This window comes from Neoarius graeffei, chromosome 19, assembly GCF_027579695.1.
Source record: "Neoarius graeffei isolate fNeoGra1 chromosome 19, fNeoGra1.pri, whole genome shotgun sequence".
Taxonomy (NCBI): domain Eukaryota; kingdom Metazoa; phylum Chordata; class Actinopteri; order Siluriformes; family Ariidae; genus Neoarius; species Neoarius graeffei.
This window is the reverse complement of record NC_083587.1, coordinates 43,888,908-43,993,137: the sequence shown is the minus strand read 5'-3', so window position 1 is coordinate 43,993,137 and position 104,230 is coordinate 43,888,908. Positions and strand designations below refer to the sequence as shown.

General features: G+C 43.5%; 3 protein-coding genes across 8 annotated transcripts; 2 read left to right on the top strand and 1 right to left on the bottom strand.

Moving 5' to 3' along the window:
• The first annotated feature begins 867 nt into the window (after nucleotides 1–867).
• pop1 (POP1 homolog, ribonuclease P/MRP subunit) lies at nucleotides 868–25,967 on the top strand. 4 transcript variants are annotated; one of them, XM_060900114.1, is made up of 16 exons: nucleotides 868–958; nucleotides 1,155–1,242; nucleotides 1,315–1,437; nucleotides 3,156–3,331; nucleotides 7,073–7,333; nucleotides 8,303–8,390; nucleotides 8,649–8,827; nucleotides 14,068–14,342; nucleotides 14,423–14,516; nucleotides 14,674–14,782; nucleotides 15,013–15,132; nucleotides 18,487–18,608; nucleotides 19,009–19,197; nucleotides 19,978–20,132; nucleotides 20,413–20,619; nucleotides 24,512–25,967. In XM_060900114.1, the coding sequence occupies exons 2-16, from the start codon at nucleotides 1,155–1,157 to the stop codon at nucleotides 25,278–25,280; spliced, it is 2,955 nt and encodes a 984-aa protein (XP_060756097.1). In that variant the 5' UTR covers nucleotides 868–958; the 3' UTR covers nucleotides 25,281–25,967. The 4 variants fall into 4 exon arrangements, with proteins under 4 accessions (XP_060756097.1, XP_060756100.1, XP_060756099.1 ...); XM_060900117.1 differs by lacking the exon at nucleotides 7,073–7,333; XM_060900116.1 differs by lacking the exon at nucleotides 868–958 and having other exon boundaries at nucleotides 1,338–1,437.
• A 3,019-nt stretch (nucleotides 25,968–28,986) lies between these two features.
• LOC132867940 (NIPA-like protein 2) lies at nucleotides 28,987–68,862 on the bottom strand. 3 transcript variants are annotated; one of them, XM_060900910.1, is made up of 11 exons: nucleotides 68,503–68,588; nucleotides 55,653–55,721; nucleotides 55,388–55,556; nucleotides 49,216–49,275; nucleotides 47,378–47,499; nucleotides 43,800–43,896; nucleotides 43,568–43,706; nucleotides 43,326–43,414; nucleotides 29,688–29,751; nucleotides 29,482–29,576; nucleotides 29,219–29,412 (listed from the first exon to the last, which is right to left on the bottom strand). In XM_060900910.1, the coding sequence occupies exons 1-11, from the start codon at nucleotides 68,506–68,508 to the stop codon at nucleotides 29,306–29,308; spliced, it is 1,017 nt and encodes a 338-aa protein (XP_060756893.1). In that variant the 5' UTR covers nucleotides 68,509–68,588; the 3' UTR covers nucleotides 29,219–29,305. The 3 variants fall into 3 exon arrangements, with proteins under 3 accessions (XP_060756894.1, XP_060756893.1, XP_060756895.1); XM_060900911.1 differs by lacking the exon at nucleotides 29,688–29,751 and having other exon boundaries at nucleotides 28,987–29,412; nucleotides 29,482–29,537; XM_060900912.1 differs by lacking the exons at nucleotides 55,388–55,556; nucleotides 55,653–55,721 and adding an exon at nucleotides 68,800–68,862 and having other exon boundaries at nucleotides 68,503–68,594.
• A 4,627-nt stretch (nucleotides 68,863–73,489) lies between these two features.
• Nucleotides 73,490–74,983, top strand: LOC132867939 (potassium voltage-gated channel subfamily S member 2-like). Its single transcript, XM_060900909.1, has one exon. The coding sequence runs from the start codon at nucleotides 73,490–73,492 to the stop codon at nucleotides 74,981–74,983; it is 1,494 nt and encodes a 497-aa protein (XP_060756892.1).
• Nucleotides 74,984–104,230: the final 29,247 nt, after the last annotated feature.

Sequence of the window (104,230 nt, the reverse complement as noted above, 5' to 3'; positions counted from 1 at the left end):
TTTGTTCACATTTTCATTTACTTTCGGTCCTCAGGATAAACAAAATGTTATTAAATGTCATTGAAATAACTTCTTAGTCTGTTGAGACATGGCCCGTTATAAGTTTTTCCTTTACTGTATTTACTAGTTTACTGAGCGCGCTCCGGGGCGGGCTGGCTGGCGCTAGCTAGCTAGCTAGCTAGCGGTCCGGGGCTGGCTGGCGCTAGCTAGCTAGCTAGCGCTCCGGGGCTGGCTGGCTGGCTGGCTGGCTAGCTAGCGCTCCGGGGCCGGCTGGCTAGCGCTCCGGGGCCGGCTGGCTAGCGCTCCGGGGCCGGCTGGCTGGCTAGCGCTCCGAGGCCGGCTGGCTGGCTAGCGCTCCGGGGCCGGCTGGCTGGCTAGCGCTCCGGGGCCGGCTGGCTAGCGCTCCGGGGCCGGCTGGCTGAGTAAACTAGTAAATCCAGTAAAGGAAAAACTTGAGACTGAAAGGTTTTAACAGTCATCCAAATGACTGAACGTAAACATTGCTACAGTAACATACCAGCTACTGTTGTTGACATTAGCTAGCTTGCCGTCCAAAATGGCGGACACCGGGGCGTCACGTGACCCTGTGACGTCAGGTGAAATACCTCAATACGCAGAACCCCGGCTTCACGTTTTGTTTATAAATGCCTTGGGACCTCAAGAATGGCATAGGAATACAACCCCGATTCCAAAAAAGTTGGGACAAAGTACAAATTGTAAATAAAAACGGAATGCAATGATGTGGAAGATTCAAAATTCCATATTTTATTCAGAATAGAACATAGATGACATATCAAATGTTTAAACTGCCACAGACGGACTACATTACCCATGAGCACCACATTGCGGAAGTGCTTCTACACGTGGTTTTTGTGGCGCTGGCGTGCTGCACAGGAGAGGACAGGATCATTTTATACCCTTAGTTAAGTAGGTTTTCCTGATCAAATCAACATACACAGTAAGTATTGTACATGAATGTCTCGGGTAGTAATTCGATAAATGTGTTTTACAGTTTTAAACTTCAGTTTCTGCGATTTAAGTGGCTAGCCAAATAACTCGAGCAGGAGATGAATTGAATTGAGATGTGATGAGATGTGTGTCACACATCTCAGTTCCTTGTAAAGATTAATCTGCTTCCTTTCTGTTTGCTTGAGATGTCGGCGGCTAAAGACAGAATGCGACACAAGAAAATGAGAAATCAGCCCAGTAACGTGACTTACTCGCAGTGGCGTGAAGGCACAGGTTGGTAAGAAAAATGCTTCTAAGCAGTGTGTTGTCTTTCTTGTGTTTTTAAGCTTATCTCATCATATTTAGGTCACAGGTCCGATTCTCTGCAGCAGGATATGAGGGGGCCCTTACACCCTTCCCCCAGCTGGATGAAGGAGCATCAGGATGGAGGAGTTGAACATGAGCAGACGTTGCCCAAGTACATCACTGGTAAGGGTTCGAACAGAAAAAACACGTTTAAGCTAAGTGCTTTGATCTGTCTTTTTGTCCCCTCTCTCTTCCTCTCAGTTTCTGTATGCCAGTCTGGTTTTCTCTTTCTTTGCTGAATTCTTCTTCTTTTGGCTGCTCCCGATTAGGGGTCGCCACAGCGGATCTTTCGTCTCCATTGCTCCCTGTCTTCCGCGTCCTTCTCTACCACACCTGCCACTTTCATGTCCTCTCTCACCACATCTTTGGCCTTCCTCATTTTCGTGTGCCTGGCAGCTCCATCCTCAACATCTCATCTCATTATCTCTAGCCGCTTTATCCTGTTCTACAAGGTCGCAGGCAAGCTGGAGCCTATCCCAGCTGACTACGGGCGAAAGGCGGGGTACACCCTGGACAAGTCGCCAGGTCATCACAGGGCTGACACATAGACACAGACAACCATTCACACTCACATTCACACCTACGGTCAATTTAGAGTCACCAGTTAACCTAACCTGCATGTCTTTGGACTGTGGGGGAAACCGGAGCACCCGGAGGAAACCCACGCGGACACGGGGAGAACATGCAAACTCCGCACAGAAAGGCCCTCGCCGGCCACGGGGCTCGAACCCGGACCTTCTTGCTGTGAGGCGACAGCACTAACCACTACACCACCGTGCCGCCCCATTGTCAAAATCTCTCATCTCATCTCATTATCTCTAGCCGCTTTATCCTGTTCTACAGGGTCGCAGGCAAGCTGGAGCCTATCCCAGCTGACTACGGGCGAAAGGCGGGGTACACCCTGGACAAGTCGCCAGGTCATCACAGGGCTGACACATAGACACAGACAACCATTCACACTCACATTCACACCTACGGTCAATTTAGAGTCACCAGTTAACCTAACCTGCAAGTCTTTGGACTGTGGGGGAAACCGGAGCACCCGGAGGAAACCCACACGGACATGGGGAGAACATGCAAACTCCGTACAGAAAGGCCCTCGCCGGCCACGGGGCTCGAACCCGGACCTTCTTGCTGTGAGGCGACAGCGCTAACCACTCCGTCCTCAACATTCTTCTTCCAACATGCTCGGCATCTCTTCTCAGGATGTGCCCATACCATCTTAGCTTAATTCCCAAGCTCTCCGCATGCGCTCGTTCCTTATCCCGTCCAACATTGTCACTCCCATCGCAAACCTTAACCTCTTCAACTCCGCTGCCTCCAATTTTGCCTCCTGTCTCTTCGTTAAGGGTACGGTCTCCAATCCATACATCACAGCTGGTCTCACTACTGTCTTATACATCTTACCTTTCACTTTTGCTGGGACTTTCCTATCACAAATGACTCCCGAAATCCTTCTCCAACTGCTCCACCCTTCCTGTACTCTCTTTCGCACCTCACTATCGCAGCTCCCATTTTCCTGCACAGTTGACCCCAGGTACTTGAATTCACCAACTTTCTTTACGTCTACTCCTTGCATCTTCACTACACTCTCATCCCCATTCTCACTGATGCACATGTGTTCTGTTTTGCTACTGCTCACCTTCATTCCTCTTCGTTCCAATGCATACCTCCATCTCTCCAAACCCAGCTCAACCTCCTTTCTACTTTCACCACACATCACAATATCATCCGCAAACATCATGTTCCATGGTGACTCTTGCCTCATTTCATCTGTGAGGAGTCTTTCTTTGCTGAATAATACTGAATATGGTCTTTGTGGGTTTTTCGCCTCCCTCCAGGATCATTCTTTGCCAAAGCACGAGCTGCAGAAGTCAATGCCATGTTGAGGGCTGTCAGAAAGACGACGAGTAGCTCCCATGTATTTGGAGCTCTGCCAAAGCATATGCGCCGAAGAGCCATGAGCCACAACACCAAGAGGTTGCCTTGCCGACTGAGAGAGATGGCACAGAGAATGGTACAAATTTTCTTGCTAGGTTCTCAAAGTAGGGCCTGTAATTTTCTAAGTTTGTTCCAGTGACAAACCACAATTTGCCCCTGTGAAAATTAGTATACCTATAAGGAATGCCAACTGGCATCTAATGACACGTTTCTTAAAAACGTGTTCTATGGATGTCAAGAAAAAGCATTCTGTTTTTATCCCCCGCTGGCCGAAGGAGGATTTTGTCGTGGCGATGTCTGTCTATCCGTCTGTCTCGGGAACGGTGCTCACCTTCTGAAATCAACTTCTCTCTCAATTTTTGGAGGAATTTCACGAAATTTTGCAGGATTATTTGCTATATGTCGTTAATACGCATATTGTAATTTCGTTAAATTCCGTCACATTTGGGGGCGTCGTGGCTCAGGTGGTTAAGGCGCCATACCATGAATGCGGGCGACCCGGGTTCGATTCCGGCCCGAGGTCATTTCCCGATCCCTTCCCGTCTCTCTCTCTCTCTCCCGCTCATTTCCTGTCTCTACACTGTCCTATCCAATAAAGGTGCAAAAAAGCCCAAAAAAAAAAAAAAAAAAAATATCTTTAAATTCCGTCACATTTTACCAGAGTTATAGCCCTTGATTAACAACCTTGTACTTTCACAATTTCATGAAGGTGTGCTCGCCTTCTGACATCAACTCCTCTCACAATTTTTGGAGGAATTTCATGAAATTTGGCAAAAGGCCTTGTGATATGACGGTAATACGCAAATTGTGATTTAATTTCGTTTATGAAAATTTTACCAGTGTTTTGACCCTTGATTAAAAAACTTTGAAAATTTCATGAAGGTGTACGTTCTTCTGAAATCAACTCTTCTCACAATTTGTGGAGGAATTTCACCAAACTTGGCAAAAGGCGTTGTTATGTGACAGTTATATGCATATTGAAATTTCGTTTAATTTGGGCAGATTTTACCAGAGTTATGCCCTTGATTATTAACAAACTTGTACTTTGGCAATTTCATCAAGGTGTGCTTGCTTTCTGAAATCAACTTCCCTCACAATTTTTAATCCCCGCTGGTCGAAGAGCCCGAAGGGGGATTATGTCATGGCGACGTCTGTCCTGGGAAGGGTACTCACCTTCTGAAGTCAACTCCTCTCACAATTTTTGGAGGAATTCACGAAACTTGACAGGGTTATTTATTATATGTCGGTAATACACATGCTCCAATTTCGTTCAATTCAGTCGCATTTTACCAGAGTTATGGCAGAGTTGCCAGCGGGGGATATTGTGCTCTCAGCGCACTCTTGTTACAATTTTATTAATGTACACAGTTAAATAATCATGAATAGTTTGTTTGTAGAACAAATCTGTACTGAGATTGTTTTTGTTTTAAAAGGTGTCCCTGACTGTAGAAAAGTTGAGTACATCTCAGAGCTGTACGCACCCAACCTTCTCCAGCAGACACCCAAAATCTAACATTGGCTCTAGAATGTTCTGAGTAATCCTAGTGGACCAGTTTGAACATAAATCAATCCCAACAATCTCATGCATGTGTAGCGCACCAGCTCATTATTTGGGCTTGTTGGGTTGGTCGATTGTTGCTCACCTGAAGTGGAGATTAGAAATGGATAGTTTCGATTGTAAAATCTGAGCAGAGCCACTTCTGAAGCCACGATATACACGTCTGTGAGCGCATCACAATAGTGTGTTAAGCCACCAGGTTTTGAACCAATAAAAACATTACACTGAAACTATTATTCTGTCCATAGAATACCCTAATATTTACCATTAATGTTGCTTAAAAATCAAAGCTTACTGTTAAGAGGCTACATTGTATGGCAGGTCAATTTTGTGAATATTATTAATAATATTCAGTTGTTGTAAGATATTATTAGAAATATCAGTTGTTTTCGTCCCCGTTTTCTCATTTTTTTGTTGCCATTTTATTAAAGCCTGAAGCCACTCATGGGTGTGTTTGTGAATGTATATTTTAATCATGAGTAAAGGTGTTCTACTGTGCTTCACATCATGCCTAAGAACACCGTTATCGTGTTAAATTACAGCAATGCACACCCTATTGTGGCTTTTTGCTTTACAACCCCGATTCCAAAAAAGTTGGGACAAAGTACAAATTGTAAATAAAAACGGAATGCAATGATGTGGAAGTTTCAAAATTCCATATTTTATTCAGAATAGAACATAGATGACATATGAAATGTTTAAACTAAGAAAATGTATCATTTAAAGAGAAAAATTAGGTGATTTTACTGTAAATTTCATGACAACAACACATCTCAAAGTTGGGACAAGGCCATGTTTACCACTGTGAGACATCCCCTTTTCTCTTTACAACAGTCTGTAAACGTCTGGGGACTGAGGAGACAAGTTGCTCAAGTTTAGGGATAGGAATGTTAACCCATTCTTGTCTAATGTAGGATTCTAGTTGGTCAACTGTCTTAGGTCTTTTTTGTCGTATCTTCCATTTTATGATGCGCCAAATGTTTTCTATGGGTGAAAGATCTGGACTGCAGGCTGGCCAGTTCAGTACCCGGACCCTTCTTCTACGCAGCCATGATGCTGTAATTGATGCAGTATGTGGTTTGGCATTGTCATGTTGGAAAATGCAAGGTCTTCCCTGAAAGAGACGTTGTCTGGATGGGAGCATATGTTGCTCTAGAACCTGGATATACCTTTCAGCATTGATGGTGTCTTTCCAGATGTGTAAGCTGCACATGCCACACGCACTAATGCAACCCCATACCATCAGAGATGCAGGCTTCTGAACTGAGCGCTGATAACAATTTGGGTCGTCCTTCTCCTCTTTAGTCCGAATGACACGGCGTCCCTGATTTCCATAAAGAACTTCAAATTTTGATTCATCTGACCACAGAACAGTTTTCCACTTTGCCACAGTCCATTTTAAATGAGCCTTGGCCCAGAGAAGACGTCTGCGCTTCTGGATCATGTTTAGATACAGCTTCTTCTTTGAACTATAGAGTTTTAGCTGGCAATGGCAGATGGCACGGCGAATTGTGTTCACAGATAATGTTCTCTGGAAATATTCCTGAGCCCATTTTGTGATTTCCAATACAGAAGCATGCCTGTATGTGATGCAGTGCCGTCTAAGGGCCTGAAGATCACGGGCACCCAGTATGGTTTTCCGGCCTTGACCCTTACGCACAGAGATTCTTCCAGATTCTCTGAATCTTTTGATGATTATTATGCACTGTAGATGATGATGATGATATGTTCAAACTCTTTGCAATTTTACACTGTCGAACTCCTTTCTGATATTGCTCCACTATTTGTTGGCGCAGAATTGGGGGGATTGGTGATCCTCTTCCCATCTTTACTTCTGAGAGCCGCTGCCACTCCAAGATGCTCTTTTTATACCCAGTCATGTTAATGACCTAATTGCCAATTGACCTAATGAGTTGCAATTTGGTCCTCCAGCTGTTCCTTTTTGTACCTTTTAACTTTTCCAGCCTCTTATTGCCCCTGTTCCAACTTTTTTGAGATGTGTTGCTGTCATGAAATTTCAAATGAGCCAATATTTGGCATGAAATTTCAAAATGTCTCACTTTCGACATTTGATATGTTGTCTATGTTCTATTGTGAATACAATATCAGTTTTTGAGATTTGTAGATTATTACATTCCGTTTTTATTTACAATTTGTACTTTGTCCCAACTTTTTTGGAAGTGGGGTTGTAGATTAGTAGGTGATTTGTATGTGGAGAAGCTGTGCTTGCAGTGCTGTTAACTTCTTTTTCTTGTCTAGTTGGAGAAGAGTCATCAGGCAGGGAAGAAAGAGAAAAAAGAGCAGTCAAAGACCAAAAGCCGTCGTGCCCGCCGCCGCCACGGCAACTTATTGCTGGAGTTTAACCGACGGCAGCGTAAGAATAAATGGTTAGAGACTCACATCTGGCATGCCAAGCGTTTTCACATGCTGAAGAAATGGGGCTACTGTCTTGGAGACCGACCCACATACAAGTGCTACAGAGCCAGCTACAGGGCCATGAATTCTGGTTGTCTGCTGCAGGTCAGCTTGCTGTTCGTCTCCCAGTCACTCTCAGCTGTGGCATTAAAGCTAGACTACCTTTCAGATTTTTCAAGTGTAGGTCATAAAAAGAATTTTCCCCAACACCCAGTTATTTTTGTTTAGTGGACCGAAAGCTACTGAATTCGAATCAAGACTTCCAATTTTAGTCGTTTTTTTTTTTTTTTTAAATGGAACAATTAATGAATTTAGGGCCATGTGGCTCTAAATTCTCCACTATTTTTTCCTGCTTCACCATGAACCAATTCAAGATACTACATCAGGCATCACATGGTGGGCTTTCCTTGTTTGCGCAAGGCATTGTGGGATACAAATTTGAAACAGGAGAGAAAAATGGAGGACGTGAGTGTGCGAATGAAACGTGAAAGACCGGCTACAGTAATGGAAAACAAGAAGAAAAGACGTTATGTTGCGAAGGAAAGGAAACGCAGGACCAAACTAATAAAAATCGGCAGTCAGCGAGCACCTCGGTGTGATCAGCTGTTTGTTTAGCGACAGAATGATATAATGGTCAGTGCATGGTCAAGGTAAACCTGTAGATGGCAGTAATGCAACACTGTGGATCCCAGCTGCCGTAAAACCCAAAAGAAGGTAGTAAACCTGCACATGCGCGCACGAGCTTCCTCTGTCCACTTGACTGCGTGAAGCAAGCGATTTCATGCACATTACTTGCTAGAGAATCCCCTCAAATTAAGTAACTTCCCAGCCACAGAATGGCCTGCCCTTTTTTTTGGGGGGGGGATCACAATGACCAAATTTCAGAGGGAACTAAATTTCACCAATTTTATGAAATCGAAAGGCTGTTTAGCTTTAATGTCTCTGGTTCCCAAAATAATTATTACCCTGCTTTCTATACCCCTTAAGCTATTCTATATTCATCCACTTTTTTTCCTGTTTTTCCTCTTTGTTCATAGATTTGTTTCTTTTCCATGCTTCTTTATTTTTATTCAGGACCTCTCATACTATTGTTGCATGGAGCTCTGTGGTCCAGAGGAACAACTACTGAATGGACTCTCCAGGCTCACCAACAAAGACGCAGGTGTGTATTTACAAGGTTTTTAAAGCTCCATCCTATACAGCAGAATGAACAAGCATAAAAATGGAAATAAAATGAGCAAAACTTTATGGAAGGCATCTTAAAGGAGATCAAATACCAAGAGAAGCTGACTTTATGGCCAGATATATCGTGTGAAAAAAGGGGCAACAGAATATTACTCTTACTGCTTGTATAAGTGTGATCTTGTAATCTGATAGTCAGAAATGGTCTGGAATCAGTGTTGTGCACACGTTTTCGCAGGCCCAACGTTTGCAGCAGCATCTTGTTTATCAGGACAGAAAGAGGGGAGTGTTGTGGTTTACAAGGCTGATCAGTATCCTCACCAGCCCCTGGGCCCTGTGAGCTTCCTTTGGAGGCCTTGCAGTACCACATCACCTCACAGACAGCTGTGGATCTGGGTACATCCCTCCCTAAAACAGGTAGTGTGTGTGTGTTTACACATTGAGGAGACAGTTTGTTAGGTACACCTGCCTCATACGTGCATGCAGTAATCAGCCCTTTATCAGCGACCTCGATCATATGGTTCACTTTGTAAGTATTTACCTGCATGCTGTAGTCCAGCTGTTGCTATGCAGCTGCCGGTACCCAAAATCCATCAATTTAGAAAGACCAGCATAAGACCAGATTTGGTGCTTTCTTTAATTGCATTTCCTTGTTTTTCTTCCTTGTTTTCTGTTCCTTGCCTATTTGGTCCTCCCTGTGAATATTCAATGAAAGGATGCAGATGCAAAATTTTAAAATGAGTTCTGCACTGATGATTTTTATCTACATTTGTGTTAAGTTGCAGTTATATTAATTAACTATTGTCTGGTCTCATCTCAGCTCATTATCTGTAGCCACTTTATCCTGTTCTACAGGGTCGCAGGCAAGCTGGAGCCTATCCCAGCTGACTACAGGTGAAAGGCGGGGTACACCCTGGACAAGTCGCCAGGTCATCACAGGGCTGACACATATGCCGCTTTTCCACTACAAACGCGGCTGAGCCGTGCCGTGCCGAGTCGAGCTGAGTCGAGCTGAGCGGGGCTGTTGGAGTTGCATTTCGACTACAACCGCGCTGAACCGTGCTGGCTGGAAGTGGGTGGACACATTGGGTGGAGTTAGCGAAAGTGGGTGGACGTCACGTGATGTCGTTAAGCAGCGCAAACAGTGACATCAGTGACCGTGGCGGAACAAGTCAGAGCCGGGCCGGGGGCGGGGCAAATGACCGGACCCTTTATTAAAGCTTATCATAACATCATTTTAGGCTACAAAATGTCCGCAACTGCGGTGTTTACCAATTTCAACACTACCGGGTGCAACTATGTTATTTAGTACATCAAGTCCTTCAAACGAACATGTAACTCAGAAACAAAAAACATTAGGATACTGTACATGGCTCATAATAAAACATCAATAGCCTATACTGCGCACATTATTTGAAGGGCATACGAATGAGCGCTCAGAGGTTGCAACAGTGACAGGAAGAGACAGAAATAAAAGGAGGCCGGTGCAAACCTCACTGAATGCACTGTGTTTACCAATTTCAACACTCCGGGGTGCAACTATGTTATTTTGTACATTAAGTCCTTCAAACGAGCATGTAACTCAGAAACAAAAAAACATTCGGCGACATACTGTACATGGCTCATAATAAAACATCAATAGCCTACTGCGCGCATTATTTGAAGGGCATACGACGAGCCTTGCGCTCCGCGAACTCGTCCACGATGCTCTGTATGTCACTGATTCAGTGAGCTTTTCAGCGGTAGTCTCACGACCCGAATAGTAAACAATAAACATGGAGGACATGGAGTCGTTAGTGTTGCTGGTCTTGGTGCTGTGGCTTGACAACGCCAACAGATACTGGCAAGAGCGTATAGATGAGGCGAGGCGCATAAGGCTTCAGAAATTCTCGTAATTCGTAATTATTCTTCTTCCGGGTTTGCGGTGTTTACAGATCCCAGCGCGCTCGCGGGGCGTGTGTGGGCATGTGAGGACACTCCTCCTCACCAATCAGTGCACAGGGGAGTGTCTGCTCACGCCCCCAGCCTCAGTCAGCACGGCTTGGCTCGCTTCAGCCCTACCCCAAAACGGTGCGAGTTTTAGGGGCTAAGCAGGGCTGAAACGAGCTGAGTCGTGCTGGTTTTTGGTAGTCGAAACGCGAGCCGTGTCGGGCTGAAGTGAGCTGAAGTGAGCTGAAAAAGGGTAGTGGAAAAGGGCCAATAGACAACCATTCACACTCACATTCACACCTACGGTCAATTTAGAGTCACCAGTTAACCTAACCTGCATGTCTTTGGACTGTGGGGGAAACCGGAGCGGACACGGGGAGAACATGCAAACTCCCCACAGAAAGGCCCTCGCCGGCCACGGGGCTCGAACCCGGACCTTCTTGCTGTGAGGCAACAGTGCTAACCACTACAACACCGTGCCATATTGTCTGGTCAATCAAACTAATAAAATCATATTTTGTTAGATTGCTAGTACAACCCCAAACCAGAAAAAGTTAGGACAGTATGTTGAAATTAAAACAGACAACAGTGATTTGTAAGTAATCTTTGATCTGTATTGCACGCAGTACAATACAGTAGCACATTGTTTTACCTCATGAATTTTTTCTTTCAAAATAAACACTTCAGTTTTGATTCTTGCAGCATATTTAAAAAAGTTGGGACGGTAAACCATTTACAACTTTATAATGCTGCAATTCCTTCTCACAACACTTAAATATTTAGGGACCGAAGATACCAAGTGATGAAGCGTTTCAGGTGTTATTTTGTCCCATTCTTCCTGCAAACATGTCTTAAGCTGTGCAACAATATCATATTTTTCATTTCAAAATTTGCCACACGTTCTCAATTGAGGACAGGCACCCTCTTCTTCCACAGCCATGCCTTTGTAATGTGTGCAGAATATGGTTTTGCATTGTCTTGTTAATCTCCCTGGAAAAGATGCCGTCTTGAAGGCAGCATATGTTCCTCCAAAATCTCTATGTACTTTTCTGCATTAGTCTGCCATCACAGAAGTGTAAATTACCTTTACCAAGGGCACTGACACAACCTCATATCCATGACAGTCCCTGGCTTTTGGACTTGTTACTGGTAACAGTCTGGATGGTCCTTTTCGTCTTTGTTCCAGAGCACATGGTGTCCATTTCTTACAAAAGAAAGATCTGGAATGCTGATTCGTCTGACCACAATACACATTTCCACTGTGTGATGGTCCATCCCAGATGCCTTCAAGCCCAGAGAAGTCAATAGTGCTTCTGGACACAGTTAATACGAGGCCTCCTTTTTGCACAGTGGAGTTTTAACTGGCATTTGTAGATGTAACTCCATATTGTAGTGCTTGACAAAGGTTTGATCCGGTGTTGTCTGAAGGATTAGAGATCAAAGGTGTTCAGCTTAGGCTTGTGCACTTGCCTTTTGTGCACCAAAATGTCTCCAGATTCCTTGAATTGTTTCATGGTATTATGCACAGTATGAGTGAAATATCTAAATCCCTTTTGTATCTTTTCTTTGAGAAACCTTGTTTTTAGACATTTCAATAATTTTCTCATACTTGTTGACAGATCCTCAGCCCATCTTTGCTCATCAAAGACTAGGCCTTTCCTAGATACTGATTTTTGTACCAAATCATGATTGCAGTCACCTGTTTGAAATTGCATCAGTATTTGATTTTTACCTCATTACTAGCCCTAAATTGCCCCCCTCCCCTCACAAATCTATATGGCCAAAGTTTTGTGGACACCTGACCATCACACCCATATGTGGATCTTCCCCAAACTATGTTGCCACTAGGGGTGGGCGATATGGGCAAAAAATAATATCTCGATATTTTTTAGGATTTTAACGATATTTTGACGATATTAAAAAAAAACACTTGCTTAAAAATTACAATAATTACAATGACTAAAAGAATCATTGCAGTGACAAGTATTTAAGGAAAAGCCATATTTATTTTTTTAAACAACTTTAATAAAAATGAATAATTCAGTTGACAGTTCGTAACGGCAGCAAACATTCTAATCAACCGTCTCTGACGGCAGTACGGGTCTGCAAATATCCCGCCTGTTCCGCTGCCAACAACCAATCATATGTCGATCTGAACCAACAGCTTTCCAATCATCTTGCAGCTTCGTGCTCCGCTGTCCCTCTCCTGCCGTTATAGAAGTACTGCGCCTGCGCAGTGTCAAAATAATCCACGAGAAAAGTGGATTTTAAAGCTTTTTCTGAGTCATGAGAACCAACCTAACACTCAAGTATAATCAACTTTTCATGGCGATTTCAATCATATGCTCTTCGCGACCGTTAGTTTTCACAGAGTCCAGTATTGATATCTCCCCATTCATGTTCAGAGGGTCTGGTCTCACTAATCCGAAAAAGATGCCTGAAAGTGGCTGGCGAGTGACAGCACTTGGCCTGATAGGAGCCCGTCACAGCTGCTGCTTCTTTGTTTTTTGTTTTTTTCCCCTCAAAAAAAAAAAACCGTAAACTACAAGTCAAAGTTTTTCAGTATAACAATAATAAAGAAAAATGTGCTCAATTTAAAATGTATTGAAACTATTCGAAATCGGCTGATCGGTTCATTCATTATTATCCGTGAGTACTGAAACACTAGTAATAATTTCTGGATCATTGCTATAAACGTGGACTAATATTTCTTGGGAACCAATGGGTTAATGTCATGGAATGAACCAACCGACCAATCGCATTTTTTCTTCAGATGGTATCTGGGTAAATGAGCAGCTGTCTCAGCCAATCACGTTTTATTGCTGGACGGGATCATATCACGACATCTTCCGGTAGATACCCGAAATCAGCTTTGTGCGTTGTGAGGCCAGCGGAGCAAAAAAAAAACCCAACTTTTAATATGCTGAGCAATGTTTGATACATTTTGGAAAGTTGTTTTGGTTGCTTTATAGGTTTCTTAGAATATTTAACTCGTCACGTCTGTGCTGCTCTCCTGGGTTGCTAGAAACAGTTGTGTTGCCCTGGCTTGGCGTATAAAATGTGTGCCCGCCCCCCCCCCCCCCCAAAGCAATTCAAGGCCCGTCCGTCAGTCCGTGTCTGGCGCCGGGTCTGTTCCGCTCTGTATTGATTTTTGGCGGCTTAATTAAAAAAACTCGATAATGCAAAATTACACATCGTCAAAACAACATTCACGATGACATCGCAGACGATACATATCGCCCACCTCTAGTTGCCACACAATTATCTAGAATGTCTTTGTATGCTTTTACATTAAGATTTACCTCCATGGGGAACTATGGGGCCTAACTCGAACCTTTTGGAGTATGACTGTCCCTGTGCACCAAGTGGGGTCCATGAAGCTATGGTATGCCATGGTTGGTGTGGAAAAACTCAAGTGGCCCGCACAGAGCCCTGACCTCAACCCCCATAAGCTGGATTGTGACTACACACCAGTCCTCCTTGCCTGACATTATTTCCTGACCTTACTAATGCTCTTTTGGCTGAACGGGCACAAATCTCCCCAGCTACACTCCAAAATCTAGTGGAAAGCCGTTTTAGAAGAATGGTGGTTGTTGCAACAGCAAACGGGGACTAAATCTTGAATGGGATGTTCAGCAAGCATGTATGGGTGTGATGGTTAGTTGTCCACATACTTCTGGACATATGTGGCAGACACTTGCATGTTTTGATGTATGTGTGTATCGCAGGATCTTCTACCAGAACTGCAGGCAGTGTGCCAGTGCTTTGAGGCAGTGGATCCAGCTGTTGTAGAAAGGGTCCCGTCCGAGAACCTGGCAGAAGCAAGTCTCGTTCCACCTGCACCTTCTGACTTCAGCTCTGAGCCACGGTGTACCAGGAGAAAGAGGAAAGCAGAAGCTGACAATGAGCGTGCCTGCCCTGCCAAAAAAATTGTGGGTGATGGCACTCGATCACTCACGACCCCTGTTAGTTGGAGGTCATGCAAGACTGAGATTGTGATAAGGTGAGCAGTTTAGTGGCATGACGTGTATATTAAAAAAAAAAAAATCAAATGCGAGTTTTATATGTGGGTTTTCCTTACAGTGATCTCACCATGGAAATATTGCGGTATCGTCTAATTGGTCCGCTCTCTCACTCTGTACTGACTGAGATACTTGTACCAGCAACTGAATGTGAGGTGAGACAAGTTGCAGCTTGAACAGTAAAGAGCTGACTCTTGGCCTGTTACTTCAGAGGTGTTGATGTCGTCATTATGATGTCTCAGATGCTGGTGCGGTTAGTGTTCATGTGTAAGCTGGTCTTATAATATTGCAAAAAATATATATATTTTTTAGAATAAGATGAAAATGACTTCATCCCCTTTCTGGTGGCCAGAAGAGTGTAAGAAAGAGGAGAGCATGTCCCTACATTGCCAACAAGCAGATATTTTTCAGCTCCTGAGAGGTATAATGCTTTTCTTGCCATCTCGCACTAATCTTCCTGGAACCAATGACTAACATGCCAAGAATTAGCTTTATTGTGACAGTTTTGTATAATATATATTAAAAAAAGAGCATTACAGAAATCCCTTGGAGTAGCAAATCTAGCTCATCCATAGACAAACAGTACAGCACTGTTGTAATTCATTTAGCCGAATATAAAAAGTGTGAGATTAAAAATTGTTTACAAATTAGGTGTACACTCTACGGCTGAGCTCCCAGCAGGGTGTGTTCTGGGGTTGACTGTAGATGACCCGAGACTGTTTTTGTCTGTGAAACGGAGAAAAATTATGCCGGACCTTCAGTGGACTCAAGGTGAACACTTAAACTATTTGTGTACGCGTTGGATACGGTGTATTTGTGTTTTTCATTATGTTTTCAGGTTGTCTGTTCTCCAAGAATCTTAATGGCGCAGTATCTCAAGAATGATTGGTTAATCCTTCCACTATGTTCTGGAAACACTGGGAAATGCTGAAAAATATTACAACCCCAATTCCAAAAAAGTTGGGATGCTGTATAAACCATAAATAAAAGCAGAATGCGATGATTTACAAATCATGGAAACCCTATGTTTCACTGAAAATACATCAAAGACAACATATCGAATGTTGAAACTGAGATTTTATTGTGTTTTGAAAAATATGTTCATTTTGAATTTGTCAGCAACAGGTTTTTCAAAAAAAAGGTTGGGACAGGGACACGTTTACCACTGTGCTGCATCACCTCTACTTTTAACAAAACTCTAAGCATTTGGGAACTGAAGAGACCAATTGCTGTAGTTTTGAAAGAAAAATGTTATCCCATTCTTGCCTGATATACGAACAATTTCAGTTGCTCAACAGTTCGGGGTCTCTTGTCATTTTGCGCTTCATAATGCGCCAAATGTTTTAAATGGGAGACAGGTCTGGACTGCAGGCAGGCCAGTTTAGCACCTGGACTCTTACTATGGAGCCATATGTGCAGAAAGCGGTTCGGCATTGTCTTGCTGAAAGAAGGAAGGCCTTCCCTGAAAAAGATTTTGTCTGGATGGCAGCATATTTCTCTGAAACGTGTATATATCATTCAGCATTAATGATGCCTTCTCAGATGTACAAGCTACCCATGTCATATGCACCCTCATGCCATCACAGATGCTGGCTTTTGAACTGTGCACTGATAAGCCGGATGGTCCCTCTCCTCTTTAGCCTGGAGGACGTGGTGTCCATGATTTTCCAAAAAGAATTTCTACTTTTGATTTGTCAGACCTCGGGACAATTTTCCACTTTATCAGTCTATCATAAAAGAGCTCAGGTCCAGAGAAGGTGGTGGGGTTTCTGGGTATTGTTTATATCTGGTTTTAACTTGCGTTTGTGGATGCAGCAATGAACTGTTTTCACAGACGATGGTTTTCTGAAGTGTTCCTGAACCCATACAGTGATTTCCACTACAGACACGTGTCTACTTTTAATACAGTGTCACCTGAGGGCCTGAAGATCACAGGCATCCAATGTCAGTTTTCAGCCTTGTTTCTTGCATACAGAGATTTCTCCAGATTCTCTGATTTTTAATGATCCTCAAGTTCTTTGCAATTTTACATTGAGGCAGGTGGTTATTAAATTGATGCACTGTTTGCTCATGCAGTCTTTCGCAGAGTGGTGAACCCCTCTCCTTTACTTCTGAAAGACTCCGCCTCTGGGATGCTCTTTTTTTTTTAATATATATATATATCATGTTACTGACCTGTTGCAAATTAACCAAATTGGGGGGGGGGGGTTTCTTGTTTTTTCCCTGACATTACGCAACTTTTTCAGTCATTTGTTGTTCCTGTCCCAACTTTTCTGAAACGTGTTGCTGACCTCAAATTCAAACGGAGCTGGGTTTTTTTTTTTATAAACAGTAAAAATTTCTGTTCGACCGTTTGATGTGTTGTCTTTGTACTATTTTCAGTGAAGGCTTCCATGATTTGCAAATCTTGACATTCTGTTTTTGTTTTACACTGTGTCCCAACTTTTTTTTTAAATTGGGGTTGTATTGCAACAAAAAGCAATTTGCAGAATGTTACTTTATTCAGCTTTTCAACCAGATGCTGTATGGATTTTTCTGGCAGACTTTTCCTAGGGGCAAAGTAAACAAAAACTTTTTTCCCTTATGATTTCTTAGACATTTCCTATTAATAATGAACAATAATTTAAAAAGGATGGGAAAATGATATATGTAAAGTTTTACAATATTTCTTTTCAATTAAATGATTTTTTTTGTGGAGAGCGCCACACTAAAACATTGTGCTCCAAAAGTATTGGAATGGCAAGGCTAATTATTTAGTATTTGCTATACACTGAAGATATTTCGGCTTGAGATGATTTAAAAAAAAAAAAAAGGATGTGGGATAATGGATCAGAATTAATGCTTTCATTTCCTGATATTTACATCTAGATGTGTTTAAACAACTTAGAACATGGCACCTTTGGTGGCAGACCACCCAGACTGTGGGTGAGCAAAAGTATTGGAACAGATCATCTTAAATGCCGCTCAATATTTGGCTTTATATCCCTGCTTACAATCACTGAGTCAAGTTAGTGGCCTGTTGATGACAAACTACTGCATTCTTCTTTTCCAGACTTGTACTACTGTTTCTTTCAGTTGTTATTTGTTTTTGGTGGGTTTCTCCCTTCAGTCTCCTCTTCAGGAGGTCAACAGCATGCTCAGTTGTATTAAGGTCTGGTGATTGACATGGCCAGTCTAAAAACTTACCACATTTTTCCCCCTGATGGAGTTGTGTTGGCGTTGTGTTTTTAGGTCATTGTCTTGCTGCATGATGAAGTTCTGATGAAGACTGGATGTAAACTGGCAGACAGAAAACTTCTGTAAACTTATGAATTCCACTTCTAGAAGAAGCTTTGCAAACCATGTTACTACCTCCACCGTATTTGATTGAGCTTGTATGTTTTGGCCTTTCCATCACTTTGTTAGATGTTAATCTTTATTTCAGAACTTTTGTGGCTCATCTCGGTCATTCTTTGAGAATTCCACTCTTGACTCCCGATTCTTACTGCTGATGAGTGGTTTGCATCTCATGGTATGGCCTCTGTATTTCTGCTCTTGAAGTCGCCTTCAAACAGTGGATTGTGATCCCTTCACCCCTGCCCTGTGCAGGTTGTTGACGTCATTGACTTGACTGTTTTTGAATTTTTCTTCAGTGCTCTCTTTTCTGTCAACTGCTGTTTTCCTTTGCTGGCTTGTTAGTTATCTGGTTGTTACTACACCGGGGATGATTTTTTTTTTTTTTCTTTTTCAGAACATTCCAAATTGTCATACTGGCTCTGGCCAATGCTTGGCAATAGCTCTGATTAGGTTTCCTTCTTTTCTCAGCTTTCGAATGGTTTGTTTTTCTCCCGCAGATGGCTCTCTGTTCTTCGTGTTGGTTTATCATTTTTGGCGACAAATGCAGTCTTCACAGGAAAAACCCTGGGCTCAAAACAAGAGTTGTCATTCAGGGCTGTTAATTGTTTGTTTAAACAAATCAGTCTGACAGGACACGCGCAGGGCAAAAAAAAAAAAGAAACGATGGCTTTCAAGAATGTGTTCCAATATTTTTGATCACTTGAAAGCTGTGTTCAAGCAGAAGTGTGAAAACTTGTGGAGTTACCTGATCAATGGTGGCCGGTTTTTGTGTACATGAATGTGTGGTAGGTGTTGATGAGGAACAAAGAAGAAATTTGACACTGAGAGGAGTTCCTTCTGTCTGTGCTCAGAGTGCTGTATGGGAGAAGACTGTCCGAGACAATGTTACAAATAACAAGATTTCCGAGCAGGTATATCTGTCCATCACCTCTCACACACAACTCCCCTCATCCTCCTGTAATTTGACAGTCCTTGTAAGTTTCTTTTCTCACACAGTGGAAAAACAACCCAGACATAGTCTGTTTTATGTTGGTGTTTGTACTATAACTTGTCTAAATAAAAGATGAGCTATTGAGTATGAGGATGAACTTGCTGGCCTGCAGTAATGGCACCAGTACGTTAATCACGGTGAAAATAAAAATCAATGGAGTTGAATGCCAACTTAGTCAGTTGACATCATTGTGCAGCAAAACTGCAATGCATGTATTCTATGGCCTTCTATCAAATGGCGTTCTGTTGGGCATGTAGTGTACTAGGGCTAACCTTTGTTAACCTCTTGCTCAAAGTGAACTGTGTGTGCACATACTTCAGGATCTGAACAGGATGAAGAGGGAATTGCTAGTTCCAGGCTCCAGGTTGCCGACCCCTGTGCAGGGCAGAGTGCCAATTCTGCTGGTTAACCAGGCAGGGAAACAGCTGGGAGAGGAGCGACTTGGATGGGGATCCGGTTGGGACTTGCTACTACCCAAGGGCTGGGGCATGGCATTTTGGGTACCTTTGGTAAAGACAATTTTTTTTTTTTATCCTACACAGATTTAGAAGCGGGCGGCACGGTGGTGTAGTGGTTAGCACTGTCGCCTCACAGCAAGAAGGTCCTGGGTTCGAGCCCCAGGGCCGGCGAGGGCCTTTCTGTGCGGAGTTTGCATGTTCTCCCCGTGTCCGTGTGGGTTTCCTCCGGGTGCTCCGGTTTCCCCCACAGTCCAAAGACATGCAGGTTAGGTTAACTGTTGACTCTAAATTGACCGTAGGTGTGAATGTGAGTGTGAATGGTTGTCTGTGTCTATGTGTCAGCCCTGTGATGACCTGGCGACTTGTCCAGGGTGTACCCCGCCTTTCGCCCATAGTCAGCTGGGATAGGCTCCAGCTTGCCTGCGACCCTGTAGAAGGATAAAGCGGCTAGAGATAATGAGATGAGATGAGATTTAGAAGCACCTGGCATCCTGGAAATGTTTGTTTTGTGTTTTTTATTAGGTGTAAATTTTAAATAAGTTGTGGTTGAGCTGACATTTGTCCCACACAGCTAATCTACTCAACTGCTATTTACCAGGCCCTAATTGTTTTTTAAAAAGCATTTGTTAGAGCATTGAAATGTTCAAGATGCCAGTACATCAACCAACCAGGCACCAGACTTGTTAGGAGGTGTGGGCGTGAAGTGATGTATGGTTTGAGCTCTAATAAATCTTTTCAGGAATAAGGAAAATGCTATTAAAATGGGATATTTGAGGTATCCATATATGTACTGTCATGCCTTTTGACTTGTGATATAAACCTGTGTGTTAGGTATACTGTGGTGTGCGTGTTGGAGGTTTCCAGATGAGTTTGAAACACTCCCAGAATAAAAGTGTGCCCCATTTTCCTCATGATTACCCAGACTGCCCTGCAGGTGCCCGCTTCCAGGAGCAGCAGGAGATCGAACTGTTGGAAAAGTTTAAAAGGTGCAAAAAACCCTCCAAAAATAATGTTATTTCCGACACCTTGGCTTATTACAGTTGAATTGTTCTTGTAGCCTTCTGGAGCCTCTTAATGTCTAGGATTACTTTTCTGTTCACTTCCTAAAGATGAGGACATTAAATTGATATTCCTGGCTTGACCGGTTCTAACTGTAACCTAGCATTTCAGCTTGTATCCAAAAAAAAAAAACCTTATTGGAGATAAAAGTTTTAATTTTACTTGTCGTGATTGATACATTTGGCATTTCCTTGTGATTATTTGCAGACGCCCACCTTCCAAACGCACAAACTACATCAAATACGGGTGCGTGGCTCCTTTCCGGTGCCCATGGCAACAGCTGGTAGAAGAGTGGGAGGACAGAGTGAAACAAGATGAAGATGATAACCAAGACAGCAAGACAATTAAAATGAAAGATGTGACCTTGCTGTCTGGAGATGACCCAAACCCAGCATCTGCATTTACTGTACTGAGGTGCAGTCGTCATGTTTCATAGTAATTCTTTCAGATCTTAAATCCCTGTTCCTGTTAAGTTTAAGAAATGTTACGAAATATGAGGGAGAGAGAAATGGGTACATAATTTGTAGTACTCTGTGAGCACACTGCAAACTAAGGATTGCGTAGTCTGTTCAACTAATTGATGTACATTCTGGGATTTGTTTCTCTCAGCTTTGCATATCAGGCTCTTGATTCTATTCATTTATTTGCTCATTCTTCTTGCCAAAATTGCTATGCTGGATAGGATGGAAGTTGGACCTGGTGAACAATTTTCAAATCTTGCCACAGATTCTCAATTGGACTGAGGTCCGGGTTTTGCCATTCAGGTTTTTAGCCACTGCAGTGTAGCTTTGGCAGTATGCTTAATTTCAAGTCTCTGGCAGAAGTTTTCTTGTAGGATAGCCCTGTATTTGGCTCCATTCTTTTGTCCCCAACCCTGCCCAATTTCCCGTTCCCTGCTGATGAAAAGCATCCCCACAACAAAACTACAACTCCCACTACCATGACATTTAACTGTAGTGATGGTGTTCTCGGCATGATAATCAGTGTTTGGTTTCTGCCAAATGTAGCACAATGTGCCAAGGCCAAAATGATGAGAGAACATTTTTCCACATTTGCTGAGCCTCCAGCTTAACTTTCAGCAGACTCTTAACAATCCGTAGGAAGTCCTGTGGGTTGTGTGTGTTTTTTTTGTTTTTTTTTGTTTGTTTTGTTTTGTTTTTTTGTTTTTTTTAAATGTAACTACTCTTCAGTAAAGCCCAGGTTTGTGGTCTGTCCTGTAAACCGCTTACTTCTGAACCTTTGCTAAATTCTCTGACAGGATGGTGCTCCATGGAATGTTCAATACTTCAGATATTTTTGCTCTCGACTTTTGATAGTTTGGTCTTCATGATTTCGGTTTGATTAGGTATGGTTAGAAATACTTGAATACATGTATGCATTCATGCTTGTCTATATGTACACTCAGGGTTCTCCAGAAAATCTGAAGTAGCCGGCTTTTTTTTTTTTTAAAGATTTTTTTGGGGCTTTTTTCACCTTTATTGGATAGGACAGTGCAGAGACAGGACAGGAAATGAGCGGGAGAGAGAGACGGGGAGGGACCGGGAAACGACCCCGGGTCAGAACTGAACCCGGGTCCCCGGACCCATGGCACGGCACCTTAGCCACCCGAGCCAGGACGCCCCCAAGTAGCCGGCTTTTTAACAAAAAAAAGAATTTGCAGTGTGCCAATGGTGTGCTAATGCTAGGGGAGTCTGGGAGCATGCCCCCCATCCCCCTGACAATTTTGAAATTTACATGCCTTCTGGTGCATTCTCAGCTAATAAATTACTAACCATTTCCCTGTAAAATGCTTGTATGAAATTTCCTTCCAGATGTGTGTGCTTGGCTTCTCAGTTACCCTCTGTAGTATGCTCCCTGGCTCTGTAACATAACTACATGGTGTAACATAATTACACATGATCACGTGGTCCAACTCAGCCAACTGGAGCACAATAATTGATCAACAAATATGGCATCACTTCCAGTCATGTTAGACACCAATCGGGGAGAATTTTGTGGGCAAATAATTGGATTTGCAGCAAATTATGGGCAGTGGAGACGATCTAAATCACTTGAACATTGAAAGACAGGGTTTTTTTTGTCCCCCCCCCCGGCTCGAGTAGCTGGTGCAGACCATCTGTGTAGGCTGAGAAAACCACCAGTCACCAGCACTTGTGGACATGTCTGGGAACTGGGAACATGGTCAGTTTGGTTCAAACTGCCAAGAATAATATATGCCCCTTTTCCACCAAAGCAGTTCCAGGGCTGGTTCGGGGCCAGTGCTTAGTTTGGAACCGGGCTTTCTGTTTCCACTGACAAAGAACTGGCTCTGGGGCAAGAAAAACCGGTTCCAGGTTAGCACCAACTCTCTGCTGGGCCAGAGGAAAGAACCGCTTACGTCAGCGGGGGGGCGGAGTTGTTAAGACCGACAACAATAACAAGACCGCGAAAGATCGCCATTTTTAAGTGACGAGAAGCAGCAGCTGTACAAACGCGAAGTCATTTATTATTGTTGTTGCTGCTGCTTCTTCCGCGTTGTTTTTGCTTCGATATTCGCGCCAAGGTTTATGCAAACGTAGCGACGTAACTGACGTATACAGCGACGTAATGACGTGTCTTCTCTTAGCACCGTGAGCTATGGAAAAGCAAACTGGTTCTCAGCTGGCTCGCAAGTTGAACGAGTTGTGAACCAGCACTGGCTCCGAACCAGCCCTGGAACTGATTTGGTGGAAAAGGGGTAATAGTGACTCAAATAAGCACTCTTTTTACACCCGTGGTGAGCAGAAAAGCATCTCAGCATGAACAAAACTTTGGCTTTGAGGTGGATAGGCTACAACAGCAGAAGACCACATTGTTCATGTTGGCCAAGAACATGAATCTGAGGCTACAGTTGGCACCAGCTCATTGAAACTGGACAGTTGAAGATTTGGGGGGTGGAAATCATCTGGTCTTTTTTTTCCATTCTTCAACTGTCCAGTTTTGGTGAGTGATTGATGGTCTTGGATTCTTGTTCTTGGCTAACAAGAGTGGAACCTGTTGTTGTCTTCTACTGTTGTAGCCCATCCACCTGAAGGTTTGATGGTTTTTAAGATGCTGCTCACCATAATTGCTTATGAGTTACTAAAGACTTCCTGTCAGTTCAGACCAGTCTGGTCATTCTCCTCTGATCTCTCTCACTCAGCAAGGTGTTTCAGCCTTCAGACCGTCCACACACAGGATGGGGGTTTGGTGTGTGTGGGATGATTTTTTTTTTGGGGGGGGGGATTTGCATAATTTTTATTTACTTTATTTTATTCTGCTGCTGCCTCATGATTGGCTGATGAGGTAACTACATGAATGTGCAGGTGTTTCTAATAGTGTGTGTATGGATGGGTACTATTCCCCCCAGTAATAATGGCTAACAAAATTATTTGCATGCTGCCTCACATTCATACCCCAGCTTATTTTTGAAGATGGGTGCCAATGATTCTGGATGGCACTGTACTTATTGGCCACAACATACGATAATTTGTATCATGTAACATCCCATAGTCGTGTTGTACCCCAAACTATTAACAGTAGTATCGCCTGTGTCTCTGGTGGGGGGAGGAAGCACTTATTGAGTATGTTTCGTCATTAGAGTGGAAGCTGGTTACAAGTCAGCTATAGCTGCATTCATGAGCATTTAGTCAGTTTTTCTTTTTTGTCATCGTCCCCCCCCCCCAAAAAAAAAAAAAAAATTAGGGGTAATAAGAATATGCTTGCAGATCTTATTGTAAACAAACCTAACAAGCCATCAGCTGGAACTAAGCTCATTTATAACCTTATTTATATAAACTACACAAAGATGTGCTGTGTTGAACAGCAACAGAGATTCTTGTTGGATCCTTGTTTCGTGAAATGGCCCTAATTAGCTACATGCTGTTTCATTTTCTCCTTGAGAGCGAAGATATTCATTACTTTGTTAGGCAGCACAGACAAGGGAAGCTAAGATGCGTCAGAGGAAGATGTTTGGTTGCTTTACTCTGAATTCAGACAGCGGGTTATTTTAGGGACTATATATAGTTTCGTGTGGGACTGCGAAATGGATGGAAAGGAAACACATTATGAAATACAACACCATTTTTTCTTTTTTTTTTTTTGTCTATTAAAACTGCACATAGCACAGTTTCCCACAGATATTTAAATCATCTCACTTAAGAGCCATCAAAATAGCTGGAATCTGTCAGCAAATCCTGATATTATCCCCAAGCATTCCAAGCCTAATGTTTAGCTAATATCATGCAGTACAAAATAAAGCATCAGTTGATATGGCTTTTCTCAGTGAAGTTGTGGATTTTCTTTGTAGGAGCCGTAAGGTGCTGAGGCAGCTGTCAGTCTGGTGTCGGCCATCTTCACGTGCTCGGAGAGCGCTGAATGGTTGCCGTGCTCCGCTGTTGTGCTCTGTAGTTACCACGTCTCTGCAGACAGAGTGGAAGCGGTGTGTGTTGTGGGTACGCGTGCACCTTCTGGGTAAGGGGCAGCCTGCACTTCACGCCATGCTTTGTGTGCCCACCACTGAAGACCTGCAGCACTTGCGTGAAGACCCTCAGTGGAGTGGCCCCAAGGAACCACAACATACAGACCACCTAAAGCACCAGCTGAAGGGGAGGGGCAAAAAAGGCAAAGCTGCACGAGACTGTTCAGCTCCTAAGAAAGAGCAAGCCTGCAATATTCCTGAAAAGGTTGATCTTGTCCCTATTAATCAACACACTGGTCCTTCTGTTGTGCTCAGAGATCCTTCCCCTGAGCCCAGTGCATTGGTTACTACAGATCCTGGCCATTCCCATGTTGAATCTCTTTCCGTTACTGGCTGCAGTAACTCAACTTTAGTGCAAGGACTGTGGACTGAACTAGTGCCCAATGTGTCATCTCACTGTTCCCGTATGGCCCTAGGCTGGATGGTGCAGGGTGACTTCTCCCTGGCAACAGGAACTGGGGAGGCTTTAGGATTTGTAAGCTTAGTGGGCCTCCTGCAAACACTTCTCAGGCAATCAGCGGAACAGCGGGGAATTGTGCTCCTACGCAATCCCACTTCCCTCCAGTACCGCTTTGCAAGACTCCACATAGAAGCCTGAATCACTGCAAAATCATGGCACCACTACTGTACAAATGGATCAGCATCAATGCCTGAAGAGCACTCTAGTGTACCAACACAGGCCTACATCTAAACTCATAGTTTTGTTTAATACTTATCTGCAATAAGGCCTTAAAAGCAAGTTTTACCATGAAATTGTTATAAATTTGAGATATTTGCACCTAGATCAATATGGGTGGTTCTCTTACCTGGGTCCCAACTACTAAGGCTTAAATTCTGCCTTCTTGCTAATATTTTGAGACCTGAAACATGCTATGTTTGAATGTGCCACCAAATCAATGCTTCACTGTTTGAAACTTTAATCCCATATTCCCAGTTCATAGCTGATAGTTATCTTTGTTAATCTGAAGCATTGCAGTTGAGTGATGTCTTACTAACATGTAGTGTTTAACCTAAAACAGTGTCTACTATATACATATGCATGTTGTATAATCATTCAGCCACAGAAAAAGAACAGTTTAAAGAAATCATTGAAGGCCCAGTATTGCCATGATACATCTGTGTATGTAAATTTATGACTGAATTGTTTGCTCTTTATAAAGCCAACTTAAGTAGCGATGTATTGAAACAGTAGTTGTTGTTGTTGTTGTTGTTGTTATTATTATTATTATTATTATTTGTTCTTTTACAACTTTTTTTTTTTTTGTAAAAATGTTTCTGGTGACTGAGTAAAAGACTAATGCTAGCAAAATCAATAAAATTGCTGCAAAAACCATAAATATTAACTTGTTCTAGGTTTTTTATTTTTTAATTTATTTAGATCTTTCTTTTTGATGCTAAAGTTTATAATCTAGTCTTGACTTCACATACTATTCATAGCATACTTTAAGACTTAAAATGTACAGAGTTTTGCACCTTTTGGAATGTTTGGTAGACGAATATGGGGTCTAATTTATAAAACATTTCAAGCAATCATTTGTTCTGCAACTGAACGTTTGTTTTTTTTTTTTTGGATTGTTCATCCATGGGTGCCTCCAAGCAAGATTCTTGTTAGCACAATACATCAAGAATAAGTAGCTGAATTGACAATTTTATATGAAATTTTGATTACCATCAGATGAACTGAATAAATTTTGAAATAGGTCCAAATGGGGTTAAGGGTCACTGCAAGGCCAAATAGTAGAAAACTAGATTTTTCAATTGCTAAGAGAAACAGAAGATATAAAACAATGGGGGTTAATATGGACTTGTGCATGTTTACCACGGTGTTGCATCACCCTCCACTTTTAGCACCACTCTGTAAATGTTTGGGAATTGAGGAGACCAATTGCTGTAGATTTGAAAGAGAAATGTTGTCCCATTCTTGCCTGATATACACTTGCAGTTGTTCAACAGTTCTGGATCTTTTATTGTATTTTGTAGTTCATAATGTGCCAAATGTTTTTAATGAGAGGCAGGTTTAGGACTGCAGGCAGGCCAGTTTAGCACCAGGACTCTCTTACTACGGAGCCATGCAGTTTTAATATAACCAGAAAGTGGTTTGCCATTGTCTTGCTGAAAGAAGGAAGACCTTTGTGAAAAAGATGTTTGAATGGCAGCATGTTTTAAAACCTGCATATATCATGCAAGATTAATGGTGTCTTTTCCCCGATGTCCAAGCTACCCATGCAGTCAGGCTCTAGGCTCTCATGAGGACCATCCCAGGAAAAGACGATCAAGACTTGTCTCTGTTGCAGCGGATAAGTTCATTAGAGTTACCAACCTCAGAAATCACCAATTAACAGCACCTCAGATTTGAGCCTACATGCATGATTAATTCCCAGAGTTCAAGCAGCAGACACATTGCAACATCAATTGTTCGGAGGAGGCTGTGTGAATCGGGTCTTCGTGGTCAAATTGCTAGGAAGAAACCACTACTGAGAGACCAATAAGAAGAAAATCACTTGGGCCAAGAAACACAAGGAATGGACATTAGACCAGTGAAAATCTGTACTTTGGTCGGATGAGTTGTCATGAGAGGCAGGAAAGGGAAATGGATGGGGTGTGTGTGATTGTACACACACACACAGAGTGCTCTCCACAATTAGTGGTACCCCTTGTAAAGATTAGAAAAAAAAAAGTTAGAAAAAGAAATCCACCTTTTGAAGTAGCTTCATCCCGCACTGAAAAAATGAGAAAAGTCCAGTCTTTTTAACTGAAATAAATTTATTCACTAAAAGTGAATTTGTAGAGGTTTTGCTGCAGAGAGCTAGCAGGTAGCAGTCAGATGCTTGCAAAACAATGAACTGGATTCTCAGAAGGATGAGCCAGCCCTTTTAAAGCTCCTTGATGTGTGTTGGTGTGCATTCACATATATTTCTTTATCATAAAAGTATCTTTATTCTTTCCTGTTATGTAGCAGTTTAAAAAGAGAACGAGGTGAAAAAGCAAGTTGGCTTCTTATTCACCAGCTTCTTGTTTTCGTTTCTGCCTAATTTTGATAACATTCATAATGTATGGGGTTTTTTGTGTGTTTTTTTTTAAATCTGACAATTCCACGTGAAACTAAATATATTTTCAAAATACTAAATATGAAGGAAATTGCTGTAGAATTTCTAAAAATATTGGCTCTGTGACCTTGGTATTTGAGATCATTTCGTATGAAAATAAGTGTAATGTATTATATACATAATGGTGTAGGAATTAGGCAGAAAGTACAATGCCTGCATCAGCTTATTTCAGTTGCTTTGTGGAGTTTCTCTCTTCAGTCTCCTCTTCAGGAGTTATGCATGTTCGATTGGGTTAAGGCCTGATGATTGACTTGGCCAGTCTAAAACCTTCAGCATTTTCCCCCGATGAAGACTTGTGTTAGCAGTGTGCTTTAGATTAGTGAGTTGCAGAAGCAGCCATGCAAGCCCATGCCATGACACTGCCTCCATCATGCTTGACCGAGAAGCTTGTATGTTTTGGATCTTTGTTTTTTCACACTTTGGCCTTTCCATCACCAGCCCTTAAAACTTTTGTGGCTCATCTCCTGTATTTCCCTATTTTGCAAATTCCAATTTTGCCTTCTGATTCTTACTGCTGCCGATGAGTGGTTTGCATGTTGCAGTATTAACACTGCATTTCTATTCTTGAAGTCTTCTTCCAATAGTGGATTGTGATGCCTTCACCCTTTACATGTGGAGATTCTTGATGTCACTGACTGAGTTGTGAAGAAAAACCCCAAATCAGCAATGTTTCTTCACAATATTTGTCAGCAACAGCTGTTGTTTTCCTTGGTTGACCTCTTCGTTGTCTGGTTGTTAGTACACTGGTGGTTTCTTTCTTTGGTTTTCCTTTATAACAACAAATGTAGTCTTCATAGGCGAAACCCAGGGCTCAAAACAAGAGTAGGCATTCAATGCTATTAATTACTTGAACAATTAGGCACACCTCGGTAACAAGAAACACTTGTTAGCCATGTGTTCCAATATTTCTGATGACTTGGAAAAATGGGGGGGAAGCCATGGCCTAATGGTTAGAGAAGCAGTTTTGAGACCAAAATGTTGCTGGTTTGATTCCCTGGACCAGCAGGACTGGTATGTAAGAATATTCTATGCAAAATTCAATAATGAAGCCCAACTTCAATAATGAAGCCACTGTAGTTCAATCTTTCACAGTGAGAGTGTTCCAACTTTGTTACATTTCAGCAATAACCAGACAAGCATTCTTTCTATTACCATACTTTATTACAGAATGAAAGAAAAATGTAAATAAGCCCCACCTTGTATATAAACTATTAGAGGAAAGCTGTTAATAAATAGGGATTATTCTGAATTAAAGTGGCCCCTCCTTTCCAGTTGCATTTAACCTCTTACAAATACCTTTAAGCTTATTCCAATCAGAATGGTGTATGTCAGTAGGAGTGCTGATCCAGTCTGCTCTATAGGCAGCCAATTCTAATTCATTGCTTCTTTATGAAGCTTAATACATGAGCCTACAGCCCACATTTAGTATTCAGACAGTTACCACACTAGAGTTCTCTGCCTCACACATATACTACACACACATTTCACTATGCTCAATAGTCCAGTAGGTGGTGATCTAAGAGTCGTCCTGCTGCGTTCCACTGTTGCATACAAGTTTGGAAGCCAGACCTCCACATTTATTGTCCTTTGTCTCTGGTTGCATGTTAGCAGTGCTGCCCTTCCCTGGGAAACACAGAGCATTAGAGCAGCACTGTAGCTAAGTGGATTTTTGTTATTCGTTGATAAACATACCTGAGATTTGACCCAGAGAGATGAAGATTCTGTCCATTTTGATTTTAGGTCGTGTCCTAGCAATCAGAAACACTCCAGTAAATGCTAACAAGCACCTAATAATGATCAAGAACAGCATCCATAGTCAATACATAGGAATATCCTGTCAGTATACAATGAGCAAAAAAAGTATTTCAATGCAATGTAACCTTTAATTCAGTGCTTACCCAAGCACAAACAAGATGATGTGTATCAGTGATATGCCATAAAACTCTTCATAAAATAATATCCCTAAAAAGAAACAAAATATAACTGTTGGGGGTAGTGTTTTTTCTTTTTTAAGATGAACACAATGAGTCTGTGCACAAATATACAGTGCTCAGCGTAAATGAGTACACCCCCTTTGAAAAGTAACGTTTTAAACAATATCTCAATGAACACAAACAATTTCCAAAATGTTGACAAGACAAAGTTTAATATAACATCTGTTTAACTTATAACATGAAAGTAAGGTTAATAATATAAACTTAGATTTGTTAGGACTGGGGACTGTTTTGGCCTCTAGAGGCCGCTGTTATTGCTTTATCTTGTCATGTTTGTTTTGGCCTCTAGAGGCCGCCACTGTTTTCTGTGTTTTGTGTTTGTTTTGACAGCCTTTGTTTTCATGTGCTTTTACCTCACCTGTTCCTTATTTCCTGCCCCGCCTAGTTCTAATTGCCCTGTGTATAAATACTTCCTCAGTTTGGTCCCTAGTCACGGAGTCTTTGTGCTGTTATGTTATCACCTGAGATCTCTGTTCCAAGTTCCTTGCCTTTATCTTTGTGGTCTTTTGTACTTTGTTTTCTTGTGGACATTTTGGACTTTGTGTTTACCATTTTGGGATCTTCTGAGCGTTTGGATTTTTGCCTTTTCTTTTCTTATCTTTGGCTTTTTGTATTGACTTTGAACTTTTGGATTTTTTATTTTTCTCGTATATCTTCTGAGCAGCTCCGGTTTCCCCCACAGTCCAAAGACATGCAGGTTAGGTTAACTGGTGACTCTAAATTGACCGTAGGTGTGAATGTGAGTGTGAATGGTTGTCTGTGTCTATGTGTCAGCCCTGTGATGACCTGGCGACTTGTCCAGGGTGTACCCCGCCTTTCGCCCGTAGTCAGCTGGGATAGGCTCCAGCTTGCCTGCGACCCTGTAGAAGGATAAAGCGGCTAGAGATAATGAGATGAGATGAGATCTTCTGAGCATTTGGATTATACTTTTGTTTTTCCCTGGGATTTTGTATATTGTAAATAAACTGTTTTTTCTACTCTACTTTCGCCTCACTCCTCTGCACTTGAGTCATTCCCCTGGTGGCCTAGTGGGGGTTTGCTGGATCACTACACCAGCGACCTGGGTTCGATCCCCAGCAAAACCCTAACAGAAAAACTCCGTCATGACCGACTCAGCAGAGGCTTCTTCAACTGTCTTATGGAGGAGATGCTTCGTGTCTTTGATCAGGCAGACACCAGTAAGGATGCAGCCAGGAAGCTCATGTCCGTCTGGCAAGGAGGAAGCATTGCAGACTACGCCATCTCATTCCGGACACTCGCAGCAGTCAGTGGATGGAACGAGGCTGCCCTGGTTTCAGCCTTCCACCATGGTTTGTCTGACCCCATCAAAGACGGCCTGGCCTCTATCGGATGCCCAAATGACCTCGAAACTCTGATTTCACATGCCATTTGTCTTGACAACAGGATTAGAGAACACCGCCAAGTCCTGAGCCTCCCCGGCCTCACTGCCTCAACATGGAGCCCGTCTACCTCCTCCAGTGACTGTCCAGAGCCCATGCAATTGGGCCGTACTCGCCTCTCCGCATCTGAGAGGGAGCGCAGAGGGAGGGACAAGTGCTGCATCTACTGTGGCAAGCCTGGCCACTTCCGAGCATCATGTCCCGAGCTTTCGGGAAAAGGACCGCTCCATCCAGCTGAGGAAGGGTTGTGACGGGGCCTACCCTCTCTCCTGAACTTCCTGGCCAAGGAATCTACATCCTGGTCTCCATCTCCTGGGGTGAGTCTGTCCACTCTTGCCAGGCCTTGCTAGACTCCGGTGCGGCTGGAAACTTTATGGATGTCCACTTCGCCCGCAGAATCAATGTCCCTACTGCTCCTCTTGAAGTTCCACTGTCTGTGTCTGCCCTGGATGGCCAAGCTTTAGGTGATGGAAGAGTCACCCAAGTTACTTCTCCAGTCTTTCTCCAGTCCCAAGGTCACCAAGAAGAAATATCCCTGCACCTGATTCATTCACCAGAGTTCCCAGTGATTCTAGGCCTTCCTTGGCTTACCCGCCACAACCCTCGTATAGATTGGGTAACAAGCCAGGTTGTGGAATGGGGTCCTGCATGCTATGCCTCTTGTCTGCTCTCTAGCTCTCCTGTGTCTCCTGCCAAGCCTCCTGATCTCGCCGAGTTATCTCAAGTTCCCACAGAGTACTGGGATCTGAAAGAAGTGTTTAGCAAGAGCAGGGCTGCTGTTCTTCCTCTGCACCGTGCCTACGACTGTGCCATCGACTTGCTCCCTGGGGCTACCCCTCCTCGTGGCAGACTGTTTTCCCTCTCTCAGCCAGAACGCAAGGCCATGGAGGAGTACATCAAGGATGCCTTGGCCTCTGGGTTCATTCGACCCTCCACCTCACCCGCTGGTGCCGGCTTCTTCTTTGTCGGCAAGAAGGATGGGGGGCTCCGGCCGTGTATTGATTACAGGGGCCTGAACAAGATCACTGTGCGCAACCGCTATCCCCTTCCGCTGATGTCCACAGCGTTCGATCTGCTCCAAGGCACCACTGTCTTCACCAAGTTGGACTTACGGAATGCATACCACCTCATCCACATCCGACAGGGAGATGAGTGGAAGACTGCCTTTAACACCCCGTCTGGGCACTACGAGTACCAAGTTATGCCCTTCGGACTCACCAATGCGCCAGCAGTGTTTCAGGCCCTTATCAATGATGTCTTGAGGGATATGATCAATCAGTACGTTTTCGTCTGCCTCGACGACATCCTAATATTTTCCAAGACCGTGCAGGAGCACCGCCACCATGTCCGCCAGGTTCTCAAGAGGCTGCTACAGAACAATCTGTTTGCCAAAGCCCAGAAATGTAAGTTCCATGTTCCTGAGGTCTCCTTTCTGGGCTTTATTGTACAAACGGGACAACTCCAGATGGATCCAGCCAAGACCCTGGCTGTCCGGGACTGGCCCATTCCCAAGTCCATTAAAGAAGTTCAGCGGTTCTTAGGGTTTGCTAACTTCTACCGCAAATTTATCAGGAACTTCAGTTCTGTAGCAGCGCCCATATCGGACCTCACCAAGAAGACAGGTGGATCTTTTGTCTGGTCTCCTCAGGCGGAAAAGGCATTTAGGGACCTCAAGCACCGCTTCTGCACGGCACCCATCCTGGTCCTCCCAGACACATCGCAACCATTCGTCGTCAAGGTGGACACCTCGGACAGTGGCGTCGGCGCGCTCCTCTCTCAACATTCGGAGGGAAAGCTGCACCCCTGCACATACTTCTCCCACCGCCTGAGCCCTGCGGAGTCCTGGTATGATATGGGGGATCGGGAACTGCTCACAGTCAAACTGGCCCTTGAGGAGTGGAGGCACTGGTTGGAGGGAGCACAACATCCATTCCTGGTTTGGACGGACCACAAGAACCTGGAGTACCTCCAGCAAGCCAAGAGACTGAATCCACGACAGGCTAGGTGGGCCTTGTTCTTTAGCCGATTCAATTTCACCCTATCGTACCGCCCTGGCTCTAAGAACACCAAACCGGACGCTCTCTCCAGGCTATTCTCGCCCAACAACAGGGAGAGTGAAGTTGGGCCTATTATCCCTGTGTCTTGGATTGTGGCCCCTGTCCACTGGGGTGTTGAGGAGGCCATCCGACAAGCTCAACGCCAGGACCCCAGCCCTGGGATGGGGCCACCGGGCCTCCTGTACGTCCCTCGTCAAGCCCGGGCCAAGGTTCTTCAGTGGGGTCATTCATCCCCTCTCACCACCCACCCGGGAGCCCGGAGGACCCTGGACTTCTTGAAAAGATGCTTCTGGCGGCCAAGCATGGAGAAGGAAGTGAGGTCATTTGTCCTGTTCTGTGAGGTGTGCACCAGAACCAGAGGTGGAAAAACTGGATTGACAAAGTAAAAGTCCTGCTTAGGTTTTCCTTCTGCCTGTGCTCTCAACACGGGTGATTTCACCAATTAGCTCATCAACCTGGCTTAGGGGATGTGGTAATTAGGATCAGCTGGTTCATTGAATTGGCTAGAGCAAAAATGTGGCAGGGTTTTTACTTTCTGCACCCGGGTTTTTCCACCTCTGACCAGAACCAAGAACCCACGACAGCGTCCCCAGGGCCTCCTGCATCCTCTGCCTATTCCCTGGCGTCCCTGGTCCCATGTGGCGGTCGACTTCATCACGGGTCTTCCCGACTCACAAGGTAACACTGTCATTTTGGTCATTCTCGACAGATTCTCCAAAGCCTGCTGCTTCATACCACTGTGCAAACTTCCTTCTGCTCTTGAAACAGCCAAAATTATTTTTACCCATGTCTTCCGAGTCTTTGGTCTCCCGCAGGACATCGTCTCAGACCGAAGGCCCCAGTTCTCCTCCCGAGTGTGGCGGGGGTCCTGCAAACTCATCGGGGCCACTGCCAGCCTCTCTTCTGGGTTCCACCCCCAGTCCAATGGCCAGACCGAGAGGCTCAACCAGGACCTGGAAACCACCCTGCAAGGCCTGGCGATGGATAACCCGACATCTTGGAGCACCTGGCTGCCATGGGCAGAGTACGCCCACAACACCCTGCAGTCATCTGCCACTAGGTTGTCGCCGTTCCAGTGCCAGTTCGGGTTCCAGCCACCTCTGTTTCCAGAACAGGAGGAGGACGCTGGGGTGCCCTCGGTCAACCAGTACGTGAGACGGTGTCACAAGACTTGGAACAAGGTCAGGAGGACCCTCATCCAGACTTCCAGGGCCAACCAGACTCAGGCCAACCGCCATAGAAGGCCTGCCCACATTTTCTGCCCTGGGCAGCGGGTTTGGCTGTCCGCCAAGGACCTTCTGCTGTGGGTAGAGAACCGCAAGCTTGCTCCTCGCTACATTGGCCCCTTCAAGGTTGTGCGCAGGGTGAACCCTGTTGCCTACCGGCTCCAGCTGCCCTGGACTCTAAGGATCAACCCCACATTCCATGTTTCCCTGTTGCAGCCCGTACTGTTGTCCACATATGCCCCTGCCCCTAGGAATCCCCCGCCTCCCCGCATCTTCCAGGGTCAGACTGTGTTCACCGTGCGCCGTCTGCTGGACTCCCGCCGGGTCCGTGGCAGGCTTCAATATCTTGTGGACTGGGAGGGCTATGGCCCTGAGGAACGCTGTTGGGTCCCCGCCCGGGACATTTTAGACAAAGAACTTTGTCAGGACTTCCATTCGGCCCATCCGGATCGCCCTGGGAACGTCAGGAAACGCTCCTTGGGGGGGGGGTCCTGTTAGGACTGGGGACTGTTTTGGCCTCTAGAGGCCGCTGTTATTGCTTTATCTTGTCATGTTTGTTTTGGCCTCTAGAGGCCGCCACTGTTTTCTGTGTTTTGTGTTTGTTTTGACAGCCTTTGTTTTCATGTGCTTTTGCCTCACCTGTTCCTTATTTCCTGCCCCGCCTAGTTCTAATTGCCCTGTGTATAAATACTTCCTCAGTTTGGTCCCTAGTCACGGAGTCTTTGTGCTGTTATGTTATCACCTGAGATCTCTGTTCCAAGTTCCTTGCCTTTATCTTTGTGGTCTTTTGTACTTTGTTTTCTTGTGGACATTTTGGACTTTGTGTTTACCATTTTGGGATCTTCTGAGCGTTTGGATTTTTGCCTTTTCTTATCTTTGGCTTTTTGTTTTGACTTTGAACTTTTGGATTTTTTATTTTTCTTGTATATCTTCTGAGCATTTGGATTATACTTTTGTTTTTGCCTGGGATTTTGTATATTGTAAATAAACTGTTTTTTCTACTCTACTTTCGCCTCACTCCTCTGCACTTGAGTCATTCCCCTGGTGGCCTAGTGGGGGTTTGCTGGATCACTACACCAGTGACCTGGGTTCGATCCCCAGCAAAACCCTAACAAGATTACACATTTTTCAGTTTTACTCACATTAGGGTGGTGCAAAAATGAGTACACCCCACAACAAAAACTACTACATCTAGTACTTTGTATGGCCTCCATGATTTTAATGACAGCACCAAGTCTTCTAGGCATGGAATGAACAAGTTGGCGACATTTTGCAACATCAATCTTTTTCCATTCTTCAACAATGACCTCTTTTAGTGACTGGATGCTGGATGGAGAGTGATGCTCAACTTGTCTCTTCAGAATTCCCCATAGGTGTTCGATTGGGTTCAGATCAGGAGACATACTTGGCCACTGAATCACTTGCACCCTGTTCTTCTTCAGAAATCCAATAGTGGCCTTAGATGTGAGTTTAGGATCATTATCGTGTTGGAAAAGTGCACAACGACCAAGGGCACGGAGTGATGGTAGCATCTCCTCTTTCAGTATAGAGCAATACGTCTGTGAATTCATGATGCCATCAATGAAATGCGGCTCCCCGACACCAGCAGCACTCATGCAGCCCCACATAAGGACACTGCCACCACCATGTTTCACTGAAGGCACCAGGCATTTTTCTTGGTATTCCTCACCTTTGCAATGCCATACAGTTTTGAAACCATCAGTTCCTAAAACATTTATCTTGGTCTCATCACTCCAGAGTATAGAGTCCCAGTAGTCTTTATCTTTGTCAGCATGGGCCCTGGCAAACTCTAGGCGGGCTTTTTTGTGCCTGGGCTTTAGGAGAGACTTCTTTCGTGGACGGCATCCATGCATGCCATTCCTCTGCAGTGTATGCCGTATTGTGTCACGGGAAATAGTCACTCCAGTTTGGCTTTCTACTTCTTTAGATAACTGCAGTGAACTTCCCTACCGATTTTCTTCAACACTTCTCATCAGAAGACGCTCCTGTCGAGGTGTTAACTTCTGTGGACGACCTGGACATCTCTGTGAGATGGTTGCAGTTCCGTCTTTCTTAAATTTTTGTACCATTTTTGCTACAGTATTCTGACTGATAAGTAAAGCTTTGCTGATCATCTTGTAGCCTTCACCTTTGTGGCGTAAAGAAATTATTTTCTTTGGGGAATTCTGAAGAGACAAGTTGAGCATCACTCTCCATCCAGCATCCAGTCACTAATGGCCCTTTTCCACTACCCTTTTTCAGCTCACTTCAGCCCGACATGGCTCGCGTTTCGACTACCTCAGAGCAGCGTGACTCAGCTCGCTTCAGCTCTACTCAGCACCCAAAACTCGCACGGTTTTGGAGTGGGGCTGAAGCGAGCCAAACCGAGCCAAGTGGGGCTAGGGGTGTGAGGAGACACTCCCCTGTGCACTGATTGGTGAGGAGGAGTGTCCTCACATGCCCACACACACCCCGCGAGCACGCTGGGATCTGTAAACACCATAAACCCGGAAGAAGAAGAATTACGAATTACGAGAATTTCTGAATCCTTATGCGCCTCGCCTCATCTATACGCTCTTGCCAGTATCTGTTGGCGTTGTCGGTGACAACAAGCCACAGCACCAAGACCAGCAACACTAACGACTCCATGTTTATTGTTTACTCTCCGGGTCGTGAGACTACCGCTTAAAAGGTCACTGATGTCACTGTTTGCGCCGCCTAACGACATCACGTGACGTCCACCCACTTTCTCTAACTCCACCCAATGTGTCCACCCACTTCCAGCCAGCACGGTTCAGCGCGGTTGTAGTTGAAATGCAACTCCAACAGCCCCACTCAGCTCGACTCAGCACGGCACGGCTCAGTCCAACTCAGCCGCGTTGGTAGTGGAAAAGCGGCATAAAAGAGGACATTGTTGAAGAATGGAAAAAGATTGATGTTGCAAAATGTCGCCAACTTGTTCATTCCATGCCTAGAAGACTTGGTGCTGTCATTAAAAATCATGGAGGCCATACAAAGTACTAGATGTAGTAGTTTTTGTTGTGGGGTGTATTCATTTTTGCACCACCCTAATTTGAGTAAAACTGAAAAATGTGTAATCTAAGTTATATTATTAACCTTACTTTCATGTTATAAGTTAAACAGATGTTATATTAAACTTTGTCTTGTCAACATTTTGGAAATTGTTTGTGTTCATTGAGATATTGTTTAAAATGTTACTTTTCAAAGGGGGTGTACTCATTTATACTAAGCACTGTAGATAGAGAATGAATGATCAGTCACAATGTGATTTTGGGGAGTATATGTTTAAGTAAATTAGAGATGACTGATAGGTCTGATGTTGCATAACAGTCATTGTGCAACAACTTGAAACAAGGCTTTCTCTCTCTAGATCACACCCCGTGTCCAAAACCACTCATTCGTTCCCTACTCCCTATATAGGGAATCACTATATAGTGAGCTCATTGGTAAAATGAAAAAAAAAAAAAAACACTTTCGGACATCACTCTGTTGTGCTGTTATTTATGTCATTACTGTCACACAATTAAAACGTGCCGGATCAGTCAGCTGGTGGGTTTTCAAAATAATAAACACATATTATACTAGGCGTATTTCCCACATTACAGTTTTTCTCAGATGCTAAAACACAAAAGCCAATCCTCTAAACCAAATAACCAGTTGTCTAAACACGTTTACTAAATCTAGCCATCATTTGCCAATATCATAAACACATTTCACATGAAGACACAATTCACAAAACACAATCCTCTGTTCTCATAAATCTAAACACATTTTTCCTTGCTAAAACACAAGTTGCAAAAGAACTCTGCTCATATTCTCAAATGAAAGCTCATGTGATGCAAAATGCTTGCCACAGTCAGCAATATTTGAACACAATGAACACACCTGGCGTCATTAATTACACACAACGACTCAAAATTGAAGACACTTGTTGCTAATGCTGTGACCACATGTATAAAAGCAAGTTCAGAGTGCACAGTTTGCTGAAGATTCCAAACAAACACAATGGATGAAGGCAGAGTCAGGGGAAGAGGAATTTGAGTCAGAGGAGGGAGAGGAGCTGACCATGGAGGGAGAAGAGCTGGCCATGGAAGAAGAGGAGCAGGCCAACGAGGAAGTGGAGTTCAAATCAGAGGAGGAAGAGGTGCAGGCCACCGAGGAAGAGGAGGAGGCCAACAAGGGAGAGGACAAGGTCCAGGAGGGAGAGCAAGACAACCTCGCACCATCATTACGGATGAGATGCGAGCAACAGTCATTGACCATGTCATTGTCCATGGCATGACAATGGCTGAAGCAGGACTAAGAGTCCGTCCAAACCTGAGTAGGTTCACCGTGGCCACCATTATCAGGGCATTCAGACAACACAACAGGTATTGTACAGGTATTGAGCTTTCTTTGTCACAATACAGTTTTACAAGCCTGTGAAAGTAGTCTATTGGTTTCAAATCAATTGTTATTGTAAAACATGTCAATTGACAACACGTTTCTTTCTTTAGAGTTGAAAGAATGCCACATAGAGGTGGGAGGGTTGCCATATTTACAGCGGTACAAGAAACCCTCATTGTGGATATGGTTCATGAGAACAACCTCATCAGACTCCGGGAGATCAGAGACAAAGTCATTGCCGATAATGTCAACTTTGAGAGCACTGATGATGTCAGCTTGGCCACAATAGACCGAGTTCTCCGGCGCCAAAAGATGCAGATGAAACAGGTCTGTAGGGTTCCCTTTGAGCGCAACTCTGCGCGACACAAAAACCTACGTTACAAGTATGTGCAAGTAAGTATACATCCATCTTCACAGTACAGTTAGTGGACATACTGTGTTGCTCAGTGGCCTACATTACTTCTGGACAATACTGTGCTACCTGATTGACTGTTGTTCTGAACACCTGTGCACTTTCACATTTTCACAGAGGATATTACAGTTGGACGCGATGGCCAGACCTCATGTGTACCTCTTCCTGGATGAGGCTGGCTTCAACCTGCAGAAACGAAGGCAAAGAGGCCGTAACATCATTGGCCAAAGAGCCATCACTGAGGTTCCTGGCCAACGGGGGGGTAATACTACTCTTTGTGCGGCCATGGGTTCGGAGGGGCTTGTCCACCGGCATGCTGTCCTTGGGTCTTACAACACCCAATGTCTCCTCACCTTCCTAGAGGAGCTAAGAGACATCCTCCTGGACCGCCAACAACACCATCCTGGGCCCGCACATCCCATTTATGTGATCATTTGGGACAATGTCCGCTTCCACAGAACAAACCAAATCAGAGAGTGGTTCACCACCAACAGTAACCAGTTTTTAAACGTCTGTCTGCCACCCTACTCCCCTTTCCTGAACCCTATAGAGGAGTTCTTCTCATCGTGGAGATGGAAGGTTTATGACAGACAACCATACACTAGAGAGAACCTCCTAAGGGCAATGGAGCTGGCCTGTGGTGACATCCCAGTGGAGGCCTTCCAAGGATGGATGCGCCATTCCAGGGCATTTTTCCCGTGGTGCCTGGCAAGAGAGAATATAGCCTGCGATGTGGATGAGGTGATGTGGCCCGATGCAGCTCAGCGACATGATGCCGCACAGTGATTGTGGTGTGAATAAAGTAAATAAAAAAACTTCACACCCTGAACATGTTTTCAAGAGTACTGTTGTGTGCAATAGATTCTGTTTTTGCATTGAGTTGTGTTACAGTAGTGTACATGCAGTATTTTCTATAGATTTATACTCTTCTTATGAAACTCACAAATCTAAATGCCTAATCCTCTACAGAGATCTAAGATCCGTTACTGTAAAGTTTCAAAAAATATGCATTGGCAGTTATGAAACAAAGAACCTTCTCACAAATTGAGCATTGTGTTTTCAATTGTTTTGCTGTAGTGTGTAATGATGTGTATAGTGTTTACATTTTTGAAAGCTTCGAGCTGCTCTTTTGGTGTGAAAGTTTTAGTTTTGAAGTGAGAAGGTGTGGCTGTGTTTATGTAGCTTTAGAAAAGGGTGTTGTGTTTAGACATTGGGGAACATAGAGGAAACGTTTGTGAAATGTGTTTTAGCATTTGAGAAAAACTGTAATAAATACAAAGTACTTGATGTCTGCTGCATCTTTCAGTTCTTTTAAATCAAGGCTGATTACTTTCTTCTTTGCTGCTGCCTTTTATTAAATCAAATTTGAGGCTTTTGATTTGATTTCTTTCAGCGCGACTGCAATGCACGATGGGATATATTCCTTGGTTAGTGACCATTGGTTGTACACTACTTTTCATGAAGCATTGTGGGGTACTTTGAGTGCACTATATAGGGTGTAATAATTCTCACTATACATTCAGACAGCACTACAAAATGGCAACCTCACTATATAGTCCACTATATAGTGAGTAAGGAGTGATTTCGGACACAGGGACAGAGTCTTAGGATGTTTTCAGACTTGATTCATTGCAGTGTTTTGAGTGGTCTCAGATTGATGACTTGGTGGTTGATGATGATGATGATGATGATGATGATAATAATAATGAACATTACTGTATATTACTTTTGCAATATACTATACCAATCACCTGTATGAGTGAAACAATCAGTAGCTCTATGGCATGAAGCACATATTAGTTTTGATGGTTGAGATAAGTTGTCTGAGAGCTCATCAAAGCTACAATATCTAGAAAATGTCTAGAACTGAGTCCACTTGTACTGTAAACACAAAGTACTAAGGTTATTTTCAGCGAATTGACTTTGAGGTCTACTTTAACAAAATTGGGTATAGTTCATTTAAAAAGTGATTACACAATAATATTGAAGTTCATATCATTTGGCTTCTGCTGCTAATGACTGCATTGTACTTCATAAAAAAAGTTGGGATGGTATGTTGAAATGAAAATAGAAAACAATTATTTGTACATAATCATTTATCTGTATTGCACTCAAAGCAATACAGCACATTATTTGATGTTTTACCTCATGAATTTAATTGAATTTTCTTTCAAAATAAACACTTCAATTTTGATTCTTGCAACCCATTAAAAAAAAAAAGTTGGGTTGGGAAAGCATTTACCACTTTCCGATTCCTTCTTACAACACAATGTTTAGGAACTGAAGACACCAAGCAATGAAATGGTGTTATTTTGTCCCATTTTTTCCTCCAAACAGGTCTTAAGGTGTGTAACAGTATGAGGCCCCATTGTTTTGATGTTTCATTTCAAAATTCACCACACATTCGCTATTGAGGACAGAGGGGACTAACACCCTCCTCTTCCACAGCCATGCCTTTGTAATGTGTGTAGAATGTGGTTTTGCATTGTCTTGTTGAAATATTCCTGGAAAAGATGTTGTTTTGAAGGCAGCATATGTTGCTCCAAAATCTCAATGTACTTTTCTGCATTAATGCTGCCATCACAGAAGTGTAAGTTACCTTTACCAAGGGCACTGACACAACCCCATTCGATGGCAGACCCTGGATTTTGGACTTTATGCTGGTAACAGTCTGGATGGTCCTTTTTGTCTTTGGGCCAGAGCACACAACATCCATGTCTTCCAAAAAACCTGGAATACATGTCTCCACTGTGTGATGGCCCATCCCAGATGCCTCCAAGCCAAGAGAAATTAACAGCGCTTCTGGACACAGTTAACATAAGGCTTCCTTTTTGCACAATAAAGTTTAACTAGCATTTGTGGATGTAACTCTGTATTGTAGTGCTTGACAAAGGTTTACCAAAGTAATCCCCAGCTCAGGTGATTATATCAGCTATGGATGAATGATGGATCTTGATGCAGTGCCGTCTGAGGAACCAGAGATCATGGGTGTTCAGCTTAGGCTTGCGCCCTTGGCCTTTATGCAAGGAATTCCTCCAGATTCCTTGAATTGTTTAATGATGCACTGTAAGTGCACTTTTGCAAATAATGAACGAAGTTCATATTTATACCCCTGCCCAGCCGCACAGTGCAACATAAAAGGCATCATCAGTGGTTTGCAACACATGAATCAACTGAATTGTTTATATTTAGAAATCATAGTGAGTCAGTGGATGGACAGTGACAACGATACACTGGTAACCTCTGTCATTTCCAAAACAGATGAAGAAATCATCAGATCCATTTGTGATCCTTTAACTCAGTCAATGAACTGAGATAGTGACTTGGAAGGACAAATCTGTGATGAGAACATGACTAAAATTTTGCATATAACCTGAGTGTTTGATGTGACAAGTCGGTCCATTTGAGTATTATCAAGTTTTCGGTATTTGTACGTCCCCCAAGGAGTTCATTATAGCAGGGTTGCAGTGTATTATATGCTGTAGAGGGTGAAATATCCAAATCCCTTCCTATCTTTATTTGAGGAACATTGTTTTTAAACATCTCAATAATTTTCTCATGCATTTATTGACAAACAGGAGGTTCTTTGCTCATCCTCAAACACTAGATCTTTCTCGGATACTGATTTTATACCAGATCATGATTATAATCACCTGTTGACATCATCCATTTCAAATCTCATCATTATTTAATTGTTTTACCTCATTACTAACCCTAAATTGCCCTGTCCCAACTTATTTTTTTTTGGAATGTGTTGCAATCATTTCTTTCTTTCTTTCTTTCTTTCTTTCTTTCTTTCTTTCTTTCTTTCTTTCTTTCTTTTTTCTATTTGCATTTTCATACATCTCAACTCCTGATTTAGGGTTGTATCTCATCCTATACAATAAAGCACAATTGTGATCAGTGGCCAATTTGTAGGACAATGGGATCTGATGAGAAATTTTTTTATATAGTATAGATGGTCTACGATACCCTACTTTATTTTCACCAGCTATGGATTAAGATTATGTTGGTTAATTGAAACAAATATGTTGTGGTACCTGCTATTACAGCACTGGTTGTGAAGAAAACAAAATTGATAGGAACAATTTCTGTGGCATCAAACATCTTCATTGCTTCATTGAGAAATCTGTAAAGAAGTGGAAACTAATGTCACAATAATACATTTTCAACACATTTAAAGAATTTCGGAGATCTAATTATTCAGTCACATGACTAACACTATACACTTGTGGTTATACTTTAGTATATAATAGAATGAAAAATACTCCTGTAAACTCACTTAATCTGGTAGGCACATGAGACTACCATGATAATAAACATGATGTAGAAGATGGGGTATGTGAGTTGTAAATGGCTCCCACGAATTGTCTCTGTGATCATTCCAGATACAGCTTTCACCGTGATCACAGTCACAGAGGCTGAAGCACACACACATTTTTCCAAAATGCTGTTTATAAATCAATGTTGGGCCCCAGTGGTTTATTAGCAATATGAGATGTGCACACTCTTACCCAGCAGAGCCACCAGAAGCATCACAATAACAATGTGTTTCAGGTTCCTGCACTTGTACAGGTAGAGCAGGATACAAAATAAAACCACTTCAAAAAACTACAGGAGAGATTAACAAAAAGACAGATTACCAGAGGTGACAGTGCTAACCACTTACATCTCATCTCATTATCTCTAGCCACTTTATCCTGTTCTACAGGGTCGCAGGCAAGCTGGAGCCTATCCCAGCTGACTACGGGCGAAAGGCAGGGTACACCCTGGACAAGTCGCCAGGTCATCACAGGGCTGACACATAGACACAGACAACCATTCACACTCACATTGACACCTACAGTCAATTTAGTGTCACCAGTTAACCTAACCTGCATGTCTTTGGACTGTGGGGGAAACCGGAGCACCCGGAGGAAACCCATGCGGACACGGGGAGAACATGCAAACTCCACACAGAAAGGCCCCTCTTGGCCACTGGGCTTGAACCCAGAACCTCCTTGCTGTGAGGTGACAGTGCTAACCACTTACACCACCATGCCACCAGTCATGCTATGTACATAGTTGTAATCCCAGAGAGATTTACTGCCACATCACATATACAGTATGTACATATATTTGTCATCTCATCTCATTATCTCTAGCCACTTTATCCTGTTCTACAGGGTCGCAGGTAAGCTGGAGCCTATCCCAGCTGACTACAGGCGAAAGACGGGGTACACCCTGGACAAGTCGCCAGGTCATCACAGGGCTGACACATAGACACAGACAACCATTCACACTCACATTCACACCTACGCTCAATTTAGAGTCACCAGTTAACCTAACCTGCATGTCTTTGGACTGTGTCAAGTCAAGTCAAGTCAAAGTTTATTTATAAAGCACTTTAAAAAACAACAACAGGGCAGTTGACCAAAGTGCTGACAAAAGGCCCTAAACATGCAAGACTTGAAGGACACACAGGACTTGAGAACAACCATAGAACACATAGGAGAACAATAATAAAATACCAGCACAAGAGGGGGGCAATTTACAGTAGATGGAATATAAATATATTAAAAGAATAAAACAAAATGACAATTTTACCAATAAAAGATGGGTTAAAAGCGGGATTTCAGACAGATAGATAAAATAAAACCTCAAAAGCCCTAGGTATATTAAAACAGACGAGACTAAGGTCTTATAGAATTAAAAGCCTGTGCATAGAAATATGTTTTAAGGTAGGTTTTAAAATCAGACAAGGAGGGGGCCAGGCGGATGTGAAGAGGGAGCTCATTCCAGAGTTTAGGGCCAATGACAGCAAAGGCCCTGTCCCCTCTACTCTTTAGTCTGGAGGGGGGCACATCTAGTAGTAGTTGGTCAGCTGACCTCAGTGCTCTGGCGGGAGTGTGAATTTTTAAAAGATCAGCCAGGTAGGATGGTGCCAACCCGTGTAAAGATTTAAAAACAAATAAAAGAATCTTAAAATGTATTCTATACTGTATAGGGAGCCAGTGGAGGGCAGCCAGCACCGGTGTAATATGCTCACGCCTTCTTGTTTTGGTAAGAAGGCGGGCTGCAGCATTTTGAACTAGTTGTAGGCGTGAGAGGGCAGTAGCGCTTATGCCAGCATACAAAGCATTACCATAGTCCAGGCGTGAGGAGACAAATGCATGGATGACCATTTCGAAATTTTTAAAAGATAAAAAAGGTTTAACCTTGGATAAAAGCCGTAATTGATAAAAGCTAGATCTAACAACCATACTTATTTGTTTTTCCATTTTAAAGAGGGGATCCAAGTACACGCCAAGGTTTTTTGCAGTACCTTTCTCGTAGGGTCCAAGAGGGCCAAGGTCAATGTGTCGGCCACAGGAAGCGCTAGGCTGAAATACTAGAATTTCAGTTTTGCTCTCATTAAAATTTAAAAAATTTAGGGCCATCCAGGCTTTAATATCCTCCAGGCAGTTTAGCAGACGTTTGAAAGAGTGGGGGTCGTTGTGACTTAAGGGCATATATATTTGTGTGTCATCGGCATAGCAGTGAAAGGAAACATTGTATTTTCTAAAAATAGAGCCAAGGGGGAGCATATACAAGGAAAAGAGTAAAGGGGAAAGAATGGAACCTTGCGGGACACCACAGGAGAGATGTGCAGAGGAGGACAATGAGTCTCCCAAGCAAATAGAAAAACTTCTATTCGAAAGGAAGGATCTGAACCATTGAAGGGCGGCGTCTCTGATGCCAACACAATGTTCTAGACGTGAAATTAAAATGTTGTGATCAACAGTATCAAAAGCAGCAGTGAGATCAAGTAGAATTAAAATCGCAGGGTGACCAGAGTCTGTAGCTAATAAAAGATCATTAAAAACCTTGAGTAACGCTGATTCTGTACTGTGTAGTGCTTTAAAACCCGACTGAAGAGGTTCCAGGATGCCATAGGTGTCAAGAAAGGATTGCAGTTGCTGGAGTACCAGTTTTTCAAGGACCTTGGATAAAAATGGAAGCTTGGAGATGGGTCTGTAGTTTGAAAGAATTGTGGTGTCTAAGTTAGGTTTTTTGATTAGTGGCTGTACAACTGCATGCTTGAAAGATTGTGGTACACAACTTGAGGTTAGGCTACAGTTCATGATGTTCAAGATGCTAGGGCCTGTGGACTCAAGTGTTTGCTTAAGAAGAGAAGAGGGTAATACATCTGTTTGACCAGAAGAGGCTTTCATTTGGCCAATAGTTTTGGTTAAGTTAGCCAGAGATACTGGTTCAAATTGATTCAAAGTGGCAGTGGATGTAATTTTGATGGAGGGGTCAAAGGAAGGAGGGGAAATAGTAGCTCTGATGTTAGTAACTTTTGAGACAAAGAAATTTAAAAAACTGGTCAGCATTTACAGAGGTGTCCAGAGCTAAATGCAGTTTAGGGTTAAGCGCACTGTTAATGGTGCTAAACAGAATGCGGGGTTTGTCACAATTTCGCTGGACAATGTCTGAAAAATAGTTGTTTTTCTCGGTTTTGACAGTTTTCTGGTATTTTGCCCAGGATTCTTTCAGAATTTCGAGTGACACATGCAGTCTGTCTTTCTTCCACCTGCGCTCCGCCCTCCTGCACTCTCGTCTGACAGCGCGGGAAACATCTGTCAGCCAAGGTTGTTGCTTAGTTTTAGGGCGCCAGGATTTGAAAGGCGCAATGGAGTCCAGGATGGAGCTGCACGTCGAGTGAAAGAAAGAGGTCAAGTGTTCAACATCACCGCAAGCAGCCGGGACTGTGGGGGAAACCGGAGCACCTGGAGGAAACCCACGCAGACAACATGCAAACTCCACACAGAAAGGCCCTCGCCGGCCACGGGGCTCGAACCCGGACCTTCTTGCTGTGAGGCGACAGCGCTAACCACTACACCACCGTGCTGCCCCACAAAATAAATAATTTAAAATATTCCTATATTCACTGTTTGACAGTGTTAATAATGCAAAAACTGTGTTCCCTAGTCAATTAAATTGTTTCAAAAATGTTTACTTCCCATACATTTCATTTCCAAGATTCTGAAACCCAAACCAAAAGACCAAACAGGACATTATCATTGTAATACTTGCATCCAATGCAATGTGATTGGTTACAGAAACATACAAAGTAGGTGAGGAACTGCCAGCTGATGAGGCAGCGTTCCACCATGTTAGCCGTCACATGGGGGGCAGAGTGTGGGGCAAAGGTCACCAGCAGGTATGTTCCAGTTAGAGCAATAACACCTCCTGTGGACAAAGCAGAGACACTGGACATACGAACCACTGCAGAGCATGAACTTTTTAAAGCCCTGATATTTACATGTAGCCTGTTATGTACACTACCGTTCAAAGGTTTGGGGTCACCCAGACAATTTTGTGTTTTCCATGAAAAGTCACACTTTTATTTACCACCATAAGTTGTAAAATGAATAGAAAATATAGTCAAGCCATTTTTCTGGCCATTTTGAGCGTTTAATCGACCCCACAAATGTGATGCTCCAGAAACTCAATCTGCTCAAAGGAAGGTCAGTTTTATAGCTTCTCTAAAGAGCTCAACTGTTTTCAGCTGTGCTAACATGATTGTACAAGGGTTTTCTAATCATCCATTAGCCTTCTGAGGCAATGAGCAAACACATTGTACCATTAAGGCTACATCCACACGACAACGGCAACGAGATGTTATTTAAAAATATATCGCGTCCGAATGGGCAACGATCAGTAAAATATCAGGTCCATATGGCAACGCAACGCTTGCTGAAAATGATGCAATACACATGCCACACCTCTAGGGGCGCTGTAAGACGGTCCCTTCGGAGACACCAGAACAATAGAAGAAGTAAGGACGCATGCGCATAAACTATTATGCGCGAGACTTCATATTAGCCACAAAGTCAAGAAAATCTGTTTGTAAAATTACATTATAATGACCAAATACAATGAAAAGTATTTTTCCAGTCTCACCTGTGAAAGGTAATCCCATGTGATCTCGTTTGGACGGTAAACCTGTTGGTACAGTTAAACGCAGCACATGAATCTTTATTTTCCGCTTTGACCTATCCAATATGGCGGCGAGGATGACGTATGATTCTACGCGGAAGGCGGTGTCTTTAATGGTCCGGAATAAATTGAATGCTACACGTTGATGGATTAATTTGCTCTTCTACGCCCTTTTTGAGGAATGTATTGTAGGACTTAAACCAACATGTGAAGAGGTGAGATCGCTCCTTTTTTTCCCTATTTTTGCTGGCGGGATTGACTCTGCCCTAAGGGCAGAGTCTCTCTCTCTCTCTCTCTCTCTCTCTCTCTCTCTCTCTCTCTCTCTTTCTCTCTCACTTTGCACCATTACACAATAAATATTCACAGTGAAAATATTTTGTAAGCGCGTTTCATGAGCCAAGTTATAGGATTTGTTGACAACTCGCATCGAGTTCGTTACACTTCTACCCGGCGTGAAGCACTCACAGTCATGTGGTTGTGACGTCATCGTAAACAAATCCGTTCTACTCATCCAGACGACTTCACAACGGCAACGTTGCCAGATCTTTCCACTCTGGAACCCGTTCTCAAAAAGATTGCGTTTTGGGCACCCAAAACGCCGGTGCCATGTGGACGCCAGGCCTAAACGATAAGCAATTGTATCGGAGTCACCTGAATCCATTGCCATGTGGACAGGGCCTAGAACACTGGAGTGATAGTTGCTGGAAATGGGCCTCTATACACCTATGGAGATATTCCACCAAAAAACCAGACATTTGCAGCTAGAATAGTCATTTACCATATTAGCAATGTATCGAGTGTATTTCTGATTAGTTCAAAGTGATCTTCATTGAAAAGAACAGTGCTTTTCTTTCAAAAATAAGGAAATTTCAAAGTGACCCCAAACTTTTGAACGGTAGTGTATTTAAATTTAGAACAGCTCACACATAATGCCTCCCTTAACTACATGAACCATGCAGAACTTACCCAGTACATCAGAGGCTCGTAAAATCTCTTTCAGGAAAACCACAGAGATTATAGCACTGGCTATTAGAGAGAGAGAGAGAGAGAGAGAGATTCATTTGCTTCCTTTTAAGATTTCAAAGTATAAAGTGCTTCATTTGCACATTATGTTAAGTATTTAAGCATTAAGCAACATACAGTCAGGTACATAAATTGGACTCTGACAAAGTTACTGATATCAACTATCTACCACATACGGTGCTGTATTAGGGCCATTGTAATTAAAAAATACAGAGTTGAAGGAGGGGGTAATATTCAGAGGAAATAAAAAAAAATTCTGAGAATAAAGTCAGAAATTTACATGAAAAAAACTTGGATATTCTCTGAGATTATGAAAGCCAAATTTGCAAGAAAGAAACTCAGAAATTCTGAGATTAAAAAAAAATCGAAGTTTATTAAAAAAAAATTTTTGGATTTTTTTTTCCTTTTTTGTCAAGGAACCAGATTGCTTCACTTTGGATCAATATCATCACACCAGAGACAACCACAGCTTCGCAGAAAGTTATAGGAAATACAGTCTTTCCTCCTCTTGCGCAATATAAAAAAAATAAAGTGCTAAGATGATTTTCTCCTACATTTCCCAGAATACACTGCAGCCAGGAAGCTGGGAAGCATGAACGTCTTTTTTCTTGCAAATGTATGACTTTATAATCTCTGTGAACATATGTGTTTTCTCAGAATATTACCCTCTGCCTCAGTTCCTTTTTTCTTTCTTACCTACAATGGCCCAAACATGCCATAACCACATCATATTGGAGCTGAAAATGGCGACCTTCAGCATTAATTTGAGAGTATTTACAGCCAAGTTGGGTGAATGGTGTAGGAATTACAGCACTTTTTGGTCCCTTTCATGTCAAGGGACCGAAACCCCAATTCCAAAAAAGTTAAGAAGCTGTATAAAAACAGAGTGATGATTTGCAAATCATGGAATCCCTACATTTTATTGTTTTTGGAAAATATATACTAATTTTGAATTTTTAGAATTGGGGTTGTAATTGGACAACTGGCTGCTCAGCTGTTCCATAGCTAGGTGTGTTAGTCCCTGATTTATTTTACAAGTAAGCAAATAAAATGTGTAGAGTGTAAAATTTGCTTTTCAAATCTGTTGCTGGAAACTATCAATATGAGGTTCAAAGCGCTATCACTACCAATGAAGCAAGCTGTTCATTAGGCTAAAAAAATCAAAATAAACCCATCAGAGAGAGAGAGCGCAAAAACATTAGGTATAGCTAAAGCAGCTACTCCTCCAAAGAAAAAAAATGTACTAGTAAGCTCAGTAAGCTCATGCCAAAAGGTCCAGAAGACTATGCAAACCAACCGCAGAAGAATTCTTTCCCTGGTGAAGAAAATCCCCTATGCAACAGTTGGCCAGATCAAGAGCACCCTGCAGAAGGTACACATATCTGTTTTGAGATCAGCAGTCAAGAGAAGACTTAACCAGAGTAAATACAGAAGGTTTACCACAAGATGTAAATCACTTGCAAGCCTCAAAACCAGGAAAACCGGGTTCCTCACCTCACTACCTCACCTATCCCTTGACCTACGGGGTCGTTGGGGCGTCATGGATGCTTGGGCTACAACCCTCCTCCAACCCTCTCTGTCCTCCGCTCTTCTTAATGTTTCTATGAAGTTCATATGTGTCCATTCTCATATGTTATCCTCCCATCTCTTCCGTTGTCTACCACATCTTCGGGCCCCAGGCACTGTCCTTTGTAGTATAGTATTTGTTAGACCCGTGTGACATGGCCATACCATTTAAATTTTCTTTTCGTAACTGTCGTGAGAAGGGTCTCATGTGGTCCTATCGCCTGTTCAACAGTCTGGCGGATATTTTCATTCGTGATGTGGTCCCTGTATGTTATACCAAGGACTGTCCTGTAGCACCTCATTTCTGTTGCTCGGATCCTTCTTTGTAGGTCTGCTGTGAGTGTCCACGTCTCACAGCCATACAGGAAAATTGATAACACAAGTGAGCATAGGAGGTGGATCTTTGGTCCCAATCGGATGTGTTTATCCCTCCATATTGTAGGGAAAACCAGATTAGACTTTGCCAAAAACATACAAAAATCCTGTACAGTTCTGGAACAACATTCTATGAACAGATGAGAAAAAGATTTACTAGAGTGATGGAAGGAGAAGTGTATGGATATGGGAAGGATCTGTCATGATCAGTCATGATTCAAACCATACCATCTCATCTTATGGTGTGGGCATCAATGACTGTGAATGAAACTGGTGCCCTTGTATTTATTATTGATGTAATTGCTGAAAAATGCATCAGGATGAATTCTAAAGTGTATAGAGCTATATTGTCTATTCAGATTCAGCCAAATGCTTCAAAACCCATTGTGCAACACTTCACACTGAAGATTGACAATGTCCCAAAGAATATCGAATGTTCTGCAATGGCCAAGTCACCTGACCCAAATCCAATTGAACATGCATTTAATTTGGTGATTTCACTTAAAACTAAAGGCAAAATGCCCCAAGAAACAAGCTCAAATGCAAGACAGCTTCAGTAAGCACCTGGCAGAGCATCTTCAGGGAAGAAACCCAGCTTCTGGTGATCTCTGTTGGTTCCAGACTTCAAGCAATGTGAACATCAAAAAGGATTTGCAGTCAAGCATTAAAAAATGACAATTATGGCCCAAGCACCAAATGTGCAAGACCCTATTGCTTTCATGAGGAATATTAGGCCCGAGCACCATAGGTGCATGGCCCTGCTGATTTCACAAAGATTTCTTCTTTTCTTTTTAGCACCACAAGTGCAGGAATCCTCTACCAAGGCCCTATTGCATTTACAAAGATTTTTTAGGGACTGAGCACCATAGGTCCATCCATCCATCTATCCATCCAAAACCACTTATCCTGTGCAGGGTCACAGGCAAGCTGGAGCCTATCCCAGCTGACTATGGGCAAGAGGCAGGATACACCCTGGACAAGTCGCCAGATCATCACAGGGCTGACACATAGAGACAAACAACCATTCACACTCACATTCACACCTACGGTCAATTTAGAGCCACCAATTAGCCTAACCTGCATGCCTTTGGACTGTGGGGGAAACTGGAGGAAATCCACACAGACACGGGGAGAACATGCAAACTCCACACAGAAAGGCTCACGTCGGCCACTGGGCTCAAACCCAGAACCTTCTTGCTGTGAGGCAATAGTGCTAACCACTACACCACTGTGCCGCTCAGCACCATAGGTGCAAAGCCCTATTTCTTTTACAAAGATTTTTTCTTCTTTTTCTTCAAGACGTTGCCGTTTTTGAGGTAGTTCCCATGGGAAAAAAATCATGAAATTTGGCACACACATCAGTGCTTGTGACAGTTACTTAGGGACTGAGGCTTGGCCCCAGGTACGACCTGGGGACTCTATAGTGCCACCATAAGTCATCATAAGTCTTGTGCCCAGCATATATTTTCATGTACATGCACCAATTTTAGTACACATGTGGAACTCCCCAAGATAAACACATTTTGTGATTTGGTATACATGATATCAAGATGTCAGTGAGGTTAATTACAAGTGGGATTTTTTTCTTGCAAGGCAAATAAATGGCAATGCAATGAATTTATATGTCTCACTACACAAACAAGAATGCATCATATATTCTCCATGCTTTGCCTGATATGGTTCAAACTTCACAGGTTATTGATTATGATGGTTATGATGATATTCACAAGCCAAGAGTGACTATTTGGTATAGTGCCACCATCTAGCAACATTACCAGTGACTTTTTCACCCATCTCAGCTATATTGCTCCTAGAGTTTTCATCAGATTCATGTCAAATTTGGTATACATGATGTCAAGATGTTGCTGATGTTAAATTGCAAATGGATTTTTGATATCTTGCAAGATGTTGAAATGGTGACATGATGAATTTATATGACTCGCCACATAAACAGGAAATGCCTCATAGATATGGCTCAAACTTTACAGGTTATTGGTTATGACGGTTATGACCGTATCCATATGCCCAGAGTGACACTTGCATAGTGGCACCATCTGGCAACAGAAAGAATGGCTTTTTCTCTCATGTGGATGCAGGGCTTCCGGTGTCCATGAGAGTGCGCCTGCACTGGTTACACAAAAGGCACTTTTGTAAGATGTTGCTGCTTTAAATTGCAAAGAGTTTTTTGATATTTTGCAAGGTATTGAAATGGCAAAACAATGAATTTATATTTCTCACCACGCAAACGGGAATGCATCATAAATTCTCCATGCTTTACCTGATATGGCTCAAACTTCACAAGTTATTGATTATGATGGTATCCATATTCCCAGAGTAATGCTCTTGTATAGGGCCACCATCTGGCAGAAGAAAGAGTGGCTTTTTCTTCCATCTTGGCTATATTGCTCCTAGAGAGCATTGGTTACGATGATATCCACATGCCTATAGTGAGACTCTGGTATAGTGCCACCACCTGGCAACAGGAAGAGTGGGTATTTTTAGCAAAAAATAACTCTTAATTGTTGTGTTGTGTTAATTTGATAATAGCACCAGAGGCACGACAGCCCATCAGTGCTGCTTGTGGCTATATTTTAATTTATGATTATTAGTTTGTCCAATTACTTTTCACCCCCTAAGGAAGGGGGGCACATGTAAAAAGATTTGTAATTTCTATACCATTCACTTGATTTGGATGTAAAAATCATCAAATTAAAGCTCAAAGTTTGCACTTTGAGTTCATATTTATTATTTAATTTAAACTCAGATATACTTGGGCAGATGACAAAAATAACAATAACTTAATCAATGTCAAAATATTTACATACCTGACTGTCTTGGGCACAATACGGTTTCAGCCAGAAATTTACATATGCATAGGTGATAACTTTGCTGAAGAGGAAGGGGTGCGCTTGTGTTGTGAGAAAGAGGAGAGGACCCCCTTTGGATTGGGACAAAAATCTCCAGAATTCTAGTGTTAACTTGCCAAGGCCAAGGCCTCTTAATTTCCTTTTTGTGATCATGATTGACAACAGCTGCAGTTTATATAATTTGTGCCAAAATAAAAAGGGTTTGTTTGAGAACTACTGTACAAGTTATTGGAGGGTGTATTGTAGTCACTTTGCCAAGGTCTGGAAGAAGACCCAAACTGCCAAACTGGAAGAAGACCCAAGCCCTCAGCTGAGAGGAAATTGAGAGGAGGATAGTCAGGAAGAACTCAGGAAACACCAAAGCGCAGGCCTGCCATGAACTGGAAGCTTCTGGAACACCAGTGTCACTGTCTACATTCAATTGAGTTTTATTTTGCCATGGACTGAGAGGCTGCCATCCAAGAAAGAAGCCCCTGCTCCAAAATTGACGCCTTCAAGCTTGACTAAAATTTGCAGCTTATAACATGGACAAAGAAAGGCCTTCTGGAGGAACATTTATGGTCAGATAAGACAAAGATTGAGTTCTTTGGCGACAATGACCAGAGGTAGGTTTGGAGGAATAATGGTGAGACATTCAACCCCAAGAACACTGTACCAACTGTTAAGCATGATTATACAAAGTGGATGGAATAATGAAGTAGAATTATTCAGAATTCTTCAGCATAACCACAAACCATCAGCTAGATGGTGGAAACTTGGACACATTTTGGACACAATGACCCCAAACACATAAAAGCTGGTTGTGGAATGGATAATGCAGGCTAACATTGATCTTTTGGAATAGCCTTCCCAAAGTCCTGATGTCAACCCGATAGAAAAAATGTGGACTGTGCTTAAAAGTTGGGTCCATGATGACTTAGTCACTTGAAGAATAAAAGGTTGGGTGATCTGAGAAGTGCAATTGTAATCAGACAGTTACAATTTTTTAATAAAGAAGTTTTTTTTTTTTTTAGCAGTATACACACATTGAATTGTTAACCCCATTAAATGTGTCACTTCCAGACAGGACACACAAGCCAAAATTATTTGCTCAGTGGATGGATTCAAACTGAATACCACCTGTAGTGCAAATAAATTATAAATTAATTAAAAACACTATATAAATAAAATTTAATTGAATTAATTTGAAGCTAACAAAAGCAGTGTGAAAAATCAGGAGCAAAATGGTAAAGCTTGGCACGTGTTAGAGGGTCAGCACTGCTCCAGTCATTTCATTGTTATTAGCTGAGAGAGACAGTAGGGCTTACCAATGACAGACACACAGCCAAGAGGAGCAATGAGGGAAGCTGGTGCAAATCCATATGCAGCAAAGTTACCAAGTTCACCAAGCCCCATTAGTAGGATTCCATACCACCACAGTCGACTGGTATAGTATGGCTTGGTGCCTTGCTGGGACTGGCGTGTATGTGTGTATTTCTGTAGAGAGAGCAGCAGTTAGCAATCAGATACTTGCTATAATCTACCTATAATCTAGACAATCATAACACATTTTCATCTTAGAGCCATGCTGACCTGGATGTTCAATGAAATACTGATAAGGAGATTGCCACATATTGCAATGATAATCCCCAGGACATATATCTGAAAATACACAACATATGTATCAATTACATTGACTCTGCATTCATACTGGCAGGTGACAAAGCAAGTATAAGAGACACTTGAATTAAAATTTCTTGTCTTTTTTCCCACCATTTTTGTGAATGCAATTTTCAAGTGAGCAGGAGAAATTATTAATAATTAATATGAAGGATTAATCCAATAACAGACCATGAAGCACTACGTTCAGTCATAGAGCAAGTAAATGATGCCAAATAGCATTTTTGCGAGTGTGCTAATTATGCCCTGAGCAAGCTATAATATTAAATTTGTGCATTCAAAGAAAATTTGCTGTCACATTGTCAGGCAGCAGTATGAAGGCGTATCAGAGGCATTGTAGGTTTAAAAAAATGGCGTTGAGGGAGGGGATAATATTCTGAGAAAAAAAATCCCTCAGATTTTCTGATATTAAAGTCATAAATTTATAAGAAAATCTTGGATTATTTTCTGAATCATAAATTTGTGAGAAAAAAACTCAAAACTTTTTAATCCCAGAAGGCACAGATTTCCTAAAAAAAAATTAAAAAAACAAAAACAAAGCAAAACAAAAAAAACCTTGGCTATTCGCCCCGACACATATCCCACAATCCACTGCATGGTTGGGAAACCCTGGTGGCCAGGTCCAGGCTGCTGATAATGGCACAAAAACCAATATTGGGCTATATAATCAGTTTCGATGTTCAAATATCAGAGGTTCAAATATTATTATGTTTAAATATGTTCAAATATCAGCTATTCAAATATTATTACAGGTTTACATGGTCTCACAGGGCAGCACGGTGGTGTAGTGGTTAGCACTGTCACCTCACAGCAAGAAGGTCCTGGGTTCAAGCCCAGTGGCCGGCGAGGGCCTTTCCGTGCAGAGTTTGCATGTTGTCCGCGTGGGTTTCCTCCAGGTGCTCCGGTTTCCCCCACAGTCCAAAGACTGGTGACTCTAAATTGAGCGTAGGTGTGAATGGTTGTCTGTGTCTATGTGTGAGCCCTGTGATGACCTGGCAACTTGTCCAGGGTGTACCCCGCCTTTTGCCCGTAGTCAGCTGGGATAGGCTCCAGCTTGCCTGCGACCCTGTAGGACAGGATAAGCGGCTACAGATAATGGATGGATGGTCTCACGGATTTTTTCAAGATTAATACTGCTCAAAATGATTGCACATTTACAATTTGTCACCAGTTTGGATGTTCAAATATCGGATGCAAGCTGAAATGCGGAGTTATTAATTTGCTTTTATGTCTAGTTACTGGTTCCATGGTATTTTTCGTCAGCACAGAAGCTTTTAATCAGTCATCCTTATATTATCACCCATACAGCCCTTTCACTTTCACTCTCTACATTGTTTACACAAAATACATGTTCCAGCTACTCAGCACGATAACTCTTGCCAACAACATTAAGTGTACATTTACACTGATGACTAATTGTAAATGTGCAATCATTTCGAGCAGTATTAATCTTGAAAAACATCTGTGAGACCATGTAAACCTGTAATAATATTTGAACAGCCAATATTTGAACATAATAATTGAACATCCAATATTTGAATATCGAAATTGATTATATAGCCCAATACTGGTTTTTGTACCATTATCAGCAGCCTGGGCCTGGCCACCTGAAGTTCCCAACCTCACAGTGGATTGTGGGATATGTAAAAAGGACGAATTCTCCAAAACAACAATTACGTGCTTCCCAACTGCAATGCATTCTGGGAAATATAGTTCAAACTCTCTTAGAGCTTTATTATTTTATATTTTGAGGAGAAAAGACTACATTTCCTATAACTCTCAGCTTAGCTGTTTCAAAGTAACATAGATTTGGGCAAATGAGAAGAATCCCTGCACTGAATGTAACGGGAAACTGCTCTTGCACACTAATTATACATTTATAAACAGCTAAGGCAAAAAAGAAAGAGCACGGATAAACAAACCTCTGCAGTTTATACATTTATCTACTATTGCATCCAAGAAGCGCAACTGTCACATTCTTCCTGGCTGCAGTGCATTCTGGGGAATGTAGGTGAAAATCTGTTAGCGCTTTATTCTTTTATTTGCCTCTTTCACATATCCCACAATCCACTGCGTGCATGGGAACTTAGCCAGGCCCGGGCTGCTGATAACAGTACAAAAACCAATACTGGGTGATATAATCAGTTTCAATGTTCAAATATCGGCTGTTCAAATATTATTATGTTCAAATAGGTTCAAATATCGGATGTTCAAATATTAGGACAGGTTTTTCCTGGCAAATTTATGACTTTATAATCTCAGAGAATATCACAGTTTCTCATAAATGTAATCTCAGAAATTCTGATTTTTTCTGAGACTATTACCCTATCCCTCTGCTCAGCATTTCTTTCTTTCTTTCTTTCTTTCTTTCTTTCTTTCTTTCTTTCTTTCTTTCTTTCTTTCTTTCTTTCACCTAAAATATCCCTAATATGCCATCATACCAGCAAGAACAGCTGTGTTTGCAAGCTTTTATTGACCCCCCCCCCCAAAAAAAAACCCAAAAAACCAACAGGTAGGCAAATGATACCACAGGAAACCAAAAACAAGATCATGAACCAGAGAATTCCAAACTGTCAACAAACACGGTATGTCAGGTAGGGAACACTAGACAATACTTTGTGGGCATTGTGGGAATGTTTGTGAGGGCTATATATATTGGGTGAGTGTGTGCATGCACATGATTGCATCCAGGTACAAGCAGTCAGTATTCAGGTGTGAGTGAACGGGACAGTGGCTGTGTGAAGTGGGAGGTGTAGTCTGTGTCAGCCATGTTTGAAGGCCATGGTGCATTCTGGGAGATGGAGTTTGTGGCTGATTCTGGTGTTGGCATATTTAGTACACACTGTTACACTGTAAAAAATGATTTGTTGTTTTAACTTAAAAAAGTTAGTGCAAGGGCTGCCTTAAGGGCTGCCTTAAAATTTTGAGTTCACTGAAATTAATATAGTAAGTTCACAACAATTTAACTTACTATGTGAATTCCAGTGAACTCAAAATTTTAAGGCAGCCCTTGCACTAACTTTTTTAAGTTAAAACAACAAATATTTTTTTACAGTGTACAAGTTCCTTTGAAATGCTTGGTCTTGGAAACTTTATTTAAAGGGACCACAAAGCAAACAGACACTGACTGACTGAGTTCTTACTTTCATGCAGTTCTGCAGCAACCAATTGGCATTTAGAAGTGTTCTGCTTGAGAGAATAAGAGGCCAATGGGGGCCTTTCTGTGTGGAGTTTGCATGTTCTCCCCATATCTGTATGGGTTTCCTCTGGGTGCTCCGGTTTCCCCCACAGTTCAAACACATGCGGTTAGGTTAACATGGGGCAGCCTTGGGCTGAAGTACCCTTGAGCAAGGCACCTAACCCCCAACTGCTCCCTGGGTGCTGTAGCATGGCTGCCCACTGCTCTGGGTATGTGTGCTTGCTCATTGCTCACATGTGTGTGTATGTGTGTGTTCACTGCTTCAGATGGGTTAAACGCAGAGAGGAATTTTACTGTGTGCTTAAGTGTATGTGTGATAAATAAAGTTGTTGTTGTTGTTGTTGTTCTTCTTGTTCTTCTTCTTCTTCTAGAGAACACAACTATGTAAATTTTGGTTCCATTCAAACCATTCCCAACTACTTCTCGATGATCCATTGCAACATTAAAAATTTCATAAGAAAGTATTTAAAGGCAACATTATCAGTCTAGGGTGGCACGGTGGTGTAGTGGTTAGCGCTGTCGCCTCACAGCAAGAAGGTCCTGGGTTCGAGCCCCATGGCCGGCGAGGGCCTCTCTGTGTGGAGTTTGCATGTTCTCCCCGTGTCCGCGTGGGTTTCCTCCGGGTGCTCCGGTTTCCCCCACAGTCCAAAGACATGCAGGTTAGGTTAACTGGTGACTCTAAATTGACCGTAGGTGTGAATGTGAGTGTGAATGGTTGTCTGTGTCTATGTGTCAGCCCTGTGATGACCTGGCGACTTGTCCAGGGTGTACCCCGCCTTTCGCCCGTAGTCAGCTGGGATAGGCTCCAGCTTGCCTGCGACCCTGTAGAAGGATAAAGCGGCAAGAGATAATGAGATGAGATGAGATTATCAGTCTAGAACACTTGCTTTTAAGGGGTAATGCAATTTATTGGCTCAAAACAACATCAATTTGAACAGTTACAGGAATTAGTCACTAAAACCAGGATCAGCACCCAATCAAGCATCCAGCCAGAGCAGGTCATGATATATTTTTTTATCATATTAACATGCCATTGTGTGTTATGCCTGATGTAAAGACTCTCATCTCTGCGAGCCTACCACACAGATTTAATACTTGTCATTTTTAGGGCATACCTAACAACGTGTTTTCTTTCTCTCCCCCCCCCCCCAATCTGTCCCTCTGAGTTACATGTTGATCCTGGGATTGAGATGCTGGCCTCTTCTGCCCCTCGGACCTGCTTGATCCATCCTGGTGCCCTGTGTCTGGTCGGAGTTTTATCGCCCCACTCCTGTGAAGGACGGCCCCATGAGGACAGTTGAGGGTTATACCTGTTAAAACTGTTAATATTATAGTCAGGCTGTCTGTTGTTGCCCAAATGAGGATGGGTTCCCTTTTGAGTCTGGTTCCTCTCGAGGTTTCTTCCTCATGTCGTCTGAGGGAGTTTTTCCTTGCCACCGTCGCCACAGGCTTGCTCATTGGGGATAGATTAGGGATAAAATTAGCTCATGTTTTAAGTCGTTCAAATTCTGTAAAGCTGCTTTGCGACAATGTTTATTGTTAAAAGCGCTGTACAAATAAACTTGATTTGATTTGATCAGGAACACAGTTATTTTAATGTAGGTTACACACAAAGTAACCTTAATGTTAATTAAAGACCAAGGCTAGTATAAACTAACAATATAAACTTCGTCTTAATTAACATTAATGTTACTTTGTGTGTAGCCTACATTAAAGTAACATTGTTCTCTAATATTCTTTAGAATGGAGCACTTCTCAATTCCGACTGCTTGCTGCCGAATCGCGTCATAGCTCATAACCATAAAGTTGCCTGGACTTCAACTTTAGTCTGATGTCCCCACCCAACAAGATGCACAACCAGTAGCTATGCCACTGCTCACCACCAAGAAACACTGGCTCACATTATTTTGAAAATGCACATTTTATGTTTTGACCATACTAGATTTAAGTCTTCTAAAAGATTTGGTCCAAAATGAAACTTGAAAGGAATAGAAAATTGCAAGCCCAATCCAACATTTGTTTGCAGCCCTATTGCAACAGGATATACTTTAGATTTGGACTGATATTGAGGAATGCATATATAGCTAAGCCAACTGCAGAGATTTTCCAGGAGTTCTCAGGTATTAGATGAATGACTCTGCCAAACCAAATAGTTTTATATTTAATGCAAGTACATAGAAAAATGGGCCCTTGTAAAAAAAAAAACAACAACACCCCCCCCCCCCATATGTTTAAGGTTTGGTAATCTGGAAACAACCTTCTATACCAATTTGTACTGAATTAAAGGGGTTGGTAGACACAGGGAAAGAAACAAAGGAGGAGGGGAGACAAGAAAAAGCCAGCACCCCACCAATTTAAATACCTGCCGATGGAAGCCAATCAGAAAGCTTCCAGGACCACAATATATTTAAAGTGTCTGTGGATGCAAACAACACCTCAATAACAATCTACAAAGCAAAATTGGCATTTGTTTTAAATCAGAAGTTATAGATATATCAACTATAAATAAAAAAAAATTGCTTAAAAATCTGCAATAAAAGAGGACCTATATTAACAATGATAAATCATCATCTCATTATCTGTAGCCGCTTTATCCTTCTACAGGGTCGCAGGCAAGCTGGAGCCTATCCCAGCTGACTACGGGCAAAAGGCGGGGTACACCCTGGACAAGTCGCCAGGTCATCACAGGGCTGACACATAGACACAGACAACCATTCACACCTACGGTCAATTTAGAGTCACCAGTTAACCTAACCTGCATGTCTTTGGACTGTGGGGGAAACCGGAGCACCCGGAGGAAACCCACGCGGACACGGGGAGAACATGCAAACTCCACGCAGAAAGGCCCTCGCCGGCCCCGGGGCTCGAACCCAGGACCTTCTTGCTGTGAGGCGACAGCGCTAACGACTACACCACCGTGCCGCCACAATGATAAATATAACCATAAATAGTTATAAGTATCCATCCATTATCTGTAGCTGCTTATCCTGTTCTACAGGGTCGCAGGCAAGCTGGAGCCTATCCCAGCTGACTATGGGCAAGAGGTGGGGTACACCCTGGACAAGTCGGCAGGTTATTGCAGGGCCGACACATAGAGACAAACAACCATTCACACTCACGGTCAATTTATAGCCACCAATTAACCTAACCTGCATGTCTGTGGGGGAAACCAGAGTAAACCCACGCAGACATGGGGAGAACATGCAAACTCCACACAGAAAGGCCCCTGCTGGCCTCGAACCCAGAACCTTCTTGCTGTGAGGCGACAGTGCTAACCACTACGCCACCGTGCCACCCTAGTTGTAAGTTATAAGTATAACATATAATAAATAAAAATGGGAATATTTTGCAAATTGCTGTGGTATAAAAGCGATTTGACACAGCAAGCGAGATGTCGGAATGAGCGAAACGTAATCGAATGTATGCATTTACCAATTTACACTGCTTCCATTTCTGTAGCACAATTTTCAAGATTTGAGAATGCAACAGCAAGCTTGTGCCCCACAAAAACTACTGAAATGATTGAAGTGACAGTTCAGCCACATAGCAGCAGGTCTGGAAGAAATGAGTGACAGAAGCAAGATGATAACCTGAAAAGACACATTGGGGATGCCTGTGCCACAGACAAGAGCAGCAAATAAGTAATGATTTTTTTTCCACTTTTCATTCCATCACAACTTCATGGCATAAACAATGGCATGGGAAGATGTCGCTGTCATCAAGTAGTAATTCCCTAGTCTTTGAAGACAATGTTTTAATATAACAAAATAGGCGTGGATTTCTCTTCTGTCTCACTTATGTGCTAAAAATAAAAAATAAAAAAACAGCAGCAGAACTGAAGCAGGGCGGCACGGTGGTGTAGTGGTTAGTGCTGTTGCCTTATAGCAAGAAGGTCTGGGTTCGATCCCCGTGGCTGGCGAGGGCCTTTCTGTGTGGAGTTTGCATGTTGTCTGCGTGGGTTTCCTCCGGGTGCTCCAGTTTCCCCCACAGTCCAAAGACATGCAGGTTAGGTTAACTGGTGACTCTAAATTGACTGTAGGTGTGAATGGTTGTCTATGTGATGACCTGGCGACTTGTCCAGGGTGTACCCTGCCTTTTGCCCGTAGTCAGCTGGGATAGGCTCCAGCTTGCCTACCACCCTGTAGAACAGGATAAAGCGGCTAGAGATGATGCGATGAGATGAGAACTGAAGTATATAAAAATGCTTCTCTTACATTTTTATGGACATAATACATGCTTAAAGCACTACCGGTCTAAATTGCTGCATTGATTAACAAAAGACAGATGCCAGACAGACAACTGAAAAATGCCTCACAAATGGGTCTGGTGTAATTTAAACCATAAGAGGAATAAAACTCTTTGAGGTGTGCTGATATAGTATTTAATCAATGCCTGGGTGGTGTAATGCCGCAGAACATCCACAAGACAAGCTATTTCCTGGAATCAATTATGTTATGACAGCTATAAGCAATTGTTTCCACACCCTCATAGTTGAAAATTACAGTAAGTCCAGTTGTGTCCAGTCAAATTTTCCTTAATCTGCCAAAACACCTCTCACTGCAAGCCCCAGTCACCTGAGCAAATGTTGATCAAACCTGGGGTTCTGAAAGTCCCTTAGTTCAATCAAGTCCAAGGGAACCACTGCCACAACTGCAGTCAGCACTTCCAATATCTTCAATAGTAGCCAGAATCAGACTTGATGGCTGCTAGCCTGATCAGCTATCATCACACCTGAATCTTGTGCTATGCTGATAAATCGCGTGATTTGCTCATGTGGTAGGGAGCACTTCTGTGAGGTCACCGTAAGCCTGAACTGTGCATAAGGATTGTACATGTGCTGAATGTCCTATTCTCTAGTGGATACCAGTTGTCCTGGAACCAGTTGGCCTTTGGCCATCCAAGGTACAGCTGTGGTCAGAAGTTTACATACAGTGACATGAATGTCATCTTGGATATGAATGTCATGGCAATATTTGGGCTTTCAGTAATTTCTTTGAACTGTTCTTTTTCCTGTGGCAGAATGTACAGCATACATCTTTAATAATAATAATAATAATAATAATAATAATAATAATAATAATAATAATAATAATAATAATAATAATAAAAAACACTAGAATTTGGTGCACAATTTTTAATTTTCTTTGGGTTTTCTGAAATCAACACAGGGTCAAAAATATACATACAGCACACCTAATATTTGTGTAAAATGTCTCTTCGCAAGATTCACCTTGACCAAACATTTTTGTTTGCCATGAAGAAGCTTCTGACAGAATTCTGGTTGGATATTTCATGACTCTTCATGGTAGAATTGGTAGAATTCAATTAATTTTTTTTTCTTGGCATGGACTTGACTTATAAGCACGGCCCATATATTTTCAATAGGGTTGAAGTCAGGACTTGTTTTAAGCTTAATGTTAGCCTGCTTTATCCTCTACAACCAGCTCTGATGCATGTTTGGGTTCATTGTCTTGTTGTAACTCTCAAGTCCCAAGTCATGTTCAAGTTTCTGCTGGTTTGTGCTGAAGAACTGAGGTAATCCTCCTTCTTCATTATTCCATCCACTTTGTGCAATGAACCAGTTCCTTTGGCAGCAAAACAGCCCCAGAGCATGATGATCCTACCATCACCACCAGCTGGTATAGTGTCCCTCTGTACTGTACACGGTGGTCATTGTGGCCAAACAACTCAATCTTTGTCTCATCTGACCATACAGCTATCCTCCAGAAGACTTTTTCTTTGTCCGTGTGGTCAGCTTCAAACTTTAGTTAAGCTTGAAGGTGTCAATTTTGGAGCAGGGGGTTATTTCTTGGATAGCAGCCTCTTAGTCCATGGTGATCTAGTGATCCATCAGCTTCTAGTTCATGGCAGGGCTGTGCCATAGTGGTTCCCAGGTTGTCCCTGACCATCCAAACCAATTTCCTTTCAGCTGAGGGTGACAGTTTGGGTTTTCTTGAAGCAAAGTGGCTTGGCAAAGTGACTACACCTCACAATAACTTGGATACAACTGTTTGAACTGATCTTGGAATTTGCAGTTGTTTAGAAATGGCTCCAAGAGACATTCCGGAGTTGTGTATATCTGCTATCCTCTTTCTTAAATCTGCACTGAGCTCCTTGGACTTTCCCATTTTACTGTGTATTGGTCAATCCAATGAGTGCTGTAAACACACCCTTTTTATGGAGGCACAGAGAAGCTACCAGCTGTAGTCAATCACGATCACTAACAGGAAGTTAAGAGACCTCGGCCTTGGCAAGATAAGAGACATTTTGGAAGTTTCAGCACCTCTGAATTAATAATCTAAGTGAGCGTATGTACATTTTTGACCCTGTATGTATAATTTTTACCCTGTGTTGATTTCAGAAAAAAACTTGTGCACCAAATTCTAGTGTTTTTTTTATTAAAGATGTATGCTGTACATTCTGCCACAGAAAAAGAACAGTTCAAAGAAACTACTGAAATCCCAAATATTGCCATGACATTCATATCCAAGATGACATTCATGTCACTGTATGTAAACTTCTGACCACAACTGTAACAAGACAGGTGTCTAGAATGGGACATGTGATTTAGGATAATCATGAGCCACAATGTATATTGATGCTGAACATACTAGGCAAGACTCAGACTACATAGCTGTTGATTCAATTCTTGCGATGAGATTAGCCACCAGTTTATCTTCTGTATGCTGCCACAGACATACCATCCTGTCAAGTATTAAGCAGGATCAGACCCTGAACTAGCATTAAAAAAAGTATACAGCATAATATAACATTGTAGAAAAAGTGCAGTGTGAATTATGAATTAAATTCAGTTCAAAACAATATAAATCATATTGGGCACATGAGTATACATACAGCTTGACAAAGAGAACGGATTATAAAATGTGTGCTCATCCTAGAGTGGTTTAAAAGGTGTACATTGTGATTAGAGACCAAGCAGAGACTAGCTATATCATCACAATTAAAAGTGAAATTATTACAACCATTGCAGAGCTAGAAAAGGTGGGAAAACATAATATTCCTGTAAAGTCATTGTGGTCTGAAGAGTAAATAAACAGAGCCTATGACAGAAAAAAAAAACCACCAAAGACAAGAGTGTCATAGACTATTAGTGATTTTGTCTTTCATTTGCTGTGACAAAGATGAGAGCGGAAAGAGAAAGAATGGAAACATGATTAAAACGACAGCAAAGAAGTATGCTGAGCCCCAGAGAGGAACGACTACTCTCCAACCCACTTTATGTCAGCAGAAAAAAAAAATCACCCATGCCACAACACCTTCTGCTTTCCACTTCCTTCAATAGCCAGTTGAAGAGGCAAGAGAACAACATTACCGCCACTTGGGAAATGCAGCCAAAAGTTCAGATCCATCCATCCATCCATCCATCTTATCTGTAGCCACTTATCCTGTTCTACAGGGTCACAGGCAAGCTGGAGCCTATCCCAGCTGACTATGGGCGAGAGGCGGGGTACACCCTGGTCAAATCGCCAGGTCATCACAGGGCCAACACAGAGACAAACAACCATTCACACTCACATTCACACCTACGGTCAATTTAGAGCCACCAATTAGCCTAACCTGCATGTCTTTGGACTGTGGGGGAAACCAGAGCAAACCCACGCAGACACGGGGAGAACATGCAAACTCCACACAGGAAGGCCCTCGTCGGCCACTGGGCTCAAACCCAGGACCTTCTTGCTGTGAGGCGCCAGTACTAACCACTACACCACCGTGCCGCCCCAAAGGTTCAGATAACAATATAAAACCTGAGACTTCAGATGAAGGAAATGACTCTAAGCTGCATACAGGTGTGCCTATAAAACAAAAGAACTCTCTCCTGATAGAACTCCAACTAAAAGAGGAAATGACCAGTTACATGCATGAAAACCTTATACAGACATAGTTAAGTGGACAAAATATCTGAATTTTCTTTGAGTAGAGGTAATTATTTTTTGCCATAATCTCAGTGGCTTGCTATCTTTATTCAGTGGGTGACATGGTGGTGTAGTAGTTAGCACTGTCACCTCACAGCAAGAAGGTTCCGTGTTCAAACTCCATGGCTGGCAGGGGCCTTTCTGTGTGTTTGCAAGGTATCTGTGTGGGTTTCCACCGGGTGCTCTGTTTTCCCCCACAGTTCAAAGACATGCAGATTAGGTAAAATGCCCAGCCACTGGGGTTGTATAATACCCCAGTGTTACTGCTGGTCCCAAGCCTGGATAATTTGAGGAGGGTTGCATCAGGAAGGGCATCTAGTGTAAAACCTATGCCAAATCAAATATACGGAACATATCCGCGACGGTGACCCTGAATGAATGGGAGCAGCCAAAAGAAGAAGATTCATTTGATGGCTTAATGATAATAAATGCGATTATCATATTAAAAAAAGTTACTCTTTAACAGATTTCACTTTTACAATGTGTAACGATGTGTCGAAATGCCTGCTCTGCTAACCTCATGTCAAGACCTAATCTTCTTCTTCTTCTTCTTCTTTTTCGTTTAACATCCTTTTGTTCCCATATTTCATGGGGTTGGACGAGCTATGAGCGTTCTCCATCTCAGTCTGTTATAGACCATCTCTTCTTTGAGGTTAAGTTCCCTCAGATCTTCCTCTATACACTTCTTCCATGTTTTCAGGGGCCTTCCTCGGGGGCATCTTCCATCAATTACAGCTTCTGCTGCTTTCCATACCACACTACTCTCTTCTTTTCTTTTGATATGCCCAAACCATCTCAAACATTGTCTTCTCATTAAATTCCGTATGCTTTCCACTTGACATCTCTCTATCACTTCCTCACTTGATATTCCCTCTTCCCAATGTATATTTGCCATATATTGGAGCATCCGGTAATCACATCTCTTCACCATGTTTTCAAGGTTCCTAGTCATCGGCCATGTTTCTGCTCCGTATATAAGTACGGGCCTAATGCATGCACAGTACGTTTGTACTCTACTTTTTAGGGGAATTCCTTGATTCGTCAAGAGACTAGATATCTGTCTCCATTTTGACCAAGCAGCTGATATGTGATTATGAATTCTTGTATGTTCCATTAAAGAGTTGACATGTTATAGTTGTCCACATGAAACTGCCAGGATTTAAAAAGCATACGTTAAAAAACAGAGCCACTCACTTGTGATAAAGAAGCATCTGTTAAAGTCTAACTCACACTAGAGGTTATGGTTAAAATAAATGTGTCTTCTTAAACATATCTTCCAAAACTTGCTCGTGTGTATATTGCATCTGTTGGGGTTTTTTTCCCCATTACCATTGGTGATCATGTTAGTTAACTGAGAGTTTAATATTCAGTTTAGCTGATGGAGCTAAATTCAGCATTACAGTAGATGCATTTCAGAGGCTATAATATGATTAGATTTAATTATCGTTTGAGCGGAAGCTGGAGATTGAGATTTAGTACAGTACAGGCCTGCTGTGGTACTTTGTCTGCAATTAGTAAATCAATTATTTCTTGGGATGAAACGTTCTAGTTTTGATTAGGCTTATAGAATGGAGGGACATTTTTGACTGCGACTGGACAAAGCTTTTTGACTGGTAGATTGAATGTTTACCTCCATGGTGAATATTCAGGTGTAGCTCCCAAGATGCATAAGAAGAAAATGAATCTCTATACACTGTGTTGTAAATGACGGTAACAGTGAACCTACATTGAAGAGAACAACAGCAATATAACTGTAACTGTTTTCTAATGAGCCTACGGTTAATGTTAGACTATGTAGAGCATAAGGCTGAATCAAAAAGCTGTTAAACTGCACAGCACCAATTCATCATTAAACTATTCACGTTCATGTTCATACCAAAAGTCACACAGCAGAGTTATTGTTAATGTAATAAAATAAAAACACTACCTTAAAAGAAGCTGTTTCTTTGTACCAAGAAGCATACAGTTTTGCCGGTAGGACCGTGCTAGAGGTCTTCGACAGACTGAAATGCATGTGTGTACAAACTGAGTCTTTGTGCATGAACGGACAATAGAGATCTGTGCTTCTGCAGGACTTGAAGTTAAGGAACATGGGGGGAAGGGGGAGGGTGGTTTCAACACTGCTGGGTGGGTTGAAGCTGTTGGATAGGGGGTTGGCCATTAACTTCATGACACTGGAGCTATTATTTCAGTGCCTCATCCTGTGCCTACCACAACTATGCTTACTGTGTGTGTGTAATGGCTTTAGTGACAGTATATATCAATACATTTAGGTGCAGGCCAGATAGCAGAAAAGAAATGACATTTTTACAAATAGTACAAACTAATTATGGGTGGGGCAGCATGGTGGTGTAGTGGTTAGCACTGTCGTCTCACAGCAAGAACCCAGCGGTTCTTGGTTCGAGCCCAGCGGCCGGTGAGGGCCTTTCTGTGTGGAGTTTGCATGTTCTCCCCATGTCTGCGTGGGTTTCCTCCAGCTGCTCCGGTTTCCCCCACAGTCCAAAGATGTGGTTAGGTTAGGTTAATTGGTGGCTCTAAATTGACTGTAGGTGTGAATGTGAGTGTGAATGGTTGTTTGTCTCTGTGTGTCAGCCCTGCGATAACCTGGCAACTTGTCCAGGGTGTACCCCACCTCTTGCCCATAGTCACCTGGGATAGGCTCCAGCTTGCATGCGACCCTGTACAGGATAAGCAGTTATGGATAATGAATGCTAATTATGGGTGGCACAGTATCTTAATATTGCATTACTGCCTGGTAAGGCAGTAATGCAATATTATTATTATTATCATCTCATCTCATTATTATTATTATTATTATTATTATGGGCGACACGGTGGTGTAGTGGTTATCACTGTCGCCTCACAGCAAGAAGGTCCGGGTTCGAGCCCCGTGGTCGGCGAAGGTCGTTCTGTGTGGAGTTTGCATGTTCTCCCCGTGTCCGCGTGGGTTTCCTCCGGGTGCTCCGGTTTCCCCCACAGTCCAAAAACATGCAGATTAGGTTAACTGGTGACTCTAAATTGACCGTAGGTGTGAGTGTGAGTGTGAATGGTTGTCTGTGTCTATGTGTCAGCCCTGTGATGACCTGGCGACTTGTCCAGGGTGTACCCCGCCTTTTGCCCGTAGTCAGCTGGGATAGGCTCCAGCTTGCCTGCGACCCTGTAGAACAGGATGAAGCGGCTACAGATAATGAGATGAGATTATTATTATTAAATGACAGCACTGTCACTGTGGTTATTGTTGTAAGGTATGTAATAAATAAAACATGCCAGTGCATGTGGTTATTATAGGAAAATAATCGATAGAATGTTGTGATGTGGCCCTGAATTTAGTGAAATTAATTTAACCACAGACCACTGTTATAGTAGTTAAGACTGGGTTGCTTTAAAGGGGCTGGCTCACCCTTCCCAGAAGCCTCTGTACCAAGTGCGAGTCACCATTTTCGCATTCATGGATATTACATTGTTTGATAACAATCCACAACAATCCGGTGACATCCTAAGCCAAAGATCATGAATTGTAATGTGACATTGAAGATATTTTGTCAAAGTAATTAGCCAAACCTGCATGTCTTTGGGGGAAACCGGAGCACCCGGAGGAAACCCACACAGACACGGGGAGAACATGCAAACTCCACACAGAAAGGCCCTCGCCAGCCACTGGGCTAAAACCCAGAACCTTCTTGCTGTGAGGTGACAGTGCTAACCATTACACCACCGTGCCGCCCTGAGAAATAACATCTATATGTTTAATGTTATTGCGTTTTAATGAATGCAATATAAAACTGAATCAGTGTTGTGTCATAACCAGCATGCGTGACTGAATTCTAATGTAGGAGATCTAAACTACTTGAGCACATCCATCCATCCATCCATTATCTGTAGCCGCTTATCCTGTTCTACAGGGTCGCAGGCAAGCTGGAGCCTATCCCAGCTGACTATGGGTGAAAGGCGGGATACACCCTGGACAAGTTGCCAGGTCATCGCAGGGCTGATACATAGACACAGACAACCATTCACACTCATGGTCAATTTAGAGCCACCAGTTAACCTAACCTGCATGTCTTTGGACTGTGGGGGAAACCGGAGCACCTGGAGGAAACCCATGTGGACACGGGGAGAACATGCAAACTCCACACAGAAAGGCCCTCACCAGCCACGGGGCTCGAACCCAGAACAGTGCTTGCCACTTAGACCACCGTGCCACCCTGAGAAATGTTTAGTGTTATTGTGTTTTAATGAATGCAATATAACACTGTTGTATCATAACCAGCATGCGTGACTGAATTCTAATGTAGGAGATCTAAACTACTTGAGCACATCCATCCATCCATTATCTCTAGCCGCTTTATCCTGTTCTACAGGGTTGCAGGCAAGCTGGAGCCTATCCCAGCTGACTATGGGCGAGAGGCGGGGTACACCCTGGACAAGTCGCCAGGTCATCACAGGGCTGACACATTGAGACAAACAACCATTCACACCTACGGTCAATTTAGAGTCACCAGTTAACCTAACCTGCATGTCTTTGGACTGTGGGGGAAACCGGAGCACCTGGAGGAAACCCACGCGGACACGGGGAGAACATGCAAACTCCACACAGAAAGGCCCTCGCCGGCCGCTGGGCTCGAACCCAGAACAGTGCGAGCCACTTAGACCACCGTGCCGCCCTGAGAAATGTTTAGTGTTATTGTGTTTTAATGAATGTAATATAACACTGTTGTATCATAACCAGCATGCGTGACTGAATTCTAATGTAGGAGATCTAAACTACTTGAGCACATCCATCCATTATCTGTAGCCGCTTATCCTGTTCTACAGGGTTGCAGGCAAGCTGGAGCCTATCCCAGCTGACTATGGGCGAGAGGCGGGGTACACCCTGGACAAGTCGCCAGGTCATCACAGGGCTGACACATTGAGACAAACAACCATTCACACCTACGGTCAATTTAGAGCCACCAGTTAACCTAACCTGCATGTCTTTGGACTGTGGGGGAAACCGGAGCACCCGGAGGAAACCCACGCGGACACGGGGAGAACATGCAAACTCCACACAGAAAGGCCCTCGCCGGCCCCGGGGCTCGAACCCAGGACCTTCTTGCTGTGAGGCGACAGCGCTAACCACTACACCACCGTGCCGCCCACATCTCATCTCATTCTCATCTCATTATCTCTAGCCGCTTTATCCTTCTACAGGGTCGCAGGCAAGCTGGAGCCTATCCCAGCTGACTACGGGCGAAAGGCGGGGTACACCCTGGACAAGTCGCCAGGTCATCACAGGGCTGACACATAGACACAGACAACCATTCACACTCACATTCACACCTACGGTCAATTTAGAGCCACCAATTAGCCTAACCTGCATGTCTTTGGACTGTGGGGGAAACCGGAGCACCCGGAGGAAACCCACGCGGACACGGGGAGAACATGCAAACTCCGCACAGAAAGGCCCTCACCGGCCCAGGGGCTCGAACCCAGGACTTTCTTGCTGTGAAGCGACAGCGCTAACCACTACACCACCGTGCCGCCCACATTTTTAGTACATATTCTAAATATATTATCAAGCACAGTTTGAGTTTTAGCTGTTCATTGAATCATTGTTCAACTACTTTTAAACAATACAAATGTATTATGAATCACATTAATGCTTCTCAATCCCTTGCAAAGGTTCTTAACATGATCTCTCATAAAATAAGCGTTTTTTGCAAAAAAAAAAAAAAAAAAGAACCTCATGGTGCCACCATTAGACTTTTGAATATGGTCAAAAAATTTTACAGGATGTCTTTATTGGTGAAAAGGAACACCCAAACAAAAATGCATCAGATTTTATGAAAGTGAGGGCAACTGATGCACCCTATTGGTCAACCCCCTTTTAATTCGCCATGAGAAAGAGAGAGAGAGAGAGAGAGAGAGACAGAGAGAGAGAGAGAGAGAGAGAGAATCAGGCTGTAGGTGTATAGAATAATATTCTTCCAACAGCACGACAGACCGACGCTATTTTCCTCCTTGCTGTCGCCATGGTGAATTAGCAGCAGCGGCTCGCGCACCCCTGGAGCGGTTTTAATAGATCTGTCCTTTTGATCAGAGCAGCGCGGGATGCGAACCATCCGCAGCCACTGCCTCCATCACACACAAAGAATAGAACGCATAACATCTTTCAGGACTGTCATCTTCCAGGATCAGCCATAAAACAAAGAGACGGTTTGGTGACTGGAGGCTGAAGGCTGGAAGGCTGGAACGAAACCCCTCCGTCTCAGACCATCCACACAGGCATCGGTTCATCTGGGAGGTGCGCGCTCCATCCCCAGACCTCAACTCATGACTCAGATCATTGCAATCACTCGAAGCAAGGAGCTTTTGACACAGTGAGTGAATCGACCATTTAAACACCTGGGACCATGGCATGTATTATACCATTGGAGGATATTTAAGAGCAAACTAATCAATTTATTAAAAGTGCAAAACATCCAGGTAGTTATTTATAGTCATATATGAGACAGTTGACTTACGAAGCTCTTGAATGAGTTTCACAACTCTTACCTCTGTCAAAGAGTGAGGATTTGTCCTACCAGAGAAACACCGAGTGATATTGTTCGTTCTTGTCAGTTCACCCAAAAGGCTTCATGATTTGTGGAAAGGATTTTAATCCTTGCAATAGTCAGTCTTACGGCGACTTTCAAGCCATGACTGCACACACTCTCAAGGATTTCAATGTGTTTCATACAGAGAATAGTGCCATACGCATCAACGTAGGAGGCTTCAAGAGGAGGTTGCTCTCGAGCATACTGTGTCGCTTCCCTGAGACGCGACTTGCCCGCTTACTGCGATGCCAGTCGAAAGAATCCATCCTGGAACTGTGTGATGATTACGATGACACCGAAAGGGAGTTCTACTTTGATCGAAATCCTGCACTTTTCCCCTATGTTTTGAATTTCTATAACACAGGCCGCTTGCATGTTATGGAAGAACTCTGCATTTTCTCATTTACCCAGGAAATCGAGTATTGGGGGATCAATGACTTTTTCATTGACTCCTGTTGCAGCAGCACCTACCACTGCAGAAAAATGGAGCCGTACCAGGAGGAGTGGGAGGATAAAAGTGATGAGGACAGCACTACTTCTTCTTTTGACGAGATTTTAGTATTCTATAGTGATGCAACCAAGTTTGACAAGCAGCCACTTGGGAGAGTCCGAAGGAAGGTTTGGCTGATGCTGGATAATCCTGGCTACTCTGTGTCTAGCCGGGTCATTAGTGTTTTCTCTATCCTGGTGGTGCTGGGCTCCATAGCCACCATGTGCATGAACAGCATGAGTGATTTTGCCATTCTGAACAGAGAAGGCCTGCTTCAGGAAGACCCCCGTTTTGAGACAGTGGAGCATTTTGGAATAGGCTGGTTCACGTTTGAACTGGTTGTCAGGTTTGTTGTTGCACCAGACCTACTCCATTTCTTTGAGCACCCATTAAATGTGATTGACTTGGTGTCTATTCTACCATTTTATCTCACACTACTGATTGAATTAGTGGCTGAGAGGCGTCCTACACTGGAGAACCTGGGACGTGTAGCACAGGTCTTGAGGCTGATGCGAATCTTCAGAATCCTGAAACTGGCACGTCATTCCACTGGCTTAAGGTCACTTGGAGCAACACTGAAAAACAGCTACAGGGAAGTGGGTCTGCTACTGCTCTATTTGGCAGTGGGGGTGTCATTCTTCTCTGTGATGGCCTATACCATTGAGAAGGAGGAAAATGATGGGCTGACTACTATCCCAGCTTGCTGGTGGTGGGCAACAGTTAGCATGACTACAGTGGGTTATGGAGATGTGGTGCCAGGGTCTATTGCCGGAAAACTCACTGCTTCAGCTTGCATCCTTGCTGGCATCTTGGTGGTGGTGCTGCCCATCACACTCATTTTCAACAAGTTCTCTTTGTTTTATAAGAGGCAGAAACAGTTGGAGATCGCCATGAGGAGCTGTGACTTTAGTGGGGACATTAAGGAAGTACCTTCAGTGAACTTGAGGAACTATTATGCACATAAAGTGAAGTCTCTAATGGCCAGTCTATCCAACATGAGTCGCAGTTTTCCCAGTGACCACAGCTTGAACGAGTCACTGCAGTAGTTCGAGGGGGATTGACAGCACTCTCATGTGTATGGCTCCATCAGAATATATACTCAGATAAGGTGCATCTTGTAGTACAATTCTATCCTACCAGCAAAACCCACTTACTTGATGTTGACTGTATTTATTAAATTCAAATGTGTATCATGATCCAGGATTCCTTAGAATTATGTCTTAGAATTATGGTGTTCAATATGTGTTGGAAAAACTATCCCCAAACCAATCAATAACATTTACTGAAAACAAACAGAGTATGCACTTGCTAAATGGAATATATCCACCTTTCAGAAAGTGATTTATGGAATTGTGTGTGTGTCTGTTGGAGTTCTGTACTTGAATGCTGTTAAAGCAAAGTTTAATCAGTGTTCACTGTTCCTGTCATCATCACATATTTTAATGTTTACTAAAAAAATCTGAGTATGTTGTTGCAAAATATGCTGGAAATATCATCCTTTTGCAGGTGTTTGTTACAAAGACTTACAGTGTTCTACAGTGAAAGTGCATTTGCTGTGGGACTAAGTATAAAATGATATTACTTTAATTCACTGCAATGACCAAGGATGGAAATAGGCACAGTCAAACATTAAATGCATGTTTTAACTTTATGACTTAAATATCTGAATCCAATATTCAATTAAATATCTGACTCCAGTTTATAATTATTGTTAATTATTTGACTCCAGTTCACTAGGTTAATGTAACTGATTCCAAGCAATGATCTTTTGTAGTTAGTGCTGGAACTGTAATCCCAGCTTTCAATTATACATTTAATTCAAATAGCTTTATATGTTTTTATTTATTTATTTTTTATAAGTTTTTACTATAGGGCGGCACGGTGGTGTAGTGGTTAGCACTGTTGCCTCACAGCAGGAAGGTCTGGGTTCGAGCCCCGTGGCCGGCGAGGGCCTTTCTGTGCGGAGTTTGCATGTTCTCCCCGTGTCCGCGTGGGTTTCCTCCGGGTGCTCCGGTTTCCCCCACAGTCCAAAGGCATGCAGGTTAGGTTAACTGGTGACTCTAAATTGACCGTAGGTGTGAATGTGAGTGTGAATGGTTGTCTGTGTCTATGTGTCAGCCCTGTGATGACCTGGCGACTTGTCCAGGGTGTACCCCGCCTTTTGCCCGTAGTCAGCTGGGATAGGCTCCAGCTCGCCTGCGACCCTGTAGAACAGGATAAAGCAGCTACAGATAATGAGATGAGATGAGATATATCAGGGCTTTCCCCAAAGCACAGATACGCAGCACTCTGCCTCGCTGTATGATGTCAGCGCCGTGCTGTCACTTGCACACACACACACACACACACACAAAAATCAATACCATAACTTGAACAATGCAGAGTACTTTCTGCACCTAAATATCTCCTATTCCCCTCTGAAAATGAGTAATAACTATAGAAACAGGAAGATATTTTAATATATACTGTAGGTCTAGACTGTCCTGGTACTCAACCCAGAAGTGAAAATAAAGGGTTTCGCTGTGTGCAATGACTGCCATTCGCAACCATACATAAAACCATGTTCTAGGCTCTGGTTGCTAGATGGCGCGGTTGCGTGATTTTACCTCAATTCTGTTCCTGGCATCCTGGATTTGGAAAATGAAGGGGCGTGCTACAAAGTGTTTTCATTTCAAATCTAATGTTGCCCTTTAAATTTTACCCCTTGCATATTTGACAAAGTAAAAACCAGAAAATTTAATAATGTTGAACAGTGCCTAAATCAGCCCTAGATGCCACCAGAATGCACCATTTGAAGTCTCATCTCATCTCATCTCATTATCTCTAGCCGCTTTATCCTTCTACAGGGTTGCAGGCAAGCTGGAGCCTATCCCAGCTGACTACGGGCGAAAGGCGGGGTACACCCTGGACAAGTCGCCAGGCTGACACATAGACACAGACAACCATTCACACTCACATTCACACCTACGGCCAATTTAGAGTCACCAGTTAACCTAACCTGCATGTCTTTGGACTGTGGGGGAAACCGGAGCACCCGGAGGAAACCCACGCGGACACGGGGAGAACATGCAAACTCCGCACAGAAAGGCCCTCGCCGGCCACGGGGCTCGAACCCAGGACCTTCTTGCTGTGAGGCGACAGCGCTAACCACTACACCACCGTGCCGCCCCCATTTGAAGTCTTTAATTTCAAAATTTTTCTGGGGGAGCATCTAGGGCATAATTTTGGGTAGGGACGCTAGGGACGTGTCCCTACCAATATTCAGCCGCTACTGTGTAATCACGATCAATAAAACTGATGTCCTAACCTGAGCAATGATTATATGGCACACAGAGGGTTAAATATATGACACTGCTAATAATCCCCCCTCTAACGTAAATATCATTCTCTGATTAGCTACCTGTTTCTCGCTAACTTACATGGTTGGCTATCCCAGCTGTCACTCCATCTGCTGTAAAAGCAGCACACTTCCCACAGCAGCCGTGACGACCCGCCCATCAACCCCCCGTATCTCACACGTACACACCTGACCTACCCCACGCACCCCCCACTCTCCGTCAGCCTACAAATTGAGCTAGACTTCGATGTCCATGCATGCTTGCCCTACGACTCGCATGCTGACTTGAGTATCATGGATGACGGCCCCCCTCCCAAAAAACGAGACATTTGTTCATTCTTCTTCAAAGTCAAGAATATAAGTGCAGGGTTTCCATCGAGCTTTAAAAACTCAACAAAAGCTGCGTTAACCTATAAGATCTGCATGACATGAAATTATGATTGCTAATGGAAAAAAAAACACCTTTCGGAAGCTCTGCCTTGGATCACTTTTGTGTCCCCACCAATGTCAAAATCAAAGTTACTCCCTTGGGGAGCATGTCCCCGGACTCCCTTACCAGCCTTCAGGGCCCTCCAGACCGGGCTCTACATCAGTAGTACTGCTCTGATATGTATTTTTTTTTCCTGGGGAAAGCCCTTTGTGTGTGTGTGTGTAATCACATTTTTAAAAATAGCTGTTTCATTTTGAACATACCTTTACAAACAAATGATCGTTTAATAATTTTAGTGATTTTCTTCATTAAAAACATAGCTGGGGAAAGTTTTTCTAGAAAAAAATATTTAACTATAAAAATAATGTTAACATTAAAAATATTACAAGTGAATGATTATGTTTTAATAATACACACATTATTCTTAATGAACATTCATTTGCATGCTCTTGAGCTGTAAGAGAATGGACTAGAACTCTGGTAGAGTGTTCATATTGGTTTGCATTTTTTTTGTCCTCAGAACCAAATTTTGTGGGCGAGTTAATTCAAAGTGATTGTTTCATTTAACAGTAGCACGTCAGTTTTGAGTTATACACTCTCAGAAAATAAAGTACATTACTGTACCTTTAGGGGTACAATGGCTTGTCACTGGGCCTGAGTTTCCCAAAAGCACTACAGCACAAAGATCATCATTAGATGGTCAAGTGAGCAACACAATGAACGCTGTCTCTCCGAGTTAAGATGCTCTTAGCGTTAAGGGCAGTACCCTCTAAGGTACTTATTTGTACTCTTTATATACTACTTGGGAACATATATGTACCTTTATGGCCCTAAAAAGGTACACGTGGTTACCTTGAGGTCCAATAATGAGCCCTAGAGGGTACATTAGTGTCGACTGTACCTTGGGGGACAGAAATGGACTCCAACTCTACCCCTCTTTCTGACAGTGTACCACAGACCGTACACAGAGGAAACACTTTGGAAAAAAACGTCGTGCAGAGAAAACAAGGTAGTTGCCAAACAAAATTAGCTCACCCCACACTGTGTGGGCCTGTTTCCAATTAAAAAGCCTTCATTTTGAGGTCTGAAAACATGTTAAAAGTCACCTGAAACACCAACACGTATTAGCTTCAGCAAGCCTTCCTCAGGGTGCCAACAATGGTAAAAATAGGAAATGAATAAATAATAATGATGTAACGGAGAACCTGAAGCTTCAAAGCTTGCTTTGAAAACGCAGAAGCAGTGCTTCCGAAAGCTGTGATTCAAAGCTTGTATTGATGTGTCAAAGTCATGTGATCAAGTAGTGACAGAGGCTTTGTTCTGTACACACCCACATAACTGTGTCATCAGTGGTTCAGAAGCAGTTAAAACGGTTTCAAACCACTATATGGCATTTCCGTGTGCATAGTATTGTATTGAGCGCTTTAGTTTTACGAAAGTTTACTGGGCATCACCAAAAAAAAAAGTTTATCTCAGTCTTTACCAATGAACACTGTAGTTTTTATGCATTTCAGCCTTTTTTGTTCCATGTGAATATATTTTCAAAGGCAGGGGAGATTGTTAATAAGAAAAGGAATATAGATTGAGCCCCAAGGCTGTTGAGCAAATACTTTTCTTAAATAAAAGTCTTGAAACTCGTCATGTCCTGTCACACAAGCATGTTTATTCATCAGTCTCATAAGCAAAATATATTGTTTTTACATATGTTAAAATACTCTGTTAATAATTAACATTACACACTTTCTACAGAAATAAGTCACACATATTACATGACCAGTAACAAAAACATATGTATTGAACTCAGGGGCACTAGCATGCACTGTGTTAAACAAAGATGCAAGTAATTAACCTTTTTTGGACTCATTTGGTTTCGAAGATTCATTGGCCCCATCACTATGAGATAGCCTCACCTATGTTAAAGTCATTGCAAGTCATCTAGTGGCCACTAGGGGCTCTTATGATATATGATTGTCTTAAAGTGGACCAAATTCGGGTTTTTTTATAGGAAAATATGTCCCTTTACACACTCATCCAGAAGGGTAATTTTGCACAAGGCCATCTGTCTACAGCAGAAAAAAAAAAAAAAAAACGCGTCTGGAAAAATCCCAAGGGAGTCTGGAGTCAGATTCGTGATGTCACCTGCGGAAGCGCCAGCAGGCTGCGAGAGCTTGCACGGTTTCAGTGCACAGCCTGTGTAGACCAAGTTTAGCAGCTAGCGATTTTGCATTGAAATATGGAATTATCACCTGAGCGCAATGTTACTTCACCTTTGGATGAAGAATGTAATGTTGCTGCACCCTCCTACGATACATCTGTTAGCCATTTTAATAATTACATGATAACGTTGAAGAAATTTGCAGAAAACCACCAGGTCGTTTTCTCATAAACAAACCAGCGCTGATGTAAGATTCAGAAGGAGGCGTCCCGTATGTGACGTCACAAAAATCAATGTTTCCCGGGGAATCCAAATGCCAAGTTTTTTCAGAGGCGGGCCAATTCTCCTCAAATGGCTTGATTTCAACTGAATTTTTCTGGTATTACACAAGGTAAAAAAAATTGCACAAAATGCAAAATGTGACGGATATTTGACCAAAGTTTAATATAAAATAGGAGAATTACATTGATCTTGCTCCTGAATTTACACGTGATATGCACTTTAAAGAGAGATAGACACTAAGAACCTTAACATGCTAGAAGTGAATTGACCGATATTACTAGGTCAGTTATTATTATTATTATTATTATTATTATTATTATTATTATTATTATTATTATTATTATATGTAGCAAGTCTACAGACAGATAAAAGTTCAGCAGACACAGAAACTACATGGGACAATATACAACCCTAAATCAGAAAAAGTTGGAAAGGTATGTTGAAATTGAATTTAGAACTGAAAACAATTTGTAAATAATCTTTGACCTGTATTTCACTCAAAACAATTCAACAGTACATTATTTAATGTTTTACCATATTAATTTTATTGTTTTTTCAAAATAAACACTTTTCAGTTTTGATTCTTGCAATACATTCCAAAAAAGTTGGGACTGTAAAGCATTTACCACTTTATAATGTTGCCACTCCTTCTCACAACATTTAAGCCAAGAGGCCTTTATTTGTCACACGTACACTCAAGCACACAGTAAAATTTAACCTCTGCATTTAACCCATCTGAAGCAGTGAACACACACATGCACACACAGCAGTGAGCACACACACATACCCAGACCAGTGGGCAGCTATGCTACAGCACCTGGGGAGCAGTTCAGGGTTAGGTGCCTTGCTCAAGGGCACTTCAGCCCAACTTCAGCCCATGGCTGCCCCATGTTAAGCTAACCACATGTCTTTGAACTGTGGGGGAACCCGGAGCACCCGGAGGAAACCCACGCAGACATGGGGTAAACATGCAAACTCCACACAGAAAGGACCATATCAGCCACTGGGCTCGAACCCAGAACCTTCTTGCTGTGAGGCGACAGTGCTAACCACTACACCACTGTGCTAACCACTACACCACTGTGCCACCGTGCTTTGTTTAGGGATGTTTGGGGACTGAAGACACCAAGTGATGAAGCAAATTGTGAAAGAGTGGTTCAGGTAGCAGAATCATTTTCACATGAGTTAGCCTCCACAGAGTCCTGAAATTAACACCAGTGAAAGTCTTTGGGATGTGCTGGAGAAGACTTTGTAGAGTGTTTCGACTTTCCCATCATCAAGACTAGATCTTGGTGGAAAATTAATGCAACACTGGATGGAAATAAATGTTGTGATGTTGCATAAGGTTGTTGAAACAATGCCATGGTGAATACTAAAGTGAATAATAATCACAGTAAATAATTAAGGCTAAAGGTTGTCCAATGAAATATTGGAGTGTGTGAGCTATTTTTTTTTTTTGTCCAGGCAGTGAACATACTGTAAACTGCCAGCTAGGAGAGGGCAGTGTTGTAGTTGAGTCACTAAACCTCGAAACTAAGTCCAGTCTCGAATCCCCAGTGTTCAAGTCCGAGTCAAGTCCAAGTCATTAAAGAAAATTTCAAGTCGAGTCAGAGTTGAGTCCACTATTGAGCCGAGTCAAGTCCGAGAACAAGACTCCAACTGCACCATTTGACGGTGGCTGCTGCTGCCTTTATGTGAAACCATCTCTGCTACTGTGTTGGACTAACGTTACTGCTTGACTGCCCCATTTTAGTTCATAGGTTCCAGATAAAAAGCTTGTTCATCGCTTAGCAAGCCCCGCCCACTATCAACAGGGCAAATAACATGAAAGAGGGTTAACACTAGCTAGTTCATCAGTCAACAAGCAAGCCTCGCTATCAACAGAGCAATGAACATAGTGTGTCACTTCCTTCTCTGGGTGGAGTTTTGCAGTTCGAGGTTGTCCCCGTCGTCTCCTCGATAGTTCTTCTACATATGGAACACATAGCAGTGCATTTTTTCCCACTGCATGAGAAGTCTGTATAAGCAAAGCGGACAATCCTAGGCCATTCTCTCCAGGCATTTTAGCGCCATTAACATTAGTTTGTTCCTGAACATGACATATGAACAGGTGAATGTGCATTCTCTTGCACAAAATTAGCATAAAAATTAATGTAGATATAAATATCTTATGCCAAATTATTATGGCATGTTACAAAAAATAAAGAAAAAAATCCAAGTCCTCGTCTCCAGTTTACGAGTCCGAATGCAGTTAATGTACGAGTCTGAGTCCAAGTCGTCAGTGCTCAAGTCCCAGTCAAGTCATGAGTCCTTAAAAATAGGGCATGAGTCAGACTCGAGTACTACAAGCCTGGTAGAGGGGTATTCCAGAAAGCAAGTTTAGTGAACATTGTGCTTGTTACTCAGTCATTGTAACAAACTCGAGATGAGGGAAACTCTGGGTTTTCCATTCCAGAAAGAGAAGTCATTCAAACTCTGGGTCAGTTGCCATGGTAACTGACTTTGTGAACCTAATCTGCTTGCTGGCAGGTTTTCTTTAACAAAATCTGAGTTTCTCACTATCTCCTCCAACCTGCTGAGGTTGAAGCAGCTATTAGGTATGGACTGTCCTTTCTTTGTTAACCCAATTGATGTTGAAGCCGAATTAATTCGCAGAGTCTTACGTCAGGAGAGAATTTTGAGACCCTGATTAGATGTATGTAATAATTACAGTCTAAAATATCATAAAGTTTCAATTTACTGTAGTACAAACTAAAAACCGCACTTCAAGCCATTTATTTTAGATTTTTAAAAATTATTATTTTTAATTTCCACTATTACAATTTTTTTTGTCTTGTGCACCCCCTAGAGGCAGTCCATGCACCTTCAGGGGTGCACGTACCATACTTTGGGAACCCCAGAAGCAGGATGACTTTTTTTCTTGCCAGTTGCCATGGTGAATCATAGTATGCCTTTTCATATTCATCACACACATGCTTACCTCAGAGTGAACATACTCAGAGTTGATTGAACTAACTCAGATCAGCTGTTCTGGGAAAAAACAGTTTCCCGTCTCAGGGTTCATGAAATTGTTCTCAAAGTTCATGGTTAGGCTCAGAGTTTGTTAAGCCTGCTTTCTGGAATACCCCCAGGTTAGTTTTACAGAGTCAGTTACCGTGACAACTGACCCAGTGTTTGAGTTAGCTCTCTTTCTGAACCTGAACCTGAGAGGTTCCCTCGTCTGAGGGTTAACAAACTCAGAGTTTTCATGAAACGCGCTTTCTGGAATACCCTGCAGGACAATGGGAACCTTGTGTGAGGACATGACCAGAAGTGAGACTTGGAAGCACTAGAGTGTCAAGGGATGTGTGGTTGTCTCGGCATGCCAGTTTGCTGATAACATCCTGTCTTTAACCTTGACAGAAAACAGCTTTGAGTACAAGTTTGCTCCATCTGCTGCCTGTGGTTAGCATTCTGATCTCAAATGCATACACAGCTGCACTGTGATTTCCCTGAGAAACAACAAGCAGTTGCGCTCTGATCTCTTTGCCCCACCAATATTACTATGGGAAATAGGGAAAGCTATTGTGAAAGGGAAAATAATATTAAACATAGAAGGAAAAAAATAATGAAATAGAAAGTAAATTAAAAAAAACAATTGAAGAGAGGTTGATGACAAAGAATCTCACAGAAAGCACAGAAACCAAATAAATGAAATTCAGACTCAAATATAATGACCTAGTAAATGAATAAACTCAATTTCTACTACAAAGACTCAGGCATGAAAGCTTTGAATATAATAAGAAATCTGGAAAATTGCCAGAAAAACCTCATTAGATGCAATAAAACAAAAACAACAATTCCATCCATGAAGAACTCAGAAAGAAAGACCATACAAACCTCAGTGGAAATTAATAATATAGTTAGATCATTTTTTTCAAGACCTACACTCATAACTTGAGGACCCAGACATGGATGATATCAAGACCTTTTCTAAACAATATCAAGCTTTCCAAATTAACTGAAGAACAAGCAACTGCCATAGATAAACCAATAGAAGACCTGAAGAGATCTTTCATCATCATCATCATCATCATCATCCTTTGGCCTCGGCCAAGATTCCTCTTACAACATTGCGCCACACTTTCCTGTCAGCCATGGCCACATGGAGATCTTGTACCCTAATCCCAGTGTCCGTAGAGATTATGGCAGGGAAGGTGAGTTGAAGATTTCATTGGCCGGCGGCTTGGGCTCCAGAGGAGAAAGTGAGATATAGCTTCTCCTTCAGCTCAGAAACAGTGCCTAGCGAACAGCCCTCTACTCTGTCTAAGTCTTACAGACTAGATGGTGCCACATCACAAAAAAAAAAAAATCTCAAATCAGCAATAGTAACACTTGATGCGGAGAAAACCTTCAACAAAGTAAACTGGAAATTCCTACTTACCACTAATAAATTAGGTTTTGGGGAATTGTTTATTCGATGAATTAAAATTCTCGACACATCACCCAAGGCCAGAGTTATCACTAATGGATTAATAACACAAAGTTTCATGCTGCACAGAGGCACTAGACAAGGATGCCTACTTTCCCTACCACATTAAAATTTCCTCCCAGCTGTCATACATACACAAACTCAACTTTAATCCATTATTGAGTTCCATAACTAAAGACCTCCAATGTTGGATAAACCTTCCCTTCACTCGCTCATCAGCAAAATAGCATCCATTAAAATGACAATGCTTTCAAAAATAAGTAACTTATTTTCAGTGAACCCTACAAAGACCCAAAATTAATGGAGGACTTGATGCCCCAAACTTGCAACAAAAATACTGCACAGAGGCACCTTACCAACCAACTCCAATCTATAATCAAATAGATAAAGCCTAATCAGAAAACTGAACTATGGATAGCAGCATAACAAATACTATGCAAAGAAATCAAAATCTCAGGCCTACCAGTAATCATCTCAACTGTCAAATGCCACCCTTCTTTCAAAAATCCAAATGATGGCAGCGACTCTGACAACTTGGTGGAAATTTTAGAAACTCACAAACTTGACACTTCTATTAACCAAACACCAGAGGTGGGTAGTAACATGCTGCGTTTACTCTGTTTTATGTACTTAAGAACTTTTTTCCAACAAATTGTACTTATAGGAGTAGTTTTAATGCATAATACTTTTCACTCTTACTCGAGTACATTTACAATTTAAAATGTGTAACTTACACTCTTACATTACACACTTCTTGCTACTTTTATTTAATTGATTAAATTTATTTTTATTCACATTCGCACAGCTTCTACAATGTCAACCACTTTGATTCCTGGAGTTTGAACACACAAATGGACAAAGATCAAGACAATGACTGAGTGAAGTTTTAAAAGAAGAAACAGTGTTTTGACTTTTGTATTGGTTTCAAAAAATGTGCGCTTTATTTTTTTTTTTTGTTCACCTTAGCTTTTCAACAGGGGCGGCACGGTGGTGTAGTGGTTAGCGATGTCGCCTCACAGCAAGAAGGTCTGGGTTCGAGCCCTGTGGCCGGCGAGGGCCTTTCTGTGCGGAGTTTGCATGTTCTCCCCGTGTCCGCGTGGGTTTCCTCCGGGTGCTCCGGTTTCCCCCACAGTCCAAAGACATGCAGGTTAGGTTAACTGGTGACTCTAAATTGACCGTAGGTGTGAATGTGAGTGTGAATGGTTGTCTGTGTCTATGTGTCAGCCCTGTGATGACCTGGCAACTTGTCCAGGGTGTACCCCGCCTTTCACCCGTAGTCAGCTGGGATAGGCTCCAGCTTGCCTGCAACCCTGTTGAACAGGATAAAGCGGCTACAGATGATGAGATGAGATGAGCATGTGTACATGTACACACATACACACAGTCTCTCTCTCTCTCTCTCTCTCTCTCTCTCTCACACACACACACACACACACGGCTCTACTCAGCTCCCTTTATCCTGGAAGATTTATGAAACTACACTGTGGCAAAATTGCCTTAATTTATTTTATTTGGTAAATATTTACTTTTCTTTTTATTTTTGTTATTAGGAATAGTACTTGAATTAGCATATTTATGTTGTTTTTATTAGACAAGCACTTACATTTATCTAGGGCATAACTGATATTCTGATACATTTGAATGTAATACATTATTCATCCATCCATTATCTATACCGCTTAACCGTCAAGGTCATGGGGGACCCTGGAGCCAATCCCAGCTGACTTCAGGCAAGAGGCGGGGTACACCCTGGGCAGGCTGCCAATCTATCATATGGCTAACACAGAGACAAACAATCATTCACATTCACACTTATGGGCTATTTAGAGTAGCCAGTTTACCTAATCCGCATGCCTTTGGAATGTGGGAGGAAACCCACGCAGGAGGAGAACATTCTATCCCTGTAATACATTATAAATGCAATAAATCATCATATGAAATTATGACTTGAGTTGTCATTTTATGAGATTCTTTTTTATTCACACTCAACTCATTATACTGATAAGTATTTTTATTCTTTATTATTATTATTATTATTATTATTATTATTATTATTATTATTATTAAACAATATTTTACTTGAGCAAAGTAAATATTTTACTTTAGCTTACTCTACCTACCTCTGCGAACACACTCCTACATAGCACAACCCTGATTTCTCAAGCACTGCAAAGATACCAAATTTTCAGTATGGATAGAAAAAAGACATTACCCTGTCGAAACAACACATTTATATCCTTCCTAGAATAAACTGCAGATTATACATTTCCTTGAAATGCCAACAACCTTGATCCATCATATACTCTAAAATCAATCGAAATGAAAATACATTAGACCTCCTCAGAACTTCTTAGTATCTCATATTCTACTAAAGTCCTATGCAAAATATATAAAATAATATCCAACTGTAAATTTCCTATACTATGTAAAAAATGGGAAGATGAAGAACTTGCTGCCTGGATAGCAAAGCTTTTACCTGAAAAGTACATTGGTTTAAACTCATCCAGAACGCTGCAGCCTGCCTGATCTACAACCTCCCTTGTTCTTCCCATGTCACCCCTCTGTTTGCTGACCTGCACTGGCTACCTATCACAGCTCATAACAAATTTAAGACATCAGGGCTAGCATATCAGACTGTCAAGGGCTTTGGGCCAGCATACCTCCAGAGTCTGATCTGCCCCTACACGCCAGCCAGATCCCTATGCTCCGCGACTACTGGTTGCCTGGCCCCTCCTCTTCTCCGCTCCTGCCCAGCCTGCTTAAGACTGCTGTCCATCCTGGTTCCCTATTAGTGGAATGACCTTCCCATTGAGGTCAGAACTGCTGACTCCCTGACCACCTTCAAGCGCAGACTGAAAATTCACCTCTTCAGGCTGTACCTCAACCTGCTTCCCTGCCCACTGTGTAATTGCATATTGTAAGCATACAAAGATGGAGCTCTTCCTCAAGCCACTAATGGGTGGCACGGTGGTTAGCACTGTCGCCTTACAGCAAGAAGGTTCTGGGTTTGAACTTCATGCCAATGGGGGGCTTTCTGTGTGGAGTTTGCATGTTCTCCCCATGTCTGTATGGGTTTCCTCTGGGTGTTCCGGTTTCCCCCACAGTTCAAAGACATGCAGATTAGGTACAATGGGGCCACTGTAATTGGTGCAAGTGATTTCCAAGCCATAAGGTATGTACATATATATCTAACTATAGTGAAGCTAAATAAATTAAATTAAAATGAAGCTATCATCACAGTGATCCCTAAACAATGGAAAGACCATATGGAGATAGGTAGGTACAGACCAATTTCACTTTTAAATTATGGCCAAAAAATTCTGGGTAAAACATTTGCAAAAAGAACTAGAGATGCATTTGACTACACACACACACACACACACACACACACACATACATACACATATATATATATATATATATATATATATATATATATATATATATATATATATATATATATATATATATATATATATATAAAGAGCCCTGCCTTGGCCCAAATACCTTTGATAACTACAGGTCCATTGAAGTAGCCCCCTTTTACCCACCTTTTAACACAGCTTTTACTGTAAAACCTCTTGGGTTTTGTTGGCGGATGCTTCCCAGCTGCAGTCTTATCTTGACTTAACTATTTCTGCCTGGTTTTCAACTCACTGAGGTCATGGCTCAAGTCCTTTCTCCTTGGAATGATGTAGATACGCACGTGAGTGCTTCAGAACACCAGACTGCCAAAAATTATGCTTTTATAGAGGTAGTCACATGTCTTGATATTAGCAACACCTGACTGCTAACTACTCTCTTAATTATTGTGCAAGTAGGAAGAGTGTACTTATTTTTTCCCACCTGATTTCTGAATGTTGGTTTACTTTTCGGGGGGGGGGGGGGGATGATCACATGTTGAAATCTGTGGGGGTGGGGGTGGGTTTTTTTTGTCACCTGAGGTTATTTGTTTATAGAAGTTGGTAAGTACCACACAATTTAGGCCCTGATAAATAAACACACAGAATGGCAGAGGGTGTAATTTTTTTCACATGACTATGTTTATCATGACATTTGTTCCAAATCGCTGATTAAAGAATCGATCACCATCAAATTCAATACTATACAGCCTTCAGGATAATTGCATTTAAGCATTAAAACTCTCCTTCTTATTGTCTAATTGTAACAGATGGACTCAGAACACTTGGAGATCTAAACAAAAAAAAAAACAGGAGAAAATGCAAAGGTCATACTGAAAGACCTTTGCAATTAGGAATAAAATGCCTCAGAAATTACTCAAAAAAAAAGGCAATGCTTCACCAGTAGACTAAGTGTTCGGGTGATATATATATATATATATATATATATATATATATATATATATATATATATATAGTGTATATATATATAGTGTGTGTATATATATATATATATATATATACACTAAAAACAAGAAATGAGCATGACAAACGAAGATGTGTCTTCAGAATTCAGGGGATGGTGCCCCCTGGTGGTGGTGTGTTAGTGAAATGTCTCCAGCAGACATGACACAGATATTAAATGTGGCTTATCAAAAGTAGTGTAAACTGCATAATAACCATCAATAACATTAATCAGGCATTAATTAGGTCTGTAACAGACAGATCAGCTAGATGATAGTGAACTGTGAGGGCTAAACTATGTGAGCTAACAATTAAGTGTGCTTGAGCTTACGGTGAACTATTTGTGAGCTAACGGTGAATTATGTGTGGGCTAACAGTGAACCATGTGTGAGCTAATGGTGAAGTACGTGTAGACAAACGGTGAACCATATGTGGGCTAACAATAGACTCAAGAAGGGACATGATTTGTCTTGTTTTGTGTTCAGACATACATTAGGTCTTCACTATTATGAGAGGAATATTAGGGAATAAAAGCAACAAATAACAGAAAAACTTAAAATCAGTTGTAAGGTGCAGAGAATGACAGTCAACACCTGTGTGATTTTGTACATCAGTGTCATTGTTGCCCTTGATACGGTAACTCCTCAGAGCCTGACCAGTCCATTTCCTTGTCCAAGGTGTTGGGTGGAGAAGCAGGATGTGTTTTATGATGGGGATTAGCAGAAGCTGTCAAGTTCCTAATGAGCTGGTCAGGATGCTACTGATGGAATTCCCTGATGAGGTGGGAGTCTGAGATGTGCCGAGCCCCTCTCAGGACAGTGGGATAAAATGAGGTGGTGAATAGTGTTGGTGAGACCCCTGATGATGAAGCGAGGAGATAGTGGAGGTGGAGCGGTGGGGATAAGTGGACTCTCTTGGACTGGCTTGATCCTGGAGACATGGAACATCATGTGGACCTGCATGGATCAGGGCAGCTTGAGCCTCACCAACACAGGATTGATGACCTTCCCAATGACAAAAGGGCCAATGAATCTAGGTGCCAACTAATTGGACTCGACCTGTAAAGGAAGATCTCTGGTAGACAGCCACACCCTCTGGCCAACATGGTAGGTGGGAGCTTGAGAGCAGCATTACTTGGCTGAGGTGGTGTAACAGTCAGCAGAGAAAAGGAGGGAAGCTCATGCTTGGGCCCAGGTTCAGCGGCAATGACATATGAAGGCCTGGAGAGACGGGGAGGACACCTCTTCTTCCAAAGCCAGGAAGAGAGGAGGTTGGTACCCATAGGAGCATTGGAAGGAAGAAAGGCGCGTGGGAGAGCTGGTCAGGATGTTGTGGGCATAGTCGACCCACAAGGGCTGTTGGGACCAGGATGAGGGATTCTGGGAGACCATGCAGCAGAGAGCCATCTCTATCTCCTGGTTCTTATGCTCCATCTGGCTACTGGATTGGGGGTGGAACCTGGAGGACATGCTGACAGTGGCCCCAAGCTGACCACAGAACTTCTTCCAGAAAACAGACATGAACTGGAACCCTTGATCCAAGACCACATTGACAGGGAGGCCATGGAGCCAGAAGACATTGAAGAGAACCAACCTGGCACTCTTTGGTCGAGGGGAGTTTGGGTAGGGGCAGTAAGTGGGCCATCTTGCTGAAGTGGTCAACAAGAGTGAGGATGGTTGTGTTGCCATCAGATGGGGGAAGGCCTGTGATGAAGTCCAGATTCTTGAAGATGTTTCACTTATCATCTGAAAGGCTTCTTTAGTTCTGTTTGCCTATTGGGTTGTTCCAGGTACCGTTCACACCTGGCCTCCAGTGACCCTAACACCTACAGGATGACTGAGAGGGTCAATGACCCATGAGACCTCAATGACTCTCCTTAGGGTTGCTTTTGGTCCACTAGAGGATAAATACCTGGAAATCCCTACAAGTCAGACAAAGCTGAAGGAGCCTTTCAGATGAAAGGTGAAATGTCTTCAAGAATTTCAAGCAAGTCCGTTTGCCTTCTTTAGCACCTATGGTTTCCATGTGTCTTCTTCAAGGGTGGCCCACCAGAACCGCTGAAGGAGAAGATCATGGGCTCTCTGGATCCTGGGGTGGCAGGTGAGCTTGGAGACATGGGCCCACTGGAGCACATTAGACCTCAGAGCCGGAGGGACAAACAGGCAGTTAGGGGAGAAAGCACTGGGCCCAGGCTGACCCTTGGTGGTGGACCTCACTATCTCCTTAATTTCCCAGGCCAAGGTGGTGACCATGGAGGGGGGAGGGAGGATGGAGTTGGGCCCAGAAGCAGAATCCTTTTCTCTCTGGAACAGGCGAGACAAGGCGTCAGGTGTCTTGGCTGTTTGGCTGTATTCGAGGTTCTTGTGGTCAGTCTGTGCCAAAAAGGGTTGTTTGGTCCTTTCGAGCCAGTGTCATTACTCCTCCAATGCCAGCTTGACAGCCAGCAGCTCCCTGTTGCTGATGTCATAATTTTTCTCAGCAGGTGACAGTCACCAAGAGAAAAAGGCATGGGGTGGAGTGTCTGGTCGGTGCCTGCATGTTGAGACAAGAGAGCCCCCACTCCCACATTGGAGGCATCCACCTCCACGACAAACTGATGATCACGATCTGGTACTTGGAGAATGGGAGCAGAGGTGAACTGGGACTTGAGGGCCTGAAATGCTTCATGGGTGGCTTAAGTCCAGCTGAATGAAGGGCACCTTGGAGGAACTGAGAGCTGTGAGAGGGGTGGCAATGGAGCTATAGTTGCAGATGAAGTGGCAGTAGAAGTTGGCAAACCCCAGGAACCATTGTAGCTGCTTGTGGGAGTCCAGAACTGGCAAGGAGATGACTGCCAAAACATTGGCTGGGCCCATTCTGCATGCTGCCCTGTGCCACGATGTACCCCAGGAAGGAGACAGAAAGGACATGGAACTCACACTTCTCAGCTTTGACGAAGAAGGAGTTTTTGAAGAGACACTGCAGGATGGGCTGGAGATGGTGAACATGCTACTCATGAGACTTGGAGAAAATGAGGATGTCATCCAAGTAAATAAACACATAATGATCAGCATGTCCCTCAGCAGATTGTGAACCAAGTCTTGGAACATGGCAGGGGCATTAGTAAGACCAAAGGGCATTACCAAGTATTCGTAATGTCCAGTAGCGGTGTTGAAGGTGGTCTTCCACTTATCACCCTCCCAGATCCAAACTAGATGGTAGGCATTGTGGAGATCAAGCTTGGTAAAGATGGTCACCCCTTGCAACAACTCGAATGCAGAGCAGACGAGAGGAAGGGATAGTTAGTAGAGCTGTTAAGGCCCTATATACATAAGAATTGTGCACAACATGATAAAAGCATGAAACTTTCAGGGTTTGTTCTCCAGGGCATAACAATTAATTTAAGATCTGGAGGCGCTCTCAGTTTGACCTTGGAGGTCATTTAGAGGTCATCGACCCTTGTTATGTGCAATTTCAATGGACAGGATTAAAAATTGGGGCATTTTATCATATAAGTGTGACAAAAATTGTAATTACATGTGGATTTCCATTTTTCTAGGTCATGAGGGTCCATTTATAGTGATATTACACTTAGAAGTCAAGGTTAAGATGAAGGTCACTCTAAAATATATGATGTGTTATGTCAATTTCAACAACTTTTATGATTTTGTAGCATATTGCCAAGCAGTATATACTTTGTAATTGTAAAATGACTTCCAAATGAGTGATACAAGTGATACAGGCCTAATGTGAGTATTCTAATCATTGCAGTCTCCAGAACATGCACAAAGGGCAGTACACTTCAATTCTGCCTTTTTGCATTTGCAGTGACCACAACAGCCCTTTTTGCAACCACAATGCAAAAGCTCATAGCACGACTGTGAGGCCTCAGGTAGTGTTGTCCAAAGTGGCTGCCATCCATCGTCACTGTTAACCCATCCCCAGTCTGAAGGACTTGGCAACTGGGGCCTAATAACCAAGGCAAGGTTCCATACATGAGCCTGATACATGGCTCGTTTGATGTGTTGTCTCAAAGCAGCTTGTGTAGGGGGGATGTTTTCCAATGATCTTGACTTTCGTGTGAAAAGATGTTTCCGTGCCTCATTGACACCTACACATGCACTTGTTCTGTCACAAATGAGAACAACAAAGCATTCCAGCTGTGACAAAGACAGGTCACTCAGTTCTTGTGGCATTTGCAACATTTCGTGAAAAGCCTCCGTGACTTCTGGGTACACAAGCCACGTGTCCCAAGCAGTCTTTTTACCACGGCCACAGAATGCTGATGTTGTATCACAGCCAGTGAAAGAATGAAATGTGAGCAAAGCATCACTAGTGGAAGGACCAAGAGCAGCAACCACCTTGTGGATGCCAATATAGCAGAAAGTGCTACCAGTTCCAAAGGCTATCCACATTTCTTCAAGGTCAACTTTCTGAAATACAGCTACTGCCAAGACGATCACATCTGAATCCACTGTTCTAACTAACACATTCTTAAGTCCCTTTTTAGCAGCATCTGCCACATGAAGGAATAGCCTTGTGTCTGCCTCCTCTTGAGTGCATGGAACCAAATTACTTACATCACAGCCAACAGGAGAGCTGAGGACATTTTTTTCGTTTGTGGCATATACTTCTTTGCCAGGAGCTAATGCCATGGCAGCAATTTGAACAGAAAGAAAGTGGAACAATTCTGTTTTGTTTTCACTAACAGATAAGAAATCCTTCCAGTTTAATGATTACATTTATGTAGTTTACCTGGGTATCTATTAGTTACAGTTCATCTGCCATTTCCCAATTTTACGTTATTATCATTACGTTTTTTGTTTATTTCATTCATTTACCTCTATGGGTGTATATCTATTTATGTTTATTTACTTGATTATGCCTTAATACATGCATATTTATACTTACTGTACATTTTTAGCAAAATTGCTCCCAAAAACACACCCATTTCAGCTCTCATGCATAGAAATGTCCTATTGATGACCTCAATGACCTCTAATTGACCTCCAAGGTCAAACTGAGAGTGCCTCCAGATCTTAAATTAATTGTTATGCCCTCAAGAACAAACCCTGAAAGTTTCATGCTTTTATCATCTTGTGCACGATTCATCTGCTTATCTGCTCTACTAAGTGGTTCTTTATGGTAATGTCATTGAGGCCCTGGTAGTCAATGCAGGGCCTCAGAGTCTTATCCTTCTTCTCCACAAAAAAGAACCCTGCCCCTGCAGGAGAGGAGGAAGGGCAGATGATGCCAGCAGCCAAAGAGTCATTGATGTAGATCTCCATGGCCTCTCTCTCAGGGGTGGACAAGAAGTACAGGCATCCCTTGGGAGGGGATGTGCCAGGCTGCAGGTCAATGGCACAGTCATGCAGACAGTGAGGGACCAGGAACATAGCCTTGGCCTTACTGAACACTTCCCTGAAGTCATGGTATTCAGGAGGGACCCCCAACACATCTGGAACAGAAATGGGTGAAGGCAAGTGCAAAGCCATAGCAGCATGCTTGAGGCAGACCTGGTGACAGGAAGGACTCCATCCAAAGATAGCACCAGTCATCCAGTTGATATGTGGGTTGTGACATCGAAGCCAAGAGTACCCAAGGATCAAAGGGATGTTAGGTGACCGCAAGATGTGGAATTGGATGGTCTCAAGATGGTTGTCTGACAGGAGCATGCAGACTGGAGTGGTCTGATGGGTGATAGTCCCCAGAAGATGACCATCAAGGGCATTGGCTGGAACCGGGAGAGAGAGAGAGGAACCTGGTCCAACCCCAACTGGCAGATGAGTCCTTCATCAATGGGGCCCTTGATGTTGGCATCAGTCCCAGGGCCAATGAAAGTGGCGAGGGCATGAGAATCAGGAGGAGCAAAGATGGGATGAAGATTTTTCAGTTTATCAACAAATGCGTGAGAAAAATATTGAAATGTTTAAAAACAATGTTAGTCAAAGAAAGATAAGAAGGGATTTGGATATTTCACCCTTTACATTACATAATATCATTAAACAACTCAAGCAATGTGGAGGAATTTTGGTGCATAAAGGGCAAGGGCACAAGCCTAAGCTGAATACCTGTGATCTCCGATCCTTCAGATGGCATTGCATCAAGAACCCTCATTCATCTGTAGCTGATATAACCACATGGGCTCAGGATTACTTTGGCAAACCTTTATCAAGCACTAGAATACAGAGTTACATGCACAAATGCCAGTTAAAACTTTGCTGTGCAAAAAGGAAGTCTTATGTTAACTGTGTCCAAAAGTGCCATTGACTTCTCTGGGCTTAGAGGAATCTGGGATGGACCATCACACAGTGGAAATGTGCATTGTGGTCAGACAAATCAGCATTCCAGGTATTTTTTGTACTAATCCCATTTTTCCAGAAAAGTTGGGATATTTTCCAAAATGCAATAAAAACAAAAATAATTGATTTGTTAATTCACGTGAACCTTTGTTTAACTGATAAAAGTACAAAGAAAAGATTTTCAATAGTTTTACTGACCAACATAATTGTATTTTGTAAATATAAGCAAAGTTAGAATTTGATGCCTGCAACACACTTAGAAAAAGTTGGGACAGAGGCACTATTAGCATTGTATTACATCACCTTTCCTTTGAATAACACTTTTTAATCATATGAGATCTGAGGATACTAATTGTTGCAGTTGGAATTTTTGTCCATTCTTGCTTGATACAAGACTTCAGCTGCTCGATAGTCCGTGGTTGCTGTTGACTGATTCTTCTGTTCATGATGCACCATACATTCTTAACAGGAGACAGATCTGGACTGGCAGCAGGCCAATCAAGCATGCACACTCTGTGTCTATGAAGCCACACTGTTGTAGCCCATGTAGAATGAGACCTGGCACTGTCCTGCTGAAATAAGCATGGACTTCCTGGGAAGAGACATTTCCTTGATGAATATGTCTCTCTAAAATTCCAATATATTCCCCAAGATATCAATGATACCTTCATACAAATGCAACTTATCCATGCCGTGGGCACTGATGCACCCCTATACCATCACAGATGCTGGCTTTTGCACCTTTCTCTGATAACAAACTGGATGGTCATTGTAACAACTTCCTGTGTTGGGATACAGAGGAACTGGGAGGCAGGCTTCAGAATAGGTGCATTTATTCTTTATTTTCACTTTTCAGTGACCACCTAGCATATGAATGCACACACACACACACACACACACACACACACACACACACACACATTGAGGAATGCAGCTCTCTCTTTCTTGTTACTAGCCATCTGCAAGACACACAGAGATGCACGTTAATAGATAGCCAGTAATTAGACACAGGTGTAACTTGTGATGTTACCTGCTGGTTCAACCTGACTCCTCGCCGTTCACAGCTGATGCTCGACCACACCCTCACTGCCACAGTCATGTTCACCTTTGGCACTGAGATCTTGACGTCTGGTTTTCCCAAAAACAAGCCAAAATGTGGATACATCTGACAACAGCACATGTTTCCACTGTCTTTACCGTAGGTCCATCTGAGATGAGTTTGGGCCCAGAGAAATCAACAGCATTTCTGCATAGAATTGATGAATGACTTCCTCCTTGTGTAATACAGTTTCAGGTTATATTTCTGGATGCAGTGATGGACTGTGTTAAAGGACAATGGTTTTCTGAAGTACTCTCAAGCCCACGTGGCTATGGACCCTTTTCACGTGACGTCACGACAAACGCGGCCGCCATTTTGGACGTGTACTACCAGTAGTTTACCACAGCCAGCATTGAGGAACGGCAGCAAAGAAAGTGTTTACTTTCAGCAAGACTTCCATCATGCCACTATATTGTTGTGCACCTGGATGTAGTAACCATCAACAAACAAGGCAAGGTTTATCATTTTATCGGATCCCGACGGAGAAGATGGATAGCGGCCATTAACAGATTGGCAGCCCTCGGCATACCAACGCTTGTGTAGTGACCACTTTGTTGGAGGTAAGACGAATAAAATTAGCCAGAAAAGGCATTACATTGCTGTTAACATTCTGTGGCGGCGAGTGTGTAACCAAATAGGTTAAAATAACCCATTGTAACCTCTTTGTTCTTCTGTAGTAGCTATTGTTGACTAGCTAATGTCAACAAGTAGCTGGTATGTTACTGTAGCAATGTTTACGTTCAGTCATTTGGATGACTGTTAAAACCTTTCAGTCTCAAGTTTTTCCTTTACTGTATTTACTAGTTTACTGTAATTATGATCCGGCAGCTATTTACACCGGATCCAGTATAAATAGCTGCCGGAGCCGACGTCCGAGGTTCCGGAGCGCGCTCCGGCTTGCTCTCCCTCAAATTAAGCAGCGCGCGCTGGCTTGCTCCCGGAGTGCTCCGGCCGAGGTTCCCCTCAAATTAAGCAGCGCGCGCCGGCTTGCTCCCGGAGTGCTCCGGCCGAGGTTCCGGAGCACACTCCGGCCGAGGTTGCCCTCAAATTAAGCAGCGCGCTCCGGCTTGCTCCGGAGCAAGCCGGAGCGCGATCCGTAACCTCGGCCGGAGCACTCCTGGAGCAAGCCGGAGCGCGCTCCGGAACCTCGGACGTTGGCGTGTATGTGTATGGCAATGGGTTTTTAACGACATAGGTATACAGATCATGTGGGCCGAAGTCAGGTAAAGACGAGGGCTTTGTGTACTTCCGTACATCAGTGAACAATCCTGGTGGAAGCAGGTAAACGTCGTTCTCTAAGCCTGCTAACCTCAATTTTTGCAAATACCTCTCCCTCTGCTCGCCCTGTAAATGCCCTACGTCGCTGGATAGGGAAGGTGTTTTCTGCATCTCGCTCCTTTTTCTTTTATGTTTTACGTTTGTCGCCTTCCTCACATTCAAACTGATTCGAGCCGAAGTCCACTACATGTCTGTGGCAGCGGGGGCGTGGTCAAGCGCCGGTCTGTGACAGGAGGGCGGAGTCAGGGAAGGTAAGTGGCAGAATCACGTCACCTGAGAGCAATTAACCTGTTTGTGTGTCTTCCCAGTGACTGCGCCCTATATCAGGAGGGAGAGCGAGAGCAGAGGGGCGCAACCCTGAACCAGACGCCAGTTGTGTGTGTGTCTCTGTAAAAAGTATTGCTAGACTGAAAAGTGTGGCAATAAAGCCAGTTGATAAAACCTGATCTCTGTCCTGCCGTCCTCTGTGCTCCACCCACACGTAGGGTCGTTACAGTGGTGCTGAAACCCGGGACAGTGGAGCACCAAACCCGCAGCCCCATGGAATCCTCCCCGTTCGCCGATCTGATCCACGCCCTCGCCACGGCTCAGCAAAGCCAGCACCAGGCACTCGTCACGCTCCAAAAGGAGCAGGAGCAGCGCTTCGAAGCCCTGGTGCTGGCCCAGCAGGAAGATCGCGAGGCGTTCCGGCATCTCCTCGCGTCGGCGGGGTCCACCAGCGCTCCGGCCGCGGGCCCGTCTCCCCTCATTGTCACCAAGATGGGCCCGCAGGACGACCCCGAGGCGTTCATCACGTTGTTTGAACAGGTCGCCGAAGCCTCGGGGTGGCCGATGGAGCAGCGCGCGGCGCGCCTCCTCCCCCTGCTCACGGGAGAGGCACAGCTGGCCGCGCTACAGCTCCCCGCCGACCGCCGGCTGGCCTACGCGGACCTTCGCCGGGCCGTCCTCCAGCGCGTGGGGCGCACACCGGAGCAACAGCGCCAGCGCTTCCGCGCGCTGCGACTGGAGGAAGTCGGCCGGCCGTTCGCGTTCGGCCAGCAGCTCCGGGACGCCTGCTGGCGGTGGCTGAGGGCCAACGATCGCGACGCCGAGGGAATCGTCGACCAGGTGGTACTGGAACAGTTCATCGCCCGCTTACCAGCCGGAACCGCGGAGTGGGTCCAGTGCCACCGCCCGGCGTCGCTGGATCAGGCAGTCGAGCTGGCGGAGGATCATCTGGCGGCTGTCCCGGCGGCAGGACAGCAGATGGCATCTTCTCTTCTCTCCTCTTCTCTCTCTCTCTCTCCCCCTCCTCCTGTGTCCTGTCCTTGCCCCATTCCCCCTCCGCGGAGGCGGGGGCCGGCACCCCCCCAGCCGGCCCGCCGCACCCGCGGTGCCCTCCCGTTTCTCCCTTCTGTGTCTGTCTCTCCCCCACCTCAGGTGAGTGAGCCCCAGATCACCGGTGCAGAGGGAAAGCCCGGGCCGGTTTGCTGGCGCTGCGGGGAGCTGGGCCACCTTCAACAGCAGTGCACGGCAACGGAAGTGGGCGCGGTGGTTCGGATCCCCGACGCGCCAGAGGCCGCCCTCGATCGGGCCGGAGCGTATCGCATACCGGTGAGTATCCAAGGGGCTACATATCAGGCGTTGGTGGATTCTGGTTGTAATCAGACCTCAATTCGCCAAAGCCTGGTTCAAAATGAGGCATTGGGGGGAGCACAAGGGGTGAAGGTGTTATGTGTGCACGGGGATGTTCACAGCTACCCTTTGGTGTCGGTCCACATTATTTTCAGAGGGGAAAAATTTATAGTGAAGGCGGCGGTTAATCCTCGCCTTACCCACTCTCTAATTTTGGGGACTGATTGGCCGGGATTTCGGGGTTTAATGACACGCCTAGTCGAGAGTGGGTCCTGCCATTTGACAGGGGGAGGTCCCGGTGTCGCTTTGGCGGGAGCAGCTGTCACAGAGCCGTCTACGTCATCTCCGCGTCAGAGTGAGGAGCCGCCGGCTCCTCCTCTCTCTCTTGGGGAATCCCTCGCGGATTTCCCATTAGAGCAGTCGCGAGACGAGACTCTGCGGCATGCGTTTGACCAAGTGAGAGTAATCGATGGTCAAACGCTCCCGCCGAACGCCACCCCGTCCTTCCCCTACTTCGCGATTATGAAGGATAGATTATACCGAGTGACGCAGGACACTCAAACTAAAGAGCGAGTCACGCAGCTTTTAATTCCGAAGAGCCGCCGGGAATTGGTATTCCAGGCGGCTCACTTTAATCCCATGGCCGGACACTTGGGGCAGGATAAAACACTAGCCCGAATAATGGCCCGTTTCTATTGGCCGGGGATTCGCGGCGATGTCCGTAGGTGGTGTACGGCATGCCGCGAATGCCAGTTAGTAAACCCAGCGGCCATTCCAAAAGCGCCTTTGCGCCCTCTACCGTTAATCGAGACCCCGTTTGAGAGAATTGGGATGGATCTCGTCGGGCCATTAGATCGGTCAGCACGAGGGTACCGCTTTATATTAGTTCTGGTGGACTATGCAACGCGATACCCGGAAGCAGTGCCTCTGCGCAATATCTCAGCACGCAGTATTGCCGAGGCACTCTTCCGCGTCATCTCCCGAGTTGGAATCCCGAAAGAGATTCTGACTGATCAAGGCACTACGTTTATGTCACGAACACTGCGCGAACTGTATGGGTTATTGGGGATTAAGCCGATCCGCACCAGCGTGTATCACCCACAAACGGACGGTTTAGTGGAACGATTCAACCGCACCCTCAAAAATATTATTAAAAAATTCGTAAGTGAGGACGGACGTAACTGGGATAAGTGGCTCGAACCCTTGCTGTTCTCAGTGCGAGAGGTCCCCCAAGCCTCCACGGGGTTCTCCCCGTTTGAATTATTATATGGGCGTAAGCCGCGCGGCATCCTGGACGTGCTGCGGGAAAATTGGGAGGAGGGACCTTCACAAAGTAAGAACGAAATTCAGTACGTTATGGACCTGCGCGCAAAACTCCACACACTCACGCACCTAACTCAGGAGAATTTGCGGCAGGCCCAGGAACGGCAAGCCCGCCTGTACAACAAGGGTACGCGCCTTAGAGAGTTCACTCCGGGAGATAAGGTACTCGTACTGTTGCCCACGTCGAGCTCCAAATTGATCGCCAAGTGGCAAGGACCCTTTGAGGTCACACGGCGAGTCGGGGACGTCGACTATGAGGTGAGGCGAACGGACAGGGGTGGGGCGCTACAGATTTACCACCTCAACCTGCTTAAACTCTGGAACGAGGAGGTCCCCGTGGCGTTGGTGTCGGTAGTTCCAGAGAAGGCGGAGCTGGGGCCGGAGGTTCAAAAAGGGACATTGGCATCGCGTACCTCTCCGGTCCCCTGTGGAGACCACCTCTCCCCGACCAAACTCACGGAGGTCGCCCAGTTGCAGACCGAGTTTTCGGATGTGTTCTCGCCCCTGCCCGGTCGCACTAACCTCATAGAGCACCACATAGAGACGCCCCCGGGGGTGGTAGTGCGTAGCCGCCCTTACAGGCTACCCGAACACAAAAAAAAGGTGGTTCGGGAAGAACTTCAGACCATGCTCGAAATGGGCATCGTCGAGGAGTCCTACAGTGACTGGAGCAGCCCGGTGGTCTTGGTACCCAAGGCCGACGGGTCGGTCCGGTTCTGTGTGGACTATAGGAAAGTCAACGCGGTGTCTAAATTCGACGCGTACCCAATGCCTCGTATTGATGAGTTGCTCGATCGACTCGGCACTGCTCGCTTTTATTCGACACTGGATTTGACGAAGGGATATTGGCAGATCCCCTTGACTCCACTATCCCGAGAAAAAACGGCCTTTTCCACACCGTTTGGTTTACACCAATTCGTCACCCTTCCGTTTGGGCTGTTTGGGGCGCCCGCGACGTTTCAGCGGCTGATGGACAGAGTCCTCCGCCCTCACGCCACGTATGCAGCAGCATATTTAGATGACATAATCATCTATAGTAATGACTGGCAGCGGCACCTCGAACATCTGAGGGCTGTCCTTAGGTCACTGAGGCGAGCGGGGCTCACAGCCAACCCAAAGAAGTGTGCGATTGGGCGGGTGGAAGTACGGTATCTGGGCTTCCACTTGGGCAACGGGCAGGTGCGTCCCCAAATTAATAAGACGGCAGCAATTGCGGCCTGCCCGAGGCCCAAGACCAAAAAGGGGGTGAGACAGTTCCTGGGGCTGGCTGGCTATTATCGCAGGTTTATACCTAATTATTCGGACGTCACCAGCCCGCTGACTGATCTCACTAAAAAGGGGGCACCAGATCCGGTCCAGTGGACGGAGCAGTGCCAGCGGGCTTTCTCAGAGGTAAAGGCTGCACTGTGTGGGGGGCCACTTCTACACTCCCCTGACTTTTCTCTCCCTTTTATGTTGCAGACCGATGCGTCGGACAGAGGGCTGGGGGCGGTTTTGTCCCAGGAGGTGGAGGGGGAGGACCGCCCTGTCCTGTATATCAGCAGGAAGCTGTCGGTGCGTGAGGGGCGCTACAGCACCATAGAGAAAGAGTGTCTGGCCATCAAGTGGGCGGTTCTCGCCCTCCGGTACTACCTGCTGGGGCGCCCTTTCACCCTCTGTTCGGACCACGCGCCCCTCCAGTGGCTCCACCGCATGAAGGATGCCAACGCGCGGATCACCCGTTGGTATCTGGCGCTCCAACCCTTTAATTTCAAGGTGGTCCACAGGCCGGGGGCGCAGATGGTCGTGGCGGACTTCCTCTCCCGTCAAGGGGGGGGGGAGTCGGCTGCAGGCCGGACGGCCGCCCGGCCTGAGTCGGGCGGTGGGGGTATGTGGCAGCGGGGGCGTGGTCAAGCGCCGGTCTGTGACAGGAGGGCGGAGTCAGGGAAGGTAAGTGGCAGAATCACGTCACCTGAGAGCAATTAACCTGTTTGTGTGTCTTCCCAGTGACTGCGCCCTATATCAGGAGGGAGAGCGAGAGCAGAGGGGCGCAACCCTGAACCAGACGCCAGTTGTGTGTGTGTCTCTGTAAAAAGTATTGCTAGACTGAAAAGTGTGGCAATAAAGCCAGTTGATAAAACCTGATCTCTGTCCTGCCGTCCTCTGTGCTCCACCCACACGTAGGGTCGTTACAATGTCCAAAATGGCGGTCGCGTTTACGAAGGTCACATGACTGAAAAGGGTCTATATTTGTCCCATTAGCATGATGGCTGCACAGACAGTGCCACTTGAGGGCTCAAAAGTCACACACATTCTACAGTGGTTTCCAACCTTGCCCTTTATGCACTGAGATGTCACTGAATTCCCTGAATCTTTTCACAATATTATGTACTGTAGATTTTGAAATACCTAAAATTTTGCATTGAGAAATGTTCTTTTTATATTGACTAACAAATCTCTCATGAATTTTGGAACAAAGGAGTGAGCCATGACCCATCCTTGCTTGAGTTCAAGTTCAGAGTTCAAAGTGTTTATTGTCATATGCACAGTAAGGACATGTCCACTTGCCCAATGAAATTCTTAATTTGCTGTCCACCATGAATGCCAATTACAAATAAATAAATAAATAAATAAATAGGCGAAAGAAGTAATACAAAGTAAGGCAATATAGTGCAAAAATAAAAGCAAAGAAAAACAAAAGCAACAAAAACACCCAGTGTAGTACAAAATAAAGGTTAAATGTAGTGCAAAATAGGTAGTGTAATACAAAAATAAGACAATGATCAGATGTAGTAGCAGAAGGGCAGTAATGTGCGAATGTGCAAACAATGTAACCAGACGTAAACAGTCAAGGAAACAGCAGCAAAAAGGCAGTAATGTGCAAATATGTGCAACCAATGTAATCAGATGTAAACAGTCAAAGAACAGCAGCAAAAAGGGCAGTAATGTGCAAACAAATGTAAACAGATGTAAACAGTCAAGGACAGTTTACAGGGAGGTAATCTATGGTTATAGACTCCTGTCAGCTATTCAGGAGTCTGATGGCAGTGGGAAAGAAAGAGTTCTTTAGTCTGACAGTCTTACATTTCAGACTTCTGTACCTCCGGCCTGAGGGTAGGAGTGTGAACAGTCTGTGCTGGGGGTGGGTGGGGTCTTTGAGGATGGAGGCAGCTCTCCTGTGGCCTCTGTGGTGGTAGATGCTCTGCAGAGAGGGCAGTGGAGTTTTGGTGATCCTCTCAGCAGTCTTCACCACCCTCTGCAGGCGTTTGCGGTCCATTGCTGTAGTGCTGCCGTACCACACAGTGATGCAGTTGGTCAGGATGCTCTCAATCATGCAACTGTAGAAGTTGCTGAGGATCTTGGGCGACATACCAAACTTCCTCAGCCTCCTCAGAAAGTACAGCTGCTGTTGAGCCTTCCTAACCAGCTGTGTGGTGTTGTGTCCATGTGAGGTCCTCACTGATGTGAACACCCAGGTATTTGAAGCTGCTCACCCTCTCCACCTCAAGCTCCCGGATGAACAGTGGCCGATGAGGTCTCCTCTCCTTCCTCATGTCCACTATCATCTCCTTCGTCTTGTCCGTGTTGAGGGTGAGGTTGTTGTCCTCACACCATGACACCAGACTGGCCACCTCCCTCCTGTTGGCTGTTTCGTCACCACCAGTGATGCATCCTATTGC

Coding starts and splice junctions, on each gene's coding strand:
- LOC132867940 (XM_060900910.1), bottom strand. Junction 43,897..47,377: donor GGCAGTTCCTCACCTACTTT/GTATGTTTCTGT, acceptor TCTCTCCTGTAG/TTTTTTGAAGTGGTTTTATT. Junction 43,415..43,567: donor TCATGTGCCTACCAGATTAA/GTGAGTTTACAG, acceptor ACTTCTTTACAG/ATTTCTCAATGAAGCAATGA.
- pop1 (XM_060900114.1), top strand. CDS start 1,155: ATGTCGGCGGCTAAAGACAGAATGCGACACAAGAAAATGAGAAATCAG. Junction 3,332..7,072: donor GAGAGATGGCACAGAGAATG/GTACAAATTTTC, acceptor TTTCTTGTCTAG/TTGGAGAAGAGTCATCAGGC. Junction 14,343..14,422: donor AAGACTGAGATTGTGATAAG/GTGAGCAGTTTA, acceptor TTTTCCTTACAG/TGATCTCACCATGGAAATAT.
- LOC132867939 (XM_060900909.1), top strand. CDS start 73,490: ATGATTTGTGGAAAGGATTTTAATCCTTGCAATAGTCAGTCTTACGGC.